General features: G+C 32.0%; 5 protein-coding genes across 5 annotated transcripts; 2 read left to right on the top strand and 3 right to left on the bottom strand.

Annotated features, from left to right (window-relative positions):
* Nucleotides 1-2,786: 2,786 nt before the first annotated feature.
* Nucleotides 2,787-20,912, bottom strand: LOC132725723 (erythroid differentiation-related factor 1-like). Its single transcript, XM_060710911.1, has 17 exons — nucleotides 20,754-20,912; nucleotides 19,148-19,392; nucleotides 18,331-18,394; nucleotides 16,124-16,249; nucleotides 15,667-15,717; nucleotides 14,958-15,037; nucleotides 14,254-14,347; nucleotides 13,012-13,130; nucleotides 11,418-11,677; nucleotides 10,836-11,056; nucleotides 10,049-10,171; nucleotides 7,989-8,144; nucleotides 6,034-6,400; nucleotides 4,617-4,817; nucleotides 4,203-4,403; nucleotides 2,945-3,174; nucleotides 2,787-2,795 (listed from the first exon to the last, which is right to left on the bottom strand). The coding sequence occupies exons 1-17, from the start codon at nucleotides 20,775-20,777 to the stop codon at nucleotides 2,787-2,789; spliced, it is 2,571 nt and encodes an 856-aa protein (XP_060566894.1). The 5' UTR covers nucleotides 20,778-20,912.
* A 32-nt stretch (nucleotides 20,913-20,944) lies between these two features.
* Nucleotides 20,945-48,973, top strand: LOC132725718 (THO complex subunit 3-like). The gene is made up of 6 exons (XM_060710906.1): nucleotides 20,945-21,168; nucleotides 40,878-41,034; nucleotides 44,250-44,454; nucleotides 45,958-46,119; nucleotides 46,934-47,034; nucleotides 48,192-48,973. The coding sequence occupies exons 1-6, from the start codon at nucleotides 20,992-20,994 to the stop codon at nucleotides 48,350-48,352; spliced, it is 963 nt and encodes a 320-aa protein (XP_060566889.1). The 5' UTR covers nucleotides 20,945-20,991; the 3' UTR covers nucleotides 48,353-48,973.
* A 1,886-nt stretch (nucleotides 48,974-50,859) lies between these two features.
* LOC132725724 (hydroxylysine kinase-like) lies at nucleotides 50,860-57,610 on the bottom strand. The gene is made up of 6 exons (XM_060710912.1): nucleotides 57,473-57,610; nucleotides 55,686-55,931; nucleotides 53,036-53,149; nucleotides 52,630-52,691; nucleotides 51,906-52,080; nucleotides 50,860-51,382 (listed from the first exon to the last, which is right to left on the bottom strand). Exons 2-6 carry the CDS (start codon nucleotides 55,906-55,908, stop codon nucleotides 50,910-50,912), a joined length of 1,047 nt encoding a protein of 348 aa, XP_060566895.1. The 5' UTR covers nucleotides 55,909-55,931; nucleotides 57,473-57,610; the 3' UTR covers nucleotides 50,860-50,909.
* Nucleotides 57,611-65,224: 7,614 nt separating this feature from the next.
* On the bottom strand, nucleotides 65,225-86,260 carry LOC132725720 (homeobox protein Nkx-2.3-like). Its single transcript, XM_060710907.1, has 2 exons — nucleotides 85,545-86,260; nucleotides 65,225-68,141 (listed from the first exon to the last, which is right to left on the bottom strand). Exons 1-2 carry the CDS (start codon nucleotides 86,098-86,100, stop codon nucleotides 67,561-67,563), a joined length of 1,137 nt encoding a protein of 378 aa, XP_060566890.1. The 5' UTR covers nucleotides 86,101-86,260; the 3' UTR covers nucleotides 65,225-67,560.
* Nucleotides 86,261-119,254: 32,994 nt separating this feature from the next.
* LOC132725721 (uncharacterized) lies at nucleotides 119,255-125,806 on the top strand. The gene is made up of 4 exons (XM_060710908.1): nucleotides 119,255-120,072; nucleotides 123,590-123,702; nucleotides 123,992-124,209; nucleotides 124,802-125,806. Exons 1-4 carry the CDS (start codon nucleotides 119,948-119,950, stop codon nucleotides 125,510-125,512), a joined length of 1,167 nt encoding a protein of 388 aa, XP_060566891.1. The 5' UTR covers nucleotides 119,255-119,947; the 3' UTR covers nucleotides 125,513-125,806.
* Nucleotides 125,807-137,938: the final 12,132 nt, after the last annotated feature.

Consider the following 137,938-nt stretch of genomic DNA (forward strand, 5'->3'; position numbering starts at 1 on the left):
GCCATGTCGATTACCTGAAACATTAGCTGAATCTTGTAGATTTTATCACCTCAAATTTAGCGGTAATTTTCTCGGTGTTTGACCACTTATTGCCTGCAGGCGGATTAAATTTATACTAGCAAGTTGTTAATTACAGTGTATGACACCTTCGCTCAGGAAGCCACATGGGGTAAACAATTAATCTTTTAATTGATCAAAATATTGCCGATAATTGTTTGTTGGAAGGGGCACGTAGATATACCAATCAAAGGATTAGTGTCACCATCGCAATGCTGTTAAGGGATTATCGTTCGTTATTAGCGTTCTAGACTAGTTTATTAAAACTTGACAATAAAATTATATAAAAATGTAAAATTTCTTGCATCAAAGTAGATTATTTTAGATTTTCTTTTTACCAGGACATAAATCATCTCCGGGACACCTCCGGGACAGACACCTTATTTCCGGGACTGTCCCGGCATACGGGACGATATGGCATGTATGCTCCCATACCATCTTTTATATTCATCTTAATGCACCAGTACTCAAACTATAGACATCTTAAATTTTTTTATTAACAAAAATAATTTTAATTGAATGTTATGTCTTAATATGAAGTCAATCCATTCATTAATAGCAAAGTTATAGCCAATTACAGCAAAAAAAGAGAAAATGTCAATAATTTGACTTTCATGGTCAAGGTCATTTGTAAGTGAAGGTCAAGGTCTGTCTAGTATTCTTAAAGGCCTGTCCTCAAAGACTATTGTGTTCAAGTTTGAAGACAGTTCATTAAAAAAAATAAGAAAGTTATAGCCATTAATAGCGAAAATCGAGCAAACTTTAGTGCACATTTAACCTTGAAGGTCAAGGATATTAATGATTGAAGGTCAATTTTAGCCAGGTCTATTTGAGCGTCCTGTCCAAAGAGTGATTGTGGTCAAGTATAAAGACAACACACCAAGAACTAAATAGTTCAATGGAACGTGGCTATGACTGTAACAATACCACTATTTTTCTTCTTTGCTTAAATATGGTTAATACACTTATGTTGACATTTTCAATTAAAGGGAGACAACTCTAAAAACATCCATAGTGCCTTGATCATTCGAGTAAGTTCCCTTTTCACACTTTCCGTCCAGGTGACATTTTCAGAAAAAACAATTTTGTTTGTACAGTTAACTCACATTAATTTCTGTCTATTAGGGCTGTGCATTGCCATTTTTTTCTGTCACGATACATATCACGATATTTGTTTTTCAAAACGATGCGATTCACGATATGTATTGCATACTTTGAAGAAATGCGATGCATATTGCGATTCTTATGTTGCGATGCGATACGTATCACGATACTGACTTTTAGACTTAGTATATAAAAAATTGGCCATTTGTTTACAGCATAATTACGAATATAATATAAAACTATTACAATAACAAAAAAATAAACTCTTTAACTTGTTGTTATAACTTGGTTTCCGATTTTGATCTTTTAACAATTTACTTTTCTGATTACTTGAGGATTAAAGGTATTTTTAATTAAACCATAACAGCAAATTGATATCTACTTACTATTCTAACACTAAAGTCCACTACTGTAAATATGGCAGATTAACAATTTCAGTCTTACAATACACCACTAAAGATTTTTCTTGTGAAAAAAAATAGTAACAAGGGATCTACAATTAGGTCAACAACTGTGAAAATGACAGTTTATAAGTATCAGTCTCAGTTTTCTCGAAAGATTTGTGCTCAACCCCAGAGTATTTTATTTTGAGTTTGCAAATTTTGCAAAGACTCCACGTCCTATCTTCCACATTATACAACACTGTCTGATGGTTCCCCAAAAACTACAATGTTCCCAAAACTCATGACTGATATGACCAGGGAGGATTGACTGTAATTTCCCCGTCTACATATTTTGCAGTCTTCATGTTTTCTGTTTGTTTGTTTGCTTTGTTGTTTTTTACGGGAAAATGATGTCAACGGAAATGAAAGTATAAATACGTGACGAATATCACATGGGGATGTTGTCATCATCACTATTTTAATCCGACATTTAAGTGCTACAAAATAAAATTACAAATTCATGTTTGTAGGTTGTTTTTTCTTGAAATCGCACAGATCTCTAATTATGTTTTTATTATAAACAAGTTCAAAGAACACCAGCCCATTTACATGAAATTGATAAAACTTGGTTAGTAACCGTTAAAAGATTGCGGACATGGGGAAACGAGATGACAACGATGGTATGATAATAGTCGCGCTCGTTTATTGTTTTCATCCGAGCTATTTTTCTTTCTTCAGTCTTTCAAAAAATACGTTTGTCCTTATATTCCTAGAAGATATTGTTAGTGTATTGCGATACCTTCCCACTGTATCGATACATCGGGAGGTGAAATATGTATTGCATCGCAATATATTGGAATTTGTAATTTCATTACGATGCATACATCGGGGACAAGGCAGATCGCGATGCATCGATGCATCGATGAATCGTTACACCTCTACTGTCTATACAAGTACGCAGTTCCATTTACAGTGCACTTAACAATTTATGCCCCAAAAAATATGCAATGTGTTTAATGACATTTTATGCTAATAAATCTCATTCACTAAAAGAAAGATATGCTTATGATGCCAGGTAATGTACTTGTTAGATTATGTTCAGGAACTTATTCCATCTTGTCTGAACACAAACATCACTATGAATGATTTAATATCATTGTATCATAAACAAAACTGTCAAAATATTGGGACACATGTTGTGCTTGTCTATTTCCTCATCTTTTCTGTATTACTTTCTATTCATTACACAATCTGCAATTCACAATTGATCTTTTAAAACTTAACATAACTTTGGCATCCCAACATCCTAGGACAGACAATGTATTTGACAATCTAAGGGCAGACTTGTGTTCCATTTCAGAATGTTTTGACAAAATAATACAAGGTAAAAAAATACTTACCAATTGAAAATAATGCCTTTCATTAGGAGTAAATTCTTGTTTTTCGGATTTTAACGCTATTTGAGTGTAAGTTGTGGCACATAATCGCATAAGACGACCACAATTACAATGAAGTAAAGCTTGGTTAGCTATATCTTCTATTTTCTCAAATACTTCTATACCCTCCGAGAATGCCTGACGACCTTTAACCCAGCATGTCATCATTTCTGGTGATGGTTTGTCAATTATAACTGTAAAATATTGGTATTAAACATGTTGAGAAAAACTTTTGTTTCTCTTTGTAGAAAAGACTAATTAAACACTACGTCTTTTGTGTGACAGACATCTGCCTTTAATTTTATATATACAATACATATTAAAATAATTTTAAACTTGCCAGTCAAGGTCATGAGAATAATTTCCAGATAGTTATCTGCTTCATAAAAAACTTTAAGTTCTTTTTGAGTAATCATAGGATCCAGTTTCTGTAGATAGGGTAATAATATGACAAACTTTTAGCCCCTCCATTGAACCTGTTAGGGCTTAACTACATCAAAGATTTGTTTGTTTGATTAGGTTTTACACCACATCGACACAGTATAGGTCATATGGCCGCATTCCAGCATTACTGGTGGAGGAAGACCTCATGTGCTTTTTCGTGCATTATTTCAGGCACAAATGGGTACCTAAGTAGAACCACTGACGTTCCATAAGCTAGCTGGATAGCTTCCTCAAATGAAAGAATCCAAAGTCCATGTCAGGATGCGAACCCAAATGGGTGAGAGGCAAGTGGTTTGAAGTCAACATCAAAGGTAAAGCTTATTTAAAAAGCAAGGTCTTCACACTCCATGGTATCTTATATGTATCTTACACCAGCTGCAGGTACAGACTGGAATATCTAGCTCGAGGGTAACTGTTCACAGAGGTAACAAATCTCTGACAAGTTTCAGCCATACAGTTACCATACAGAACTAGATATACCTGTATATAACAACAGTCTGTGTTTGATTACTTTTCTTACATATTAATAATGTTTCGGGAGGAAAAAAAACTTTATATTTCCATTTGCCACTTTTTTCTTTTAGAAGTGTATTAACTTACAACACAATTTATTCATAACTGCATGACAACATAACCTTAAGAGCACAATTCATTCATAAAAGGAGCGTGGGGTGACCTCATATAAACCATACAGCTTGTCTAACACATGGGGTTTTTCTTGCATAAATGTAAAGAGTAGATAATCTTGTCTGATATGCAAGAATTAAAATGTACTTACCTTCAGTTTCTAACAATTTCTGTGCACTCTGCATGTAAAAGACACCTAATTCATTGAGACAATTTCCCTTCCTCTTACACAGGGGTAAGTATACATGTCCTTTTTTCTTAGATATAAGATCGATTGCCTCTCTGTAACAGTTAATACAAACAGTCAAGCTGTCTAGTACACTACACCCAAACTTGAAAATGCCCTCATATTCTGCATGTACAAAGAAGAAAAATATATATTATATATAATTTTATTAATAAAGGATTAAATGCATGCTTTTAGTTTGCTTTGTATCAACACAAATCTTATTTTAACTTAGCAATAATAAAATCTAATAGTCACTCAAAGGAAACCCTTTAATATGCAAAAAAAAATGAATTTAAACTCATATGAAAGTATTATATTACATGTATGACCACATACCAAAGCTTTCAAATTCCTTTTCTGCCATTTCTAGAATTGCAGTTTCCTCTGTTGGAGAAGATTTCCACGTTGTGTCCCAGTCGATTTCAAGGTGATGTGATTGTGTTACAACCAGTCTAATGTCACCACATAAACCCATCAAATTAGAAAGTAAGGCACTATTCTCTGAAACTTTATGAGGTATCACAACTTTCATGGCATCTGAAAACAATTTAAAGAGCTGTCTTTACCGCCCAGAAATATATTACAAATATTTCTATAATCTTAAAGCTGCATGCCTCCAGATAAGCAAAAATATTTCAATAAAATCAAACCTGAGAAAAATGTACTAAGCTTTTAGTAAAAGTAAAAAGATTCAAAATTCTGGTAATAATTTACATGTTATGTGCAATTTATGGCCGATTTTTCAGTATTTATAACTTTATTTCTACTGCGTTACTAATGCTTAAGGGCTATTTTTGCATATTTTGAAATATTTTTGGTAATTTACATAGGTTGTAAGTGCCATTTATAATGTGTAAATTGCATTCTTTTGGTAACTTTACAATATCATACTGTTAAATACATTTTAAAAGTTTGATGAAAATTAGCATGAATCTGGAGGCTGCGTCTGCTTTAAATATACAAGCACAGATAATGTCTTCACCACCAGGTGAGATCATAACCAGCAGTCTTTCCAATCTATTAACTGTAAGCTTTACTGCATTCTGCAATCTAGCTGGATAGCTTCCACACATGAAACTATCCAAAGGTGGGATTCAATCCCACAGCTGTGAGGGGTAAGTGGTTTAAACTCAAAGACTTCACTTCACTCTGCCACAGATGCCCTTTTATTGGCTTATCAAAATTCTTTTGTTAAGTTTTACAGGTAAAAATCAGGATTATTCCATTACACAAATGTTGCCTACAAAGGATTAATAAACCCTTTCAATGACAGGCATCTTTTGCCAAAATTTCATTTTCTTGAAACCTCTTTTATTATATACATGCATCAATAATTTTTTTTAAATAAATTGACTTTCATATTTGAACTGTACATGAATTACATATGCAGGAGCGGCAAAATCAACCCGCAGGTTGTCCCACAGCCTGTATGGACAAGTTGAATTTTCAAAAAAATAAAATAAATATCATATGGACAAGTTAAAAAAATTCTTAGATAAAAACGGACAAGTAAAAATCAAAATCAGATTTTGCCGGCCCTGGTATCCAAACTATATGAGCTGTGCTAAATGTATTATGTATTAGTGAATCTGGGAAAGTTCATTCTTTTTCATTCCAAGAATGTCAAGCTGGTCTGAAATAAGGCAGGAAAGGGGAAGAAAGGTGAAGAGAAGGTTAAGGCAAACTATATTCTCAAAAATTTGAGAACTTTTAAAAACAGATTAATCTATATATAAATTGAAAATATCCTTACTTAATGAATACATTGCAAGCTTCAAGTATTTGACAGCCTCTATATATTCAGCTTTATTCATACAGCCTCTAGCCATTGCAGAAAATGTCATTGCTGCCTTTCTATATAATAAACCCTTTGACAAATGATGCCACGTTTGTCCCTCTGGTTGTTCATCTCCTTCCTTGTTAAACGAGGTCATCTGAAGGTCACCTGTTCTTGAAGACCTCCCTGTATCTAACACTGGGCTATCAGTGGCTGCTGTTTTCTTCAATGGTTCATAATGTAGGGGAATGGCCGTGTCCGAGTCACATTTTGCTTGTTCTTCAACAATATGCGATTGTTTATGTGAGCCCACTTTTAAATCATATTCTAAACACGCCAAACCCTGTAATCAAAGTGTCAATAAAACATTCTGATTTTGAAAACAAAAAGTTGATTTTTGAAGTATAAATACAATAAATTTCATTTTTCCTACTATCTATCTTCTATATTTATACAGTCTACTAAAACACAAAACCAGTAATTACTATGTATGTAAACCTCTAGGCCTTCAAACAGTTTTTATTTCCTCTACTTATCTTGCAGTTAAACACTATACCACTAGCACCCAGCATGCATCCAGATGAGCCTGCATTACTGTGAAATTTTATATTTTAACCTTGAAATCTCTTAATTGTAAACAATGAGATAATCTTAATATAAGATCACATTTAGCCTTGACCTTTTGCTTGATGGGCAAGATCTCTCCATATGAGCCGCGTCACAAGACCAAAGCTTACCAACTCTATTACAAGTAGAGAAACTGATAGCAAATAGCATGGATCCTGATCAGACTGCGCGGATGCTGGTATTGTCATGACGCGGCTCATATATAGTTTCAAAATCATAGTTGAAGATTAACCCATTGCTTCATGAGCATTTTGTGAAAAATGGCTGTTTTCATTGAAAAGTCTCCCGTTACAAGTTCAAATTGCTATAATACTATAAAAACTGCTTCAACACTAATCAAACTTGGCACAAATGTTCAATGGACCATTGCCCTTGCAACAACATGCTCAGGCTTAAATTTTCTGTTACCATGGCAACGAGGGGACATCTCAAAATTGCCAAAAATCACTATTTTGCGTTGATTTTTTCCATCAAAATTGATTTCAAAGTGCTGCAACTTCTCAATGGATTGAGATAGAGTCAAATGCTTTTCAGCGTTGGTTACACGTTACCTTATGATCAATCTGGGGTCATTTACAGCCTCTCACAAGTCCAAAATTTTCTTGGCGATGAGGGGGACTCCGCCCCCCTTCAAACCCCCCAAACAGAAGGGGGCACATCCCCCTTCTGGCAACCCCCTGATGTATCTTTTGGTTGGGGGGCCGCGCCGAAAAAGAGGTCACTTTTTTTAACAACATTTCTCAAACAAAAACAAGTGTTTGGGGCCTAAATAAGGCATTTTTTCATCATTTGAGACAACAAAAAGGGGGGGGTGAAAAAGGCGTTAAAAGGCGTGTATATGAAGTAATGGGTTAAATGAGTATGGCATGTAAGACTTGTTCAGGTGCATCTACAAAGATTGAAGTTTCTCAGGTCAATACACCTTGATTTAATGGCCAGATTTCTGTTTTGTTTTCTTTTTAAAATTCTCAATGACCCTGACCTTTACCTTCTGACCTGAAAATGGGTGTAGCAGGTAAAACGTATCAAACTTCATGTACATACAGTTTTAATCCACTTTGAATTAAATAAAGTTTTAAGTTTTTCATAAGACGTCCTTTTAACCTATATCTATACACTACACACATCACAAATTGAAGGTAACAGACAGATTCCTTGTATACACTGTTCAATATCCTAACATTTACTGAAACTGGTTGTGAGAAAAAAATTCACATTGTAGTCAATTATCTTAACAAACAACTCAAACAAGTTTTCACAGGTTTACAAAATATTTAAATGAAGTGAACTACAAATCAATATACCTTATGAATACATTTCACAGCTTCGGTACACCTCTCATCAACTGTTTCATTGAATGGCTTCATTCGTACAAGTTCTTTAGAGCGAGATCTACTGCTCCTCTCAGATAATGTTTTCACATCAACAGAGTTTGACATCTCCTTTACTTCCTCAGTATCCTAAAATAAATTTTTTTTTTATATTTTCAGTTAGTTTCTTCTTACTGACAATATTGAAAGCTGGGTCAAAATTTTTTTCTATATTTTTTTTTCTAGCATAAATTTCAAAAGAGAGTGAGCTTCAATTACATGTAAACTGAGTAAATTAGGTTTTTAATGCTGTAAATCCCTGTTTAAAGACCATCAATAATACATGTACCTAGTCTTGTAAAATGGTCTTAATTGTAGGGTGGTTTCATCAGGGGATCTAGTATTCTGTGCAGTCAGCTGGTTTGTGTGATTATGTTTGATTAGGTTTTTAAGTAACACCAACACTATTAAGGCAACTTTTAAGCTTAAATGGTGACGGAAGACCTCAGATGGACCTATGTGCATTATTTCAGGCACAAGTAGGCTTGTGTGTAGAACAACTGATCTTCTGATAGCTTCCTAATATGAAAGAATTCAACATCTTAGCAGGATTCCTACCAGCAAGATGAGGGACAAGTGGTTCCAAGTCGCTTCTAAACAACTCAACTAAACAACTCTCTGTGTATTATTTCTGGCACAAGGCAGCACCTGAGTAGAACTTTGTTACATTCATCTTGATTATAAATTTACACATTCTTCTGTAAAAAGGAATTTAGCCCTCTATCAAGTGACTGTAAGGAATGACACAATTGACAGATCTTAAAATTATTCCCTCATTTTGAGTTTGTGCATTCATTTGTCTATAATTTTAATCACAACAGTTTAATATCTATTTCAACTAATAATAAAAATAACTATTGCAATCAAACAATTACATAATACAAAGTTTGTTTAAATATACTATGATATACATGTACATGTATATAATTTTACATATAAAATATATAGAAGATATTCAACTTCTCAGTGTGTTGTATGAAAATAATTATTTCATGTGTGGCAGTAAGCACAAGTGAAATATGGTAATTTTTATACCACAAAATGAAAATAAATCCTGTATTTATAGCATAAACTCAAATTTTCTGTTTATTCTTTACAATTTTCTCTTTTTATGGGGGATTACAATTTGAAAAACTTCCCCTTAACCTTTTACCCCATGAGCATATTGCGAAAAATGTCCGTTTTCATTGAAAAGCCTCCTGTAACAAGTTCAAACTGCTATGAAACTATGAAAAATGCTTCAATACTGATGAAACTTGGCACAAATGTTGACTACACCATAACCTCTGTAACAGCATGCTCAATCGTAAATTTCCTGTTACCATGGCAACAGGGGACGTCTCAAAATTGCCAAAAATCACTATTTCACTTTTTTTCCCCATCAAAACTGATTTCAAAGGGCTGCAACTTCTCAATGAATTGAGATAGAGTAAAAGGCTTTTCAGCGTCGGTTACTAGATACCCTAAGATCCACCTGAGGCCATCTTTAGCCTGTCACATGTCCAACTCTGACTCCGCCCCCTCTGGCACCCCCCTGATGTAACGTTGGATGGGGGACGGCGCCGTAAAAGTGGTCACTTTTTTTTAACAACATTTCTCAAACGAAAACCAGTGTTTGGGGCCTAAATAGGGCATTTCTTCACTGTTTGAGGACTCAAAAAGGAGGGGGGGGGGCAAAAAGCCGTCGAAACACGCTTATAAATGGGAAAAGGTTAAATTTTGTATATTGGCTGAATTTATAAGAAAGAAGTTTGGCAAGGCACCAGTGAAAATACAGAAAATATGTTTCACTGCAATGAGAAATAGATTTTTACAGTGAAAATAGGAAAAATGAAAATATGCATTTTATTTTATCAATATCAAATCTATAATTATATAATAAAATAGATTATATAATATAATATAGATGATCCGGTATTTGGAAATTTTCATACAGCTAACCAGTAAGACATATTAGATATCTACTTAAACCAAAGAAATATAGTCATATTCACCTGTCCCTGTTCCTCATTGCCATTCTCCTCTTCCTCTGCCTCTATAGGTAGTGACCAATCATCATCTAGAGATTTATCTGGTACATAAATGTCTGATAGAAGGTAGCTAGCAGATGTACACACCTTAAAATATAAATATACATACAAAGCATTGTAACAGCAATTTAGTGAACTTTTCAATAGCTAATCTGCACTACTGGATAGAAAACCGTGTTTTTGGTGATAACTAAAATTGCTTTAAGCAAAATAATTTTTCTTTAGTAGTTCAGCATTAACCTATTTAAGAAATCAAAATTGTATTAAATAGGTCACTTATAGTATTTTACATCTACTTCTCTAACATTATTGTTTGTATATACCATGAAAAGGTGTAATTCATCAATAGCTTGTGATAACAGTGGAACCAAATATCTCTCAGTAATTTGTTTATTACACACAATAGGTCAGGACAACATTCCCGACTATTCTCAGTGCTTGATAGTAAAACAAGAGCCTGAGATGTAGAATTTCTTAGTTCAAAAAGGGCTTTAATTCTGTCAAAATCCTTGTTAGAGAGATGAGCCTTGGCTAGTTACCTCCTATTATGATCTCAAATTAATGTGTGAAATTTCAACCCATTCACTTCAGTAGTTTTGGAGATTCCAACTCTCACGCAAAAACTTAACCAAAGCATGATACTAACAGTGACACCTAAGTGTATAATAACTCTCCCTATTTTTCAAAAAGTCAAGTCTAAAATGTTGTATTAAGCTTTAATACTTGATTTTAACATGGATGCAAAGTTTACCTGAGAATGTTTCTTCTCATCTAAAAGACAAAGACAATTCTCCAGGAGTGTTCTAATGAGGGCTGTTTTAGCTAATTTCTGATCTGTCCACATTTTCCGAGCTACTCTGTACAACAGCATGCCAAGAGGAACTGTGAAGGGATTCTGTTCTGAAAAGTTCTTCTCCATGTCACTACACACTGTTGTCAGATCATAAAGTTTCACCACGTCATCATTTGTACCTATATTAATTCAAATTCAAAATTAATAATGCATGCAGGAAATTTTCCTATTCATGCAAGCTTAATAATCATGTGAAATAAGTAATACCTAATAATAATGTAATATAGGGTTAATGGTAGCCGGACCAGTTTCTGGCTAGAGAGTCCAGTTCCTAAGTACTCAGATTAGTTACTAGCTTGAAATAGATGTTCCAAAGCAGTACAGCCAATTCCTACACAGACCTATCAATATCTCAGTATAAATTTTGTTCTTTTGAGAATCTAAACCACCGCAAAACAGCCCAGGTGTTTCAAAATCAACTAGTTTAACCATTTGATCACAAGGTAAAATATGGGTTAACATTAGAAATGTTATACCTACCTTTATACAGCCAATATGTATGACCTTCTTTAGTGGCGTTGGTTTTTAGGAATGACAGGATGTTCTTGGCTATGTCTGTCACAACTGTTGGATCAAATCTGGAGTTCTCTAGGTGAGGAATGTCCTCCGTTTTAACAATCTCATATTTCTGTACAATACCATTCACATGGAAACACATGGCTACTTCTGGGACGTTGCACATTAAGTTATCCAACCAATAGTCCAGGCCTGTTAACACATTTACTGGAGTCCTCATGTCGCTGTAACAAGTTATAATAAAATTTTATCATTTCAATGAAACAAGGAAAAACATTTTTAAAAGCTGTTGTACAGAATACAGACAAATATAGATTGGTGAATGTGCAATAAAAACTCATGTAAGGCCGATATCAATTTTTTAAAAATTTACACTTTATCTTAAATTCTGAATCTAAAGTGCATATATTTGAAAACAATGCACCTTTTCATAAATCCTGCATATCAAGTTTTTTTCCACAAAGATCTGATTTTCGCTCTATTCATGTGCACCGAATAATGATTTTCTAAATTTTATTTCAATTTCATACAGCAATTTCAATTTTTTTTTTAATTGTAACTTCATTACCTACTTTAGATATGCAACACAATTTAGTCATATAAATTAATGTTATGATACCTCGATATCAATGTATCAAATATCAATATTTGATTTTCAATGTTATTTAGAATTAAATGGCAGCTTTTTTTAAAGATTCATCAATAATCTTGAGTGACAAAGTGAACAAACAAGTATTTTTGTTAAATATTTCACTCCTTACATATAGGTATAAAAACATGGGCAGCTTTAAGTGAATTGGTGTATAATGAAATTCTGTAATACCATAAATAATTATGCTGATAGATAGTATCAATGTGAGAACAGCAGGGCTACAGATAACATTTTGTTTATATTGGGTAATTACCCCTTGTATTGTGATCTATTGGGTTTTTTCTATTTTCTTTGAGTTATTTCTGTATTTTTTACCCTACCCCCTCTAACCAATTTGGGTTATAAAGCACGAGTTCATGTATTTTACCCAAAATTTCTGACCAAAATTGTAGACTGTTGTAGGGTTGTATGGTTATAAAAAAGCTACTTACTACTTTGCTTTATGGTTTGTTGGCCTTGGAGATTTCCAAGCTGCCAGATATAATTTAAAGGTTAAAACAGTCTGAAACAGTATGATCTGCCTGATGTACGCGTTAAGTAATAATTTACGTCATTACGCACCAGTTCAAATGTAGTTTGCATAAATAAGAATTCATTTACTTTTTCTTACCCTTAGTTATTATTTCTATTGGGTTTTTAGACATTTTAATTGGGTAATAACGCAAATACGCATATTATCTGCAGCCCTGGAGAACAAATCACGTAAGAATTATGTATTGATATTTTTTGTAAGTAACATGATCAATATATAGCAGATAATAAAGTGTTCTAGATCAAAATATTATTTTTCATCATATATATATATGTTCATACTTAAGCACTACAGAACTTTATCAACATTTAGTTTTCCCGAAACATTTCCTAAGAATAACTAAATGTACAAAAATATTCCTGTGACAATTTTACCTGAGTCTAAGACTAACACAGTAGCTGTCATCACAAAATACTGGTAAATCTGTTCCAATCAACATCTTAATATCTTCAAATGTCCATAACACATCACGATGGGTCTGACTTCCAGCTGCCTGAATACAAAATAATTCTATACTGTTCTTATTTGTAACAAATAATACAAATTACCTCTCTTATCACCTAATTCATCTTGCCTGCTTTGACTTTCAAACTACATTTTATACAATTTAAATTATTCTCAGGCTGATATTGAAACTGTATGGTAAAGCATTTGTTATGTGAGAATTCATGTTAAGGAATCACTGCTATAATAATGTTAAGACTTAATTGCAGAATACCCTGTTTCAAGGCAATCCTTCAACTATTGTTGTTGTTGTTGCTGTTATTTCTTCTTTTCTAAGTAATGTTGTTGTTTTTGTCACTCTAATACAATTTAAGTTACATATAATAAACTTAGATTTGGTCACAAGTAAACAAGGCAGTAAAGCCAATTATGACATATACAATGTATAACCTACTAAGATAAAATATAGATAATCAAAGAGTGAAATGATTTAATTTCACAGTAGTATTCTCATGTCCCTATCTGGCAAAATCAGTAATTACAATCAATAAAATAGCATGAAGTAAATAAAACATTTGCATAGTCACTTATTACTACATCTAGTGTTAAATCTGTGAGATTAATTTTGATCTTACATACAAAAAACAAAAAATTCCAACAAATATCCTCCATATACTTATAACAGAGAAATGGTAATACAGACAGGCCTATTATTATTTGTGCATTCTAACCAGAGTCTGTACAGTGAGTGCTGGCTGTGTTAACAATTTCTTTTCATTTTGATTTTTAAATTCTTTTTTACTAACAGACAAGGTCAAAATCAAATAAAAGCAAGATATTAATAAAATTTAAGCAGATTAAAGATTGGATGAACAATTCTATTGAAAACTACACAGAATCATTAATGAAGTCTTAATTCATGTAGAGTAAATTCTTAATGGTACTGTAGATACACAGATGTGTATGTGTTTTAGATACTTTTACTAATTGATGTAACTAGAAAGATTAATTAAATCAAAATCGGTTTAATTACTTCACAAGAGTATTGGGGAGTATTGTAAGAGCAATAATCACTACACTTGTACAAATGTTTCACTCAAAATGCGATTATGTGTGTAGATGGAGTGTTTACATGGGTATATATGGTAATCACTGTCACATATTTAAATTACCTTTGGTAAGGGATCAGGAATCACCGTCTTATCCTCATTTGACATTAAACCTTGATTGATCATACATACACCACTTTCTGCTGACTCACATAGACTGAAAATAGTTAACAATGTTACAACTTAATAAGTAAAAATTTCAATTATAAAATAAAGAAAATAAGAATCCCTAAAGAAAGCCCAACACGGCATAAACCAAGAATGAAAATATTTGACAATTTTACAACTTTATACAAAAAATTTCAATGCAAGGATAGAAAATTCCACTCGTATTCTCATATTTACTAGTAGAAATGGACGAGTACAAAATCGTAGTATGCAGGAAGAGAAGCATAGCATGAAGAATCAGTAGAAATTTGAAGCTACTCGTCCTGCAGAATGAGTGGTTCTGAATTATTTTTTTTTGATCCCTGCAACGATTTGGATCAATTTTTTCTATATTCCTATATCAACTCGGACATTACGACTCATTAGAATTATGTGTTCAACCAATACTGCCTATTTAAATGTCTTGCAAATTTATTGAGGTACATAATCATGTTAATGTGGGCTTAGCTATGTATCAATTTCTTTATCATACTTATTGCCAAGTATTAATGTATGTATGTAACTGGCAATAGTCATTAGAATAGCTGAATAAAAACTTTATCTTAAATGGAAGAAAGTTGAGGAAAGGAATGGTCTATTTCTTGACATAAACAACTTGCCTGTGATAAAGGAACTTGGAGTACATATTTCTGTTCTGTAGATTATCTCTACTCTTACTCTGTCTTGGTACACATTTCATCTATAAATAAATAGATAAATAAATAAATAAATATATATATATATAAATATATTGAAATCCCTTTAAAGCTGTCAGCCCTCCAGGTTAGTCAAATAAATCTTAAATAATAAAACTTGACATGAAATATCTTGTTTAAGGGATATATAAATATATGTTTTGTTTCTTTATATATATGTAAAAAAAAATGAGTAATTCAGCTTCTAGGGAGGGACAAAAAAGTCTAAATTTAACTATTTAAAACAATTTTTTTTCCATATTGTTTGGATCATGAAGTTTAGTAACTGAGATTTATTTATTACTACAAATTTCAAAGTAAAACATCTTTTGATACTTTTTACAGTGAAATCAGCTTTCTCAAATATGCAGACTGACAATTATACATTTAAGGTATCAAATGACAAAGAGTAAGTTAAGACTTAAAATATCTAGATAATTTTTAAACTTTGTGATATACAGGTAGATTCTTCTGGAGACATGCAGGACAAAAGGACACCCTCATCTCTATTACAACTGACAATTTTACCTTGTCATTATCAGTTAAGACATGGATTGAATGGGCACACATTCTTATTATCATAGTCACATTTCAAGGTACTTCCAATTATGATATGTTAAAATAGGTTACTTACATTGTCCAGCACATATTCATAATAGAACTGCCTAAGCCAAGCCCATTCCGTCTGTAACAGAAAAAATTATAATCTTATTGTTCACATGTATCAAAATGCAGGGCAAGTACATTTTGTGAAGGCAGAGTGACCCTAGAAAAATTCATTGAGGCCTGCTTGGCTTCTTGTGCTTTGTTGGCAGTTGGTATAATTATTGTGAATAAATTTTTTGTATTGAAGTCAAAATACTACTAGTTTTCATTTTGCTACCTTTATAGCACATTAGTGCACATTCAGTGCTACTTAATCTTTAGCTGTTCAACATACTCTAAATCCATTATTTAAACATTATTAAACCCACGTTTGGCATTTCCAAAGAATTCTATAAATATAGATTTCTAAGGCATAATGTGCCTTTAATGCAAGACCAGTCCATTACAAAATTAAGGCAGGATAAATGTTACAGTGAACACATTACCTGTTCCTTCCTTAATAAATGTTTATGAATATCAAACTCGTCCAGCAACAATGACTTGCCTACTCTATGGACCATCATACTGATGTGAGAATTCTCAAATGGTATCTTTAGCAGTTTCTTTATATTCTGTAATACATGTAATACATGACATGAAAATTGTATTATGTAATATATATATGAGCCGCATCACGACAAAACCAACATAATGCGTTTGCGACCATGCTGTTCGCTATCAGTTTCTCTACTTGTAATAGAGTTGGTAAGCGAACAGCATGGATCCTGATCAGACTGCTGGCCGCAAACGCATTATGTTGGTTTTGTCGTGACGCTGCTCATATATATGTAGTATAAGAAAAAAATTAAGGAAAAAGCAATCATTGTCTCCTCCTCAAAATAATATACAGCACATCACTGAGAAATCACTACAAATGAGATTTTACCTCTCACATTTACTACTTATTAATTTCAATGCCAATAATAACTGACTATTTTAAAGTCAATATCATGATTTGCTTATTTTAAACCAAACTAGAACTATCACTAAATGTGATTAATACCCCCACAAGACTGCTTCGGAAATGAGGATGTTACTAGTAACAGAATACCTTGTAAAAGAATTGAAATATAGAGTTATGGATGTGGGCAATTAAAGATAGTTGTGGTTCTTGTATATTGCATTTCCTTTCAATGTGGTTGGCCATTGATGAAGTTTTATTGAATTACTCTGTAATATTAATAAGTCCAGAAAGACAAAGAAAAGGAACAAAGGGCAATAACTCTATAAATACTGAAGATGGAGTTATAGTTCTTGTGCACTGCACTTCCTCTTTTTGTGCTTGACCATTGTATGAAGTTGTTTTGAATTTCAACCAGTATGTTTTAAGTTATGCTCCAGACAAGGAAAAGTATCAAAGGGCAGTAACTCTGTATTTTGTCAAAATGGAGTTATGGCTCTTATGCACTGCACTTCCTTTTAATGTCCTTGACAACTGTATGAAGTTGTATTGAATTCCAAACAGTAGTTTTCAAGTTATGCTCTGGACAAGGAAAAGTAACAAAGGGCAATAACTCTGTAATTTGTCAAGATGGAGTTATGGTTCTTGTGCACTGCACTTCCTCTCAATGTGCTTAACCATTGTATGAAGTTATATTGAATTCCAACCATTAGTCTTCAAGTTATGCTCCGGACAAAAAAAAGCAATGGAAAAGTAACAAAGGGCAGTAACTCTGTAATTAGTCAAGATGGAGTTATGGTTCTTGTGCACTGCACTTCCTCTCAATGTGCTTGACCATTGTATGAAGTTATAATGAATTCCAACAATTAGTCTTCAAGTTATTCTCCGGACAAAAGAAAGCAATGGAAAAGTAACAAAGGGCAATAACTCTGTAATTACTTTAGATAGAGTTATGGTTCTTATGCACTGCACTTCCCCTTACTGTGTTTGACAATTGTATGAAGTTGTTTTGAATTCCAACCAGTAATTTTCAAGTTATGCCCCGGACAAGGAAAAAGTAACAAAGGGCAATAACTCTGTAATTAGTCAAGATAGAGTTATGGTTCTTGTGCACTGCACTTCCTCTCAATGTGCTTGACCATTGTATGTAGTTATATTGAATTCCAACCATTAGTCTTCAAGTTATGGTCCGGACAAAAGAAAGCAATGGAAAAGTAACAAAGGGCAATAACTCTGTAATTACTTTAGATAGAGTTATGGTTCTTGTGCACTGCACTTCCCCTTATTGTGTTTGACAATTGTATGAAGTTGTTTTGAATTCCAACCAGTAGTTTTCAAGTTACGCCCCGGACAAGGAAAAGTAACAAAGGGCAATAACTCTGTAATTAGTCAAGATAGAGTTATGGTTCTTGTGCACTGCACTTCCTCTCAATGTGCTTGACCATTGTATGTAGTTATATTGAATTCAAACCATTAGTCTTCAAGTTATGGTCCGGACAAGGAAAATGCAACGGACGTCTGGACCGACCGACCGACCGCCCGACCGACCGACCGACCAACCGACCACCGGGTGACTCCTATATACCCCCCCAAACTTCGTTTTTGGGGGTATAAATATATAGTCATTTTTGTGTTTACATCAAGGTCATTAATAGTTATTTCAAGGTTAATATATATCAATAACCCAGCTGTATATTATTTCAAATTTGATTTATACAAACATGTATAGAATTTAACATAATTCATACATACAGCAGCATGTGTTATGACATCTACTTCACCAGCTAGGTCAGGTGACTTGTGGGACATGTCAATACTGAAATAATGAAAACATAACTCATTTCTGAAATTAATTTACCTAGCTTTATATTTGATACAGTCCATTCAAAGTAAATGCATTTACAATATGAAAATATAGAAACTGATGACAGATCTAATAATTGTATAGAGCCTGGTCAGACTTCAGACTGGCACGGCTTTGTACTCGTGGTAAAGGTTAATTACTTTGCTTCCAGGAGATTGAATACTCAAATAATTATAGTCATGTTTATATATGTAATGTTTTCTGTATTTAGCTTCAGCAGCTGGTGAAATTATGCTTGTGTAAATGTTCAGTAGTGCTTTCTCAAATTACACTTCCTATATTATAAACTGCAGATATTTTTAACAATGCAGGGCATGGTCACCACAGATTGACAGAAGGCCCCATTCCCAATTCAAAATAGCCTAATTTTTTCCCATTAAAAAAAAAATAATAATAATACATCAGTCTAAAAATGAAACTGATTAAACTTCTGAGAAATAAATCAAATAAGTGAAAAGTTATAAACATTATTTTACACAGGTAAAATCCATAAAAGTCACATTCAAGGGAGTTATTCCAACTTTTTAATATTTTTCTCAAGTTTTCTAAAATGCTGTATATGTTTTTTCACAATTCATGCCAGGGGCCTTTTCTGTTAAAAATATTTCAAAGAAATTTTTGTACAAAAAGGACAAATTAATCTCATTACGTGATAAAAATCAAAAGCTTGTACAATAAATATGCTGAAAATTCATGCAAGCAAACCTGGAAAATTCTGACGGTTTACGTGAGCTTCGCCATGTGAGATCATGAACATGTTGCTCGAGCTTAGAGGAGCTTCTTAACCAATTAGATGGAGGAATATTGAGATTAGTGTGCAAACGCAGGGGAGCAATGTGGGTTGAGAAATGAACTATTCCATGCTTGACCTCAGCATCTGACCGAACCTCCTTCAAAGGGACCACAGCTTTACTTGGTCCATAGCTCACTGGTACCAACTGGTTATCAGTCTAAAAACAAATAAAATATTCAAATTTATTACAGTGAGTATATTTCTTCTGGTTATCTAAATAAGAATTAAAGATTATAAGATTTTTTTATGAAATTTCTGAATTTAAAAAACTAACCTGAAGAATGTCAAGATAATTTATAGGTAACTATCAGAATCAAAATGGAGACCACTCAATCTTATGTCTAAAATCAATTGGAAATATAACATGTTGCCTGAGTATTAAAAATTTAAAGAATATAAATAAAAACATTATCTTAAATTATAAGTATTGAAATCATGTCAACAAAGATGTTCTAATAATAGTACATGGCTCTATAGTAACTCTTATCGGTTCCCACTTATTATGACATAAAAGGTCTCGAATAGCTCCTAAATATCATGGCCGACTGTAGTTGGCATAATTGATGTTTCACAGTTAAATAGGCAATTTTTTATGACAGTATTAATATTTTGATACTTTAACTCTTTTCAGCCTTGGTTACACGTTACCTTACGATCGACCGGAGGCCATTTCACATCTATATGAAATAAAGGGTTAAATGGTATAGCAGTGTTCGAAATTAGCAGTAGTCATATAGCCCCAGACTACTAAATTTCTCCTTGGGCTGCCAACTTTTCACAGTAACAAGACCGACCAGGCTACTGTATTTTTAGAGGCAATATAAACAACTGTTTTGAACAAATGAATCGTACTAGTGAAACGTCTTTTGGGCTAGTAAATATTCCAATCTGGTAGATCTTTGACCCATCCAACCACTTCTAACTTTCTATCATTTCTTGTATATTTCTTTTTCTGACCTAGCACCACCCGTGGCGTTTTAATCAAGTGTGATTGCGCCGACGTACGATGTAGATGTAGTCGGACCAGCCTAGTCGATTCAAATCTTAATTTCTTACACTGGTAGAGAACGATACTAAAATAATTGTTTTATCGCAAAATGCACAAGAATTAATTGGGATATGGTTATTCGCTAATAAAAATAAGGTTAAGTCAAAAGTTATGTTTTGTAACGAGTCTAATCCAAAACTTTATTGCCGCATCAGATGAAAAAGAAAAAAAAATGTTAAAAAGCGGCTTATAAAGTTTTAGATGCCAGAACTACCACTATACTGGTTAATTGTCCAGAAGCTAGGATAGGTCCAATGACCGCAAACATATAACCAAACCTGTATTAAATTGGTTTTAAAACAGAAAACGAAAAAAAAAATCCTTTTATGAACACTGGTACTTTAAAAATATAAAACGCTTTTCAGATGGGTCGAAACTTGTGTGGGACGAAAAGTTATTATTCCTTTTTCTAACCTGTCGACTTGTTATGCCCCTGCGTAACATTTTTATAGAAAAATATAACAACAAACCTGTTCCTTTAGCTTTTCAGCCATTCTGAAAATATTAACATTGGCTTATAAGATGAAAATTAATTTAATTCAGAAGTCACTCGTATTTACAATTTTCCCGAAGTTTCTCGCGATCATTCGGAACATTTCGACAATTGTCCTTATCCGAAGTTTGACGGAAAGAGGCGAGAAGATGCGAATTGGATGTCTGAAGTTATTTTGACAAAATTATAATAAAACGATCACCGCCGGCAAAAAAATGGCGTCTTTCTTGGAAAATATGCAAAATTATTTTAAAAACAATGGTAAAACACGCGAATTCGCAGCTCATTCTTCAAAAGTTCATTCTGTAGATTGGAACTCGGACGGTAGAAAGCTTGCGTCGGGTTCTTATGACAAGACAGTAAATGTATTTCATTTGGATCGCGATCGACTGGTAAAAACAATCATTTTGTCTGTTTATAATTAATTTATAATATGAAATTAGGTGCTACCTATGGCGCGGAAAGCTCTTATGTATTATGATTTTAGCATAACATGTTTAGTTTACATGTAAACAAGATCTTTTTTGCAGGTTTTTTGTAGCATAAACAAAACGAATAAATTGGTGGTGTTCAACCTATCATTCGGAACTTAAAAAGGGGCCACTGCGCATGCGTCGGCGTTTGGAAAATCCCGTTAATCTCTAATCACAGTTGTTGTTTAAACGTTATTTCTAATGTGCTAATTTATCAAAAAGGATATGTTGAAGTAATTTTTAATTTTTATAATCGTTACTTTAATTTTTAATTTTTTGAAAATCCCGGTTTATTATTTTGTTTCTGAAACTTCTTTTCTTTAAACCGGATTTTTAAATTTAGCATGCGTCTGCTAAAATGGGGTCTAAATTTAATAAAAACGCTCTTAAAAGCACTCTGATATCTATTTTACCCTCAAAAGGTTTTTAAAGGGGGCCCGCCATTTAACAAAATTTTTTTTTCAAAAGCTCTTTGGGTTTAAAAGGATAATAATTTATATTTTTTTTAAAAATTTTCAGTTTTTTTTTTTTAATTTTTTGGGAAATTTTTAAAATTTTTAAAAAAATTTGGAAAAACGGGGTCATACAGTTTTTAAGACCCGCTACAGCCCCGGGGGGCCCTTGGGGCCCCGTCGATTTTCCCGGGGTAATTTTTAATCAGTTACTGTTAAAATAAAAACATACCAAATTTTTAGCCCGAAAAACCCCCGGAAAATTTGAACTATTTTTTACTTTTTGTCAAATCCGTTTTAAAAACGGCAAAAATATCTTTTTACAACCCTATAGAAAAAATAAAAAACAAAAAAACCCATGCAAAATAAATTGGTGCATAAAAAAACCCGGAAAAGGGCCCCGGGATAGAAACCAAAATCGGGAAGCACCCAAATTTCTAAATAAAAACAAATAAAAACGTGAACTTAATCGGTTTGAAAAGTTTTACCAATGGGATTTTTTAAAGATCAAAATCTTTAGAAAAAGTCATTTTTATATTTATAAAATTGAAAATTTAAATTACGAGTTTTTTGGAAATAGATTTATCGAGTGTTTTCCCGGGCCCCCCTTTTAAGAAAAAAAATGTAAAAATTTCCCCCGGATGCAATTTTTTTAAATAAAGGGTTAATATACATGAAAACTTTATTATTTATTTGGTTTGAAAGTGTTACCAATCGATTTATTATATCAAAATCTTTCAGACAACACGTTTTTGTAATTATATTATGATTATTTTTTACGATTATTTAGGAAAATAAGATATATCGAGTGCTTTCCGGTCCTGCTAAGATACATGTTCTTTACCGAATAGCAATATAGTTTTATCAAACTAATACATGAAAACTTTATTTTATTGGTTTGAAAGTGTTACCAATCGATTTATTAGATCAAAATCTTTTCAGACAACATGTTTTTTATAAATATATAATGATAATTATTACGAGTATTTAGGAAAACTGATATATCGAGTGCTTTCCCGGTCCTGCTAAGATACATGTACATTACGAATAGCAATATTGTTTATCCAATTAATACATGAAAACTTTATTTTTATTGGTTTGAAAGTGTTACCAAATCTATTTAGTATTTTGAAGATTTTGTATATAAATGAATTTTTAAAATAATTTTATGTTTAAATTACGCGTTTTTCCCAAAGTTGTTACAAATTTTGAAATTGTTTGTTTCCCGGTTTAAAGGGCCCTAAAGAAACATCTACTTTACCGAATACCACTCGAAAAATTTATATAAATAAACATTTTACCCTTTTCATTTTAAAATTATGTGAAAGGGGTTTATAAATTGTTTAAAATTAAGGGGAATTTAATTTCATTTAAAATTTTTATTATTACACGTTTTTTAAATCTTGCTCATCCCATATATCAATGTATATTTTTCAAATTTTTTAATAGGTTGTGTGAAGGACAAAAAAGGGGAAATTGAAAAAAATAAAAATAAGTTATTCAAATTTTTTGGGAACCATATTTTTATTATTTTTTTCATATTATGTAAAATAAAGAAAAACTTATAAATTTTCGTTCAGTTATGGTCCTTTATTTTTACCATACTATGTGTACCGAAAAGCAATGTGGTCATCAGTGGAGGACAGTAGTTGTTGTATTGTTTATCACACGTGCTAATCCATGCTGATTAAAGACCTTGTATATTGTAGCACAAAAAGGTGATGATTTAATCAAATTGTACACAATTATGATAATTGAGAGTACCGACCTGCACATCAAAGTTGCATTAATTAGACACTGTCCTTTACATGCACATTAAATTAGATAATTAGAAATTGCAATTAACTACACACTCTTTTGATATAAAAATTAATTTTGTTTAATGAAGATTATTACGGCACTCATCATCATGAAAAGAAATGTTTGTAACGGATATATACGGAATCTCTTAGAACTTTATATCAAGGTGCTATTAAAATTTACTCTTATTTAGTTTAAACATATTTATTTCAATATTTTACATATATTACATTTTATATGTGAATAATTGTTACATAAATTGAAAGGGATTATAACGAAAGAAAACTTATATAGTTCCTCTCCCTAGATAACAAATGATATTTACACAAAAATATATGGCAGGATAGCTATTTCAATTAAATTATTAAGTAAGAATATTGCAAGATTTAGTTTAAACATAAACAATGAAAAAAAAAACAGAAAAAAAAATTAGGAATGCAACTTAATAAGACAATTTTCAGATGAGTACTAAGCAAAAGAAAACAGACAAAAATAAGTATTTTTTATTATTTGAATAAAATTGTATATAAACCTCAACAAAATTAATCCATTACCATATTTTTTCTGTAAATGCTAGTAGTGCTATTAAATCTAAATTGGAATATCTCTTACTTTGCCTAAAAGCTTAGTACATCATCTGGAGGCATGTTAATGCATGATATAGTGGCAAGACAATCGTTAAGACTTATCATATATGAATATAGAAATTTATAATCAACATTATTTTCTAAATGTAATCCGAAGAAGAAGACATATTATATCTGTTGATGTATTCTATACTTGAACCCATTCTATTACTAACTTACGTAATTTATGCGCAGAACCTGAAAATTAAATGGCACATGTAACAAAAAAAATATTTTAATATGTAAAAAGCTTTATTGATAAACAAATTGACAATATAAATCTGGATTTCTTTCGTAATATATGTTAAAAGGGCCGTTTTTATCAACAATACGTTAATATGTTTTTAAGCTACACAAAACTCTGCGTAGTTTGCACTGATATTTGTGCATGCCGTTATTACCCGGTGTATTGATATTTATCTATGACCGATGACATTGACATGACATTCATTTTTGTTGTCTGGAATTGCAAATTTTTCATACGTACGTTGCAAACATTTTTTTTCTTCTTCACAGTGCTGAAAATTTATGTTGGAAAAAATATGTTGAACATAAATATTAAGTATCAATATCAATGTATATTATATAAAATTTATATTCACGATCGCAAATAGTAGGTTCGAGTGTGTCTTAAGATGTCATTTATGCTCATCAGGCTATAGTCTAGCCCATACTCGAAATGAAATGGATTTACCATAATATAATATGCATTGATATTAATATTAAATAAAAAAAAATCTAGGGGTCTGCCTATGTATATATATTTTGTAGTTTTATATGTATATAATAATGAGATAGTTATTTGTTGATTTTGTTTTGAACACATCACTGTTTGTAAATATAATTAAATTTTAAGTTTAAATGACATTTCAATATCATAAATAATACCTCAAATAATCGATCAGTTAAATACATCCAGCTATTGTGTATTATTAACACCTCTTTAAATGTGATAATTAAATCAGCGTGTGTCCGTTCAATTTTATCAGCGTGTGCCCGTGTAATAAACGAGGCGTGAAGTGTACCTTGATTGATTTCAATATCATACTTATTTTTCAATTATGTATGTATATATGTTTGCTAAGTTCTGTTTTATATCTGTTTATTTTGTTCTTAGTAATTAGTTTCGTTTATTTTTATTTTATTGCACTGTTTATTGTCAAAAATAAAAAAACATCACTGAAACAATTATTGTTCTTCTCTTCCTGCTATTTTGAAATCCTCTTGTCTTCCATATAGCCTACAACAAATAAATATATTAATATATTAGACAAGGTACATACATTTTAAATATTTATATACCATCGGTATGTCTGAGGTAAGAGGACCAGTGCTTTTTCGGTGATGTATTTACTATTATTTTCTTTACAGGACCGCAAAGCAATAATGGAATGTGCAGGACCGGAAAGCACTCTATATATCTATTTTAATATCTATTTTTAAACTTTTTTATTCGTAATAATAATTATAAAAACATAATGTCTGGGAGATTTTTTTTCCTAATAAATCTATTGGTAACGTTTTCAATTCAATACAATGAAGGTTGTACGTTTTTTTATGGAAAATTCGAGTGCTATTCGGTAATGTACATATACTTAACAAAACCGGAAAGCATTCTCAATTTATTTAACATTCATAAATCTTTTAAATAATCATAGAATTTAGAATAAAACATGAAATAATACTGTATCATACCTAATAAATCGATTGGTAACATTTACAATACAATTAAACAAAGATCTTATGTGATTGTTTGAGAAATTAAATTGCTATTCGGTAAAGTATATGTAACTTCACAGGACCGGAAAGCACTCGATATATCTATTTAATAATATATTTAATAATCGTAAAAATAATCATAATATAATTATAAAAACATGTTGTCTGGCAGATTTTGATATAATAAATAGATTGGTAACACTTTCAAACCAATCAAATAAAGTTTTCATGTATTACTTTGATAAACTATATTGCTATTCGGTAAAGTACATGTACCTTAGCAGGACCGGAAAGCACTCGATATATCTTATTTTCCTAATCAAACGTAATAATAATCATATTATAATTATAAAAACATGTTGTCTGAAAAATTTTGATATAATATATCGATTGGTAACATCTTCAAAACAATAAAATAAAGTTTCCATGTATAACTTTTATAAACAATATTGCTATCCGGTAATGTACATGTATCTTAGCAGGACCGGAAAGCACACGATATATCTATTTTCCTAAATACTCGTAATAATTATTAATATATTTTTATAAAAATGACTTGTCTGTAAGATTTTGATATAATAAATCGATTGGTAACACTTTCAAACCAATAAAATAAAGTTTTCATGTATAACTTTGATAAACAATATTGCTATCCGGTAATGTACATGTATCTTAACAGGACCGGAAAGCACTCGATATATCTATTTTCCTAATTACTCGTAATAATTATCAATATATAAATATAAAAATGACTTGTCTGTAAGATTTTAATCTAATAAATCGATTGGTAACACTTTCAAACCGATTAATTAACGTTTTCATATGTTTTTATGAGAAATTTGAGTGCTTTCCGGTTTTTCGGTGCTATCCGGTGCTTTCCGGTTTTTCTATGCACCCCAATCATTCAAACCATTTTGGGTGGTTTCGTCTAACTACCGGTTCGGCTAACTTATTATGAAGAGGTGCGAAAGTGGTTTTGTCTAACAGATGTTATATAGTAATTAAAGGCAAAGTAGACGTGGTTCATACGGGGAAGTCAAAGACCGGGCCAGCGAAGCGGGTCCGGGCTTTGGCTTGCCCGGCTATAGACTTCACGTGTATATTTAAAAGAAAATCAAATAAAAAACAAATAAAATATATATAGAATTCGATATACCTATCAATGAATGAAATTTTCAGTGTCAGTTCTAGTCGGGCGCTGTAGGAGCAGTAGTCCAGTGGTAGGACGCGCGCTTAGGGATCGAGATGTCCCGGGTTCGAACCCCACTAGGGGCACTGCTAATTTCCTTGAGCAAGAAATTTACCTGCGATTGCTTCACTTCACCCAGGTGTAAATGGGTACCTGCGAGGGTGGTATAAATCCGTTGCGCCAAAGTGTCGGCTGCACTAAGCGGAGTTAAAAGACTCCCCAGGGAGATTGATAGATAGATACCAGTAGCCCGATGACCAGGGGTAATAGCTGTAAAGTCGGTGAACGTGCGTAAGCATGAAACTTAGACTATAAAATGCAATTACTTTTACAATGTAACTCAATGATAATAGGCGGGGTATTCCGATAACGGAACAAATCTCAACTTTTCGGATAAATAATAAACGTTGAGTGTTCCGAGTGAAAACGGAAGCGGTGCATGTAATACCGAATGACACCTTTAAAACGGAAAGAATAAAAGGAATTTCTTAACGACTTCCCCGTTCATAGGCTTTGCCTAATTTCATATTATATATAGTGTTTTTATCATCAATATTTTATTATAATTAAATTATTCATTGTTAATTCTTTCTCTTTCGATTTTTTTTCAGTATATATGTCGATCGATTTTATTCCGATTAAAAGCATTTTTTTTCAGCTTTTTAAATAACTATTTGTACATGTATATATAGTTTGACATAGATTATAAAAATAAACTTGTGTGAAATGTAATTTGTGTTGACTCTTTAGTTGTTTTTTTCAGGTTGTTTCAGGTTGTACTTTTAAACGTATACATATTTCTATGATGTTGTTTGTTCACTGAGATCTTGTGTTATTATTTTATGTAAATATTATTATACTAAAGAAAAGAATAAATAATATTTAAATTTTCAATATCTTGTCTTTAATTGCATGAAAATGTGTGATAAACCACACATTAAGACCCGCGATAATTGATGTGCCCATTATACAATAGCTATTGTTCACTATATAAATTAAGTTAGCCGAAACCACTAACTGTTTTACTATATAAGATCAGTTAGACGAACCGGTAGTTAGACGAAACCACTCCCACCCATTCATACTCCCCATGTAAAATGTTACAAATATAATAATATGAAATTTGGTGCTACCTATGGCGCGGAAAGGTCTTATGATTTATGATTTAAGCATAACATGTTTAGTGTACATGTTAACCAGATCTATAATGCAATTCGTTAATAAGTAAATGCAGGTATTTTTGTACCGTATACAGAAACAAATAAATTGGTGGTGTTCAACCTATCCTCGGAAGAGGGACCACTACGCATGCGTCGGCGTTTGGGAAATCCCGTCCGCCATTTTCTGTTAATCTCTAATCACATATGTTGTTTTTACGTTATTTTTAATGTGCTAATTTATCAAAAAGGATTTAAAAGTAACTTTTTACATTTGTCATTGTTACTACAGTTCTTATGAATGTTTATTTTCTGATTTTGTACATCAATCTTTCACTGGAAGTGTTATTAAGCATGCGTCTGCTAGTAATAGTCTAAATTATGTAGACGCTCATTAAAAGCGCTGTGATATCTATATTTAGCTCAAAAGGATTTCAAAATGGCGGCGCCCAGTTAACTAAGGATTTTTTCACAGCTCATTAGGTATAGGATATATTTTTTTTTTGAAAATTTTCATTTACTTTTAATTTGATTTCATTTGAATTGATACGCGTCTTACATGTTATCAAAGAGCGCTACAGCCCTCGCGGGGCCTTTGGCCCCGCTCGGACTTTCCGCGTATGAAAAACTACAAAGCCTGAAAGCGAGCTCGATGTACTTTTAACGTGAAATAGTATGAAATAATCGCTCATTTTTAGCTCGACTATTCGAAGAATATGAGAGCTATTGTAGTCGCCCCGGCGTCGGCGTCAGCGTCCGCGTCGGCGTCTGCGTTGGTTAAAGTTTTTTGTAAAGTCAAATATCTCAATTATTACTCGAGATAATCAATTGAAACTTACAATACTTATTTATTGTAACAAGGTACATCAGATAGACAAGTTGGATAACTCTGCCTACAATATTGACAGAATTATGCCCCTTTTTAACTTAGAAATTTTGGTTAAAGTTTTTTGTAAAGTCAGATATCTCCATTATTGCTTGAGATATTCAATTGAAACTTACAATACTTATTTATAGTAACAATGTACATCAGATTGACAAGTTGGATAACTCTGCCTACAATATTGACAGAATTATGTCCCTTTTTAACTTAGAAATTTTGGTTAAAGTTTTTTGTAAAGTCAAATATCTCAATTATTGCTTGAAATATTCAATTCAAACTTACAATACTTATTTATAGTAACAATGTACATCAGATTGACAAGTTGGATAACTCTGCCTACAATATTGACAGAATTATGCCCCTTTAGAACTTAGAAATTTTGGTTAAAGTTTTTTTGTAAAGTCAAATATCACAATTATTGCTTGAGATATTCAATTGAAATTTAAAACACTCTTTTATAGTAACAATGTACATCAGTTTGCAAAATTGCATAACTCTGCCTGCAATATTTGCAGAAATGTTTGCCCCTTTGAAACTTAAAAATTTTGGTTAAAGGTTAAAGGTCTTCAAAGATATTTACTACTTTACACATGCACTTAGGGTCATAATTGGAGGGTCATAATTGTATGTCACTGACCAAGTTCCATAACTCTATCTTGCATTAAGGCTGATTCATATCCCCTTTTCTACTTAGTCTCTTGGTAAATGTTTACATGCAAGTTTTACATATCTCAACAAACTATTAAAGATATTTATTTAAAACTTCACATATGCATTTAGGGTCATAATTGTAGGTCACTGACAAAGATCCATAATTCTATCTTGCATTTAGGCTGATTTTTCTCCCCTTTTTCAACTTAGAAATTCATGGTAAAGTTTTGCTTGTAAGCTGTTATCTCAATAACTACTGAAGGGTTTGTGCCTTTTTTGGGACAATTTTATGCATTCATAATAATAAAGCAGTGATTTACTTGATAAAACATCTTAATAACAAGCCTTTGTACCTTTTCTGTCAAATTTATGTATTCATAGGTAATTAGTATTATTATACTCAATAAAACACCCTTGTGACATTACCTTCTGAATAGTCAAGCCAATACTGTATAATTAGACTCTCTCTAAGGCCTATAACATGAATTTATAAAAAAAAATTAGCCCTTTTGTGAACTTAAAAAATTTAACAATATCAAGGCTCTTTTACTATCAAGCACTTAGAATAGTCGAGCATGCTGTCCTACAGACAGCTCTTGTTATTTTACATTTTCCGTTTTAAAACTGTCATTCGATATTTTATACACAGCTTCCGTTATTCTGGTTCCCTGTCTAATTACGGTTCCCATAGAAGTGTGAGGGTGACCAGTCTACACATCCATTTTTTTTAGTCAGAATTCCTCAGTTTTTATCGTTATCTTTAAATTCGAAAAGTTGCGATGTGTCATATCAGTACTTCGGACGAAAGTTTTCAAAACCATCACTTAACAGGTACTCGCGTTACCGTAAAGCTCGCTTTGTTCGGGCCAGCTCATCGAGCTCACTATTAATGCTTGATATATGATATTCATTATCCTACCACAAATGTTTATCCTTCTTAAAAACAACTTATTCAACTTTTAAACAATTTTACACAATCCTGTGTAAAAATCATGTCAACAGCCTCTATATTGGTGTGTACTACGTATAGCGATGATAATTTCGTTCAGACTCATTTCGTTTTATTGTTTTTGAGTGACGTCAATGAATAGGTCAAAATCAATGCATTTATACGCTGATTTTAGTGTTTTTTTCGTGCATTGGGTTTTTGAGCAATTTGATATGACATTGCTAAATTGCCCAGAAGCAAAATACCTCAAATTGACGTCATATCTATAGGACTCAGTTTATTTAAAGATCTATATAGAACTTAATTTCTTAAAGATATATAGGATTTTGGAAGTCAAAGGCAGCCTGGGCTTTTGATTGCCTGGCTATCGACTACACCATACATGCAATAACGTCCCGGACATCCGGGAAAGTCTTGGAAATAAGGTGTCTGTGACCCATAGATGATTAATGCCCCAGTAAAAATAAAAATCTTAAATAATATACTTTGCAGCCAGAAATTTTACATTTTTATATAATTTTATTGTCAAGTTATTATTAACTATTCTAGAACGCTAAAAACAAATGATTATCCCCATATAGCATTGCAATATACAGTAAACGGTGACACTAATCCTTTGATTGGTAAATCTATGTACCCCTTCCAACAAACAATCAACAATAATTTGAATCAATTAAAAGATTAATTACTTACCCCCTGTGGCTTTCTGAGCTGAGTTGTAATAAACAACTGGCCAGCATAAATTTAATCCGCCTGCTGGCAATTATTAGTGCTCAATCACCATGAAAATTATTACTGCTAAATATGAGGTGATGGAATCTACAGGATTCAGCGAATGTTTCAGGTATTTTTACCGAACGACATGGCTAATTGTCCTTACTAAACATAGCTTTATTCTATTTTGTGACTGATTGAATTTACGAAGCCTTAATACTTTGAAATAAGATAGAATAACTGTTAATAATTACCAACATTTTGTCTTGTTTATGTTGTCAGTAAATTTGCAAGTTGTGAATACCAGTAATATAGGTTGTATGGGATACGGACAAAAGCCCCCCCCCTTCCCCCCCCCCCCCGGACAAAAGCCCCCCATCTTAAAATGACAAGGTGGACTAAAGCCCCCATGAAATTTTCACATAGGACAAAAGCCCCCCCCCCCATAGTCAATCAAATTTACATATAGTTAGTAAAGTTGTGTTTTTATGTGTTTAAAAGATATGTATGGACATCACATGTAGGTGACATAGTGCTTAGGAATATTAATTTGATCACTTTACAAAAGTGATTATACATTACTACTCTTCTGACCCTTGTTGTGTATATGAAAAGCTATGAATTCGGTATCACATGCATGCATTATTTAATTTTTATGCCCCGCCATGTAATGGCTGGGGCATATAGTGTTACCCTCTTCCGTCCTTCCGTCATTCCGTCCTTCCGTCATTCCGTCATTCTGTCATCATCAGTTTCCATTCATTATCTTAGTAACGGTTGCACACATTCAACTCAAATTTGACATATGGATAGCGTCATTCCGTCATTCTGTCATTCCGTCATCATCAGTTTCCATTCATTATCTTAGTAACGGTTGCACACATTCAACTCAAATTTGACATATGGTTATGTCATGAGAAAATACAGGTTAAGTTCGAATTTGGTCATGGTTCGATGATTTTTGGCAGAGTTATGCCCCTTTTACTTTAAAGTAATATGAAATTTTCAGTTTCCGTTCATTATCTCCCCAACGGTATAACACATTCAACTCAAATTTGACAGATGGATATGTCATGAGAAAATACAGGTCAAGTTCGAATTTGGTCATGGTTTGATGTTTTTTGGCAGAGTTATGCCCCTATCACTTTGAAAATAATATGAAATTTTCAGTTTCCGTTCATTATCTCCCCAACGGTACAACACATTCAACTCAAACTTGACATATGGATATGTTTTTGGAATGCCCAGGCCAAGTTCGAATTTGGTCATGGTTCAATAATTTTTGGCAGAGTAATGCCCCTTTCACTTTGAAAATAATATGAAATTTACAGTTTCTGTTCATTATCTACCCAACAGTGTTACAATTATTCAACTCAAATTTGACATATGGATATGTCAAAGGAATGGGCAGGTCAAGTTGGAATTTGGTCATGGTTCGATGATTTTTTGGCAGAGTTATGTCCCTTTCACTTTGAAAATAGTATAGATACATCTTAGGAATAAGCAGTTTAAGTTTGAATTTGGTCGTGGTTCAATGATTTTGGACAAACTTATCTTTCTTGAATGTTAGGAAAATTTTGAACTTTCAGTTTCAGCACTCATACTTTTGTGGAATTGTATGTAGCCATTATTTTGGCTACCAATATGAAATATGCTATTTTCAAAAGGTAAAGACTGAATAATTTCAGTGCCTTGAACATTGTACGAAAATGGTTTGTGTTAACATTGAAAAGTTTTAAGGGCTTTGAACTTAAAATGAAAAAAATAATTTGTGCAAACAAATTTGGAACTAAATGTTATAACATCGGCATCTGAAATTTTGGCTGCATGTGGGGGCATCCGTGGCATGATGACACATTTCTAGTTTATCATAAACTTTGTTATCACTTCAATATATACATTATAAATAAACATGAAAACAAATTCTTTTCATTTTTATTTAAAAGTTTGTGTGGAATTCGAGCACCTGTGCGTGTGAAAAAAGATGGGGGGGGGGGCTTTTGTCCTACCTGTATTTTTGATGGGGGGGCTTTGTCCTATGTGAAAATTTCATGGGGGGGCTTTTGTCCACCTTGTCATTTTTAGATGGGGGGGGGGGCTTTCGTCGGGGGGGGGGGGGCTTTTGTCCTACACTCAGGTTGTATGCCACTATGTAAATTTTAGAAACAATACGGTTGCTGATCTATGCCCACCTCCAAAAGAAAAGTGTCCCAGAAATTAGCCTAAAAATTATGGCATGTATGGACTACACTGAACAGCAGTTTATCTAAAATGAATCATCAATGACTAAGATTTTATATTGCAATTTTAAAGATAATAAAATCAGTATCCCATCGGCCGTTACAAATGTTATGTTTTCAATACACATAGAACTGCACAATTTCGGCCATTTCAACACAATCGCACTATAATATTATATGTATTATATGATATCTAAATTGAATCCAACCATCAGAGAACATAGATGGGAACCATAATAGGACAGGGAACCAGATTATATTCAGGGTAATATGAAATTAGGGAAAGCCTATGAACGGGAAAGTCTGTTTAAATAATCATTCATCTTTATTTTACATTTTCAGATTTAAAAGTGCCATTCAATATTTCATGCACTGCATCCCTGTCCTATTATGGTTCCCATAGAAGTGGGTAGGAGACCAGTCAACACATCTGTTTTCAATCAGAATTTCTCGGCTTTTATCCAAAAGTATCTTGTTATTTTGAAAAGTTGAGATTGGTTTATTACCCATAATTTTGCAGTACTTCTGGTGAACCATCTCTATCTAGCAGCTACTTGCTTTCCCATAAAGCTCACATTAGAAGCTTGCTAATAAATGTTCAATAAATTCATCATATTATAAGTTTGTGCGAAAGTCCGTCGTCCTTGCTGAATAAAAATCATGCGGTCAGAGATAAATTTCTTACTGTAGTGACAGGTAAGCTGGAGTCTATCTTGGCAGGAAACAGGAAATCTTACTGATTTATATGTCATGTTAAGTAAACTAAGTGAAAGTTATCCTTATAAAACCATACAATATTAACAAGACAAAAATAGTGAGCTTTTAAACAGAACCATAACATTAACCTATAATCTCTTTATCAAGTCTATTATATTCAGTCCAAGAACCAAATTTAAGTTAGAGGACTTTAAAACATGATAAAACTTTCATAAATCTTGTGATATGTACCTACAGGAAGTGGGAGTAAGGCAAGCAAAACCAATTTTTAGATATTCTGTAGTCTTAGCAACCACTGGCACTATATTCTACAGATATATGTTAGAATGTTTGACAAAATCCTAGCTCACCTGACACAAATTGACATGATGAGCTTTTGTGATCTCGTCAGGGGTCTGTCGGTAAACTTATTTTAAACAACATCTCCCCATAAAATGGTATGCCAATTTCATCCAAACTTCACGAGAGTGTTCCTTTGTTGTTCACCTTTAAAAATTGTTCAAAAAATTGAATTCCATGCAGACCTGTGTATATAGTAATAATTAAAAAAACAATATCTTCTCTTAAACAACAAGAGCTAGGGCTTAGCTTTTTTAGTCATGTAACATTATCTGGTATACCTCTGCTAACTTTGTTCAAATTTTAGCCCTTGACTTTTCCTTACATAGTAAATTATTTAAAATCTCCTTGAAAACTGCAGGACTATATCATATTAAACATGTCTCAACTAAAAATTATTAAAATCATAGTCCTTGACCAAACTTGGAGAACATAGCTGATATGACTTCTCATAGCAACCAGGGACTTTCCATAGTAACCATTGACTCCTGGAACGACCATTGACTTTCAATAGCAACCATACATTTTAATAGCAACAAGTGACTTTTCATAGCAACATTGACTTCCATAGCAACCACTGACTTTCCATAGTAACCACTGACTTTCCATGAGAACCATTGACATTACATAGCAACCATTGACTTTCCATAGCAACAACTGACTTTCCATACCAATAGTAATTAAATGTCCATTGCAACCTTAGACTCTCAAAGCATCCAGTGAATTTCTACAGCAACCATTGTCTTCCAAAGCAAACAGTGACTTCAGTTAGTAATTATTAACTCTTTCCCAAAGCTACATTTGCTTTCCAAAATAGTGACTTTTCCATAACATCCAGTTGACTTCCCACACAACCATTGATTGTCGAAGCAACCCATAAGACCCTTCCAATAGAGCTGGGTGGGGACTTCTAGCAGAAACACCATTGACCTTCCATAAAATAGTAATAGTCATGGAAAAATTTTCATATCAAGCTGTAAATTTCCATAGCAACCAGTGACTAACATGGCAAACAATGACTCTTTTACATAAGAACCAATGACTTCCACAGCAAACACTTCTTTGAATTTCATAGCATTCAGTGACGTCTAAGCAAACCACTGATTTTGTATAGGGAAAGTGAAACCCTTTTTTTGGGGAATTTTTGTTTTTCCCCTTTGCCCAAAAAACCCAAATAAAGGGTTTTTAAAACCTGCACTGTTCAAAGGTTTCAAAAATTTTAAAATTTATGAAATCAGTTTAAAATTAAAATTTTTTTTATTATCTGCTTCAAATTTTAGTTTTACCCTAAATTGTTCCTTGTTATTAACAGTATTTATATTCAGGTGTTGTATTCAGGTGAGGGATATTAGGGCCATCATAGCACTCTTGTTTTAATTTCTGTTTTAATAAATGCAAACAAGACCATTTGTTAGTCTTTGCCCTACTTTTTTGTGTAATGAGAAGGCCTAAATTTGAAATTTAATGTAAACTGTCCACAACAGAGTTTATTTCTATCTGGATACAGACAAAACATGCCTTAAAAGTATTTTATAGCTTTACTAGTTCATCACTCATTTTGAGCTTTTTGAAATGTTAACCACTTTTAAGTTGCTGTAAATTTCGAATGTCAGACATAATCCCCTCGGACAAAATCCCCTTCACCTACCCGGACAAAATCCCCTTCATGGGTGGACATAATCCCCTACATTTTTTTGCAAGGCTGGACAAAATCCCCTTCACTACCCGGACAAAATCCCCTTGTTTCATAGGTTTCTAATGTATTATTATGCTCCATAAAAATTGATGAATAATGTATTATATTGGAATTTACTTCGTAATAATAACAGTCAATGCAAAACGGAAGCAAGTATCGATGAAATGTATGAATTTTTCAGAAATGTTAATTTTTCAAATGATGGAACAATTAATGACAATACACATTTGATCTAGAAAATAATGAGCAATCAAACCAAAACGAATCTATCAATTGTCCTATAACATATGAAGAGATTGATAAGGCAGTAAAAATGTAAAAATAATAAAGCATGTGGGTTAGACCAAATAGTTAACGAACAAATAAAAATGCTCATATAGTTTAATGAAAAGATACGTATTTCAAACTTTTTAATTTAGTATTTGAAAAAGGTGTTATACCTGAAATGTGGACTATTGGGATAATAAATCCAATATATAAAAACAAAGGTGATGCTAGTAAACCTGAAAATTATATACCTATAACACTTCTAAGCTGTTTGGGAAAACTTTTTACCAGTATAATAAATAATAGGCTTACTACTTATGCAGATGAAAATAATATTATAAATAATAGTCAAGCAGGTTTTAGGAAGGGGTTTTCAACCACAGACCAAATTTTTGTATTACATCATTTAATCAATTACGTTAATAACAGTAAAAATAAATTATTTCTGTGCTTTTATCGATCTCAAAACAAGCCTTTGATACAGTCTGGAGAAATGGTCTTTGGCAAAAACTCTTTAATCTTAATATAACAGGAAAATGTTTAAATCTCATTAAAAACATGTACGATAACATTAAATCGTGTGTCAGAGTTAACTTTGAAGTTTCAAATTTTTTCCCTAGTAACATAGGCGTACGTCAAGGAGAGAACTTGTCCCCTCTACTTTTTTCAATGTTTTTGAATGACCTTAGCGATTATTTTGCAAATAGTAATGACACTATGGGAATCACGGTACAAAATGACCAAAACGCAGACGAAATTCGTGATTTTTTAAAGATATTTATATTACTTTACGCTGATGACACTGTTATTTTATCTGAATCGGTTGAAGATTTTCAAAAATCATTACATTTGTATGAAAACTATTGTAAAACATGGAAACTTACTGTAAATACATCTAAATCTAAAATCGTAGTATTTTCTAAAGGACAACAACAAAACTATAAATAATACAGAAAACAAGAGCGAATATTTGAAATTATGTAAATTTGTTAAAACAATAATTTTAAGATAATTAAAATTAGAATTCACCTCATATGTGATTACTTACATTCCAAGAATTACTTACATTCCAAGACTATTACACGAATATTTCACAGATAAATCTTTTATTACCCATTGTAAAGTGTTTGTTTGTTATAATTTTTGTCTAAATAGTATGACACTTTTTTCATTTAGCTTATAAGTATGAGTCTAGAAATGTCATTGTAAAGGTTTAAAATATTATGTCGTACATAATTGTACATCACTTGTCAGTTGTTTATATTATTATTTCTTTTCCCTTTTCCTTTTTTGTAACTATTCTCATCGTTTGTCGATAAATAAAAAGAAAGGTAATATGAAACGAAATTATACCCTTAGAGAGTGTCCAAATTACGTGACTCTCCACGGTTTTTTGTGGTAACATATTACTAAGAACTTTAACAATTTGTGGTTTTGATACATTGTTAATTGAACGTACTGCAGTTCAGCAAATGATATGAATAAATACTCTTTCTACGAATTATTTTACCACTCAAATTATATAATTATACATTGTACATTTGTTTAAAGAGCCTCTACTAACATTGTATTTATTACTAACCACATTTATTCATGTTAACATGAAATGTGTGTAATAAAGGAAATTTGACTTGACTTGAAAAAAAAAAAAATTATTATACTCCCTAAAAATTGATGAATAATGAACTTTTGTTTTTTTTATTTATAATTATTTATTAATAGTTACCTTTATTTAGTTTAGAAGTTTTCATTAAAATTATTGTAAATTATCAACTGCATAACACATATTTGATTAGGCAATTTCTTTAATAGTTTTAAATTGATTAGTATGAAAAACATTTTTATTAGCCAATAATTGTTTCATTGATTGTATAAGTTGATAATTCTAATTGATAGATACTATCCATTGTTACAATTTCTATTGATGAAAGAGTGATAATTTAATCAAACCAATATCACTGCACTACTTGATTGATTGTTATGAATGCTTTAACAAAGCAATTTTAATGTGATTTAAATGTTGCTAATTGAATGTGCTTTTCTGCTGAAATATTTTCTACTCATTTATACATTAAGATATTTACTACACAGCATAATGCAGTATGTGGCTCTCATACCCACTTAAAAAAACGAAAATTCCTCTGAGGGAGATTTTGTCCTAGGTAGCAATTTTATGAAGGGGATTTTGTCCACTTCAAAATTTCACACATGAAGGGGATTATGTCCACCCATGAAGGGGATTATGTCCGGATATACAAAAATACATGAAGGGGATTTTGTCCGAAGGGGATTATGTCTATTGATGTCACAGAAAAATATAACATCCTTTTATGAAATACAAAATGTATCAAGAAATTGCAAAATTTTCCTGTAATTATACAAAATTGAATAATTCAATATTCTATTGATTAACCAACTACATGCCTTGGCTTTATATCAGACAATCTTTTTTACACTCCCCAAAAAATATTGAAAAAAAAAAATTATTAAGCATCATTCTGGTTGTTCATCTGTCTGTTAGCAATTTGGTGTCAGCTCTCTATCTTTTGAGGGGAACCTCATATTTTCTTGTATTCCCTTATTATACCCCCGCACAACAAAGTTGTAAGGGGGGTATACTGGAATCAGCTTGTCCGTCCGGCTGTCCGTCCGGCCGTCGGTTTTTTCTTGTCCGCCCAATAACTTAAGATTCCTTTGACCCTTAGTCTTCATATTTGGCATGGAGGTTAGTCATGATTAGTAGATGACCCCTATTGATTTTGAGGTCAAAGGTCAAGGTCACAGGGGCCTTGACTTCAAAAAGCTTGTCCACCCAATAACTTAAGATTCCTTTGACCCTTAGTCTTCATATTTGGCATGGAGGTTAGTCATGATTAGTAGATGACCCCTATTGATTTTGAGGTCAAAGGTCAAGGTCACAGGGGCCTTGACTTCAAAAGATTGTCCACCTAATAACTTAAGATTCCTTTTACCCAAACCCTTATATTTGGCATGGAGATTAGTCATAATTGAGTAAATGACCACTATTGATTTTAAGGTCACTGGGTCAAAGGTAAAGGTCAGGGGCCTGGATTGAAAAAAGCTTGTCCACCCAATAACTTAAGATTCCTTTGAGCCACGGTCTTCATGTTTGGCATGAAGGTTCGTCATGATGAAAAGATGACCCCTATTGATTTTGAGGTCACCAGGTCAAAGGTCAAGGTCACAGGGCCTTGACTTCAAAAAGCTTGTCCACCCAATAACTTAAGATTCCTTTGACCCTTAGTATTCATATTTGGCATGGAGGTTAGTCATGATTAGTAGATGACCCCTAGTGATTTTGAGGTCACCAGGTCAAAGGTCAAGGTCACAGGGGCCTTGACTTCAAAAAGCTTGTCCGCCCAATAACTTAAGATTCCTTTGACCTACAGTCGTCATATTTGGCATGGAGGTTAGTCATGATTAGTAGATGACCCCTATTGATTTTGAGGTCACTAGGTCAAAGGTCAAGGTCACAGGGGCCTTGACTTCAAAAAGCTTGTCCACCCAATAACTTAAGATTCCTTTGACCTACAGTCGTCATATTTGGCATGGAGGTTAGTCATGATTAGTAGATGACCCCTTTTGATTTTGAGGTCACTGGATCAAAGGTCAAGGTCATAGGGACTTTGACTTCAAAAAGTTTGTCCACCCAGTAACTTAAGATTCCTTTGACCCACAGTCTTCATATTTGGTATGGATGTTGATCATGACTATAAGGTGACCCCTATTGATTTTGAGGTCACTGGGTCAAAGGTCAAGGTCACAGGGACCTTGACAAAAAAAAGCTTTTCTTCTCAATTGCTTAAGAATGTCCTGTCCGCAATGTATTGATTTTGACATTTTCACATTTGAAGCATGTAGAATACATAACTTAGCAATGCACTGGCTTAGTAACCTCAGATTTGGCAGGGAGGTTGTCCTTGAGCTCTAAATGGCCACTGTTGATTCTGACAAAGTGGTATGCGGGGGTATTCATGCCATGATAGTGGCAGTTCTAGTTTCCTTGTTTCTCTTATTTCCTTGGTATGCCTACCAATTAGCATTCGGCTCTTATAGTTTTGAATATTAATCTTATCACTGTTTATTCTAATTTTATGAATTTCTTATCACTGTTTATTGTAATTGTATGAATTTCTTATCACTGTTTATTCTAATTTTATGAATTTCTTATAACTGTTTATTCTAGACTAATTTTATGAATTTTGCAGTCTAAAGATGTAACATTTCGAGGCCATGGTGACAGTGTAGACCAGTTATGTTGGCATCCTAAACACCCAGATCAACTTGTCACAGCGAGTGGTGATAAAACAATCAGAATGTGGGATGCTAGGACTAACAAATCTATAGCCACAGTTAATACAAAAGGTTTAGTAGAAATAATTTTCTTAATATATTAATTTGTTAGTACAATACATATCCATAAATGACATTAGAATATATGAAATCCATGTTTTGAATCTTCTTATATTAATATTATTATATTTATTCATATACCGGTAGTTCTTGTTCATATTTCCGTCTGTCTCTCTGTCTGCTGTACAGCCACAGAAAGTTAAGATGTTTTCTGGTTGATACTATGAGGTTCAATTCCATGATTTAACAGTTTCATGTCAACCATAATCATAGTTAGAAAATAAAAGGAAACCACATAAACCATAACATTAAATTATAATTTTTCATTCTGGTTTATTGATAAAATGACACATGAGGATCAAAGAAAAGGCCTGTAAAAAAGGCCCATAAAAAGGCTCATGAATGTAAAATGTTGGAACATCTGTTAGTGTTGCACAAATTATAGAGTAACTGTGAAGATAATGAGATTAATCATGTAATTATCTCCCAAAATTTAATACTGCTTGTCCCAGTATAACTCCAAAATTATCATATACTAGGGTGCATCAATAAATTCATAAACTAATTCAATAGCGTCAAAATTACTGGTCCGTTTAAAATGAAACTTTAAATGCTGTGAAAACAGATCATTTCAAATTGAATAGTACTATGTACACAACTTTGACGTCATCACTTATGACATCATAAACCGTAAATGACGTCAAGTTACGGTCATCCGTTCGAAAATGATGTCACACAGCGTCAATGAACAGTGTTTCCTTATAAAGTTTTACAAAAAACTCGGAAAGTCTTTTTCCGATATTCCTGAAAATTTGCAAAAAGTTTATGGAGTGGCGGCTCTGTCAAAAGTTGCCATTTCAAAGTGGATGAAGCGGTTAAAAGACAGTAGAGAGGCAACTGAAGACGTCAGTCATGCAAGTAGACCAGTGACTGTAACAGATGAAGAAACAGTGGCTGCCATTCAGGAGTACATACTTCCAGATAGACGAGTAAGTGTGGAGCATGAAGCAGATAAGTTTCGCTATTTCATATGGTACAGCTCAGGGCATTATGACTGATAGATAAGAAATGTGCTGCGTTTTAGTAAAGATGGGTGCCTCGTTTCTTGACGTCAGAGCAGATGGGGATAAGGGTGAAAATGTGTCAGCAGTACGACAGGAGGTATTGTGACGGAGGAGATTACTTTCTAAATCAAGTGATAACATGTGATGAAATTTAGATTCACTTTTTTTAACAGGAAAGCAAACGTCAGAGTTCTGTCTGGAAGCATCCTTCCTACCCTCCCCTACAAAAGCGATAATTTCCAAGTCAGCCGGGAAAGTTATGGCCATTATATTTTGTGATACATACGGTGTAGTGATAAAACACTTTGTTCCTACCAAAGTGACAGTCACTGGGAACTATTATGCAACATTACTTAGAACGGAACTCATGGTGGCAATAAGGAGAAACGCCCACATCTAATTAGGTCCGGATTCATATTGCATCATGACAACGAGCCGAGCCATTCAAGCCACGTTGTCATTGATACTCTAGAAAAACTCGACGTTGAACTGTTACCTCACCCACCCTACAACCTGTACGTAGCAATTTGTGACTTTTGGCTGTTTCCAACATTAAAAAACAGTCTTCGTGGTACGAAATTTGAGTCTAAGAGAAACTGAGGTGTGCCGTGACAGACAGCTGCAGGAGATGTCACATGGCGGGCTACAACATGTATTGAGACATGGGTTGAGAGATGGGACAAGTGTAAATCCTGCATGGGATGTTACTTTGAGAAGGATTAATCATTTTAGGTACTTGAATTCAAACATTTCGTGGCTATTGAATTAGTTTACGAATTTATTGATGCACTCTTATTGACACTTCACACATACATGTAGATAAATGAGAGGGAGTGCATGAACCATAACTATACATTTTTTAAGATGCTAGATTTTTAAATTTTAAGCTTTTTCACCTTTTGGACTTCAGTGGAGCTCTTTTAAATATTGTTAATTACATGGAATTTAGTGGCAGAATTTACTTGTACTTTTCTTGATTAATACACCAGGGAGCAATATTTGGATTTGTTTTAAATTTTGATTTTCTTATTATATTCTTCTTACATAAAGAGTGCATTAATAATTTGTTGTTATTTTCCGTGAAAATGAAATGCAATGAAGAAATATATAATAACATGTTCAGAAATATTCTGGAAAAAATTTAGGTTTCATTTTAAAATAGCGAGGTTTGAATGCAAAACTGTTGTCCTTTATTTCATATGAATTACTAGAGTTTTGCAGTCAACCCTGAGACTATTCTAGTCATTCTGCTACCTTTATATCATGATAGGGCAAAGATGTCAAAAACTAGATGTATTAATTTCAGAATAACTGTGAAATAAATTATAAAGTGTTTGATATGTTATTTGTCAGCAATGGTTTATATGGTAAAAACAGTGTTACTATGTTAAAAATCTATCAAGATAGTAGTTAATTAAAATATGAAATGTGTATATATTGTGAACATACAATTTTCTTTTGTGAAATGATCTCTGGTTACAGTATTATTTCCCCAAAAAAGACAGCTAAAGTGGGAAAATAACACTGCAACCAGACATAGATTGACAAAAGAAAATTGTATCTTCACAATATCTACACATACCATATTCTTATTAGTCACCCTAAATTAAGACATGTAAATTGGGATGTTTTTGGCCAAGTGGTTAATATTTTTGACCCTTCACTTCTGAATAATGTACTGAAAGGCACTTGAGGTATTCTACCACTAGTAAAGCTGGAAAGTCGTCATATGATTTTGTGTTGGTGTCACGTAAAAATCCAGCTAAAAAAGTAAAAACGGTAAATAAATAAAAAAGGTACATGTAATTTAAAGTAAATGTATCCATTCTCAATCTCAAGAACTTCCTTTGCTCCCAATATAGACTTGATGAATATAAAAAAATCAGATTTCTGCTACTTTTTATTTTTATTTTGATTCAATTTTCCCCGACACTTATTTCATGACAAAAAGATTTCCCAATAGGATTGCCCTGAATCCACACACGAATGGTGGGGGACAAATAGTTTAATCAAATATGACTGTGTCATACTGATAAATTAGACTGTTTTTATTTCATCATTGATATGATCGAAACTAGTAATCATTAATAAATTATTTGAACCTATCATAAGGTGATGATTTGTTGTAACTCTTCATTCTTTACCAATTTGTTTTTATTTCAGGAGAAAATATAAACATATGTTGGTCACCAGATGGCAGCACTATAGCTGTTGGAAACAAAGATGATCTTATCACATTTATTGACGCCAAAACTCACAGGTCACGCCTAGACCAGCAGTATAACTTTGAAGTCAATGAGATCTCATGGAATAAAGACGGGGATCTTTTCTTCCTCACCAGTGGTCAGGGTTCTATACACATTTTAAGGTGAGTTTTTACACCTCAGTGTTTAGAGAATATTGTGCATGTACAATCTATCATGGAGAAATGTTGTTGTTTTGATAATGAGGTTAATCAGATCATACAAAACTTACATAAAGAATAATAGGGCTGTAGTGATTTCTTGGATACTCGGATATTGGCGATTCAGACCTTGGCAATTTTGTATTGGGTACAAATGTATTTGTTAGTCCTAAGATCCATGACAGCAATTCACATCTATATTTGGAAACATTCTAATGTCTCTCTTATTATTTTGTAAAGCCCTCAGAAAAACTATTGTATAACTGTTTTACTTTAATGTCTTGTTACATATTACATGCATTTACCCTGTACTCTAACATTTCTTTTCAATTAAACTTAAACTTTACACTGTTTTAAAGGAAATATGTAGAAGTCATTTTAAAAATGTATTTTTATTTTATTCATTTAAAATGTTATTTAAACAACTTTTTAATTTCTTTTTGTATAATAAGAACAATTAGATGATCCATGGTAGGATTTATGAGTCATCAGGACTGAATCTTGGATCAGATCGCAACCTGGTTGCAATACACAGCCCTAAAGAATAATATAAAATTGTAATTTATAGGAACTACAATATAAACAATGTGTAATATTAGAATAGTAGATAACAAATTGCAATGAACACATAAACAGAAAAAAAACTAGCAGATTTTTGTGGGGAACTTTTTATATTGATTAAATAGATATGATTTAGATCATAGCATTAGTATAATTTACTTTTGATATAATAGGGATTGTAAAGTGAAGTAATTTGGAAATATAATAATATAGACATGGAAATATACAGTGAGGTAGTGCAGATACATGTACTCAAAAAGAATTGTTTGATATTTTCAGAAGGAGATTATTGAAGTAAAAAAAAAATCAGAAGAGATAACTTATAAGATCTTGCATTCTGTTTTAACAACTTGTATGTCATACAAATGACATTTGAAGCTGTTACATACATTTTTAGCTCACATGAGCTTGCTCAGGGTGAGCTTTTTAGGATCATTGAATGTCCGTCGTCTGTCCACATTTGTTCGTTAACACTCTAGTGGTCATATTTTTGCCTCAGTCATCATCAAACTTTGTCAGGATGCTTGTCTAGGTATTTGCTCATCTGAGTTCGAACATGGGTCATCTCGGATGAAAAACTAGGTCACAGGAGCTAAAAAAGAAAAATCTTGTGAACACTAGTGGCTACTGTTTTGATCCAAATATCCTGGAAATTGGTCTGAAAGTTTGATTTGATGATTTCTAGGTCAAGTTCGAATATGGGTCACTTGGGGACAAAAACTAGGACACTGTCCAAATATGGAACAACCTTGTTAACACACTAGTAGTCACATTTTTGACTTAGTTGTCATCAAACTTGGTCAGGATGTTTGTTTAGGTAATTGCTCGAATGAATTTGAACATCAGGTGAGCGATCTAGGGCCATCTTGGCACTCTTATTAATTTATGAGTATGTTTTATTTTCAGTTATCCTGATTTGAAAACACAACATGTTCTAAATGCACATCCTGCCAATTGTATTTGTATAGAGTTTGATCCAAAGGGCCAGTATTTTGCTACAGGAAGTGCCGATGCTTTAGTCAGTTTATGGAATCTCTCAGAGTTGGTGTGTGTACGAACTATATCAAGGTAGGTAATGATGTGGGTGTAGCTAGACTTTTTATTGCAAGAGTGAAAACATCATCCTACAGAGAGATTTAGGTTGTTGATAAACATGATAAATGAAGCTTGTTTTTACTTCAAATAGTCTTACATTGACTACTGTGAGTCTTAGCATGAGATCATTTGTTTCCAGTGAATGGGCCATAAAGTTACGTTTAATTTTTAGCTTGTCTTTTTCAATGAAAAGGTAGAGCTGTTGTGATTGCTAGTCATAGTTTCATGGTCAGACAAAAACATAACTGTTGCCAAATACTGAAACATTTAAAAAGATATCCATATTAAACTTTGAATACTGGTACCTGCAATCATAACAGGGTGCAATTATAAAACAAAGGGATTTAATCTTAGTCTGAAAGCTGTATGTTTGAAGTTATGCCCCATCCTTATTGAAGACTGCTTATATAAACTGGTTATTGAAAGTGATTGCTCTCACAGGTGAGCGTTGATACCACATTGGATGCTCTTGTTGAGAATAATTTAGGGAGTTGGTAACAGTTTGAATGTACTTGTATGTCATTAGGCCTGTGCCACCAGAACAGTGCCAAACTAACCTTTACATTCATGCAGTTTGACTTGACTAGACTTACACTAGTCTTTCATAATTGATATCAGAAAATATTTATAATAAACAAGTCCTCTTTAAGACATTACCGTATATGTACAATATAAAAAATCTCAAAACGAAAGAAGTAGAAGTTGACATGACTATATAATAATTTGCTAGTACTATATGAATAGTTCAAGTAATTTATGTGATAATATATATCTTCTTATATTTTAGGTTAGATTGGCCAGTACGTACAATGAGTTTCAGTCATGATGGTAAAATGTTAGCAGCAGCATCTGAAGATCTTGTTATTGATATATCTGAAGTTGAAACTGGTATAAATTCTTCTTTATACTCTATATTATCATGATCTTAGTAGTCTTAGTTTGGTTTATATGTGCTGATAAATTTAGTTTTTTTCAAATCAAACAGTGTTTAGCTCAACTAAAGTAGAATTGTTTTACTCATATTATTGCTTTACAGTTTGAGTTTTTGCATTTTACTTGTGGTACATTTTCATAATCTCATGAACCACTAAAAGTAAAAATATTTGTTTGTAACCTTACATATGTCTTTGGGTTTGTATTTGTCAAACAATATCCAAGGCACATAACTCATAACTGGCATTGAAAATTTGTAGTTAAGGATTTGCGTGCAATATCAATCTTTAAAATAATTAAGGTATTCAATTAAAGCTTAATACTGGGTCATAATTAGAAAGCATTGTCCAACACCCATAACTCTGGCATGGATATTGACTAAATGACTCTTTGTGAACCTATAAAAACTTGTTGACAAAGTTTTACATGAAACACCAATCTTCATAAGTACCCGGTACTGGAGGTATTCACTCGAAGCTTTACACTTGTCTTTGGAATTATAATTGGAAAATCACTATCCAAGACAGCACAACTATGTCATGTATTTTGAATGAAATTGTCACCTTCAAGACTTTATTTACTCTCATTATTCAGATTCATGTTTTACTGTCAAGTTCTGAGTAAGTCTGGTGCTTACTGTCAAGTTCTGAGTTAGTCTGGTGCTTACTGTCAAGTTCTGAGTTAGTCTGGTGCTTACTGTCAAGTTCTGAGTTAGTCTGGTGCTTACTGTCAAGTTCTGAGTTAGTCTGGTGCACTGTTCTACTGACAGCTCTTGTTGTTTATACTGTGAAGTCACTTGAATTCGTCAGCATGAAATTTTAGCGTTTTGTGAAAGAAGATTTTTTGTGGATCCTTATATTCATGGATTGTCTGTTTGTACAAAAAAGGAAAATGCAAGTTATGTTATAAGAAATACATGTATTTGTACAGCAGACGAAATAAGATTTCATTGGATCTAAAATTCATTAATTGACCTATCCATAAAAAACCATGAAAATTAGTGTCTAACGAATAATAATGATTTGCATTATTTATTCTCAGACACTATTTTCATGCAATTAAAGGCATGGTCCATGGAGTTATACTACATTCTATTTATTAATAATTTTCAGGTGAGAAAATAGCAGAGGTACCTTGTGAGTCCCCAACATTTACAGTGTCATGGAATCCCAAAAAACCTCTTTTAGCCTTCGCATGTGACGATAAAAGTGAACGTGATCGTGATAGAGATGCTGGTACAGTCAAACTGTTTGGTCTCCCAGGCGACCATTAGTGTACATTGGGCAAATATCAATTAAGGGATTTGTGGGTATAGAGCATAGAAGCTGAAATGTGTTCATACATTTTCAAGCATGTTGTGGCAAGTAAGAAGCTGTCAGATGTGGAGTCTAAATTTGTGTTCAGAAGACAAGAGTGATGAAAGGGTTGTACTGTGAAATGCTATATGACAGAGATTTTTAGTTATCATCTTGGATTTACACCACTATTTGATCTCACGAATTAGATTGTTGAGACCATTTTGCTAAAATAATTATGGAGATATGCTACTGATTAATTACAAAAATAAAAATGACAAGACCTTTATAAAATGAAGAGACCTTGCAATTGGACGCCTTCAATAAACTTGTAGCCACTGTACTGATTTTAATACATGTAATTTGTTAAGACTTTTAAAAATGAAATGGCTGAAGTAAATGATAATTAAACTGTATTTTATTTGAAGTAAATTGGTGAGACTTCATTACTTTTAAAATTAATAATCATTGAATTTCTGATAATTGAAAAATCACAGAAACTCAAACTGTCAGACAAACTTGCTTCTTATTCAAAACTAAATTGATCCCAGGAAAATTTTTTTAAGATGATAGATTTATTTATTGCCTAAATTTGTTCAGACATTGGTGAAGTATTTCAACCAATTTTGCTACAAGAGAGAGAGAGAGTGTTTTTAAGATTGATTACTTTTCAAAATAGGCCTAATTGGCATCCATGGGCGAGTGGTTAAGGTCACTAACATGCCCCATACCTCTTTGGGGTGCCCCTCACCTGTTAATCCTGTCAGGAACTTCCAATGCTTACGATAGATGCACCTGTTAGTGCCTGAAATAATACACGGAGAGGTACATGAGGTCTTCATCCACCAGCAAAGCTGGAAAGTTGCCATATGACCATTACAGTGTTGATGTGACTTAAACAATCAAACAAAACAGATAAACAGAAGCGTTAAAGATTGAAACTCTTAACTGATAAAAAATGATGTTTTAAGCTTTCATCTCTCTTCAAAGTAGGAAAATACTGAACATTTTCATGAACAAGTAACATTTATAAAAACTTTTTATTAGTTTATCAAATAAGAAATAGTAGCATTTAAATTTTACATTATAATTTTATGAATTTAGACAATTGAAAAAGTAAGCTGTAATGATTAATATAATTGTTATATGGATACTAGTAATTGTTATAATGTCAGATGATGCTTACTGAAATATTTTATGTACATTTTACTATAATAAAATGTTTACTATTCTTTATTGTATTCCTGGAGTTATAATTCTGTTTTGTTATATGATGACCACAAATTATGAAATGATAAAAATATTGTGTATTTGATTAGTTTTTTATTTCAATTCTTGTTTTTTTTTAATGAAATAAAAATGTGTATATTTTCCTAATATTATTCAGTATTCTTTTCAGAGATTTGATTATTTATGATTTCCCTAAGGCTATGTCTTTCTGCAAGAGTTGGCCACTTAAAAGTTTAAAAAAATTTCCCCAAGAAAAGGATTGTGCATTCTTTTTTAGCTTCTAGCACATGTACATATTATAAACTGATGTCTGGCACTATGGGTGTCTGTGGCCAGGTTGTTAAGGTTGTTAACTACAAATAACTTGACCCACACCACTGTGAGTTTCGAGTCTTGCCAGGGACTATGATTTCTTTCATGTGGGCAAGCTTTCCAGGAAGTTTATGGCACGTTTGTGGTTCTACTTAGGTATGTGTTTGTGTCGAAATAATGTATGGAGGGTCACCTGTGGTGTTACTCCACCAGTAAAGCTGGAAAGTCACCATTTGACTTTTACAATGTTAGTGTAATGTAAATCCCAACAAAAAAATGTCTGCGTAGTTTGGGGACTTGCTTTTTTCTGGCTTTCTGAAGGACAATGATGCTTCTAAGATACTGTTTGTGTCTGAAAAAAAAAGCTGACTGGTCAGGTTCACTGACTTCATATCACATGCCTCTTACTGTGCTATGTTTGTAATTTGCTATGTTTGAAACTTGACGGTGACTTTGAATACTTTCTAGCTTTAAGATATTTAGTGGTTCTTCTTGGTAACCTGCCTATGTCAGTGTGCCTTCTCCAACTGTAAAGCTGGCAACTGCCTGTATGACCATTGCAGTGTTTCTCAAACAAAACATAGTACAATTGTCCATTGGCACAAGAAAAGCACAAAAGGTCTTCTTCAGCATTTCCTAATTTTGTAATCCTGCTCATTTTGATGTTTGTTTGTTTTGGGTTTTACGTCACATCGACACAGTATAGGTCATACCACGATGTTCCAGCTTTACTGGTGGAGGAAGTCCTCAGGTGCTCCTCCGTGCATTATTTCAGGCACGAACGGACACCTGAGTAGAACCACCGACGTTCCGTAAGCTAGCTGGATAGCTTCCTCACATGAAAGAATCCAAAATCCTTGCCGGGATTCGAACCCATAAGCACTCGGCGACGGACGCCCCTCATTTTGATGTAAATTTCATAAGATATAAAAAAAGAATTGCATGATTTAGACATTTTTTTATTTTGTAATCTTTAATTTGCCATTTATAAATTCAGAAGTTAGCTTTCAATGAGTAATTCTGTAAAATCTGTTCCCAGTAAGTATAAAGTTCACTCTTTGGAATTTTCCAGAGTCGACGTAATACTGGCCAGCCTTTTTCTGAAGTTCTCAGACAGTATGTGTTACTGGGGTCTAATTTATGCTCATAACTTCCGTATGTTACAGACTGAGCTAAACGTGCACATATACATTCTTTAATAACCTGACAGTCGGCCGCCGGAAGCGGAAATGTGTTAAAATATCCGGCCAAGGTATGTCCAGCTGCCTCTATTGGCTCTAGAGTTGTAGTTTCTATCATCATATACGCAATTGCGATACCTAATTCATAAACTATTAACTCGTGCACCAAATCGCCAAAATCAAGAACCCCGTGCACGTGATATTCCGTGTTTGTTCCACTAGCAGTTGAAACTTCAACACCATTTACTATGATGTTACCCTCGTTCAGATCTCCGTGAACACAGCCTGAATAAAATACCAGTAACTAGAGAACTATACCAGAAGCCAAGCATACCAAAACGTCATGGTTTCTGTATTCATGGAACAGTGAAGTGTTCATCAAAAAATCGGTATATCTAAAAAAATCTAAAATATAATAACTTGAGAGAAAGAGTGCTGCTTTGAAGTAACTAAGGATATTAAAGCACTTTTGTCCATACTTCTTATGCTGTAATAATCGGTCATTTGATGAAAAGATATTTTGTTGCCAAAAAAGAAACATAAACATACATGTAAAGACAGTTACAATACAATGGTATAACAAATTTGGCAAAAGGGTTGACCCACAAGTTCTCTGGGTCTTCCCTTGAAGGTTATTTATATCATATACCATTACATTACTTTTCCTCCGGCTTTGGATAAGGATAACTTAATTGTACATGTACGTAACATAAATTTCTAAACTCGTTAAGCGTTGGCGCATTTAGGCTTATGAAGCAGAATAACATCTAGTTTTAAAACTCAATTATCTAAAAACGCAGAATTTTACCTTGCAGCAGATTTCCTGCGTTTCCGGCAACGTTTTGTGTGAAATGTTTTACGACATCCTTGACGAGTTCTCTATCCCCTACATCAGTAATACAGTCTATCTTGTCTCCCATATTCATTACTTCTCTAAGGTTCCAGTGTCTGGAGTGATTCACCAAACCTGGATGCTCAAAATTCTTACAAAACATGTAAACTTGTTAAATAATATTGGCAGATGAAAGTAACACTAGCTTTGTAAAATGGTTAGATGCATTTGTAATTTGGACATTGTTCTTATTAAGCCTTAGGTGTCTTGAAAATGTATTTAACCCGAAAATTAAAGTTTATTCGAAATGAATAGATTAATTATCCAGATATGACCGTTCTAATGATTGCAACCGCAACGGTAAACCAAACTCACAACACTGCTTCAGAAGTAGGTCTGGCAAATAAAATTTTATATTTAAAAAACAAAACAATACTGGAGAAAATTCCTAAGGTATTATCACCCTGTTTAACTGTTCATCATATTCTAGTAATGCAGGACATCCTTCTTCTTCTCAATGTAAAAAGTGTGGTATCACTGTTGAACAATTTAAAATGATAATCTCGCTTAAATAAATAAATGCACATTGATTTTAAAAATAAAGGCGCAAGCAAGGATTGAACTTTTACCTTAAGCACGTTGCTTAGCCTTCCAGTCAGTTGGCCAACTTCGAAGCACAATTCTACCGTGTATGGTTTACCGTCAAGGACAATCCAGGTTCGAACTGGAATAGTCTCACAAGAAACGTACAACCTTCTTTCCCTGAAGAAATATTAAACATGTGTTGTTGTGATGAAAATAATAATTCAAAATTCGGTCATCATCGGAAAAGTTACGCAACGTTAAGCTATATACTAACTTATCTTTGTCGCAAACAAGGCAAACCTATTAATTTCTGTGCAGTTTTGATAAAGGTTTTGCCATAATTATATTTATATACTGAAAAAAATAGTAAGTCTGTACTTTCGGATTTACAACTTAATCATTTTGATACAGAAACCCTTGAAATACATAATAACGTCGAATAAAAATAGGTGACATGATAGAAATTGCCAATATGGTTTGAATTCATAGATCTTTCCATATCTTTCAGCTGTAGAACTCACCTGACCTACTATTGAGACTTTCTGTTGAATAAAGTTCCCCTTGAATATTTGGGACCGGATGTGAAGTTACGATACCAGCTTTTGATACCTGTTCAATAGCGGCATGCATAGCTCCTGCAAGAAAATATGAAAAGAAATGTATAAATTTATGATCAGCATCACCACTACCAACATCACTTTCAATATCATTTGGACCCACAAAAATCAAATATTTCCCATCAACATCATTGTCATCATCACCGCCACCACTAACATCACTTCCATTATCATCATCATCATAAATTTAAATCATAGTTATCGTTCTCATCGTCGCCTTCAACATCACTTTCATTTAGCATCATCACGCCAGCATAATCACCTTCTAATTGTCGCCCTTTCAGTTATCTAATTTGTATAGAATAAGAAAGAACCCATCTTCTGTTGTTCGCTTATTCGTACTGAATAATGGTAAAATTGTCAAGCACAGTATATCGCTTTGTTTGGCAAAATTTTGAACACTACATATGTTCTCAGTGAAGAAAAAAGTTAAGTTTTAGGTTAAATTTCCAGATAGAAAATAAGGAAAGGCTGGTCAACTCCTTTTAATGATTTCCTGAAGGCAAAGCAAGAGAGGCAATTCAATGTCAACTGATGTTCTAACGCTAGCAAGACGCTCATAAAGTATTTACAATTCATTTTTAAATACCGTCATATGCTGAAAATATGTACGTATAAGTTACCTTATAGTAAAAAAGTAAAAAATCTACCCATGTATCACTTAAATATAACAGTTATTGAAAAATATACTTTAGTGATCAGTACAAAGTATTAAGTTACACAGGTGCACACAATATAGATATTTTATTAAAATGTTTCAGTAATATTACAAAACAAAATCAAATAGCTGGTTACGTTGGTTATAAAAAACAACTTATAACTTAAGGGTGGGCACACGGTACAACTGTATCTCCGTTAAACTCCGGCTAGAATTTAGTCAATTTCGTATTATACCACTAGCCTTTCGTATGGAACGCCGTGACTGTCTTATGTTATTAATGTTTTTGCTAACTTGTGAAACGATAATATTATTTTGTCGTTTGAGCATGTTAACATGTGCAAATTACATCACGTCTTGTCAAAGGAACTTGCTGACTTGTACAAACAGCATGTTAACTTGTCAAATTATTATGATGACATGTGCAGACAATATGCTAACTTGTCAAAGTATCGTGATGACTTGTGCAAACAACATGTTAACTTGTCAAAGTATAATGATGACTTGTGCAAATGACATGGTAACTTGTCAAAATGTAATGATGACTTGTGCAAACGACATGTTAACTTGTCGAATTATTGTGATGACATGTGCAAACAGCATGTTAACTTGTCAAAGTGTCATGATGACTTGTGCAAACGCCATGTTAATTTGTCAAAGTTTAATGATGACTTGTGCAAACGACATGTTAACTTGTCGAATTATCGTGATGACATGTGCAAACAGCATGTTAACTTGTCAAAGTATCATGATGACTTGTGCACACAGCATGTTAACATGTCAAATAACCATGATGACTTGTGAAGACAACATGTGAACTTGTCAAAGAATCGTGATGACTTGTGCAAATGACATGTTATCTTGTATCATACTGACATGTCAAACCGTACTGTTAACTTGTCAAAGTATCATGATGACTTGTGCAAATACCATGCTAACATGTAAAAATTCCATGATGACATGTGTAAACAGCATGTTAACTTGTCGAATTATCGTTATGACATGTGCATACAGCATGTTAACTTGTCCAAGTATCATGATATCTTGTGAAAACGACATGTTAACTTGTCCAAGTTTAATTATGACTTGTGCAAATGCTATACAGACTTGTCAAAATTTCATGATGACATGTGCAAACAGTATGTTAACCTGTCAGTTCATCGTGATAACATGTGCAAACAACATGCTATCTTGTCCAAGTATCATGGTGACTTGTGAAAGCGACATGTTAACTTGTCAACATTTCATGATGACATGTGCGAACAGCATGTTAACTTGTCAATGTATCATGATGACTTGTGCAAATGCCATGTTAACTTGTCAATGTATCATGATGACTTGTGCAGACAACATGTTAATTTGTCAAAGAATCGTGATGACTTGTGCAAAACACATGTTAACTTGTTAAGGTATTATGAGCATGTCATCACGATAATGCGACAAGTTAACATGCTGTTTGCACATGTCATCATGAAATCTTGACAAGTTAACATGTCGTTTGCACAAGTCATCATGATATTTTGACAAGTTAACATGTCGTTTGCACAAGTCATCATGATACTTTGACAAGTTAACATGTTGTCTGCACATGTCATAATGATTATTTGACAAGTTAATATGCTGTTTGAACAAGTCAGCATTGTCTTTAGACAAGATATTATTTTATTGCACATGATAATATGCTTAAATGACAAAATAATATCATCGTTTCAAAAGATAGCAAAAACATTGATAACATAAGACAGTCACGGCGTTCCATACTTTCGGATCACACATGCGCACATGAGTGTAGTTTGTCGATGCCGCGAAAAGAATAAACACTCAAAAAACAGGTCAATTCTTATCACAATTCATGTTTGGGAGGAAAACTTTAATTTAAATAGTAAGCTCACCCACCAACAAAATTGACTTTTGATGAATCTACTGTATTCAAAACCTTAAGTACGTATCCATCTTCTGAAACACCTTTAATATAATTATTGCTGCTTTTAACATCTACCATAACGTGAATGTTGACGTCATCGTAACTTGCAAGTGTCTTCTGTTTTATCGTCCGCAGGCCATACAGACGCTGCACGAGTTGACAGACGTCATCTGCCGTCAATAATGCGCGTTCCATCTGGCTAAAATAATGCGTTCAACCTATATCAAAAGTGAACGTTTAAGTTACCATAATATAATAAATATAATAATTGATATAATAAATTTTCTTGTGTTACGACACAGGCGCTAGTCACATAATCAAATATTTTACATAACCGGTCTATATATATCTTTATATACATATATAGACCGGTTATGTAAAATATTTGATTATGTGACTAGCGCCTGTGTGTTACGATCAAATCATTGATGCTATTTTATAATTGCTACTTCCGGTAGATGATGATTAACATAAAAAATACCGATTTCTGGCATTTGAAAATCCGCAACTTCTACAGTATATATTTGTAATTTATCAACCATTTTTTACGGAAAATTACGCCACACAACAGTCATGGCGTTCAAATATGAACGTTTACCAAATAGTAGAATACATGGAAAACGTATTTGCATTTAATACATAAATTAAATGCGTGTGTCTTAAATTAGGAGCACAGAATTACACTACCGTAAATCTTATACTAGTACATGTATTCTCAATAGTTTTCCTATTTACACTTTTAACAAATTAAACGGAGTCATTTTAATATGACATACAAAAGACAATTTTCACCGAACAGTTTGAAGTCAGTCCATTAAAACGGTCCAGCTATGTTACTTGTAGCGATACATTTTATTTCGTGAATACATGAAGCTTCAGCATTGCTATATAAAATTCAGTAGAACGATCGGGGGTTTTAATGTTCATTAACAATGTTAACGATAGAGTTTTGTAATAAAATAGAAATATTTTATAACATAAATAATATAAGGTGTCCTATTTTGAAGTACTGAAGTACAGACGGGCTGGCTGTCACTTAAACCTATAACCATACCGTACGTGATATCAGAAACAATGCGATGCCCTTCATTATTACAGACTGATATTTTTTCAGAAAGTGTAATATAATGTTTGATCGTGAAATAACCTAGATTTTATTTTCAACAATCACTGTGTAGAATCACATCATTTACTGCAAGCTAATAGAATTCAATGTGTATCATTTTTGCGGCAGATGTGTTTCTACACAGTGAACATAGAGGAAAACAACCAGAGCTGAATTTTATCTGACCTAAAATGCAGTAATTAAGGGGCTGATTTTAATAAGAGTGTAGTTTTGTTATTGTATTACATGTATTCAATTCAAGCGTTTTCCGTCGTTTACTAATGTTATCGTTAAAAATATCACTATTTGTTTGTGTGTAATTCCTTTTTATACAGAATAACAATATACAAAATGTATAGCGTCTTTTGAAATATAACTATACATTCACCTACAATATATTACATATCGCGTTTGTTTTGTCGTAAGGGCGAATTAAAACTAATATGTTACATTTGTGCCAGTTTGTATGATATAAATAGATTGATAAATGACCTAAATCTGCCATGAATAAAATTATGTAACATAAAATCTGCACACGAAAATGGTTTGTCTGTTCATAAACCGCAGAATGATAAAATCATAGACATTAATGTAATAAATGAAATAAAGTGCAAATAACACGTAAATCTAATAACAAAATAGTATATTACTTACTTGTTTAATATACATGTACAATCTTTTGTTTACATTGGTATACAGTTGTAGTCCGTAAATTTTCACCATATGTAAAGATATACAATGCGCATGCGGTACACTAAATATTTAATTTAATCGACCAATACGTACCAGTTCGAAAGTTATTGCGCTGCCAAAATCACACATTTTATAATCTGATAGCATCATTACTAACCATTACACTGTTGGGAAATATACCAGTATGTTTAGAAGGACTATTAGTCAATATACTTTCAGCTCGTTCCTAAAATAATCTTGAAATAGGCTCATTTATATAGGCTAATTTATACATCCAAATTAATAACATGTACTGTCCTTATAATTAATTTTATACAAATTATGCATCACAATAAGACGTGGTTTCACTAGGTCAAAGGTCACTGTCTCACTGTTATAGAGATCAGAGGAAACGCTTGTCGGATTCGAATTAAAACTTCTACATGTATAAACTTTAATGTATTTTAATAGTTAAAATTCGCCATTAATGTTCACCATTGTAAGTCAAAGTATACATGTCGCACGTCGGATGTCAATCCCTTTGTCAGTGAGTGTGGGCATGCCACCATTCTTCAGCGCAGGTCAGAATTTTACAAATATTAGCGTATAAACTTATCATTTTGAAAAGTGCTAAAGGTAACGAATCATGGTCATCCGTGGATAGTGAAAGCCTAAACCTAAAATGAGCAAGTTCAGTGTGGCCAAAAACACAATTCCAAATATTTTTTCAAAATCCTTCTACAGGCTGATAACCAGTTGTTCAGCATTACCCAACGATATATGACATAACTACGTTAAAGAAAATTACAATTTGCATGCATTGCTCCTAATTAATAAAGACTGACAGCAATTTTTATTTACCCCCAACCACCAAAAATCACACCCGAAATATACTTATATGGGTCATGTTTATGAAAGTGCAGTATACTCAAGAATCTGCCTGATTCATTAAAAATATCAATTACACACAGTGCATTAAATGGCAAATGAACTGTCAGTCATACGTTTAAATTTTTCACAAAATTTATCCGAAGTTTTTTACTAGTTTGGCGCCAACTGTCAATGCTTGATTTTAACTTTCTAACCTCCATTTAGAGAGTAAAATACATACAAAGCTACCAATATGTTTGTTTTCGGATAAATACCCAAAATCACTTATTATTTCTTGAAAAGAATTTAAGGAAGAAAGATAGCCTTGCAAGTTAATTATCCACATTCATACTAGAGTTACCTCTCATTATTTGTTATTTTTCAAATATGACTTCAAATAGGAATAATATTGCAGTTTAATACAGTATTGAATTGTAATATATTGTTCACATTTATCCATCAATATAAAGCCTTACATTATTCATGCCAGCGGGCCTGTTAACATTCGACAAAAAAGTACATTGAGCACTATAGTAATATGTTTTTATTAGACCGTGGTGGCGAGGAAGATCTACGAAAGCCTAATAGTGTCAAATGAAATAAAAAATAAAAATGCAAAGGCGTTATAACGTGAATAAAGGCATTATTACGCGAATCAAAAGGCGTAAGAACGCGAATAAAGGCGTAGCAACGCAAATCAAAAGGCGTAATAACGCGAATAAAGGCGTAGCAACGCGAATAAAGGCGTTATAACGCGAATCAAAAGGCGTAATAACGCGAAAAAAGGCGTAGCAACGCGAATCAAAAGGCGTAATAACGCGAACCAAAAGGCATAATAACGCAAAACAAAAGGCTAATTTAATACCATATAAATTCCAAACCGTGGCCTAGTAATGTAAGATAGGAAGAACAATTTGATCTAAATAAATCGATCAAGACGTACGTTTTATTTTCAATTCTGTACGGATACGTCCTAAGGCCACAGTCTGATTTTTTAAATCTTTTATTAGGAAATGCTTTCGTCAGATTAAAGGTTAACTTTCACCCAACTATAGATACTTTTCTACATAGACAAAGAAGGGAATGTCTCCTATAATTGTGACTTAACTGAAACACTATCCCCCATTTAAACATACTTATCAATAATCACCCTAATGTGACTAACTTATACCTTACGTTTTCCCAAATCTTGTTACCTATAGCATATTACCTATAGCTTAATTAGGAATGGCATTCACATAATTAGAAGATACTAGATGTTATAAGGTAATCAAATAGGATATATCCGAAGATAATTGAACATATGACGCACATATAAGATAAGATAAGATAAGAAAAGAAAAGAAATTCATTTACTATAGTGACATGTGTAAAAGCAATATATGATACATGTGAATTCAGATTAACTGTATTTACGTCCAGTCCAATAAACCTATAAGGCACCCAGACACCTTAAATTGGCAAATATTAAAGAGTCTTCATTAGTTTATGACAAATAGTTTGCATTATTACTGCGCAAATGGAATGTTAGTTATTGTAAATATATATTATATTATTCTATACGAGTTTATATCTTGAGGAATAAATTCAGATCAATATTGGTCTTGCTTTCTTACGTTTCCAGGCCATTTGATTAGTATAAATATGGTATTAAATTGGCATTATAATTCGTTTTAATTGGCGTTAGTACGCCTTTTGGTTCGCGTTACAACGCCTTTATTCGCGTTACTACGCCTTTTGATTTGCGTTATTATGCCTTTCATTTCGCGTTATAACGCCTTTATTCGCGTTGCTACGCCTTTATTTGCGTTGCTACGCCTTTTTTCGCGTTATTACGCCTTTTGAATTGCGTTATTACGCCTTTTGATTCGCGTTATAACGCCTTTATTCGCGTTATAACGCCTTTATTTGCGTTGCTACGCCTTTTTTCGCGTTATTACGCCTTTTGATTTGCGTAATTACGCCTTTTGATTCGCGTTATAACGCCTTTATTCACGTTATAACGCCTTTATTCGCGTTATTACGCCTTTTGATTCGCGTAATAACGCCTTTATTCGCGTTATAACGCCTTTGTATTTTTATTTTTTATTTCATTTGACACTATTAGGCTTTCGTAAAGATCATTACTAACTTATATAAAATACCCAGTTCATTTTACTAGAAATATTGATTACTATTAGTATATGATTTCTTTCCCCGTTGAACTTGCATGCGGTAGGGCACACAGTTCGTCGGACGACATAGCATTGTCAGCCGAAAATATTAAATGGACCTCAGCCTGCGACTTCCGTCCGTTGTTGTATACTATTATTAAAGTTTTTCATGGGTAAGAAGTTCTGATACATTGTCAAGAAATTGATAATTTTTACAAAATGACGATGCTCTCGTGCAAATTGTCTGTTGTACGATACACGAGCCACGTGTTCACGTATTTTGGAATACCACGCGTCATGTAAAGATGTAATTAGCGTTTAGGTTAGCAAGAGGTACAAATCAAAGTTCTTAAAGAACTTATGGATTACTAGTTTTGTAATTTGCAAGATTAATAAATCCTACAGATAAATACATGAACTTATTAAGATTTCTCTCTTGTAGAACTATTTCCTAATGGAGAAACACGTTTATTTTTCATTCTAGCTCATTCCTGGAAGTGACTATATCATGCTTCGCTTCTGTACTTATAAGTGGAAAATAGTATATGTTCTGGCTAGACAAACTATTCGTGCGCGTTTGAAGCTGGTAGAACGAATAAAGCATTATCTTATATCAAGTGTCAAAAATGGTGCTTATTGTATACTTTCTTATTTTCATGAAATGCCAAACATTCAAAATTATGGTTTACAATACAAAAATATTGCAAAACAAATTAATGAATAATTGTTGGTTAACGTTTTGCATGCAACATCAACCTTCAAAATTACTCAAGATATGAATACACAATTGAATGTCACTAGCTAAAGACCATGTCTCTAGCATGGATTTGATTTTGACTGAATTTTAGTGTTTTTGTTTTTTTCAACTTTGAAATTTTTTGGTGTAAGTTTTGCATGCAATATATTTCTGGTCACTTTCCAAGGCCAATAACTCTCACATTGATTTGGACTGAATTATGGCACTTTTTGAACGTCTAGGTTCAAGGTTTTCATGCAACATCAGTCTTCATAATAACTGAAAGTTTTTACATGAAACTTATCTTTGGGCGTCAACTCTGGGATGGATTTTGACTGATTTTATGGCCCTTTGTGAATTTAGAAATTTTCTTCAAAAAAGTGTAGAATCTTCTTGTTCGCAATTCACACAATGATAAATTGCTTTGCAAAATGCATAGCAGAAACAGACGGTGCTTTTATTTTCACAATATAGTTGGTATGCGTTACTTGGATGTTTTTATAAGAAACCTTTTAACGACACTAACTAGTGCTTTTTTATATTTGATTTAGAATAGCGTTCACAAGCTGAGAAGGTTTAGAGATTGCGTTTTCATTGTATTGTCATTACATGGAGTTTTGGCCGTTTGTATATAAACCTGCTGTAGCTACGATCATGTATTTTGATGAAACTTTTGTCCAGTAACGAAACCATCGTCCGGTAATGAAACAATCGTCCAGTAATGAACGACCTGTCCGGTAATGAAACTATCGCCTAGTAATGACACGATACGTCCGGTAATGAAACAATCTGTCCGGTAATGAAACTATCGCCTAGTAATGAAACGATACGTCCGGTAATGAAACAATCTGTCCGGTAATGAAACTATCGTCCGGTAATGAAACTATCGTCCAGTAATGAAACTATAGTCCGGTAATGAAACTATCGTCCGGTAATAACCTGTCCGGTATGAAACTATCGCCTACTTATGAAATGATACGTCCGGAAATGAAACAATCCTTCCGGTAATGAAATTATCGTCCGGTAATGAAATTATCGTCCGGTAATGAAACTATCGTCCTGTAATAAATCTATCGTCCGGTAATGATACATTCACCCGGTAATGAAACTACCATCGTCCGGTAATGGAACAATCGTTCGGTAATGAAACAAGTATCCGGTAATCTATCGTCCGGTAATGTAGTTAAACTGTAGTCTGGTAGTAAAACTTTTGTCCCGCAATGAAACTATCATCTTATAATTATGAAACTATCGTCCGGTAATGAAACGATCGTCCGGTAATGAAACAAAAGTCAAGTAATGACACTTTCGTCTGGAAATGAAACAAGCGTCCTGTAATGAAAATTTCGTCCGGTAATGAAACAAGCGTCCAGTAATGAGACTAGCGTCCAGTATATTTTTGAATCTATCGTCTAGTAATGAAACTATCGTCCGGCAATAAAACTATCGTCCGGTAATGAAACTATCGTCCGGTAAAAAAACTATCGTCTAGTATAATAAAACCTTCGTCGGTTAATGAAAGTTTAAGGTATGAAACTTTCGTCCGGTAATGAACTTTCGCCCGGTAATGAATTTTCGTCCGGTAATAAAACTATCGTTCGGTAATAAAACTATCGTCCGGTATGAAACTTTCGTCTGATAATGAAACTTTCGTCTGACTGGTAACAAAACGATCGTCCGGTAATAAAACTAATGTCCGGTATAATACTTTCGTCTGGTAGTGACACTTACGTCCGGTAAGGAACTTTCGTCCGGTAATAAAACTATCGTTCTATAATAAAACTATCGTTCAGGAATGAAACTATCCTCCGGTTGTGAAACTATTGCCCGGCATGCTGACCTGATCATGAATAATACTCACATTTTACATTTATTTACAGAATATTTGAATCAGTTAATTATTTATCTATTTATAGGAGTTTGATTTTTTATCACATACAGAATAGAGTTACTTTTACTTTGGAATTGTTCATTATTCCTATTATAAATTTTTGTTTTAAAGCGATCGGGTTTGTATCTATATTTGTTGAATATTTATTTATTTATAGATGTGACTTACTTGCGAACACAGATTATGTGTACATGGTTTTCGGTCTTTAGTTTTTAAATAACAGAAGCTTCATTCTGATAGGATTCGTAAAACCTCTTATATTTTAAGTTTAAACCCTGATTTTTTATTGATACATTTTTAGCATCTAGCATCGTTGGAACAAGTTTCAATGTCTTAACCTAAACAATAAAATAGCACGTGAAACTTCTTTTTTTTAAATAAGTTTCAAGAGTGTAAACTATAACGGGTAAAGGTTAAGTAAGGACATTAAAGAAGTGACGTAGTTTCAATATTTCGTTACAATTTTCCTTGATTATTTAAGGAAATCATTTTATATGTCACTGTTTTACAGACTAGACAAATGCACAAGGGCATTGTGTCATCTTCGAGCAAATGATGTCCAAGGGATCCGAGGAAATTTTCATAGTGAACATAGAACACGGTGCTTATCCATATCGGTACCCTTCGAAATCTACAAAAAACGGTACTCTCTCTGTACATTCAACAACGGACACCAATCCAGTGAATGTTTATTCTACTGATAAAAGAAGATATATGGTGTGAATAGCAAGTTTTACCACGGAACACTATGTTTTTCTTAGGAATTTGTTCGTTTTTTTAATTACTGCAACTCCATAATAAGCTATACAATATTGCAATATTTGCTACGCCCACCGCCTCAGTACACACCATACCTATTACATGTTTCATTTTATATAATCTTCAGACAAATGGCAATAAATAGTCAAAAATGTATACGTAAACTCGCATTTTCTATCGCATACTCAATCGGTTTCAGCAACACAAAATAGGATAATAAAAGTACAAATTAATATTGATTACTTTATTAATACAGTGCTAAGAGGGTACCTGAGATAGGAAAAATCAAAGCAAAGAGTTAGCCCGTGCCGCTGAGAAACCGAAAGTACGAAGTTTTTATGAATTTAAAATACATTATTGACTATTTATTGCTATTTGTCTTAAGATAATGTAAACATTCGTACATGTAAAATGTAGATGTGTACATAATGTGTTCATTTTAGCCCACAAAACATAATAAGACGGTTGGTGTGACGAAACATCGCTATATTGTGTAGCTTATTGTGGAGTTGCAGTAATTGATAAATGGACACATTCCAAAGAAAGAAACAGTTAAACATTCTATAGTGTTTCGAACCTCCGAGGTATACTTGCTTTTCACGCCACACAAGGGAATAAACCTTCAATGGATTGGTGTATGGCGGGGCGGGAGGGGGGATTTAACGTCTACCAGCACAGTATAGGTCATAAGGCGACTTTCCAGCTTTACTGGTGGAGGAAGACCTCAGGTGACCTTTCGTATATAATTTCAGGCACGAACGGAGATGATAGCTTCCTCAAATGAAATCATCCAAAGTCCCTGTCGCGTTTTGAACTCACAGAGGTGAGAAGCAAGTGGTTTGAAGTCAACGACCTTAACCACTCGGCCACGAACAAACCTCACACAAATAAAGACAGGCATTTACGCAATTTACATGTGGCAAACTTTTTGAACTAAAACATTGTCTCACTTCCAACACATTTTACACAAATGTATGACTAAAATCAAATGCAAAACTGACATACCGGGGGACTAGCCATTAGTGTGTAACGGGACATGTTTTTTAACTAGATTATGATGAAAGTTTGAAACTTATTTAAACCATCACAAGTCGCTACCTGGAACTTCTGTTAACCAGTACTGGTGTCGTATCTAGAAGCAAGTTCGTTATCCAAGTAGGGTTAGAACCCATGATCCCCGGGTTGAAAGGCAGACACATTAACACCTAGGTCACCGCTCTCAACCTATTATGTGACCTCTCTGTACCAAAACAAATGTTTTTATAAAGCTAGTTTGCTGGGAAGTATTTTTTACTTTCAGACGATAACATAAAAAACAAGCATGGTTATGAACAATTTATATTTTATTGCATAGTTAAACATTTGTTGTATATTATAATTATGATTTATTAAGTTCTCGATTTTTTTTTATCAAAATATACACAAAAACAACATATACAAATAGAAATAGGTACAAAAAGGTATGGTAAGAATATATCAATAAACAAAGTGCACTTCCGGCATACGTTGTCTTACCTGCTGTTAACATATAACATATATCTACCGATGCAAATTTGAGGAAGAAAATTACAGAACTTTTTTTTTTTTATTTTTTTTTATTAGATATGATTAACATTTTAGTGAATTTTGAGAACTTCTAAAAAAACCGTTTTGAATGTGTTGCATTGGTCAAATATAAAAAAGAATGACTTTGACGTTTCCGTATGCTTAATAATAAAAAAAACATTATTTGCATGAGGAAAATACAGTTTATAAATTTTACATCACTGACAGAATCTTGTATTTCATAGATAACATTTATTTATACAATAAAGGTTTTAGAACGTCTGCAGCGTGCGCGTGCGCGTTAGTGACGCGTCATGCGACAATTCTCGTTAAAATGAATTGACCAATGAAGAAAACTTCTCTCAAAATCTATAATTCACTAAATCATATGTAAAACTATCCTCTAAATGGACAGATAAAAAATGGTCACTGAAATAAATATTTCAAAATAAAGAAAATTACTTATATTCACTTTAATTAATTGTAAGATTTAAGAGGTTTAAATTGAAGTAAAATGAATGATTGTACAAATGGTAATTTGTAACGAAAAAAAAAATCCCAGAAATATTCCATAATAAAAAAATTGTCATTTGGTTTATTGTTAGTCACGTGGGCGTGATTCTGTAACGGACGCAACACGTTTTAAAACAAAATAAATAAATAATAAACTGATAATATTATATTTAATCATAAATTTTCTGACAAGTTTATTTCTTTTGAAAATTACTAGATCTAATTCAATGTCAAGGACTTTTCCTTAACAAGAAAATAGTTTAATGGAACATAATTGTCTGTACTTATTATAAACTCATCTTTCCGTTTCAAATATTTCATTTGCCAGTTCGTCTTTTAAATGAATTTTAATTCAACAAATCTACACAATAAAAGTTCTTATCTGAAGATTTAAAGACCGATAACTCTTATGTCGATTCCAGAGGGGTGTAGAAATTGTTCAATTTATAATTTAAAATTGGATATAAAATGCAGGTGTTAGCGATGTTACCATATCAAAATGAGCAATTTTCATCAGATTGCGTGCGTATAAGTTAAACAAAAATATACATACTTATCGTGTTAAATCGATTAAAACTGCGATAAAAACCCCGTATAAAAGGTCTGAATCACATTCTATGATATTTTATTGAGTGAAATCTGAAATTGTGAGAGAAAACGTCGGCGGAAAAGATCGCTGTAACTTCATATATTGCATTTTAAATAAAACAAAAATAATTAAATATTGAGAAAAAATATTATAGTTACTAAGTACGGATTTAAAAAGGTAAAATGCACGAAAAAGGCACAAAAATTCATTAAAATATACACATATATATATATATTATATTATGACAGTTCGTTTTAATTTGACAAAAATATATGACTAGAATATCAAAGACATAACAATATCTTAATTGAGATTCTCATTAATTGGCACACTGGAAACAGAACTCTCTGCACGAGATAATCAAGCCGTGCACGAGTAAAATACAAATGTATATAAAATCACACTGAGATGAAAAATTACAAAAAAAAAATAATGAATAATGTTTTAATAGTTTCTTTGACAGTTTTTTTTGCATTACTTTGTTATCATTATCATGTGGCATTTTGTTAACAATATCTAGTATGACTGAAAGTGAAATGAAAATATATATGTATTTTTTTGTTTTTGTTGGTGGTGTAAAATAAAACCATATCTTTGATCAACATCCGTTCCCAACGGAAATGGGAACGCAGTTCAACCACCTCTATACGTTGTCAACTCCATTCCTACACATTGATAAATGATGAGTCAGTCACGTGACACGGGTCACACGTTTCCGTTATTTCGACAATGTACAATCGTACAATGTACGGTTTATTCTTACATTAATTAAAATAATATAACATTATACTACAATCGGACAGAAATAAAAATAGATCTGAAAATATATTCATACGCAACAAGTTACAGATGCTTAATTTATGGCTCTCTTATTTCACTGGGTACACCGACGCGATTTCAGTTTCTGCCATTTTTGTTTCCAAACTCTCCAGTCGGATAACTTTTGTGTCATTCATCAACACGGAGCCGATAAGCACATTAAGTGGGAATCATATGTTTAAGTTATTACAAAGTTCACCACGCCCTTATTCCTGGCTGGTGCATAGGTTGTTGAACATAACCCCCGCTCTGTGGAGATATCTGATTAACACCCGGTAATGAGCCCATATTTACACTATTATAACTTGGGCTTGTGTACGACGCGGAATAAGCCGGGAACATGTTAACGTTGTAGGGTGCTGACGGATATGATGGCGGCATGCTGTTTCCCAGCATGCATGGCTTGCCATCTCTCATTGTCACAGTTACTGGTGCCCGGCGCGGAACCGACATCGTTGACAATTCCAAGTTCCTGTCCAATTTTTGACGTTTACATTTATATCTTCTGTTTTGGAACCAAATTTTTACTTGAGTGGAAGTAAGTTTGAGAAGTGTTGCGAGCTGCTCTCTTTCCGGTGCTGACAAGTACCGTTGTTGTTTGAATCGTCTCTCAAGTTCGAATACTTGTTGTTGAGAAAAGAGTACCCTTGGTTTTCTCCGTTGCCGTTGTTTAATCATCTGACATTCACCACTGACGGACTCCTTTTTTACCGCGGAGGAGTCAGACTTTTCACAGTCGGATAAATTGTCGTCTGATTGCACCATACCGGAAGCGTCTGAAAATATAGAATGAAAATGAGTACTGAGACGACATTTATATAGCATATATATTGTGTAAATAAAAAGTCAACACATTGAATTTCAATATTCAATGTGACAAAACACATATGAGCCGCGCCATGACAAAACCAACATAATGGGTTTCCGACCAGCAAGGATCCAGACCAGCCTGCGCATCCGCGCAGTCTGATCAGGATCCATGCTGTTCGCTATCAGTTTCTCTACTTGTTATAGGGTTTGTAAGCGAACAGCATGGATCCTGATCAGACTGTGCGGATGCACAGGCTGGTCTGGATCCTTGCTGGTCGCAAACCCATTATGTTGGTTTTGTCGTGACGCGGCTCATATAAGCCTGCAGCACATCTAGCCTTGTATGCATACAGCACATAAAACAACTTATGTCGACATTCCATATAGCTATAACTATGGCACATATAGCCTTATATGACAACGTGAATTAGATTATACTAAGGGCACATATGACCTATATGCTAACAGCACATAAAACATTTTATTTTTACAGCTCGTATAACCTTATATTCCTATAGCACATATAGCTTTGCCAGATTTGAAAAAAAATATTGTAATATAATATAGCTAACATACATAATAAAATACATGTGTATAACTCATATTACACATATAGCGGTATTTATATGTCGTCAAATGTCTAGAAAATGTTATATTCCTTAAATGACACAATCAGTATACTTGACCTGTAAACTATATAATTGTTAACTCAACGTTTTTTATATATCTCTTAATAATTCATAATTCATTACACATCAAAAAGATAATGACGTAACTAAATCATATACACTCATTTTCAACTTATTGTAACTGCTTATATTTACAACTTCCTTCAATTATTTCATTATTTGTAAAAACGTATACAGTCTGAGTAATTTAGCGACAGAACAGAAACTGAAATATGCAACCCCGTGTACAACTAGAGAATGGCAAAGCAGTGAATTAGCCTGAATTAATTTCCAGAGACATAAAATAGAACAAATATTTACAACATTGTTTATCTCTGTCGAGGAACTGTATCTATTTTCCTGACACTAAATAACAATACATCAGAACATTCTCCAATGCACAACTCGGCGCCGCAGAAAATTGGGTGGCCGCTGTTTATACAAAACACAAATTCTTTATACAATTGAATGAAAAATGAGATCGGGGCTGAGAAAATGATTTTTTGTGGTTTATACAGTAAATCTGCATAACACGATTGTACACGATGCCTTTAAACGTATGTCTTTATGTTTGAAGAAAAGAAATTTGAATGTTTGATATATATGTTTTCTTATGCTAAATAAGCAAAGATAATGTGTTTGTTTTGATATGATATAATCCACGCCCTGTATTGAAAACGGAATCCATTACTTACATATGAAATATTTATATAATATTATATTTTTGTTGATGATGTCTTTCACATACATGTACGTGATAAGCTATATAACTATGAATTATGTATTCTTGACCATCAAATTGACAATACGATAATATTCAACAGTGAACAATTTATTCGTTACATAAAACATTGATACAATTCGTCGGGTTAATTCTACAACCCCGTAACTCGATTTTTGGCAAAATTGAGATTTTTATATCATTTTTTTCGTCTCAATGAGCTCTTCACAGTGAACATACTTATGTAGTTGTAGAACTAACATAAAAATGTTTATTTCCAATTCCACAAACCCGTAACTCGCTATTTACATCAAACTTTAATTCTAGACCCCAGTAACTTCTCGTCCAATCAAACATTCTGATTTTGTACCACGTGATACATGACACATCTGTAATGGCTGCCTACTTATCACAATCAAATATTTGAAAAACTTTTAGTGATTTATTTAAAGATAATTATAGTAATTTTTACCTGAATGTAATATACATATATTGATGATTTAGTTTTTATAGCTCTTACATCATTTTGAATTAATAGTAAATGTATTGAATAGATACATATGTAAATACTACATTTATTCGGATGATAACCATTTCGGACGGCCTCGATGAGTACTCGATGAGAAAAAGCTTCTTATTTTCAAGTTTTTACACTTTTTGAAAGGGTACTCATTAGCTATATAGCTGAACCCATTTTTACATTTGCATTTTGATCATCCATAAAAGTTATATTTATTAGATGTTCTTGAGTGGAAGACAAAATACCACTTTGTTTACATCTAGATGCTATCAGGACAAATTGTTTCAGATTCAACGCTGTTTTCTGAAGCACGAAAAGCATCTACTTAATGTACACTCTAAATCAAAAATTGAAACATAATAGCAACATAGGTATGTGACAGAAACGCATCGTCGAATACCCACGGTTGATAAACATGTAACATAACAAGTGCATACTTTTGAAAAATTAATGTAGATTTCATTTGATAGTAGCATTGATTTTCAAACAGACGTGTAATATTTTACACAGTAGGAGAAGTTAATGATATTTTTTACTTGAATTTTTGCTATGTTTCTAGCCGAAAATTATTACACTTAGTCAATTTGCTTCAAATGTTTCAATTAGAACCCCGTATGTCGCTTTTATGGTGTAGAAATGACCTGAATGTTTTGTCAACAACCCCGTATCTCTCGAATGGGGTTTTAGAATTCAGAATTTGTATGTATTTTCTTATTTATTATGAAAAATTGAAATTAATTATTTGATATTTTAGCTTTAAAATTGTATGCACAGAATTAAAATTTGGTACATATGTACAACATACAGATTTCTAAATTCACTGAAAATTTTATCTTTATACGGTTTATCATTAAAAAGTTATTACAGTTCAAACTTTCAAATGCGATTTTCTAAAAATGACAAAAAATGACATACGGGTTTGTAGTATTAAGCCAACGAATTAACATCGATTAACATATTAACAGTTTATGCTTCCAATATTTTTTTCCAAGACTGCAATTGCAAGAAATGTATGAAAATTTTCTTGTTAATTATAAACCATAATTTCTTTTCATAGAATATGGTAACGCCCAATAAACAGTTAAAAGAGTGCTTTCTATCATATAAGAGTTATTGTTTGTTATATTACTTACTGTAAAGACATTGACTGTGGTTTTATATTCGTTATAAAATTTGTCTGAAAACTTACGGATTCAAAGGAAAAATTAATTGATTAATTATGTTCATAAATACAGGGAGGAGAATAACTATAGTAAGGAAGGTAGTTTCTCTTGTTTCCAGCTTTGTAACATTTATACGAAGTAGGCGGGGATATCAAATCCTCAACGATCTTCATTCATAAAGTAATGAATATAAATATATAATATATATCTGTGCAAAAACTCACACATTTAAGCTTTCCAGCCTGCCCAAACATTAAGATGTTCATCCCGTAATTTTATTTATGCTCGTTTTATAATGTTTAAGTGTTTGCCTGAGTGTCTTTCAAAACCGTTACATAGCTACTACAGAAAACATATGTTAATTTATTTCTGAAATAAATGCTTATTCCATGTCTAGCGGCAGATGTTTAGAGGCTCATTGTAAGAGATTTTTTATTTTTATTTCATTTTTATTCTATTAGAAAGGTTCTGAAAGAAAGAAAAAAATTACTGAACGTACTGATATTGTTTTTGTTTCTCGTACAAACAAAAAACCTACTATTAATTGTACTTGCAATAAAGGAAACAATATTATTTTATGAAAACATGAGTGAATGATTATTTTGTCCCATTTCACAGCTGTAAAAATGGCACCGATAAACAAAACTAAATAAAAAATACAATACAAAATACTAGCGTTTCCCTCGCCCTTAAATTTCAAAATGTATACAATGTTTGTTCAAAAATAGACAAATCTACTTCCTAAAATATCTTATATAAATAACAGATATGCTTACAATTAATTGTTTAAATAACTGAGCTGTAGTGTACAAATCAAATATTTGGCATATTTCTTTGTCAAAAGATTTCCGGGAACATTACAAGTAACTTGAAGGTAAAGCTTTTGATTTTCCAAGAATAAAGTAGCAGATTTTCAACTTCGATGAATATACAAGTGTATAATTTAAATCTAAACCCATAGACAAATGTAATTAATTCTATAAAAGTGATTAAAAACATTTGAATATACAATGCACTAGGCATAACCAATCAACAATAGATTATATATAATTATATGTTCTAAGAATAGATTCACTGTGTTTCAATGGTAAGCTATTATCTGCCTTCGTGACTTTAAAGGCACATTATACCTCAGAAACGATTTACTTTTTTATTTCGTTAGAAAGGGCAAACATAAATATTGTGATGTTTTAATAATGGTTTTAGAGAATGTCATGTGCTTGCTACATGAAGAAAATAGCGATAGATATGCAATGTAATTTGGCCATAAAAGTAGTAAATGCAAACAAAGTATTATTTTGACTTCTTTACAAACTTCTAATACACTACAACTGTACTTATTGTCAAAAAGGTAACAGATGAAAAAGATGGTTCTGGTAATTGGCCAATGAGTAACTTTTTTGGATATTATAAACGAACAACAAAATTTAAGAGGAACTTTTGAAAAATAAAAATAAAAGCATTTTTGAGGCATAATGGGCCTTAAAGAAAGCATCAGCTTACAATAAATAACATAAATTTTTTAAAACTCTAACTTGATGAATGTGTTTTAAATTTGTGTTGATGTAATCTTCTAAAGCTAATTTCTACTTTAAATGTTATAAAGCTATATTTGATATAATTATGATAATTATAATTTATTTTATAAAATTCATAAACAGTAAAATTATGTTATTTCTATAACCGTATGGTAGATTTTTGGAAGAGTTATAACAAAAAATGACACACATGGATACTGTACGTAAACAGAACAAAATATTCCGGAACGAAATAAAATACTGCTTTTAAAAGTAGAATTTTAACCGTGACCAATGATTTTGCGCATGCACCATTTGCTCTCTATTGCTTTCCGACATGTTTTTTTTTTAAATTGTTCTTAAAAAAATCGAACACAACATTTGTAAAACACTTAAATTTCGCTAACAGACTGCTTTTAAAAAAGCACTCTATTCTTTAAATGAAGCAAAACTTGCATTTTCTTAATAAATGATATTGAGAACCATCGTGCCACTACCTGCAATTACTATCACTAACAATACATAGATATAAGAGTTAAAATAACACAGTATCAGATACCATAAGGTCATGTACGCTACATTTAGATGCCCCTGTAACCTACGTAATTCTTTAAAGGTGGTAAAAATATCACAATTAATCAGGCAGTGTGTCTTTGAGTGCCAGGAGAGTACCCGTTGAACTCCATATTAACAATCATGTTTTATTATAGAAATTGTACGGTGTTTGATAAAGTTTTAATAATCTATGAAATTCTTATTCCGTTAGAAGTCGCTTACAGACTACAAGATCGTCAAGCAATGTTGACTGCTGATTGAGCGTAGTATTTTCTAAGAGGAAGTTTGTAAACTACCCTGTAGATGTCTCAGACCCCTCCTAGGAGGCATGTTTGAGTTATTCACTGTTCATTTAACTGTTAGTGTAATGATAGCGTTGAAGAATTCCTTGTCAAAATGAATATAATTTTTAAACATCATACTTCACGAATGCTACGTAGTCAGAAGAAAATGAGTTAAATATTTACGATTATCGCTATTGCGTTTTATAGTTTATTAAATGTTTTAAATAGATGAATGATAAAATAGTCTGCTCTGTAGATTTCCCGGATGTATTTTTCTTCTTACACATGCGCCCTTGATGTAGGGTAATTATCAAAATATTTGATATACATGTAGTTATAACTCTTTTTGCCTCACATTCTTACATTTTTGTATGACCATCTTAAGTATGACATTTAGATCAAAATGTTCGCATAAAATGGAAGCAAAAGACAAAAAAAGAACAACAACAACAAAAAAACAGACAAAAACAATAAGAAATGTGAAAACTATGTAAAGATACAAGAAAAGCAAACATTATTGGTCTTTTGACGACAGTAATTGTTCAAAGATTTGCCATTCCAAACATAAAATATTAAATTGCAGTTTATTTTTGTAAGTCTAGTTCAGTTATTATTACATTGCGATAGGAATGCAATGACCATTTGTACGATTTTTATTATTTGTGCATGTACGATGAAGACATGCAATATGTACTCGGTTAAGCTGTTAAACTTTATTATAACTTTACCAATCATCATTTCCGGATTGAGAAATTGAAAGCATTTCTGCACGGATTTTACGGCGACATTTTGGCGAATAAAATTTTCAGTAAATCATATTTTTGTCATTGAAATGGCAGTTTGCTCATTAATATTTCTAAGATAGCGAACATCAAAACGGAGCATGATTTCAAACAAACTGTAAAGTTTTAGGGATGTTCTGTGCTATCATTTACAAATTACATTTTATCTAAATGCTAGTGAGTTGTTTCAACAGATAGTTACCCTCACGCTGCGCCGCGCGCCACGAGACTGGTTCTTCATTCCACACCTCGTTTGAGGACGAGATTAAACGAGATTAACCTAAAATCTCATAAATCCCTCATGCATGCATATTTGCTGTTTTAAAGGGTGAGAGCGGAATAATTCCAGCAAAACGTTCTATCAATTTATCTTTGTTGAGTTTTACAATATTTGTGTTAATGTTTGATTAATGTCCTACAGAGAAGACAAGTTGAGCTTTATTTCTAATAACATTATGCTATTACACCGTGGAAAAATATTCAGGTGAGTATTGAAAAAAAGTCCAAAATAATTTGAAGAGAACATATCGAAACATTATCATTTGAATGGTACGGAAAAAACTTTCTTTTTGCCTTGGAGATTTATTATTATAAAACATATTTATGTCCTCATATTTCAATCAGGTAATGTACGCTTGGGCTTTTATCAGTTAAAATCAACAGACGCTGGAACATTTTGCCATGACTGTCGGGGTCGAACGGACGCTCTTAGCTCCATGCTATGTTTCAAGCAGATCTGTCAGTATCATTCAGAAATAAGTGCCTGAATACAGTAAATTACCGAAACTTTAGTGCTTAAAGTCGATAATATTCAATAACAATTATGATAGTTAATTTTTTCAAAAGAAAATTATTCTTTTAACTAGATCTATTCGTGATCTAAGTAGTTCCAAACTGCATGAACTTTTGGAGAATTTAAATGCATAAGATTATAAAGTATTTGAAGAAACACAGAAGATTTTACGAATATCATAGTATTTTACCTAATATGTCAGTACCGGTATTTCTATCGCTTAAATATTTAGATTATGCTACGGATATATTAGTGATGTGTATAAACTTTACAGAAATTTTGAACCACGAAATTAGACTTCAGACAGTAAAAAGAGTCTGCAGTAATTTTGATAAGGTTGTTTGGTGTATTTATTTCTATAGTCTATAATTTATCTAATCTCAAACATCTCGTAAGGTGATACATCAAAAGCTTCAGAATATTCGGCATATTTCACCACTTTCCGTGTCTTTAAAAGAAATTAGAGCGTCAACATGACCAGGATCAATCAAACATCTTGTCAACAAGACGCTTTCTAAATGAATAGGTACGGTGGCTGTTGAAGTCTAAGTCATACGAGTTAGTAATTGGTATAATATCAAATTATGAAAAACTGTTTATTACTCAACATGCCTAACTTTTCATAAATAGGTAAAAATATGTTTTGTTTTGTTCAGTGCATGTGGTTATTGTTAGTTAAAATTCATATCCCTCTGTGATTTGGGTGTATCATGTTGCTTGAACGATTTTATATAACAAACATGGACACAGTGTTCCCACAATGTTTGATTTCCTGACAAACCCCATACAAGACTATCGCTGAGTCGCAGGCACAGAAAAAGTTTGCCAAACATTTAATACGCTCTAAATTAATCTAGAACCCAACAGAGTTCAAAGAAACTGAGAAAAATACCGCAAAATTAGAGGAAATAAAGCTAGGCTGTTATCATGCGACTTGTAGTCGAGTTATGTCTAAATGTTTTCGATAAAAATCTTGTATTTAATATTTTTCATTTATAACAGCGAGAATAGTTTTGACGGTTTTTTACGGCTCGTGTTTTTATTCCTGTGTGAGCAGACAATAAACTGAACTGTACTGCTAATTATTTCAATCTAAATTTAGATTAAGACTCGTCAAATCTTAAAATTTAAAGAAAAAACAAGGATAATGCACGGTGAATGAGTTGTAATGACCCGCTTTAGTTGCTGTGCGTGTGCATTAACAAATCTAAAATAAATCAAATTCATATAAAATAAGATAATGTATTCAGTATTTATAGAATACAAGTGCATGTATATATTTACGTTATGCAGTGTATTTTAAAATAGGACCGTACTTCATTTATGAAAGAATACAATACGATTTTTATACGAAATGACACCATAAGATACAATGAAGTGCAACACGATGGGACTGGATGGCGTGCGATACGATAATATATGATAACATCACATCACGGCATGCGACAGCCAGTACAGTAAAGTATAGTACAGTACAGTGCAGTGCAGTGCAGTACATTGCAGTATAGTACAGTAGACCTACAGGACAGGACTAAACAGAAGACCTACAGAGCAATACAGTACAGTATAGTGAAGTACAGGACAGTACAGTAGACCAACATGAAAGTACAGTACAGTGCAGTATATGACAGTACAGTAGACCTCCAGGACATGACAGCACAGTATAGTGCAGTACAGGACAGTACAGTAGACATACATGACAGTACAGTAAAAACAGCGCAGTTCAGTACAGTAGACCTACAGTCCGGCACACCTACAGTAAAGCACAGTACAGTACAGTACAGGATCATACTGCGGCACAACATTACAATGCCGGTGCGACTACAAATATAACACTGGTACAGTGCTAGTACATAATGCAGTACAGTATCGTACCGTTACACATCGCATAAATTATCACATTTAAAAAATCATAACTTAATTTATGAAATACGTTAACATTAAGTATTTTTTTACGTTTATTTGCATTTATTGAATAAACATTATCTAAAGTCATAAAACCCTTTAGTTTAATCTGTTTGATCATTGTTATAAATACTGATTTATCAAATGACAGATCGAGCGTTATTTTTTTTTATTGACAATGTATTATTCTATAGCAGTATTCTAACCACAACAGAATTTAGGGTAATAAATTAAGATGTCTTGATATTTGTTTAACAGATAATCCGTGCGAAATTCAATCCCATTGTTTTGGCGCGTGTCCTGTTGTACCGTTTTTAGTCTTCTGGTTAAATAAAGACTTGTTATACATGATGTTATCTATATGTGGCTATATTTCTAATGTAAAAAACACACTCAAAAAGGATTTGTTTTCTGGTGATAAATCAAAGCATGTTAACAGAATTGAAAATAAAGAAAGAAAGAAAGAAAGAAAGAAAGAAAGAAAGAAAGAAAGAAAGAAAGAAAGAAAGAAAAGAAAAGAAAGAAAAGAAAGAAAAGAAAGAAAGAATGCACGTGTCCTATCTAACGAAACTTTTAATGTTGTTAATTTTATTTCTTAACTTTAGTGGTAAGTGTTAAATTGTTTTTTAAATACTTTTAAAAAAGAAAGGAATAATTATCATTTAAAAAAAAATGTGAAGACTTATTTCTCATCACGGTTATATTTTAGTTTGTATTACATAAAATGCATTTATTCATTTGTTTATTTAAAATTAAAATAAGTTACAATAAATGATAAAAACTACATCCTATTTTTATCAAAGAGGTTTTGATGTCCGACTAGATAAGTCTTCTTTTGAATTCTTTCAACATTACACGCACCATAAGATTCTTTATCTTGTATAAAGTATTTTGAATCTTAATGTGAACGATTCTTCTTTGTTTCTATATTTACATTTCTTTTAAAAATGACATTTGACACTTGTTTGGACAGATTATCATTATTCTAAATTTATGGTCTGCTAAACAGGATGCTACGTCACCGATATTTGGAATAAAATAATAAGATTCTACGGATAAACGTCATCCAAAACAATAAGATGATTTTAATATTTATACAACGGATAAAACGCCCACTTCAAAACGAGGCTCAGACTGTGTCAGGTTACAGATTAAACTATTGAATGAACCCAAAGTTTCAAATACTACGACCGGACTTCCCCGAACCTTAAGAAAGTCGTTGATTAAATCGTTATCGCCGTTTTTGTCTAAATTAAGTAGTTGACGAAATGTGAAGAAAAAATGTCATGAGAATATTATCTTGTGGTGTATGTACACAGTGGTGTTAGGTTTCTACCTCATTATTACTTGGTAAGGAAACTGACAAGCCACTCTGTTTCCGCTGATAAATGTATTAAACTCGTCATAATTGGACGACCTTTGTTTTCTTTATGTACACATATACAAATACATTTGAAACTTTTGATGTATATCAGGGGGTTACAAGCTCAGATTTCATTCAGAAAATCTACATGTATCTCCCGAATAATCTTGTTTCTTGAACCAATTTAAAGCACCGTCAGTTGCTAAGGTCAAAAACGGCTCGATTAGATATCTTAATTATTAAATAAATTATAACAAATGCTACATAAATGTTTTAGAAACGACTGCATTTATATAAAATGATAATATTTTAGAAAAGATGCATTTTATTATCCAATCACCATAACGTTCTATGATAACTTATGATTGTAACATTTGATTAACGAAAATATATATATATATATATATATATATATATATATATATATATATATATATATAGAAATTGTCAACTTTATTAAGTGTAATCGTAGTGCCTACACCAGCGGAAAGTCCCTCGTACAGGGGATGGGGGAGGGAGGGGGGTGGAGGGGTAACGAAATTTCAACACCATCACGAACTTAAATATTACAAGTGTTTTAGCCACATTTAAGCATACATTGTCAACATTTTCTATTATATTCGGAAACGTTCCGATTTTCGTTGATTCACAAAGCGACCACTGATATAAGTTGTAAGTTATACATAATTGCTTTTAACGTCAAATCTTTTAATATTTTCACACTATTACTTGAAAATGTGCATGGTCTAAGTGGTTATAGCATTTCTTATTTACATTGCCAGAATTTTCGGGAGAATTCAAAATAGTGCATGCCTACACGAGCTAGCATTTATTTACATGCAATGTATAGCTATTTGAAAATATGATACTTTAGGAGGTCACTTTAAGCCGATTCAATTTTGGAAAATAATTTCATTGTTAAAATGGTGGAACGAAATGTAAGAATATCAGTAAAGAGAATATCAGGTAAATCTGTAAAGAAACAATAATTTGCACAGCGAAAGAAAGATTGCGTTGCAAAATAAAATAAGAAAGTATCGATTGGGGTGAGGAATGTCGCGACAGCCCCTGTTTATTAAATCAAACAGTCAAAATGACCGATATCTAATGTCTTTTGTCATTAAACCGAAGGCGTCGGTCCAATTTCTTTAGAAAAAAAAGAAGAAAAAAACACCTACAATTTGAATTTGAAAATATGAATGTGATTTTTTTTCTGGGCCGATTTTTTTTTCCAGAAAAGCACCGGCCTCCCGTGGAGAGTAAATCGAGTTTACAAGCCGAGTAAAGATTAGAGTAGATAAGAGTCTTTTATATAGTGAGATATCAGTGTTTGAATCAGGAGATGATATAGCTCCCTCTCCATCGTAACATACTCCCCTCCTAGTACATGTTTAACCGAGGGAATCGAGATATCATAAACAACATGGTATCCCTCATATTATAATATGTTTGTGACCGGTTATATTTACATGTATATTTATTTCTAATTTTTACTCATCATATTGAAAAGAATCATACCGCTTGTACTTCAATAGCTGTTTGTCATCCTATCTAAGAAGAAACCCGAATCTAAAATTTACTTCATAAAACATCAAAATAGCCTTCATGTATTATTAATATGGTGTTCTGTGTCCCCTTTAGATATATTTATATATTAACTTTCCACAATGACGTGTGTATTTCAATCCAGTTATGAATATTTGAATTGGTCAGTTAAAGGTTAGTGTAATATATCTTTGTTAAATCTTAAAAAAGACAAAAAAATCTTTCAAATTTTGAATTCATTTAGATGTTAGATACCCAATAACAAGTAGATATTTTGTGTTTTACCTCATTTACTTATTGCTATAATTATTATAATTATTAACTTACTGTGAGCTAAAGAAAGAAAACTATCAAAAAATATTTTCACCTTGAAATTACATGACGTAGGTTATGATATGTTTTAATAACGTTCTGTTTTTTGTGTATATTAAACTGGTTAAATAACCTGCCACTGTAGGTATGAATGTGATTCATAAGATGTTAAAGCACTGATAACGACTGTGATACATTTATATATGCACGACAGCAGGACATGGATTTATATTCTCCTGATAAGCCCGTCGGCTTTTTACGTCTAGGACTCCCCGACTTGTTAGGCACCGCAAAATCCATAGGTATCCGTTCATTAGCAATCCCGATAAAATCTCGACAAAAAATATCATGTAAAATACAGGCAAGAATAAAAATATCCTAATAATGAAAGAAAACTCCTTACAAGCTTGAGTGTTTTGAGATTTTAGAAATACTGATAACAATGTAAATGGTAATAAAAATGAAGATCTTACACCAATTTTGATAAAAATCTGCCGAAATCAGCTCCTGCACAGTGGTATATTACCTACCAACTTTCAATGTTTCATATCATACAAAGATTGTTTCTTTTTTTTAAAATCAGCATCGTGTTACAACGCTAATATGAGAGCGACTTGATTCATGAAAATGAAATTTTCATAAAATGATATCATGAACCATGAAGGAAACTTCTGGAGTTTCCTGTTAAAAGAAACGCTACCGGCTGATGTTTATTTTGAAATGACTGTAGTGCAAATAGACTCTTAGTTTAATATCAAAATTGTCTCAGCGAAACAAAAAAATACACGGAAAAATGAATTAAGAAAGATATCGATTATGGGAGGGACGGGTGGGACCCCCTGTACTAGGTATATATCAAAAAGTAAAAATAACCAGATATTAATCTCTTTTGCCGTTAAACAGAGGGCGTTGGTCTATTTTCCTTTAAAGGTATTACAAAATTCAGTGCCGTGTAGAAAAATTCATTGATGTAAGTTTAAGTGTTTATCTCAACATTTGAAGAATTTGCGTGTAATATCATTATAGCTTTGCAAAATAAATAGCAAAAAATGATATCCATTGTGATGTATGATATATAAATGGTGTCATATTATAGTAAGTTCCGGGGTCTTAGATATCTTATGATTTAATAGTTGTTAAAACGCGACTTTTGTTGATTTTACGGCAATGCAAAATATAATTAAGTTAAAGGCGAATTATTTGGGCGTTTTGTTTGTACAACTGTGTTTTAATTAAAAGAGAAAAAAATCGCAAATGTTTATCAAAATAAACAATTAGATATTGTTATAAATTTATCTGCACAATTCATTGAAAACATACACAATTTGAGATTCATGAACTGACTGTATTTTCAAAAAAGGAAATATTTATACATTGTTCTGTTGCATTTTCGAAATTGATTAAGATTGAACAATGTTACTGTTTAATTAATGCTTCAATACTTTATTTCAAAACTGAAATAGTTACAAAACTCTTTTGTTGCATTTTGAATTTATCCTGATTTAACAATACAGTTTATATCACTAAATACTTGTTCATCTTTTCCGAAAGAAAATCAGAGATGACTACATGTACAATATCAGGAAAATGTGCGAGCTATAAAACGACAACTGAGTTTCTAATATCACATTGACCCTGCTTCAAATGAATTTTCACACAATATAAAACACATTTCACTACAGGCATTAACTTGGCCTCCTGCAACCCTTAATGAAAAACATCATGAATCTAAATATACATGCAGCTCCCTTTAAAATCATTCCATCGCAAATATAATTAGAAATGAGTAGGATAATTACCGTGCCGTCCCGTGATTTTTTTCCGTTGGAAAAGAATAACGTTTCGACGACCCAGCAATAAATTCTATGACTTTTATAACAAGATTTAAGAATTATTTTATTACGAAAATATGTCAAGTCGCAAAGTCGAAGGGAAATCAATGTAAGTGGGTTTGTACCACCGGTAGAGTAAACGCAAGGCTTGCAAACGAGCAGAAAAAATAATTGAATGCATACAAGATTGCATGAAAAATGACTTTTATTACTTCGCTTTATGAGATGAAATGTGAATTAAGAAAATATAAAATTATATCAAAATGCATGCGGCGCTCCTAAATTAATTTACTTATGTCAGATTAGAGTTATGAAAACGACATGTAAATATAGGTCTTGTGAAACGAGAAAGCAACAGGTCTCTGATATTGTTTTAAGTACAAATTCGCTCGTGATTTAATGGATTATGTCGTAATAAAGCATGGAAATATTGTTCTATGTTGGTTCTAAATTTATTTTATGACCAAGTTTTCTATTGTGATATTTATCTCTGTAATTCTATCAATTTTGTTGCTGTTTTAAATGTATACAAATACGTTTTATAGATGGACTGGTGAGTACACTGAAATGGAGAACGATGCCTTTTCAAATATTAAATATACCAAAATACAATATACTTCTAAAGGAACAATGCTAAAAGAATAAACTTTTATAAATCCTAATCAGTTTTAATCTTTTAATCTTTAATCTTTGTTTTTGTTGTTGCTGTTGTTTTGTCCATACTTTTAAATGGAGCGAGAGTGGAAAAAATAACTGACTAAATGTAATAAAGTTTGATTTTATCGTAACTTTTATGCAGTTTAAAATTTAAGCAAAGGAATTTCAAGTCTACGCAACAAACTGGAGTATTTAATGAGTATTTTCTTTTTTCATATGGTTGGTAAAAGTTCAGTCAGTACATGCGTTATAAAACTTTCTGGAAGTTAAAGATCAAGTAACCCCCTAGCCCTTGATTTCACTTTTGAACCGTAGCGCCAGTGTTCAAAATGGGAAAAATCAGATCAACACACTGTTTTATAGGGAACGTATTTTATTCCGTGTATATTACAAGTTTGTGCTGGAAATGACACGGTTTGCCCGCTATTTTAGACCTAATTTCAGGCTAATAAAATCTAGCACGCATTCTTTTGACCAGCATTAATGTCTTTTGAAAATGTTTTTAAGATGTTTTATACAGTATTGGCCATCCTTTTCTCACACTTTTTATTACCAGAGTTTTGATTTATGTTATTTTTTGTTGTTAGCGGAAAAGCATAAAAGTAAAACGTTTGGCTTTTAATGATATACGGAATAAAATTGCCTAAATACCGTTTAGTTTTTTTTCCTCTGGAATAAAGAAATGTCAATGTTAAAAATGAACAATATATCAGATTTTATAAGATTTTTGTTTAATAATTTAAGCAATGGAAGAAAAAGTTATTTGTCTTTATAGTGTAATTGTTATATTCAAAATCTTATGATTGAATCAACTTTAATAAGACCGAACGACCATGTTTTAATTAATAGAAACCATATTTTACTGAATGCATAAAAATATATCTTTTATGAATTTAAAGTTGCATGTCTGCAGGTTAGCGAAGAATGTGTGACTTGTATGATCAGGATCCATGCTGTTCGCTTACAAACTCTATAACAAGTAGAGAAACTGACAGCGAACAGCATGTATCCTGATCAGACTGCGCGGATGCGCAGGCTGGTCTGGATCCATGCTGGTCACAAACCCATTATGTTAGTTTTGTCGCGACGCGGCTTATATATATAATGCTTTATATATTCTCAATGCAAAATATGAGTTGATATATTATTTTTGATCACTATCTGTTTAATTCATGGAGATAAGGGATATTTTGTATGACGTGATTTAATATATTGTGAGTAATTTATGTGGATTGTAAATGCTTTATGGAAGAGCAAAAATAGTTTATTTGTTGAATTAACAATAAGTTGTACTACTTTAAATACTTTCTAAAATTTCAAAGAAATAAGAATCTGGAGACATGTGGCTTTTAACTTCACTTAACGAGCACGAAAACTTCATTTTTATCATCAATGTATTCAGATATATAAATGTATGAAAATGTTTTTCTTAATTTAATTACTTAGTATTATTGCTAGTTATTCTAAAATATGCATGTAAAAAAAGAAAGAAATCTCTTGAAACCATAAACCGGTTGAATCATCTGTATTTAATGTCATTTTTGACCTTAACGTGGATTTTACAAGCGATGGCAAATGTCTACAATAGTATAGTAAAATCTCCATGTATAATATCCCTTACCACGTTCACAAATCCAGATGCACACGGCGTTATGTTACTAAATACCTCCTTTATGATAACTGCACCATTTAAACAGTCATTTATTGTCCTATGGAAAATCCAAATAATGCCATAACGTATAACTTATCAGAAGGATTCCGCAAAATCCAAGATAAAGTATCTCGTGCAGCAATTAATCCACCTTTACAGTTCCAAGGTGTTCCGAAGAAATGTGTAATGAAATTAAGAGAAGACCTGTTTAAGTTCTTATACCTTGAGAAAAAAATCAATTTTCAATATAAAAACAAATTTCTGTAATTAACCCTAGATATTAAATAGAATTTAGGTATCCATACACGTGTGGTTTTAAACAACTTTTCACATCCACTATTCCCATTGTATCAACAACTGTTTTTCTCTTTTATATTGTTTATAAATCACATCATTAAAATCAATCAAATATTTAAAAAAAAAAGGTTTAACAAAAATAAAATCTCTATAATTATATTCAAATCAAAATCGTATGTAAAGTATCGTTCGATGAATTATTTTTTGGAATAATGTAACAAAAAACTTCTATTTTAATTATTTATTCTTAAAGTGTAAAAGAGAACATGTTTTACGATTATAAGGTTGGAACTTAAGTAACACGAAAATATCGTGATCGTTAAAGAGGGCTATAATTATCCCTAGATGTAATAGTATACCTATAGTACTTAGTGATAAAACGAAAAGATTTTTATCCAAAGAGTGTAAATTAAAGAGCGCTTCTCCAAAACTAAAGTACATCTCTTAATCTATCAATCATCGATCTAAAGCATATACCTTTTGTTAGTCTAATCAATATGAGGGGCCCCCCTTCAAACATCTACAGAACCTGTGTAAACTCGTGCAAACAGATCAATATTCGGGTAAACAGTTCGAGTCCCCTACTTCAGGCACTTAATGCAATATGTAAACTCTTAATCTGAACCTATAGTGAATAAAAAGCAGAGATTGGAAGAACTTGTACAGGTCAACATGCTATGCAAGGAGAGTCTTAAAATACATAAAATCGTGTTGTTTTTCAGACACTAAGAAAAAAATGAAAAATATCGCAGAATGAGAATTTTTTTAAGAGTGAAAGAATAGAAAAACAACAGAAGAACTCACCTTTATCCATCATATCATCACTTGTCTCGTGTTTAATCATTGGTTGTGGAAGGTTGGGTTGATTATTTTGTGGAAGAACTGATCCTGGTTCGAGACCTGGAGGTGGCGGTTGCGATGACTGTGCCAATGCCTGTCCTGCGTTATGCATTTCATCTTGCTCCGAGCCAGGCGTTGGTGCACCATGCGTGTCGTACGAGTCATGCTTTGGTGACATACCGTCGTTTTGTAACGGCAACTGCATTCCCGACGGCATTGACGTCATTGATGACACCGACGGACTGCACGTGAGGTTAGTATACGTTGGTTGAAGCGATGGTGATGTGTTGTTGCTGCTGTAAAGACAAGAATTTCCTCCTAATGAATTCATCATAGGCGACATTTGCGACATAGAATTCATCTGTTCTCCTAGTCTAGGTGTTTCGTAGCCATAGTAACCGGAATTCATATTAAAACTATTAAAATCCATCCCATAATGAGCCGCTGCCTGCTGCTGTTCTGTCCAACTCAAGATGTCCTTAACAGAAAATGGTGTTGAAAAAGCGTGATTCGAATACATAGTGTTTTCAATGAGATGAAAATCTTGAAAACCTCAGAACTCTTTCTAAAACATAACTTTCGAGAGTAGAACTTTGAAGATTTGCAAAAGTGGCAACCACTTAAGACTTAAGCAACTACGCTTGTGTCAAGATCATAAATTGTTAGTGTTTAAACATTAGCAAAGTGTTGTTAAAACAGCCTTATGTTTCATACAGCCAATTCTCATCAACTCCAAGCAGAAGAGAGACCTGCCTCCAAAGTCATTCCAACCAATCAGACGCGAGCTACGTAATACACCACAGCGAATCAGGTTAAAGCTATGGACACTGAAGAACTCACGGCGGATATTCAACGAAAAGCTTTTGTTTAAGAAATATAAGGATACGAATCTTGATGTATTTGTATTAAGACTTTGAATTAGCGGTAAATTCTGAATTTAATCTGTTTACTTTGCAAATACTACACGGATATTTGCGCGTGACATTAAGTAGTGACAGTTAGCTTGTTGTTCTGTGTAATGATATGATATACTGATAAAATGTTTAATGTACTGTTTAGAAAAAAAACATAATTATATATGATAAAAACAACATAAAATTCTTTTACGATACTAATCTTATGTTTTAAAAATGAGTAACGCTTACTTTTTATACTGTTGACGTAAATATCAAATACATATATTACACATAAATATTATGAACAAAATTTGTGGAAATAATCATGATTAAGACAAATTTAAACCATGTAAAGGTATTAGTTGAGTGTTTAGTAAAACATATATGAATTACAAGAAATATAAAAGTTTGATTTCGTTTCCTGATTCTTAAACATTGAAAGGGTCACAAGCTATCTGATACATATTCTTCAGTTTTAAAATTGCTGTCATGCTAATATTGTTTATTGCGTATTTGAAAATCCACTTTAAATCATCGTTTTGAAATAGGTATACACTTCTCTTTAAAAACATCTAAATGTATCCGTAATTTCAACAACAACAAAAAAACAAAAAGAAGAGAAAAAAAGATATCGTGAAGTAAAGCAAACCAGGTTTACAAGAGAACACAGTAGCCAGAAGGCAGAGTTGAATATTGAGAAGAACGTATAGAATAGTGTCGCCACAGTGTCGGCTGTGGGGGAATCTGGCTTGGGCATTTATCATCACGAATCCATGAAGACCCGAGCTGAATCATGCAAGCCGTATTTCATCGTTAATAAATTCACCGAAATAAACATGTTCATTATAAACATGTTCAACATAAACATGTTTAGCATAAACATAAACAAAACGTTCGTTTTTCATTTTAATCTTAAATAAAAAAGAAAGAATATCAAAAGCACAGTAATAACAACTTAAAGGGTTAGACATGCGAAATTTATTATCACTACTTATTTATGATAACTTGAAACAAAACAAAACGAACAAACAAACAACAACAACAAACTTAATCAACAAATAAGCAAGCGAACAAAAAAACCCACTTGTTTTCTATATTATATTAAGTCCTAAAATAAAGTGGCCTTGACTAAGGACATTTAAAAACACGAGCCTTTTTGGCCAGTGTTAGAAACGTCTTTTTATTTTTAGTTTTTTTATTTAAATTTACAAATACTTAAACACTATTTTAATCATATAAACAATATTGACTCGATAATTGAAAAATCAAAAGTGATACGCACTCACGTTACTTGGACATTTTTGTCATGCATTTAAATTTTGTCACGAATCAAACACACGTTATATTTTTTACTTCCCATTACGATTTATTTTAGTTGCTTTTCGTTTATGAATTTTCTTTTTATGTTGTCATTGATTCAAGTACCTAGTATTGTCTACACGCGCAGAAACGGTTAAAAGATAACAAATTCCACTCTGTTTTCATTTTGAGATTTTCGTTTGAAAAAATAATTTATCGCCCGACAAAGCAATTTCCACGAAACAATGATTTTACGCTACCGTCACAGACGCCCGTCCGCCATGTTTTCACAACAAATATTTATATGTTCCATCATTCGTATATAATCTGAGACACCAGTATGATAAAGGCAGATATAAGGACAAGAAGAGATTATGTTTTACAGAATATATTCATCTGTGTGCCTGAAAGGGCCTAATGGTTTGTATCAGAGGAAAACCAGATCACGTGGCAACCGAGACTCAGACGGGGTGGACAAGATTATGTTTATACATATACACATGGTCTCCGGTGCAAGTAACGAGTAATTATTCTAAATTAATACCGTTATCCCAATATATCTATAAATAAATCACTTCTTTTTATCGTCTTTCTAATTATATGAAACATTATTAACGGTTATAAAGAATGATGAGAAATGGTCTGGTTGTCTAAAAACCTACCTATCAACCAGAGACCTTGGGTTTGAGACCTTCTTAGGGAAGGATGTTAGTACGAGATGTTTCTTATATGAGATAAGTACAGTTTTATCAAGGAGACGACACCGACAATTATTTATACTTAATTCTTTAATAATAATATTGATTGTATATGTCATGCTTTCATAAAGTGCGCAAAAATGACGTAATTTTGGAACACTTCGCGACTTATCACAAACGGATTGTTCGTCACAATAAAAATTTAAAAAATTATTTTGAAGAAGCAAATTTAACATATTTTTAGGATGTAATAGTTCTACTGAGTCCGTGATATCTAAACAAATCATTACCTATAATACAGTGGTTACTGCATTATTTATTGATAGATTATCGTTACAATTTCAAATCTTCTTAAGAGTTTTAATGTTTCACGTGAAATCATAACCTTTCGATTTTGTCATCTCTTTTTACATGAATGGTAAATATGCTATAACAACTTACGGACTGGCATTTCATTTTTTTTTATATTTGAATACCGTTCCAGTCTTTCGTTCTAGAGTTACTTTATATTAGACCATCTTTATTCATTTACATATAAAGTAAAAAAAAAGCAGCGATAATGAACTCTCGTGGAGTCATTGTTTACACACTTAATTATGATAAGTTATTTAAATCTAACGTTACATCACTAGATTAAAAAAAAAACAACAGAAACAAAAATCATTTTTTAAGCCAAGAAGCGTGGTACATTAAGTTGAGTATGAGATTTTATTAAACTCATAGTGTAATTTGAAGTTATAACTGTGGTGAAAAGACTTATAATAAGTATTATTAAGTATTTCAGTCAATGACCAGTATATATGTATAAGCATTTTAAGTAGCACTGCATTTCTTTTCTTTTCATAATTATTGCTTCTCTTTCTTAATATAGAGTTATCATTGACTTTTTTACTCTTTTCATGAACACTTTCAATCATTAAGTTAATATTCTTGCATTACATGTTGATTACATATGACAAAAATTCGTTCGTACAACATTTTTATTGAACTAATTGTTTTTAATATAAATTAGGAGAAAATTTGACATCTTTATTAATATAAAATCAGAAGATATGCATCGCTATTTTAAATACTGAATAAAACAGTGGAATACTTAGAATGTTATAACTAGCTTATATTTTATCTATAATACTATTATAATACTATTATATTATTGTCACAGAAAACGGTCGCTGATCATATTAATACATGTACTTGTATACATGTGCCTCCACTGTTTCATATCCTAAATTACATTACATATATAACAATATAACGTGTAAATATCACTAGTAATGCATTATTTGACGTATACATTTAAATAAAGTAAATATCACAGTCGTAAAACTTTAAATCAGGGAGAAGCAATTATTATAATTATTCTTGTTAATCATTAGCAGAAAATTGAAGAAAAAAGTATAATATAAAACATTTATTTAATGTTTCTAGCGTTTAATTGTAAAGATTTTATCTTTGAATTTGTTGAAAGGGTGAAATGTTCTGTATACACATAATTCACAAGTGCTTATTAAAATATCTCTTGAAATTATAACATCGCTGAAAGCGGTCTAACAATATTAAGTTCATGAATGTCTCCACTTTTCTTGATTTGATATAAAACAAATGAGCCGTGTCACGACAAAACCAACATAATGGGTTTGCGACCAGCATGGATCCAGACCAGCCTGCGCATCCGCGCAGTCTGATCAGGATCCATGCTGTTCGCTATCAGTTTCTCTACTTGTTTTAGAGTTTGTAAGCGAACAGCATGGATCCTGATCAGACTGCGCGGATGCGCAGGCTGGTCTGGATCCATGCTGGTCGCAAACGCGCTATGCTGGTTTTGTCGTGACGCGGCTCAAATGTATATTATTACAAAGTTACAGTTACAAGATAATATTATAAGATAAGAGTATACGACAGTTAATCAGTTTAAGTGTGGGATTATTTGTTAGAACAAATAATGATCTCTCCCCACTCTTACTTCCGGTTTTTGAAATAAATCGGATTTCCGGAAAGAAAAACAAAGATCTCTTTGTACGAACTTTTACTTTTGTGACAGACTAAGGAAAGAAAGAAAATGTACAGTTTTCTGTGACAAAACGCAAATGTAACTTCAATGTGTCCCTTTGACAAAGGCTGGGAATAACTTAACAAAGGAAACTGTTGTAGGTTACGAAACAGTCTGTCCTTGTTATAAAGACATTGTCGACATCGTAACCGTAAAAGTTGAATAGGTTTAAACATTAAATGTTTACATGCCAATTTCTCTTTATTTGAAAACAAACATTTCAAGCTTCTATTGACGCTGAAATTATAAAAAAAAACTTACACCAGTTATCATCATCATCATTATCATCATCATCATCATCATCATCGTCATTATTATCATCATCATCATCATCATCATCATCATCATCATCATCATCATCATCATCGTCATCATCATCGTCGTCATCGTCAGCATCAATTATCATCATCATCATCATCATCATCATCATTATCATCATCATCATCATCATCATCATCATCGTCATCATCATCATCATCATCATCATCATCATCGTCATCGTCATCGTCATCGTCATCATCATCATTATCATCATCATCATCCAAAACAACAATAACAGCAACATCAACAACAACAACAATAACAGCAGCACCAGTTTTTATTTAAAATAGTTTTGTTGTTGATTTATATGTACACTTATAGTATAGTGAACGAAAATCATATAAATCATGTTTTGTTTTACATTTAAGACTATATTCGTTGATAGGTACGTGAACATACAAACATGTACTTTAAACGTTATACGATTCCATTTTGAATAGAAGCATGATGTTATAGTAATATAGACAAGTGCTAAAAGGCATCGGAATATGGTAGTATTAAATGTATAATGGAATGCATAAATATTATGGTAGTGTAATATTAGTAATTTATTCATGTTAGTGTAATATTAGTAATTTATTCATGTTAGTGTAATATTAGTAATTTATTCATGTTAGTGTAATATTAGTAATTTATTCATGTTAGTGTAATATTAGTAATTTATTCATGTTAGTGTAATATTAGTAATTTATTCATGTTAGTGTAATATTAGTAATCTATACTTCATTTTTAGATAGCATACGGGAACTACTATTCAAACGTTTGAGATTTCATATTTGAGCATTTTTATGACGTAATACGAGTATTACACTGTAAAAAAAACTATAGTGGCACCCATTTATTAAACGTTTTAATAAATCATTGAAGACATTTCTAATATCTTTTGAGAAAAGGCAACTTAATTTATTTCTACAAAAAATTAGAAAAAGGAGTAAATCATTCAACGAACGGATTAGGTACGAGGGCTAGATATACCCCAGAAAAATTGTACAATAAATACCAGACAATACCAGACGTAGAACGAAGGCATGCAGAGTAAAGAAAAACGAGACACGTTGACTAGCTTTGGTATCAGACCAATATATACACGGCCATCTCCCAGACGTCGGAGAAACCCTACCAGAAACGCTTAGAGTAAACACACTGTTTGCAAAAATGCATTAGAGGGGAATAAATAATCCGCATGTCAGTGAAATACAATTACGGTAGATAAATATGTCACTGTTGAAGACGGGGTACCGTTCATCAAAAGACGCACACATAGGTACTGTACGGTGTAAAAATGCCCCTTGATTTATGAAATATAATGATGCGAACGTACTGGGGGAGAAAAAAATATCATGCATACTTTATAACCCAGTAATAAATAATTCTTTCTAGGTTTCTGTAATGTATTTTAATTGACAACGGAAATAACAATATTAATAAACTTAAAACATGAACAGAAAAAAGTGCATTACTCACTGACAACTGTTACGTTGACTTTAATATGTACTTATATTTTAATTGAAAAATACAAGAAAATTTATTTACATAAAAATTAAAAGTGGGAATGGGATAGTTCTTCATAATTATAGCTCGTGTAAAAATATGGAGGATGGTTTTTTTGAGGCTTGGCGTTTAATTTTGTTCATTTTCTTAGAATGCAAAACCAAAATGTGTTAGTTTTAGTTAGGCGTTGTTAATCATTCTGTGCTTATGTTATAACAGAAAATTAATTGTCTAACTTGAACGTTTACTACGGAAACGTATAGCGACCACCCCTGTATGTTAGTTAAAACAGAATTTTTGACAATTTATTTAATACATATTATATACCTAACCAATTTTTACAAACTTACTTGATTTGAAATATTTATCTAGTAATATCTACAGCCCCTGCATGTTGGTAAAAACAGAATTTAGGACAATTTATTTAACACACGATATATATTTGACCAATATTTACATTGTTATTTGATCTTGAATATATATCATTTACTCAATCTGCTGTTAATATTGCTGGATTCAAATTTATCTGACATTTTTCTGTTCATTTATTATATGTATAAGTTTTATATATTGAGGTTTTTTATTCGCATACCTCTATCATTATCAAATATAATATAACATATTTTACAATTTATATTTGAGGACAGAAAAATCTCGCACAATAGAAAGTTTTTTTTTAAAGATTATATATGAAACATTTGATTGAGGCTTTTTGTATTCCAAAGATTAAGGAATGTTTAAATAGTTGTGTTTCAGATAGTGTTACAAGATAAAGATTAACTCCGTTAGTTGTTAATAAGCATAAAATAAGCTAGTGAAGTAGTACCTGATATAAATTAGTTATCATAGAAACCATTATATTTTTGTTAGATATATAATATATAGAGCTTAAAACGATAACTTCCGACAAATTTACCATTTTAAATGTATGTACAGAGGATGGCACATGATAAATATTATATAAAAAGGCATATTCGACCAGTTGATGTTATTATAGGAACAAAGATCCCAAAGCTTAAGCGATATTTCGTCTTATATGATGTGTAACACGAGAAAAGTCAAGACATTTATATTTGATAAAGGAAGTTTTATCTGTTTTTTTTTGCAACCAAGTTATATTGTAAATCATATATAATAAGTATTTTTTTAGTAATCTATCGTACGTTTTTATCTTATAATGTAAGATAAACTACTTTTAACTTTTTGACAAAATGAAAAAAATAAAACACTTACATCTTTTTAAATATGTAATTCTTTCCGCAAATCATATTTGCATATAACAAACATACTATAAAACTGTAAAAAAAGTCATTTGATATGTATCATATAGGGATGGTCGCTATACGTTTCCGTAGTTTACAGTTCATCGTTGCATACATACATTTATTTACATACATGAAGTATTGTGACATTTTAAATAATAATATTAATAGCAGAAACATATATCTACATCTCTGATATATATATATTATATATACATATATTTAGCTGTAATTGCATTTCATTTTCATTGTATTTTCTTTAAAATATATATCTGAATAAACTCTAATGCATGCGTCAATTTGTATGTTTTTTATTAATTGTTTAATAAATTCTTTCGAAAATCAAATGCCTTTTTACAATAATGGGATAATTTATTCAAAATATTTACACTAATTCAGTAAATTTTAACGTACTGGGTACGTATAATGATATCATGAAATAGATTTGATAGCTTTCATTTATTTTTTAATGATCAGCGGTATTATTATATGCTTTTAGTAACAGACCTGATGTTGTTCATACAAAATATGTGATAAGTTTGTATGAGGCTCTACAATATAATGCTAAATATTCACTGTGAGTTGTGAGATATATTCTATATCAAACACTGTATACCACTCATTATGAAAGTACTGTTTTCTCGTACTGTACGTAGTACGTAGTAAAATGAAATATTTAAACTCTCTGTATTTATTCCGCATCCTTTCATTTTTAAATTTTAAGTTCCAATAAAATGATTTTTTTATAATTTATATATATTATATTATTATTTTTTTTATTTCACACATAAAAAGTCCAATTCGACAATTTCATGTAAAATACAAATACAAATGTAACTGTAAAATATTTAAAAAAAGTCGAGATTGTGTTTTCAGCATATAAAAACATGATTTCATAAATGTTTGATAGTTTTGTGTTGTAAAATGACTTAAGCAAAATTGTCAACTTTTTCTGATTAAAAATGACATTTAAAATTTTAGATACCAAAGGCACAAATACAATAAACTGAAGATAGTATAGAGAACCATTGACCAAATTTTAGAAACGAAAGGTACAAATACAATAAGAGTATAAAAAAGCTTGAAAACCATATCGTTTGTGGTCATTTTTCAAAAGAAATTTAACTAAAAGTGTGTCTTTTTATTTAACGACCAGGAAAAGTATATCGTCTCATAACAAAACGTTCCGTACCAAAATATATTTATTGCACTGCTGTCTAATGTAGGTATATTATTAAGTCTTGTAAGAGCTGCTTGCTTTCGCAGAAATGTTATAAATATATTTCTTTCAATGTTTAGTACTTATGATTGTTATTTCCATACAATCATTCTACAAATTACAAACCATGGTTCCGGTGTTTTTATTTTCTTTATATTATGTTAGAGAAATTAACGACTATCCAACCAATCAATATTTGACTATTCATTTTTCATACAATTTTATCTAAGATCATAAAAGATTTTATATCAATAAGATAAAAAATATTTAAAAGACGGAGGTTATCATGAGATATCTACATCCGGGGTATTTCTCAGGTAATCCACATCTTCCTGGCATAAACTGAAGACAATATAGTGAACCATGGACCAAACGCACCCAATAAAATCATTATTTTCAAAAATTGAATGATCGAGATCGAGATTGAAAAAAAATGTATTCATTTCAAGGTCTTTGTAAAAATCTGGAAGAAGTGTGATCCCTCGAATGCATTAATCAAAACAAAATTACACGGAAATTGCAGACTGTTTGATCTGGGACAGAAGATAAGTATCTTTCCAGGTTTGATTGAGTCTCTACATGAGGAATAATGAAAAAGTGCAACATCGCTCAAGCCCCCTAGCACCGGATTGAGTGGTATTCAATTTTCAACACTTACAAGTGCTGGAATCAACCCTACATTTATATTATTTGCATATATAGATAAATATATTTCATTTTGACGAGACGATGTACGTCTGTTTGTGTAAAAGACCAGAATGAAATTAGTCTATTTTTATTCACATGTACATAAACAGAAAGTGATTCAATTACTAGTATATTGTTTTATGGTACATTTGTATATACTATACCTCTGCCTATATATTAAAATATACTAACAATTTGAAAAAAGATTAAGGATAAGACGCAGGAAAGTATAAACATAAAATATAACTTATATAAACCGAAACAGATTCAATATGGACATGTCGATGTTGTTGGTTTAAAAAACAAAAATGCTTTTGTATCTCCTACGTAAGAGTTATATATAAACTCCTAATTAGGTTTTATTTTTTTATTAATGAACATTATGAACAACAGGACACTTCTGTAAAAATATGAATATGTAAAATAAAGTAATTCTACTTTGTTGATATTTTCTTTGAATAAATATACCATTATGATATGTTTGTTGATTGTCGTCTGCTAATTGTACGCTTGCTAAAGACCTACCGACATTTTAATTTGCGGAAAATAGTCTTGCTTTGAAGTAGATAACAGGCCCATGAAGATCATACTAAAATCCTTTGCTTGATTTATTATGTGCACTTAATCACCGGGCAATGTATATAAGTGATGTCCGATATTTCGGCAGCATGTTTAGTACATAAAGGAAACTATCTGTGCATATATGAACAGACGCTTATTGTAAACCTTGATAACACTAATGGTATGAAATGGATTCGTCCTGGTTTTAACTTGGAATAGTTCATTATTAATAAAGGGAGGTCTCCTACCATCTTAAAGTATTTGAAGTGTGGTCAAAGTGAACAGACGTACAGTTTGACCGGTCTCGGCGGAATAACAATATGCATTCAGAATGAAAACGTTATTCTGTTATTTATACATACATATATTTAATGTACAGATAGTTTAATACTGTTGGTTTCTATTTAATTTGACTGTTATTAATTAATCGGACAACACGGTTTGAATGACCAGTAGAGCTTTCTTACGTAATATGTCTAGCTTAATTTCTATGCTGACTATTTTCCAGTTTCCTTTTACTTATTAAAAAATTAAATCTACATGTATATACTTGCAATATGTGAATTTCAAATTGTATCTATAGTGATGATATTGAGCAAAGAACACCTAGAATGGTAATATGTTTGTCAATAAATTTGAATAAAAGCGAGTCGGGCATGCGTGAAATCATCGCCAAACCTACTAAAAATAGAAGCTGAACATCTTGTTCAGGAATATCTTATACTTTTTACGTGCTATGTTCATTTATATCAAATAACAAGACATAATATATTACAAATCTTTCAAATTACGACAAATAAGTTATGAAAAAAAAACCAACATATTTTACTGTTTTTAATGATTGTTTTTATAAAATCTTTCTTCAGATATAGTTTTATACACTTTAAGTGATACCTTACAAGATCACGCTCATATACTGTTTATAGTATTTCAGGACCAGAGCAAAGATTTTCCCTTTTTCTAAGACCAAAAGTTTAATTATAACAACAAATAATGCTTGCGTTAGTAAAGAAAAGAATTACTGCTCTTTTGTAAGAAACAACAACAGTATAAGACTGAAACAATTAAAACATGTTTTTACAATATCAAAGATCAAAGTGCCGGCTCAAGAAGGCAGTTTAATATCTGTCAACAGCTAGTTATACACAAATTAATCTAAAATACTGAATAACTCACTTAGAATAACATTGAGGGGGTAATTGTAATGTTTTGATCAACTAAACACAGAAATTGTCGTCTGCCTAGTGTTTCACGAATGTTTTACACTATAATGAAGTTCATATGGCGACTTTTAGAAAGTTCTCAGACGGAATAAGTAGAGGTGAAGATACGCCTGCTGCTCAGCCCAGGCCTCGTGTAAAAAAGATTAAAGGATCAAATTCAAGATCAGGATTAAATTAAAAAAAATCCAAAATTCATCTTAGTATATTTTCATAGATTAAACATTTAATATTAACTTGATAAAACTAGACTTGAAATAATATGTTTATGAAATTTCAGAATAGATTTGTTGTTATCATTGCAAGATATGGAATTTTACAGCTGATACAATTATTGAAATTAATCCTTAAAGTGATACTTATTTTGATCCGAATTTTTTGTATTTGTTTAGTTATTTGTGAATTTCATCCCAAAATAGGTTTGCTTCTTTTGCACATCAGCAATTTTTCACATTTTCACATACGATGAATTTAAGTTTTATAAAACAATGAAAAGTAAAATCAGTAACTTTTCTTAGAGAACACAGGGCCAGGAATTGTAGGTTCGTCCTTCCTTCCTTTGGTCACGGCCATGTTTCCTCGTGATTAATATACGTTGCAAGAATTGAGCCTAAAAATAAAAATTGTTGGAACTTGCCACTCAATGAGTGGCACAGAATAAGTTTATCATTGTCTTTTCATATCAAAATGATGATGGGAAATTTGAAGTTTTGACGATTATGATGCCAAAGATGACAGCAATATTGAAACTATTTTGGATGATTGAGAAATAGAAACAAATTATTGAAAACAAGTAAATATACTCTTACAAAATTACAATATACTGGCATTTCAGAAAGAATACTGAATATATATTTATCAGAAGAATTTTATTCCGAACTATATTTCGACTGAAGTAATTGATTTGATAAGATCGGTTACTTACAAATGGGAAAATAATCAGTATAATAGTGGTAATTTGCCATAGGAGCCAAAGTTAAACGTGATAAAAATATTCCATTATAGTTTTAATGCGCCTCTTGCTATTTTAATGAAAGCTTGAAATTAACAAAAGTTGTAAAATACCTTCTAATCAATAGATATTATCGATGTTCGTATTAACAATGTTACATTAATTTCGTGAAACTTTCGTTTGCTTATTGCTTATAAACAAGTATCATCCAAATTTTAATTAATGTAAAAATAATGGATTACTACAGATTTCTAGATCTACTTAAATTGGCTGTTAGAGAAAAACATTCAGCAATATTATTTCAGCTTTTAGTGACGAAGATACACAAAAATACACAATCCAATTTTCGTGATATGAATAATGATCAATGTAGGACATTACTAGAATAATTTTTATGGTTCGTTTTAAGAGACGACTTATATACAATTTTCAAAATTATATCTTTACAGTATAAACCAATCTATTAATTGCTGGAAATAAACTACAGTTTTAGACATTTATTTTTTCAACTATGTAATTCGATCCAGTTTTTATCTAACACCTATAAACATAGGACCATAGTAGATTTAAAGAGTATCAATAGGAAATTGCTAAAACACAAAACGTTCTAACGCCGAGATCAAACAATATGAAATGTGCAAAGTACTTCAAATGTTATTGAAAACACGTGCTAGCCATGTACTTTCAAATAATAGGCTTATCCATCAATTGTGTTTCAGAATAAAGGCTACATGTAAATGTAATGTTTTAAGTTTTCTTAAAAAAAACTAAAAAAACAACAACAAAATTAACAACAACAATAATAATAATAATAATAAAAAGAAAAGAAACAAGAAAAAAATCCAAAAAACGGCATCAGAAATTTATGCATTTTGCGGTTCACAACTCACATTGTTACATATGCCAAACGGATTCTCAGATAAAACAAACATCTGTGTTTTACTGACACGAATTTCAAATTCAAAATCATTCTTTGAAAAAGTTACAGAAGAGAAAAAAGTATCATAGTTTTTTTTTTATCTCTACACCGGTCTACTTTGTCATTTCGACAACCTGTTTATCAAGTAAAACATCTAAACATCTAAATGTTGCAAAACACTTTTAAATAATCAAGCCAATCTTGAAGGCAACTTGATTGTTATCAAACATGTAAGAGAGAAGAAGGCGAGAAACATCTTCTAATATGTTGACATGCTGCATTTGCAAGCACATCAACAAAACATATTCCCTTACTTTGCGTTGGAGTTTCATTATTTACAGTTATTCGCATCGCATAAAAAAGAAAAAATGGTAAAGACTTACTGTTGAGAATTCAAATGCTATATCACTTTGAGGACAATTGTACATTGTATGTCGAATAAAACATATCGACTACTCCGGAGACTGTAGGTTCATGCGAAAGCTTAATCAGAATCGCTCGACAAATATAGCAGAAGTTAAGATTGTTTAATAACAAAGGGCCATTATTCCGCAAAAAAAAATTGAATTGCAAAACACTGACAATATGCGCCAGGACACTTGATGACAAAGCTCTGTCAAAGCTATAAATACGTGTGTGTGTATATATATACACAAAGGCCGAAAGCTACGGCAAATTTAAATTAGCGTTTTTCTAGACCATCTGATAATCATTAAATATTTTAAAATTTTAAACCCTTATGATTGAATTATTTCTATTTATAAAACAAAAAAAACAACAACAAAAAACAATGCATTATTCATACATGTAAACATTGATATTAATATCATTTAGAGAATGCCACAAATTACTATAAGTCATTTTTATATTACTTATATTACAATAGAATAACAATATACAAATGTATATATATTAATGATGACAAAATAGATTTAGACCTATTCATGCACCTTCAAAGAATGAAACAAGTGCCCCAAGCACTGCTATGTAAGCAATGTTAAAGTTTTGCATGTTTCTTTTTATATTATAAATTTTCTATTAAGAATAATTTATGAGAAATCAATACATATTTGAAGTTTAAGTATTGTAAAGTACTATTAAGTACATTGATATCCTTATACCAAACAATTACGTAATAGTAGTGTCATCAAAAGAGTTGAGTTTTATTTTTATTGATGATTCATGTTGTTAGTTGATATTTCAACTACATGTCTTACATGTGTTGCACACAATGTACCCCCTTTTGTGGTGGCTGAGAGGTTGTGGCGTAATCGTAAGTGACGACTAAATGTGTTCGACTTACTGCAGTTTATAATGCATCTCTTAGCTCAAGCAGGTGAGGTGGTTTTGACCCCTTGTGTTGCTTTTAGTTTATAGCACCCGAGGTTATCCTGTTTCGGCGCCATATGACCTAAATTGTGTTTGTGCGCCGTAAAACCAAACCAAACAACCAAAACTTAATAATACACCAAACATCTTTTTTATGTACATGTAGAACAATTTCTAGTTTCCAAAATTGTGTATAACATACGAAATGTGTTTATCTGTTTATTTATTCACTATAAAAATAATGTAATGTCTATATAATAATGTTAACATAGATACAATATACATAATAAAATTAACAAATAATTGTAGCGACTTAAAATTTCTATTCTTAGGTTATACCAAATAAAAGCATTTAACGGATTGACAACTGAGATGAAATGATTAAAGTTTATCAAAATAATTATCATCTAAATCTATCTGGCACACACAGGGCTAAAGTGTTTGTCATCGTACATCACTTAAACATCAGGAAACCTGTTTCCGCATTTTTAAATTTGTGATCAAATTCTTCTTCCGGTTTTGCGATATCCCACTTCCGGTTAACGATAACAACTAGTAATTTTGACTTGTGTCAGAGTTTAGTCATTATTTTCTATATATTTTTCTCCCTTTTCTTTCTTTGTTTTTTTTCTTAGAAGAAGACAAATAAAAAGTTACGTTAATGTCAAGGCTGGTAAATCTTATCCTTTCAGTTGCCTATTCCTACGAAAAGCTCCTGTCAGCCCTTGAAGGTTCGACCTTGACCCGGAATTAACTCCAGTCCATAAAGGAAGAGGAGAAAACACCAAACATTACAGGTTTAGAAACCATTTCTACTAATAGATCATAAGTAACAAGCAACTACTACCACTGACCTTTTCTAAAAACAAATTTTAGTATAATAAACGTACTAGATGACTGACTTTATTTATCTGAAGGATATCCACCCATCTTGTCCATTATTCAAATTGCTGATTGACGGATAAAAGCATGCTATGATATACTCAAATAATGAATTTCGTTCCTTACTGACCTGACCCCTGAAAATTTTGTGTAAAAACGGTTCTTTAAGTTAAAGAGGTGCTCGCATATATCATAAATGTTCAAATTTTATCTCAAAACAAACTTGAAATTCCAGTATTTTGTTTGCACTTCTTAAAAATTAGTTCTTAAAGACACTTGGGCGTCAAAGAAGATCCATTTAAGATAATTATAGTCGCGAGATGCCACTAACGTCTCTGTTCTAATCATAATATCAAAGAATTCAATACAGTATTACATTTTGCAAAATTATAATGGCATTTAATGTCAGTAAATTTAAAACTATTAACACCAGATTTCAGGTGTGGAGCTATGCCGACAGAAAATAAAGTTTTATTATTTAATATTGGTCAATACATTTTGATACACGGATTGTGAAAAGCAAAACAAAACTTAATGCCGCTACCAAATTAGAATGTTTTGATTTTTAAAACCCAGTAGACGAAAAAAAATGACAGTGTCAAAACCCGAATATCCAGTGCATTATTACTGAGATAAATTTTACAAATGAGTAATAGTTCAATAAAGACAATACATTTTAAATATAATCATAATATTAACTGAAGTTTGAACCTTGAACAAAGCTTACATAGTTCTTCAAAAGGGTTTTCGGCGTCTAATTTCTTTCTATTATGATTATTGTCAAGTGTTTTCGAAAACAGAAAAAGGGCATTTATTTTTGACGTGTTTTGTCTAGGCGTGGTCGCAAAGAATCTTTAGACTTTGCTTATTCATAATCACCTATTTCCTCTTTTTTATCACTATGTACTGTCTGACTAAATATATTTATTGTAAACAATATAAGTAAACTGGTGTATATATGCTGAACCAACCTTGTTAACCAAATATGAAATATAAACAATATTTGTCAAGAAACATTGCTTAGAAAAATGTTATTTTGATAATTTATTCCAAAATCATTGTGCAATCATATTGCATATAATTCACAATGTAATACATTTTGCAACAATCAAACTTGAAACAAGTTTTTTGATCTATTGCTTAGTGAAAATTTATGAGTAATATATACATGTAGTGTGGTCCGCATTTGCCATTGCAACCCCAAATGCATGCAGTACAATAAAGCTAATAAAAATGGTTCAAGAAGTATCGATAACTATGCAAATGTAGCAGTAGAATATTAATATCATGACAAAAATACCAAAGCAAAATAAATTCATGTAATTAATAAGTGGATGTCCACGTTACCTCAACACATGTGTAGCAAATCAAAAGTTAATTCCATAATTGCTAACAATTGTTGTTGTTGTTTTGAAACAATGTATACAATTCCCAAGTCCTTTAAAATGTTTTTATTACAAACTTTTCATAATGCACTTGATGATCTGATAAATACATAAACAGTGAGGAAGAAAACTATGTGAAATATATGCTAAATATTATGTAAGAAATCGCTTAAAAACCATTGAATTATAACAATACACTCTTCATTTCAACTTATGGTCAATTGTCTAACAAAAGCATACTTACAATTCAATTTTGATATGTGTGAGAAGATGTACATGAATAGTTAAAGTATTAAAATAGTTAAAATGGTCTTATTTAAGCGTATCCCCAGTATTCAAAATACCATATCCGCCCCTTCTTCCGATCGCTTCTACTCGAGAAAAACGTGCTTATTATGCAATAGGTGAATGTATACAATAAGAAGACTTTATCAGTCCCATGCCGCTTTTATCCTACGGCATATTACTTTTGTCTTTTCTTATCCACTTCCCCGCAGAATCCTGCTGGATCAAAGACTTCGTATCAAATTAAGTTCATTTCGGTGGATAAAATTTTACAAACTATATTATGAGATTGCTACGATAAAATTCTTAATTATGATTTTAAAATGCTGATAATGCTGTAAATAAAACGCCGTATGATTATATGGCGGTTTTCGTCGCCGATGTACGGTGTTATTGTAAGAAAAAACAAGCTATAATAGAATGATGAGGTTGCAACCCACTAAGGTTTTCTGATTTCTCCTCGGTATTTTAGATAAATTATAGCAAAGTCAATTTTTAAATCAAGGTTATGTGTGCATTAAGATAGTGCGGTGGTTGGAACTTTTTGTCAGGTGTTGAGGCGGAGTAGAAAACGTTTTACTGTAAATTAGTGAAGGAAAAAAGATAAGCAAAGGTAAGGAATTGAATTATTGTGACAATCAAACAAAAATGACATGGCTATCCATTGTCCAATGACATTACACATTGCCTGCATGTCAGGATACCAGCCTTAGAACCATTTACCATGAGAGAACGTCTCTTTTCGAAGACGTAGAAGAGATAAAGAAATCATGCAAGCTTACATAAGGTGGGTCGTTCTGTCAAGGTGTCTACTTTTTAAAGATATTAACGCAATTAGCAATCCCCTCAACTAGAATAATACTTCCTTTCTAGAAAAGCCGCTTTTATTATATCGTGAAAAATAAAGATGGATACGAATATGTTTTTTTAAAGTTAACTTTGAGATTTCAATAACAATGACCATAGAAAGTTGACTTTTTAATAACTAAAATGTTACTGTTATTTATTATGATACATGTACTGATTTAACAAAAATGGAACGACATACTCAAAATCTGTATTATTACAGACCAATTAAATCATAATTTAGTTTCACGTAATTGGATGTTCTTTCACTTTGACGTGTACGGAATGTTCTGGTTTACAAATGTTTGTATATTTTAACTTGTGTTTCAACTTTGTACAAATCATTTGTTTTGATGTGATATAATTTAAATTTAATTAACATCAGTATGCTGTTATTTGTTCTGTACATGTGTATATTGTTCTTTATTTCTATAGTTCATTGTAATACAATAATCAAGCTCCTCACATTGTAATAAATGTCACCGCCTTACATGTTATATATGTGGGTAAAGAACATTGTAAATATGTTCATATGCTTAATAAAAATATTAAAATTGAAATTGAACTTATTTAATTACTTTTGTATTTTACGATTTATTATAGTATAACAGTTAAAATGTGATGATGTGTAAAATAAAAACCATTGAAACTCTATATAGCGAGGCCCTTGACCTTGAACTTGTATCAAGCTGGACCTTACAACGTTCGCTGCTTCCGCGAACTATTCCGCGAACTATTCCGCGAATTATTCTAAATAATTCTAAATCAACAAATCTTTAAGTACTGATGTTGTATCTGTTATTCAAAGAGTTATGACTATGTTAATAATTCATACACACTAGAGCAACAATGAAGTAGAACTTAATCTTAAAATGGAGAAAAGAAAAGAATCACTAAAGAACTATAATCCACAACGCCAGAACTGTAAATGTTGCAGGCATGGTTTGACTGAGTCTGATCATCGACGTTACTGGAAAGTGCAAGTTACCGGCCACGTCCCCTGGCACCGACTTAAGCAGAATTTAATATTTAACACGAAAATGGTGATATTTTGAATTAAGAATCATCCGCAGATATGTTCATACGGTGGTTTATCATGGATCGTTCATTGTGGCGCATTTGTGCCATTCCGTGAAAAGCAGTGTATGATTCCGAAGTAAAAGAATGTGTGTGTGTCCATAACGAATGGGCGAAACAATTTGAAAGGGACCAGAGGTTATGAAGCCTGCATATCATATAAGACGTCAAAAGACATATTTAGAAAGCAGGCAACATGTCCTAAGGGTGAGTATTCAAGTAGGAATATTGGAACCATTCAACAAAACAAAGTTCAAATAAAATTACCAATATACTACAAACAATACAGCAAGATGTCCTCTAAACATTTACCTTTCTTTAAATGAACACCACTGAGGTAAAAAAAAACCGTAAAAACATAAAATTTGAATTCCTTACATAGATCAGCTGTGCGCTTAAAACAAAGAGATATACATTATATTGTTAAGAAATACACCGAGAAATAACATGAAAATCGTATATTAGGGTTATTCTTAGTCCGATTGGAGTAAAAAAGTGAAAAGTTATTAAATTTCTGGATCGAACATTAAGCTGGAAAAATTATTTTCAGTCCCGTTAATCCAAAAAGCCTCGGTGAAGTCCCTTTAAATTAACTTTAGAGCTATTTGCATTCAAAACAATATCATTTATATCTTTCAAAATAATTGACCAGCACTTAAAATCATTATGGACTTCATCACATTGTTTTCTCCGTTTACTTACTACAAGTATTTGTTTTGAATAAAATTAACAGTCAAAAGTCATTTTTACATTATTTTAATTCAAAATGATACATTTATTTTAATGTTTGCTTTTCTAACACTCTATAAGACTGAATCAGCTGATTAAGGAGCTTTACATGCGTATATTTTAAAATATTGCCACCCTGCAACAAAGCCCCATAGGAGATCATATTTCTTAACGCCCTGCGCCTATTTCAAACGTCATCTTCCGACAGAGAAAAACAACGTTGGTAATTATCTCTTGGTTATATAGCTATTAGATGCAACACATTCCTTTAGTTTAAACTCTTGTTGTCTATCATGAAAGGCTACGGTGGGTATATTGCTCATATGGTTTAAATAGTCCGATGACACAGTAATGGGGAAGTTTGAAGTGATATGTATATTAATGTAAGTGGCTGATAATATAAGGCCCGTTTAAGCAGCTGTCGACACGAGAAAATCGTTCCGACGTGTACTGGGAAGAAACAATAACTCTCTGTTCTCAGTATAATTTAGAAATGATGTTGGCCTTTATAGCCTCCGATTCTTGGATCTGGTCGTTTACGGATGATTTGATGCGTTTTACTCTGAATGAGTCAGACATTCCAGAAATTATGTTCAATGAATAATGTATCTATTTCTCCAAAACTTTTTATTTTGCATTTTTTTTATTTATGTAAATGTACGTATATTTTACTAGTGACTACAGCAATAGCAATCCAGTGTTCATAAAAATTCTAAATTCGTTAAGTTACAAGAAAGCATCGCTACATCTGTGAAGATATATATTAAATATATAAAAATAATTCTAGCTTTGTTTAATATATAACGTAAAAGATATTAACCGACATATAACAATATCTAAATAAAAGTAAATATGAAGTTTCAACTCCGTGAATGCGCGCTTTCAGTTTTACGATTAATGGCCCGCGAAGAAGTTGAAATCCTGAATTCATTGATAAATGCAATTGAAGTCCTCGAAATGTGGATTCATAAAGTTCAAATCTTGTATTGGTGACATTGTCACCACCGGTCTTTAGTATTTAATGAAGAAAATTGTTACTTTTTACTAATATAAATTTCTCTGTTAATTTGTTAAACATTGTATAGGTTTCTGGTAAATCATTTATAGACTTTGCAACAGTGTACATGTATACAATAGCTATTGTATGCCCAAAAATTTATGTAAGGTTGTGACATGTAATAAACTATTCATTTTGTTGAACATTTTATTCTATATTTCTATATCCATGCATCAGAATAAGAAGAATGTTAGACAATATGTACTTGCTAATTGCCAACAACTACATGTGTGCCACAGCAATGTGACTGACTAACCGTGACAAGATGTTGGTATCGAATGGCCCGGACGTGGCTCAATGTAATGACTTAGAATTAATATTCCAAGATGATCATAGTGCAAGAGTTGTAACAGAGTTCCTGGAGGAGCAGTATATATCCGATCTGTACCATGTTCAGAGATGAGTCTGAACTAGTCATATTTTGAACGTCTTTGGGGAACTTTTGGAAAATGTGCACGGAGTCTTGATCGTTCATCTAGAACATCAAGTGATCTCAATTCGTCTGTAAGAAGATAGGGACAGAGCTTGTAGCGACAATACGTTATTAAGGGCATGTAAAAAGACAATGTGAAATAACTAACTATGAAAGCTATTTAAAGTTAACTAAAGATGTCATGAAGAAGTTAAAATTTCTATTAAAGTGTATGAATGACTTTGTTAAATTGATTGGATAAAGTTAAACATCAACAAATAAGTGTTTCCATTATTAATTCTCAATAACAAAATTACTTACAATATTTCATACTCTTTGTGAACAGTAAATAGAATATAGCGTTCATATTTTATCTATCTATTTTACGTGTATGTATTTGTTAATTTTGATAATAAATAATATTGTTCTCACAGAAGATTTCCTCTTATATACATGTATATTATGACTATTATTATGAAGTAAGAAAACGCAAATGGTTTCTAAATGAAATATAAATACATTTAAAATGCATTCGACTGTTTCAGTTTACAAGTTTTATGTTCGCATATGAACAGCTATAACTTTGGAACAACAACTTAAAAAACAACATAAACAAAGATCATCAACAAAAATATACAATAAATCAAAATTAAGACGAAAAAAATGCAGACATGCAGACACGCCGAGGTATTATAACATCTCGTGCACAGAACGTGCACTTAGGCAAACATCGTCAACTGAGTATTGCATGTCGTGTGATATGATCAACTATGAATGTCACTAGGAGAGAGTAAAACCTGTTTGTCCGTTACATATTCTTATATGACGTCCATGTCATAATTATAAAAAATCTTAAAATGATAAGAATCGAACGCTAGTGTCAGAACATAAACGGTTAACGGTGGTTATATGTCCCTCTTTTTATGAAGAGTTAATATTTGATAAACATCGAACGCTACTGTCACAACTTAATGGTTTCACCCGGACTCTCCAAAAACTCTCAAAAATGTCTTGGAATATATTCTGTCATTTCTTCCGCGGCAAGGCTTCAAGGTAAAAGGCCGCCGGGTCCGCATGATATATAATATACACGCTAAATGCCATTGCAATGTCTAGTAATGATTCTCTAGAGATAAGTAAATCACCCTACGGCAAAACAATAACTTGCTCATTCAAATACAGTCTAATATTCTTTATATCTTTGTTCCATCGAGTTCACTATATTAGTTTTGTCTCGAATCCACAATTTCATAGCATAAAAACGCTTTATCAGGCATATTAATCTTAAATCATACGAAAGTTTATATGAGCACAGAGCAGCATGCAGGCCCCGATACACATCTTATTTCGGTAATTCATATAAGTCTATCTACCCCCTGTAAACATGGAGCAAATTGGTCCGTGAAAATTACTCTACCGATTTTTGAAAGATAAAAGATGCCGACGCGGAGATCAAACGCTTTCCTCGGCATTAATTTATTAAGAACCTCTTGATCCCCTTCAAAAGTACAGCCCCTTTATTAATTGTCAGATTTTTTTCTCTGAAGACATCGATACCTTTAAAATTTCAATATTTTCAAAAGTGTTCAATCACATATTATTTATTGCCCTCAAACATCGTCAGGTTTCAAAACACACATTTCTCAAACAGGTATGGAGAAAATGTAAATATTTTTTTGTTTACGCATAAAGTATAATGGGTGGTGAACCAAACAAAGATAAGCAACATAACTTAATTGACTTTTAATATTATATCTTGAACCCGTTTGGTCCCTCTCATGAATTAACCTTATGACACCATCATATTTTTTTCTGAACGTGAATTTACGAAATGGCATTTAAATGAAGCGAGTTGTAGTCAGTTTCAAGTACATTTCAATTTCAAAGTGAAGACACGATTAAGAAATCGTTCATTAAGCATATTTGAAAAAGAACACGTTTATTATTTTAGCTAAAACATTAGTTTTCTTTAAACTTCGGTGGAAAAAAATATACAAAAATAACTAAAAAAGAAAAGTAAATGAAGAAATGTAATTCTGAGAAGCAAATGTATCACTTTTGACAGACATTCGCATTTGTTTTAATTAAATGTTCATTACCGATTCCCGTAATTCCTTTTTCATGATAATTGAAAAGTATAACTGGCAACGGGATCGGGAATGCATCTTTTGAGAGATGATAAATGCTCCTTCTCACTGACAGCATGGAATGTGAAAATAGCTACCGCCAATAAAGATGTTACAATAAAATTATTACCAAATTGCCACTTAGAGCCGCCTCGAAACGCCCATGGGAACGCAAAAAGGCTTGCCCTGCCACATGACTGATTGGTGGCTCTTTAAATGCACAATCGTATACTGCGACAATGCCACAAAGGTCAGATATACGATTTGAATAACTTCTTGAAAAAGGTGTTAAAAGTGGAAGTGTGTTAAATGCATGGTCCTCATTTTGAAAAGCCTCTTCTCTCAAGACTGATTTTTAAAATTTAGAAACAGGGAAAATAAAGAACATTTGTTATATTGATATACTCAAGACTTTGTACTTTCAGGATATCGTATAAATATGAGCCGCATCATGACAAAACCAACATAATGGGTTTGCGATCAGTTTCCTTTCTTGTAATAGGGTTTGTAAGCGAACAGCATGGATCCTGATCAGACTGCGCAGGCTGGTCTGGATCCATGCTGGTCGCAAACGCATTATGTTGGTTTTGTCGTGACGCGGCTCATATATTTTCTTTTGAAAATTAAAGATAAAACAAATTGGTTTCAGAAGTTAACATGACAGTACTTTTCAATAAATTTCTTAATTTACTTTGGTGAACCTATCTATGATCTGTTCTTAATTCGGCTCAATAATATGTGTAAAACTAGAGTTTAGATTAAATATATTTGATTCTCATAAAATTGTTATAATTGAAAGGCGATTTTTTTTATCAATAATTTCGGAATATTTAATAACTTACTATTTTTAATGAGATATTAACAATTTGATTTGGTTGTAGAAGTTTGTGATTTTAATTTATTTCTGACAATTTCCGACCTTATCCCTTAACATTTAAAAGAATATTTTCAGCATATTTTTACTTGTAAAATGAAGTAATTTGATCAATAAATGCAATTCCACACATTTATTTTTGACAATTTCCGACCTTATCCTTAACATTTAAAAGAATATTTTCAGCATATTTACTTGTAAAATGAAGTAATTTGATCAATAAATGCTATTCCACACCAATCCTTTCACCCATTCTACCTGAGAGAGAGAAAAAAACCTCAACAATATTTATTAATAAACCAACATTTGTAATGCTGGTCAACAACAGTTAGATCACTTTCTTAAATGAGTCAGTAAAATACAATTGCCCGGTCCTACATCTTTAATGATAACAATTAAGCTATAGTGGCTTTCCTAATTAAAACATAATTAAGAAGTTCAATATAACATAATCACATAAACAATTTAAAGCCTTCGTCCAGGTATGAAGCCTTTATAAAGACGATATTGTAGATCATAGTTTAAGTTGTTGCAGAGACGCAGACGGTCATAAACACAGACAAACATATAAACATACAAATAAAACAAAAACAAATCAAAAACTACAAAAACAATCAAATAAACAAGACAACAACAACAAACAGGGCTGATAAAATGCGACTCCGCTCTAACGATGCAGAGAGGAACACAAAACCTCGAATGTATGAAAAAAGTGCCATTATTACTTTTGTTCTCAAAAACTTCTTCATAAGTAACATTGTTCACAAAAGCAGGCGGAAGGCGCCACGATAAATTTTACATGAAATAATTCAAATCACATAAATCACAAATATAAAGTTAAACAATAAGAAGAAAAATGGAAAACCCAAACTTTGAAAAAAATTCCCACCAAACAGTTATTTCTGTAACAAAAAATAAAAAGAGAAAAAAAAATACCGGAAGTTCTGCGGCACGCGACCGGATGAAAGTACCGTTTTTTCTTTTTTTCTTTTCATATGTCGCAAACATGTGTTTAACCGTTATTACAATTCTTATATGAAATTATTAAATCATTTCAAACGTGTGTTCGGCAAATGTGAAAAGGAATTTCTAAGTGGCCTAATTAATTATTCAAGATCTTTTAAATAGAAGAAATGTGCAAAGCGTCTTAAAAAGAAACGGAGAACGAAAAACTCTTGAGTATTTGATGGATATGAACATCTTAACTCAAGTACCTACAATTTATTTTATGAAATAGGAAGTATAAATGTTAAAACCCTGTCTCTAGCAGACCTTCATGTAACAGGAAGGGATGATCATATACAGTACAGGATGTTGCTGTTTTTTCCCTCTTTTCTGATGGGGATTTTAAATTGTCATATCACACACATTCCCATTAGTTGGGATGTATGACATAATTTAATTCACAAGGAAATAAATGTTGTTAGCAGATTATTTCGCAGTTTTTCTCTATATAATGGAAATTATATCCTCGATATAATGTGTAAAAAATGCATTCTTTTTTCATGACCTGTGCATTTTTTTTTCAAATAAAATATTTTCAGGAATTATATCTGTTAGTTGAACCTTTGTGAAAAATTAAAATGTACCAGAATGATGAAAATATGATAAAAAGAATTACTTATTGCTTTAATTTCACTATATTCACATGTACTGAATAAAATGTTTACAAAATGTAATTTTTCATGTAGTGCCTATTAATAATCAATGACTTTTGCTGTTTGAACGATATCATAAAGTTTTAATATCAGTCATTTTAAAATGTCTTTAAACAGAAATAGACTGCTAAAAAGCTTATTTTTAAGATATGAAATGTAATGTAGTAAAATGAACTAATCTGAAAACGCCCATATAAGTTTTTGAACCGATTCTCTCTCCGAAACATATCTTTAAAGGACTGCAGGCACAATAAATTAACTCTTACCAAACAGAAGTTATATGTACATATTTAATATCGCAATGGGTTTAAATGCGACATTTTTTTTCAATCTTGGTAAATATATGAAAGTTATAGAGTCAAGTGTGAGTTGGTAAAATATGAAAGTTGTTGATTCAAGCTTGTTTTGGTAAATAAATGAAAGTTTTAATGTCAATTTTATGTTGGTAAATATATAAATATTGTTGATTCATGCTTGTGTTGGTAAATATATGAAAGTTATAAACAAACTTGTGTTTTTAGATATAGAATCAAGATTGTGTTGGTAAATATATAAAAGTTGTAGAGTCAAGATTGTGTTGGTTAATATATGAAAGTTGTAGAGTCAAGCTTGAGTTGGTAAATATATGAAAGTTGTAGAGTCAAGCTTGAGTTGGTAAATATATGAAAGTTGTAGAGTCAAGATTGTGTTGGTAAATATATGAAAGTTGTAGAGTCAAGCTTGAGTTGGTAAATATATGAAAGTTGTAGAGTCAAGCTTGAGTTGGTAAATATATGAAAGTTGTAGAGTCAAGCTTGAGTTGGTAAATATATGAAAGTTGTAGAGTCAAGCTTGAGTTGGTAAATATATGAAAGTTGTAGAGACAAGCTTGAGTTGGTAAATATATGAAAGTTGTAGAGTCAAGATTGTGTTGGTAAATATATAAAAGTTGTAGAGACAAGCTTGAGTTGGTAAATATATGAAAGTTGTAGAGTCAAGATTGTGTTGGTAAATATATGAAAGTTGTAGAGTCAAGCTTGTTGTTGGTAAATATATGAAAGTTGTAGAGTCAAGCTTGAGTTAGTAAAATATGAAAGTTGTAGAGTCAAGCTGTGTTGGTAAATATATGAAAGTTGTTAGAGACAATCTTGAGTTGGTAAATATATGAAAGTTGTAGAGACAAGCTTGAGTTGGTAAATATATAAAAGTTGTAGAAACAAGCTTGAGTTGGTAAATATATGAAAGTTGTAGAGACAAGCTTGTGTTGGTAAATATATGAAAGTTGTAGAGTCAAGCTTGAGTTGGTAAATATATGAAAGTTGTAGAGACAAGCTTGTGTTGGTAAATATATGAAAGTTGTAGAGACAAGCTTGAGTTGGTAAATATATAAAAGTTGTAGAAACAAGCTTGAGTTGGTAAATATATGAAAGTTGTAGAAACAAGCTTGTTGTTGGTAAATATATGAAAGTTGTAGAGTCAAGCTTGAGTTGGTAAATATATGAAAGTTGTAGAGTCAAGCTTGTTGTTGGTAAATATATGAAAGTTGCAGAGTCAAGATTGTGTTGGTAAATATATGAAAGTTGTAGAGTCAAGCTTGAGTTGGTAAATATATGAAAGTTGTAGAGTCAAGATTGTGTTGGTAAATATATGAAAGTTGTAGAGTCAAGCTTGAGTTGGTAAATATATGAAAGTGGTAGAGTCAAGATTGTGTTGGTAAATATATGAAAGTTGTAGAGTCAAGCTTGAGTTAGCAAAATATGAAAGTTGTAGAGTCAAGCTTGAGTTAGTAAAATATGAAAGTTGTATAGTCAAGCTTGTGTTGGTAAATATATAAAAGTTGTAGAGTCAAGCTTGTTGTTGGTAAATATATGAAAGTTGTAGAGTCAAGATTGTGTTGGTAAATATATGAAAGTTGTAGAGACAAGCTTGAGTTAGTAAAACATGAAAGTTGTAGAGTCAAGATTGTGTTGGTAAATATATCAAAGTTGTAGAGACAAGCTTGAGTTGGTAAATATATGAAAGTTGTAGAGTCAAGATTGTGTTGGTAAATATATGAAAGTTGTAGAGTCAAGCTTGAGTTGGTAAATATATGAAAGTTGTAGAGTCAAGCTTGAGTTGGTAAATATATGAAAGTTGTAGAGTCAAGATTGTGTTGGTAAATATATGAAAGTTGTAGAGTCAAGCTTGAGTTGGTAAATATATGAAAGTGGTAGAATCAAGATTGTGTTGGTAAATATATGAAAGTTGTAGAGTCAAGCTTGAGTTAGCAAAATATGAAAGTTGTATAGTCAAGCTTGTGTTGGTAAATATATGAAAGTTGTAGACAAACTTGCGTTGGTAAATATGTTAATGTTTTAGATTCAGGCTTGTGTTAGTTAATATATGAAAGTTGGAAAGTCATGCTTGTTTTCTGTAAATATTGCAGAGATTCCTCCCTTGATATTCTGTTGAAACAAAACGCTGTGTAATAATTGTAGAATAAATGTATAATTGTAGAAAATAATAGAATTGTTTGAAACATTGCCTATATTTGAAAATGAGGACAAAATATGCAATAAATACAACACCATGATATTAAAAGATGATTTCTAATAAGAAAAGAAAACTATTTTTCTCTATTATAGATATAAGGCAAAAAACATTATAATTCTAATATTTTATGTATAGATTTCTTATGTAAATCTTATATACATGTGTTTATTTACAAGGTTTATATTCTAGTGAATTCTAGTGTGTTTTATTTATAAAAATGTTGTTGTTGATACTGCTTCTGCTACTGCTCTGGCTACTGCTATTTTCTTTATTATTTTCGGGTCCCTGAATGCAGAAAATAAAAAAGCATTATTGTGTCAATATTGAATATGGAAATTATAACTTACAAAACTGAATGAAAGAATTTACTGTATGTGTATTCGATTTTGTGGGATTTTGTCAAGGAATAGGCTATTATACAAAACAAAGACATTGTCACCACGAAGATCGCGAAAATTTGAAACCCGCGAATATTTCTACAATTACAGTATATATATCATTTTATAGCTACATATATTTGGTTTGAACATTTAACTTACAAGTAATGATTAATCCACATTTTTTAATAATGTCACTATTACTTGATAATTATAAATGCACTACAATGAAAACGTAAACAGTTATTTCAAGGTCCTAATGGTGAGCTCCTTTAGTTGTTTTCCCCCTTTTTATTGTTCTTTTTTGTTTTTGTATAGGCCGTAACACATGCTCAAGAAGCTAACACAGTTACCAGATAAAGAGTGCACTCGGTTACATAGAAATTTTGTATACCTATTATAGCAAAATATTGGCATATTTGGTAAAAATATATTGACAACACGATGGTTTACAGTTAACTGAAAATTGATCGTTATGCAGCTGAGGGGTGAAAAATAAAAGTTGCAGAATTGTATCTTTTTATGCCTTTTTGCTTTTCCATTTAATACTAGAATTTTTGTCTAGAACATCATCCAAACCCAAAACAATAATAATATATTAATACCTATGTAACTATATATAGTAACAAAATATAGGGTATTTCAGGGCCATTATGGCAAAATCCAGGTCATTAAGCAATTTCGGCCGCCTTGCTACTCGGCATTATTTTTCCATAATTGGCGAGTGAATGAGTGCGCTCGCAAAATGACATAATCAACTCTCAGTGACTTTCAAGATGGCTGCTGACGTTGCATGACTGTAGTCACTTGAACACAAAAATTTTAAGTTTAAATGACGTAATCAATCTCAATTAACAAAGCTTAACATAGAAGATTTAAAAACTAAAAAAAAAAAATGCAAAAACTCTAACCAAGACAAAACATGACCCTAAGAACTTCCAAAAATGATTTCAATTTGACGGTTGTAAAAAGGATCGGATCGATGGCATAAGTCTCGGAAACCGTTCTTAAAGTTGAAGGGACAAATGTTAAAAAAAAACTGGCACGAAATGTTATTCTCACAAAAATATATAGAGTATTTATAGATATAAACAACAGTGAAACAACATTGTCTCATATTTATATTGTTTTGTCATGTTTTCTAAACTGAATGACATATGTTTGTTTACATTGACAAAATTTCAATGTCCGTTTCTTAGAAAGGGCGACAACCAACGGCGTTGTCCGGACATATGTATTAAAGACAATACTGGGTTGCTGCTCGGCATTATGCGATAAAGGCCCTCGAGTCCATAATGTCCTTCGGGCCTGAGGCCCTCAGGCCATTATGCACGTCTTCGGGCCATTATCGCATAATGCCGAGCATCAACCAAGTATTAACCTCTAAATAATGACGTTACGTCGGGTCCATGCAGTCTCGACGAGATTAAATTAATAGTCACGTAACCAGACAAACAACAACAACACCGACAAAAACCGTTTAAATCACAATTCTGCAACTAAAACATTTTCACAATCCGATATGTATACGAAACCATTCTGGTAATTATCAAATTTCAATACAAGTTAAACAATTGAATGTTCAATACATTTCTGCAAATTTTCGTACCAAATTTGCCACAAGCTTTTCATGTATGTATACAGAATTTCCAAGAACCCGTGTGCACATTTGTAACTGAATATATTTAACGGCCATTGAAGTATGAACATTGTCATTTGGGACCATCGATATTTATAGTGTGTGTCCAACAATTACATCTTAAACATTCCAAATATTTTGTATAAATCTAATAAACTTTTATTTTTACAATATTCACTGCATTTCTTTCTATTCAACTTAGTTCTCTTTTTTTCAGAATAGAAAATGTTGCTCTCTAAAATATTGAAATTGTTACCTATTATATTTGATAGTTTACAGGAAAATTTGGATAATATTTTGTCCACAGTCTATCATTGATAAAGCGTTTGAACAAGAAAATAAAACATACAGCGTTCGCTTAAAATCAAACGACCAATTTACCAATATACAAATGTACCATAAATCAATTAATAGCCATAATATTTCTAAAAAAATAGACAATAAAGAGCCATTTTCGCTTTTATTCATTTTTTACCATATAACTATAAAAATACCACGGATCTCTTATATTCCGATTTTATGTGTTGTTCTTAAGTTTGCCAGTCTTTTCGATGCCAGCAGATTCACGTAAACGGCTGCGGTACGGTCTTTATACCCGTTTACTAATTATAATAAACGCTGTTGTCAAAATCATTATTACGGTATTTATGACGATGCGGTCTTTAAATTGATTTTACCTTCGAAGCTGTCATCGCCGCATGGTCGTATTTATGAATTTACCAGCTGCTCGGTAGGTAACTACCTCCAAAATGAAGAGTATGAATATTGCTTACTGAAGAGGGACTACTTGAGACTGAAGTGTTCGCAGACTTGTCGATTCTATTTAGTTCCCCCGAATCAAAGATGGCGTAGAAACCATTGCGCGATTTAATGCGTTAACCTAAACAGTAACACCAGTGCATTGACATTTTGTGTTTTATTTTCAGTTTTTATTCCCGTTGTCTTGGTTTGTAGTTTATGTTAATTAATAGTCTTTTTTGCATCATTTATGTTGGTAATATAGCGGAACATTTTCATTGATATCCACGAATTAATTATAATCATATCGTTTTACAACGACTACAGTTTAATACCGGAGTCTCGCAGACTTATCATAAGTACGTCCTCTTCATACGTTCTTGAATACTTGCAATATATATATTTTTTAGTATGCTGATTTTATCATGCGGTTTAATGTGCAACAATATATGCTGCAAACATGAGTGATTATAATTATTTAATTAACAGTATTTTATTACCTACGTATACGTACGCTTAGTGAAAAGTACAAGTAGATTTTCTAACATTTTTCTAAGTACTTTATACTCTTTGTGACGGATTATCTGAAGAAGAAAAAAAATCATTGACTAATAAACCAATGGACTCTAGTGCAAATGATTGTTTTATGAAAATTGAATCTATTTCTTTTCAATTTCATTTTTATTTTCTGAAACATGAAATGCATGGTCTGAAGATTAAGTAAACAAGTAATGTTTATCTTTTAAAAAATGTTATAAATTAATACAAGTAATAACTGGTTCAAATGTAATGTATTGTAACTAACTTAACGCTGACACTGACAAATATATACATAATGTACATAAAGCAAAGTTACAGAGAATGTGTTTGTTCAAGTCATGCTCCATTATACAATCTTCTACAATTAGTACACTACATTTTCTTACAGCATAAAAATCAGTACACGGTTTTAGTGTCTCATACTTTCATTTTGATAATGTACAATGTACACAGATTACAAGCAAAACCTTTAAGCAGAAAAGAGAAAAAATAAAGTATTTCGTTTCATTAATATATAATGCATGTAATATTTCTTATACAAGAAACGAATTTCATATAAAAGAGAAAATAAAATATATGTTGAAGATGACAAAATTATACAGAACGGAGTATAATTTTATGTTCAAGACAACTACACAACGGAAATTTTCTTATATAAGATATTAGTGACAACATTAGCAAATAAAGAAAAAGAACAATGGTAATTAATCAATCTTTGTCTTAAAGAGGAGCGGTGTCCTATAGTGCCTGCCTCTCAGGTTCGAGCCCTACTCGGGTCACGATCATGTTTCCTCAAACAACAGTAGTACTGGTTAGTTCCTGAAAGCGGACTCGAAAGTGATTTATATAAATTGCAAGAGCTTGTTGCGCAATCTAATCGAGCTTATATAAATATGTTTAAACTAAACAGCCTTCAGCGACAGTTTCAAAATCATATTGTCTCTGTTCAAACTAAAACTACAATTAAAAGTGAGCAACCAGAATTAAGTTATTTGGCTATCAACTGTAATTCTCCCATGAACAAAATGTGAATTTGAAACTCCGGAAGTTTAAACTTCCAAAGTGTAAAATATTGCCAAAAAGTGTATAATTTTCATCTAACACTATCATTTATTAAAACTTTACCCTCTGTAACAATAAGTAAACGTTATCTTTTAAACAATAAATAAATCAACATGTGAATTTAAATCATGCTTATATCTAAGCAGATAACGTTGTGGATAATATTTAATATAGAAATTGACGTTACGTTAGCATTTCCTTAAGACTTTTTTGATATAAAGAAATCAAACTTTAACCTCATATTTCGCCGGAATCCGGTAATGGTTGCGCAACGAAACCTTATAGATAAACACGTTTTTAAAATACATGATGATTTATTCGGTTTTTATTCAAACAAATTATCAAGTCCTTCATTGAACTACCACCAATGCAACTTTCTACATCAATGATTACGCATTCAATGGCCGTATACTTATATTTACTCGTGATTGAAAATTTATTGATAGAAAATCGTTATTTGAAATCAATAAACCTAACACTAAATATCTAAAGCTAGAAAATTGAAAGAGTTTAAATTTCCGAAAGGAGATACGTTATTATGTACATTATGACTCTCATCGCCTCCTTTGAAGAGGTTATTGAAATACTTCATATTAAATTGCGCCCAATTCAGAATACATATTCATATATCCAGTATTCGACAATTGCAAACAAAATGTGTGTGTCTGTGTATACTAGAGTAATATTGGAATGTTTGTATATATATTTGTTTGATATGGAATATCAAGATAAATAATCATATGGATTAAAAAATGTGCCAGTGAACTGTATATTAGCTTTTTTGTTTCTATGAAATTGTACACGCCTAGTTGAACGAGTCAAGTGGTTGATCTAATTAAAATTAATTGGAACAAATTCTACACCATACTGGAGCTGTATTATATACGTTACTGGAGCTATATTCCAACTGGAGTCTTATATAATTATAAAATAAGATGATAATGATGTCTTATGGTGTAAAATAAATCTATATTTACAGTTATTGTTTACAACTGGTCGCGAGTATTCAAATATTCAAATGACTTAAAAGATGAACTAAACAAATATATATTTAGAAACATTGTAAATAACCACCAACTATTGTAGCAAACTAAATGTAAGTCGTTGAGTATAAAGTTAAAAAAAAAAAACAACAAAACAAAATCGAAAATGAAAATTCATTTAAGTATTAATCATGTATCTAATGATCGTAAATGATATAAGCAGTGGAATAAAGTCGAGTTGTTTAGATTAACACTTGGAGTTTATCTTCAAATGTTGACTCGATGGCAAAGAACGTGTCCACAAAGTTCGGTGACAGAAGGCTCGTTTATTTACCACCAATTAATTTAAAGGCAAACAAAACACCAAAAGTTGACACAATAGAAGCTCCTCGACAAGTACCTGACAGGTAGTCTTCAGTCTTCATGATTTAATAATTATTATATCAATAATGATATCAAACATGCTTATGTTGAAGTTAATTGGTCTTAAATGGAAGGTCTACAATAATAAGTTATGATTTACATGTGCAATGAACGACTGATTTTGCAGTATTTATCACCATATTTGGTAATTTACTTGGATTAAACTTTGGGTTGCAATGTGTAAATTACTTTCTTTTTTCACTTGTCAATATTTTTTTGGATACTTTTTCAAAAATTTGATGAAAATCAGCATGAATCTGGAGGCGTGCTGCTTTAATACCAACCGTGACAAAACGTTTTTCTATGTAGTACTATTAGTTTTGATGTATAACGAGATACACGTAAATGTTTAAGTTTTCTTCTTCTTCTTCTTTTTCTTCAATTATATGAGCCGCGTCACGACAAAACCAACGTAATGGGTTTGCGACCAGTCTGATCAGGATCCATGCTGTTCGCTATCAGTTTATCTACTTGTTATAGGGTTTGTAAGCGAACAGCATGGATCCTGATCAGACTGCGCGGATGCGCAGGCTGGTCTGGATACATGCTGGTCGCAAACCCATTATGTTGGTTTTGTCATGACGCGGCTCATATATGAATGTTGTTGGCAAATGTGAGATTCATGCGCCCGTATAACATTATATTTATACAGCAGATAATTAAATGTTCTAGAACAATATATTATTATAAATCAGAAATGTTCATACTAATCTCTCAGAACTGTATCAACATTGTTGTTTTTTAAGCAATGTTTTATAGTACTATCCATATGATACATTTCTATCGCTTTTTTACCAATATTTGAACTTCTCGTGGAAAATGTGCACATCGTAGACCAATTCACTTTAACCAGCAGAGTATATTTATAAAAATTATATGTTTTAACACAGAATACGTATGAAATGTGTATGAAATGTGTATGCTTTAAAATGATGTATGAGCCTATATGAACCTATACATTGATTTGTTTTGTCCAATTCCTCATAGCGAAAAATGTGTTTTTTTGTGTTAAATGAACCATAAGTCATAAGTCAGCACGCAATGCATTTAGAAATGTGTTAAATACATTTGTATAATTAAACCGTTTTCAAAAGTAAAGTAAGTACACTAAAAATATTGATTTTAAATATATGAATGGTACGTTACATGTTACACAGTGTGTCTCCATAGTAAATATAAATACCTGATGTTTTATTTAATGTAGATTTAATAGTTAGCTTAAAGCTGCATGCCTCCAGATGAGCAAAAATATTTTAAGAAAATCAGACTTGAGAAATGTACAATGTATTAAAATGTTAAGAAAAATAAAAAGTATCAAGATTCAAGTAATAATTTACATTTAATATGCGATTAATGACTGATTTAACGGTTTTCTTCGTCATATTCCCTAGTAAGAAAGGACTATTTTTGCATATTTTGACCTCTTTTTGGTAATTTAAGTGGATTGCACGTGCCGTTTGCAATGTGTAAATTACTTTCTTTGTTCAAATACGATTTCAAAATGTTCATTAAAATTAGCATTCTGATGAAATTCGAACCAGCTCGAAAAGTTGTTGATATAAATTATTTCCATCAAGTACAGCTATTAACCTAAAGAATTCTAGACTGCCTTATCAGATTGCCGCTGATTTTGATTTTATAAATTGATATAAATCTATATTCAATACGTACATGTTAGGTGTACATTTATGAATGCATCAAAATAAAAATTATATCAACGTTATTTTATTGTTTCTGAAAGTAATATAAAAATGACCTATAGTAATTTGTGGCATTCTAATAATGATATTAGTATCAATGTTTACATGTATAAATAATGCATTGTTTTTTGTTGTTGTTTGTGTGTGTGTGTGTAGGGTGGGGGTGGATACTAGTACATAAAAATAATTATATTACGACGGTTTAACATTTTAAATGCATAATCAATATCAGAAAGATAATTCTTACTAATTTTCCTTCTAAGAAATAATTTTTATTAAAACATTTGTACCACAGTGCGATCTTCATATCTTTCTTTTCCTTGTACATTATATATCAATAAACAAGTACGTGATTTTATGAATGGTTCCGTTTATTTCAATTATTCCGTTTAAATGTGCGCTTTCGTTCAGTACATTCTATATCAGTTCATATTCATTAATTCTTTTTCGTATACAATAGTGTATAAATTATGTCATTCTATAGTTTTCTCCATACAAACGTTATCTATACTTTGCACTATTAACAATAAGTTAATATAGCGCTATAATGATATTCATAACACTCTTTTACACGATAAAGTACATATTTCATGTACATGTATTCTAAGAAATGACAACAAACAGTATCATGTTACATGTAAATGTCCTGTCGTGTACCTTGACATCACAACACTTTCATACTTCCTTATTTATTCTCTGAACATAACAAGTATGTTTTCCTGTTCGACGTTTTTCTGTTTCATTTCTTTTATTTATTATGTTTACACCAGGAATTCTTATAAATGAAAGTACATCGCAAATCTGAGTTGTTTATAATAATTATTTTTAATGTATAAAGTACACAGTGACGAATATTTATAAGTGGATAGCTATACTCGCCATTAGTGACATGGATATGCCACGTGCGAATCCTTATTTTACGTTGTGGTGGCTACAACTAATTATTAATTAATTACAGAATGAATTTCTAAAATTCAGAGTACTTACACCCGAGTTAGAACATATATAATGTGAAAGCTCGTGGCAATAACGACCTGATTATATGATACCTCTAATACAAAGTCATATGCACGTGCCAGACACTGCCGTGCAGGCTGCATAACATTGAATTCAAAGCCAGGAAAGACCATCACATATTTTTATTAGTCTAAGGTCAAACAACCAAATAAAGCCCGTATATTTAAGGGTTAAAAAGCACATATGTTTATGGGTCAAATAAAGCGCGTATGTTTATGGGTCAAATAAAGCGCGTATAATTAAGAGTTAAATAAAGCGCATATATTCAAGGGACAAATCAATCCCGTATGTTTAAAGGGTCAAATAAAGCGCGTACATTTTAAGGTTTAAATAAAGCGCGTACATTTTAACGTGTATAGTTAAGGGTTAAATAAAAACTGTATAAGCACGTTTATTAAAAGGTCAAGTAAAGTAGGTTGATTAAAAAGGTTAAAGTCAAGTACGTATATATTCATTGGCTATAGCGTTATTATGTTTTATGGAATTTGTCTATAGTTTCGTCAGTATATCATTTGAAATTAAAATCAGCTTCTTATTTTGAATAAAATCCCATTGACCCGTATATAGACATAAATGTATATTGTTTTATATAACATTAAAACTGATACAAATTATGCTATAGATTCTCACTATGTATTTCAAATTTTCCAAGACTGTACAAACCTAAGAAAATCAATGTCACTGACTCAAATTAATGTTTTAAATTTGCGTCAGGACACAAATCAATTGCCAAGTACAAGCTCATTTGCTATTATTGCTATGTATATTTTTTGTATATTTGTAGATATGGAAATGCTCGTGTGGAGTCGGTGGTTCCGAAGGAATACGCCTATCAAGATTTACCTGGAGGGAGAAGGAACGCGTGGCTAGGAGCCCCAGTGCGCTCAACCATAGAAGGTTTCTAAACAAGTTTTGTTATTGATATTATCTTAAACTCATTTGCATGTATTTATGGTGTTTTAATCAAATGTTATATTAATCGTTTACATAAAAGGGTATAAAAGAACATGTTATTTGTCAGTTCATGTGATTAGTTTGGAAAGTGCAGCCATTTTTATCATTCATGGAATTTGAATCAATTGATCGCCCTGTCTTTGAATAATCATTGGCAAGGCAAGAAGAGTAATATCTTTTTATTTGTATATGTTTTACATGATATAAATAACAAAGACTATGTGTTTATTAGGTAACATAGTGTCGGAACAACCAAGGTTAGTGAGAGACCAGATATTTGACCAGCTGTACCAACAGGCCAGTACAAACACCATGGTCAACTACGACCAAGGACAGTACCCTGTGATACCACCGATAGAGGGTTCACCACATTACATGCAGTATACCAACGCAGCAATACAACCTGTCATTAATCAACAACAGCAACAACCACCACCACCACCACAACAGGTAATGTTTTGTAGACATAATACCTACATCCATATAGATATAGATGTGGTGCCCTCGACCAAAACATACCTATTCACGTATTCACATAAATTTATCGATTTACAAGAAAGCTTGAGTTTTTTACAGCAAAATCTTTAATTTGGACTACTGTTGGTTGGAATTTTACAATGGGTGTAGGTTTCTTTTAAATGTATAGAAGCTAAGTTCTATTAAGATATTTGCTACTGCGTGAAATAGTACATGAAGGAGGCACGTAAAGCATTTCTTCACAAGTACAATTGAGTTAAAGTGGCTTGAAAAAACAACTAATTATTTAACTAAGTTAAGGCATTATATAAATATGCGATTATGGCTAGTGTTTACAATACGCTTCCACTATAATTAGTATAAGGAAGTTGAATACAATTCCTACAGAATTACAAGACATGCCAAATAATTATGATAGCTTGTTATGTACTTTTCGAGTACTTCACTTTTTACAACCTTTTTTTATAAATGCTGTTAATCTTTATCTGTAATATATGTTTTATTGGTTAGGAAATAATATAAGTAACTTACATAAGTATAAATAACATCCTCTCATGTTTTCCAGACTGTACCAAATCAAGAACTAGCCCCTCACAATGTACCACCATCCGGGCCACCACAGGAGAAACATATCTATTACGGACCAAATGGAGAGGTTCTTCCTGGGCCACCTTGCCGAAACCCAAGAGTAGCAGTACCTCTACAAGACTTTGCCTTTGAAGGAGTTTTATACTTTGGAAGGTTAAGGCAAATCAATTTGATTGAAAGTTCATTAGGATTTCCTAAAATTCCTGATTATTTGGTAAAAGAGTTACTTGAAAAATATGGTCAATTTGAACGGACAACTGTCCGAGTTGTTGCACGACAAGGTCGGTGTTTTGTTCATGCTACTCCACATATTAGAAACAGTCCCCGATTTCAACCGGAGTATGTTCCTGTTTATTTAGATGAAGATGAAGAATTTGATTATGATAAGTTTGTTGCGCAATACAGGCATGGAGGAAATGCTTTCCGCAGACGACAACCTGGGCGGCGAGATCGCGAAGAAATATTCCGACGAGATACAGCATATTCTCCTGTTTTTCGACCAAGTACGGATAACGCTTATGAAAATGGACGCTGGAGAAAGGATGACGACCGGCTTTCTACTGCCGGAAGACGGACGGCGCCAACCAGGGGTGAACAGTGGGATTACCGAAGTGGTAACAGACGATGGTTGCAAACCAGGGACGATATAAAACCTATTGAAAGGCTTGACAGGCGTCTAGCAAAATGATATCACGATTTTCAGTTTTGTCAAAGCAAACTGTGAGTTTACAGGTTGTGCATACACAAAAAAAACCTTTTAAAATTGGTTAAAACAGTGTAATGTTTAAACAGTACTTTGTCGTGAATGTCTTGCCACTTTTTGTAATACTGTTATACATTTGTATTTCTATTCTAACTAGAGAATGATCAACTGTGATATTTATTTATTTATTGTTGATATTTGGAGTGTTATCATGTTTAATGTATGTAAAAATGTATACTGAATTTCCAAGTAAAAGTGGACCAGTGCCATCAAAATATTTGCTTCTGTGCGTGTATAATATGAACACAAATAGAAATATTATATGCAAATGATTACGATTTGTAAATGTAGTGTAATACATGTATACTGATCTCGTGATAGATGACAATAGGAAACAGATTGGTGCTAAGAATTATTAAGAGACTTTTTTCACTGACCTGATATGCCATTACACCTTAATACAAAGGGGGGGGGGTGGCCTTGTGGTTCAGGTGACTTCCTATCAACCCCGTGATCTTAGGTTGAAGCACTACAGGGTCAAGTCCCACCTTTCCAAATATGACACAAATGTTGGTTAGTTCCAGGAAAGGGATTCTAGAGTGCTTCAATAAATTACAAGTTTTCTTCACAATCAAGCTAAATAAATATTTTAATCTAATCTTAACCTTTACCTACCTATAAGGGATTTGTAAGACAGGGTGTGTACGTTTTCACAGTATATAAACTAGTCCATTACCATTTATATTTCACTACGTGCAGAAGCACGCAAACGTTCGCAAAGTCAAATTGGCAGTGTGTCAAGTTCGTTCTAATATGTAACTATACATATTTATTTGAGTTCGATTGTGTAGGAAGGACACTCGAATATTAGTTAATATTTTATAACAATGCAAATGAACCTGATAATAGTCATAATACCCATTAAACAGACGCAGTACGCGTTTTTGCCTTTTGGGATGACTTTGGTTCAATACAAATGATATAGAAACAGACTATAACTGCAGATGTAAAACACCCACGTGCAGAAATGCACATACTTATTATTTAAACTTCCCACCGATATATGAGTGAAAATTTGTATTACTTATTTTACATTTAAGGGGTGGTAGTTTAAATAAATAACATAAATGCACCAAAAAGAATATATACAAATGGATATATGTTTAGGTCATGTATGTTACTATACAAGGAAAAATGCTGACAAAGACTTAGTCATTTTACTATAGCCACGTCATCTAGGATGTGATTTGTTAACACATGATACAAAAACAAATTACCCTTTGTTTTATATCTAACATGATTGCGTTAGAAATGTGTCATTCTCCAAAATAAATTGGTCAAAATTAAGCCGTTGTTTAATATACATTTAGTAACAATTTACCTTTGTTAGAAACATCAATTTAGTATAAATTATATTTAAAAAACAATCTTTAAACATTAAATCATTTTTGTTGTTGTTGTTTTTGCATTTCGTCAATGTAATTAAAATAACCTTCTTAGTATTATTTTGTTTTCTGATTGAAATGGAACGAAAGCGGTAACATGTTTGGTAACTTTTGGAAATTAGTCTACAGAAATTAGAATATTCCTTATCAGGATTGATTTTAATCTTAATATTAAAAAAGAAAATTTATTTTAAATTTTGAAAATTGACGTAACGAAGGTAAGCTAATAAGCTAGCTTATAGATGGTTGGCGATGTAACCAAGAAGTGTGTCCAGTCACTAAGTCGTATATATATATATACAGTATACACAACATTATACAGGAAAAGACACAATGCGGTCATTGTTACTTTTCAATAGATATTGACAGTAGTATAGTATTCGTGACTAAATATCCCAACGAAAAGAAGAAAGAAAATAGTAAAATTTCTTCAATATAAAAGTCGTTTTTGAGTTATTAAATCATGAAAAACCTTATAACTTCTCTGTCTTTCAATATTCCATATGAATCAAATAAATAAATTTCTACTTTTTTTTATAAAAATGCTGAAATTGTATTCATGAAAATTAACATTACGCCATATTCTTATTAAAGCAGCACGCCTCCAGATAAATGCTAATTGTCATAAAAATTTTGATTAAGTATTGAAAAGTAAAATATTGTGAAGAGAATAAAAAAATAATTTTCAAATTGCAAACAGCACATACAACCCATGTAAATTACCAAAAAAGAGGTCAAAATATGCAAAAATAGCCCTTACTGTGTTAGTAACGCAGTAGAAATATGGTGAAAAATACTGCAAAATCGGTCATAATGACCAATTACATGGAAATTACTACTTTTATCTTGAATCTTTTTACTGTTCTTATAACAAATGAATTTTTTCTTACATTTGATTTTCTTGAAATATCATGGTTCATCTGGAGGCATGCAGCTTTAAAAAAATTAACTCATTAATGAATTTTATTTTAAAATTTAGCATTAAAAGTCTAGCATTTAATCACACATTTAACATTTTAATTAATAAAATCATATAGGCATATTAAGCATAAAAATGCTACTATCTTTATTTTTCCAAAGCTTAATATTTCAATTTCCAAACAAATACACATTTGCCATTCAGCCGAGGTATCTTTTGCTTTCTTTTGTGTTAAAGCGATTAGTACATGTGCAGATATTTTGAACAGAAGTCAAAATACCACTTTGTTTACATACATTTTATCTCCTTTATATTAAAATAACGCTACACTATCAAATTAAGTGTCTTTAAAAAACACAATGGCTTTTGTAGTGTATGTTTACTGCGAACTTAACGCAAATCTAATACTGTAAATTTTCGTGGTATTCTACCGAATCATAATATTGCCAAACTCATCACAAATATTCAATCAAACTTCAAATTTGTTTGGTTTTAAGTTTCAGGATTATTAATTGTGAAAAGCTCCATCCAAGTATTTTCTTTTTCTTCAAAGAAATTATAAAAATACTCAAATTGTACAGTACTTAATTTAATCAAAATACTCATCTTTAACAAGTACCAGTGTCTACTCTACTAAATTTTAAGAAGTTCTTTTGTTAACAATGGGAAGTTAACCAAATTTTACATCCTCTTGCAGTTAACAATGAAAACCAAATACTAAGAAGAACGCATTGTCCCCCTCATATATTCATTGTTTGAATAAGGAAATCTTCAAATTTTCTACCCGTTATTAAGCATGTTTAAGAAGTGCGGTGATAACTGAAGTTGCAAAGAGCCACAGGTTCTTACCATTTGAATACTTATATTCCTTAACATTCATTAAAAACCATTAAAGACAATTAAACAAAGACATTGTTTCTGTTTTCTTCAAGGGGAATGGGAAAACTTATATTCCTGTTTAAATAATACAGCTGGTTGTAAGGAAATCAAAATCAAAAAGACCCACACTTGAATCTTTTCCAATAGTTTATACTTGAGTTTAAACCACATAGGACATTGGTGTTGCCATGTATAGTACTTTTGAGGACATGTTCTGGAAATGTCAGCAAGATGTATTTTGTTTGTTTTAATTGTTTAATTGTTTATGCTCCATTTTTCAATTATTTGTTGGGAATGGAAAACGGGTGAGGAGCATTTTTCAACAAAAAAAAAACAGCGACTGTCTATATTATATGCCATATTGCCATTAATACTGAAGGTTTCTTATCATAAATTATGCACAACATACCTTCCTTAAGTTGCAATATGTTACTTATATGTCATGCCTGAGTGATTTTAGTCCTCCGGAAAAAAAGAAATTACCAAACTGGCATAACTTTATGAATGGATTTTCAAACCAAAATGCAATATTTAAGACATCTTTTCCTATCTCGATTCTGATAACATGATTGTGCTGACTGACTTGGCCTGATAACATGATTGTGTTGGCTGACCTATTATGATAACATGATATCCCTCACTGACCTGGTATGATAACATGATTGTACTGGCTGACCTGGCCTGATAACATGGTTGTGTTGGCTGAACTAGTATGATAACACGATTGTGCTGGCTGACTTGACCTGAGAAGATGATTCTGTTGGCTGACCTGATCTGACAATATGATTGTGCTGGCTGACCTAGTCTGATAACAACATTTGTGCAGGCTAACATGGTATGGTAACATGATTGTACTGCTGACCTGGTCTGATAACAACATTGTGTTGGTTGACATGGTTTGATAACATGATTGCCCTGTCTGACCTAGTCTAAAACCATGATTGCCCTGTCTGACCTGGTTTGATAACATGATTGCAATGTTTGACCTAGTCTGATACCATGATTGCCCTGACAGACCTGGTCTGATAACATGATCGTGCAGACTGGCCTGGTCTGATAACAATATTAAGCTGGCTAACCTTTCCTTATATTTAGTTTTGTGATAGCCAAAAAAGAACTACTTGCTTCTAGCTTACAGGGAGTTAAACGATACATCCAGAAATGAATCAGAATGCGTAAAGATGATATCATTTAAAAGTGTCTTAAAACAATAACAACTCATTAAGAACACTACTTAGGGTCTTGACCCATTTATGATTTGTTTGCATCTTACATTAAATAGGTTATCTAGATATTTAACAATGAGCAAAACATTCACCAATCAGATTTCAGCTTCCATGTTTACATATGACAATCGTTCTTATCAATTCTCGGAATTTGTATGATTGCATCCGTGTTTTCCTATCAGATCTGTCTATAGTTTGTTATTTTTGTAAGATTTTGATAACAAATTATAATCAAGAGCATCACATTTGGTGTTAGCGCTCGTCTTTGAAAGGCAATGACTATCAATAACCAATTTTGACAAAAAAAAAATATGAGCCGCGTCACGACAAAACCAACATAATGGGTTTGCGACCAGCATGGATCTAGACCAGCCTGCGCATCCGCGCAGTCTGATCAGGATCCATGCTGTTCGCTTACCAAGTCTATTACAAGTAGAGAAACTGATAGCGAACAGCATGGATCCTGATCAGACTGCGCGGATGCGCAGGCTGGTCTGGATCCATGCTGGTCGCAAACGCATTATGTTGGGTTTGTCATGACGCGGCTCAAATATAAACTCCAAAAATAAAGCTTTCAGAATGATGTTTCTATGCCTTACAACTGCACTTTGTCTTGATAAATCATGTTTAAGTTTAAAAATATTTATTTCAGCTTGATTTTTAAACAAGTTCTTGCAACTTCTATTAATCACTTCCTGGAACTAACCAGTTCTAGGGTCATAGAAGAAATCATGGTTGTGACCCAAGTAGGGCTCAAACCCATGATTCTATGGTTAAGAGTCAGACATCTTAACCGCTAAGCCACCATTCATTTTTCTTATAGAAAGTTATGACTAATTTTGTGTTAAAACCTTTTAAAATGTTTGAAAAATGGGCTAAATAAAATTTTTAGCACGACGATAAGACTGACGACCAAGCAATTATAAGTGAGGAAAAAAATTAGTTAAAAATGACATGCTAACAGTATGGTTGAGTGGACTATATAGACGTGCAGACTGGCCTGTATATACTCTAGAGACATTAGCTTGCCAATATTGCCCACATTTCCTTATTTCTAGAAGGCTTAAGTGTCCTTAAATCACTGTAAATTTGCGTTTCATCTCATATTCTGAAATACGATCATAATTTATTTTTTAAAGATATATTTTCCTTCCAAAGGTTTTTGTTGGGAGAATTTCACTATATTTCATCAGTTTTTACATTCATTTGTGTTTTTCTTTTTCCAAAAAAAAAAAATCATCGAGGTGAATTTCAAAGAAATTAATGGTAGAATTTATATACCAAGTTATACCCTCAGTTTATCCTTTGTTGTATGCATAAAATATAAGGCATACAACGAACGATTCACTAAATAAAACATTTTTGCTACCGTCTATAAAACAAGGGTAAAAACAAAATATTTTGACTGTTTTTTTTCTCATATAAAGGGAAGCAACTAATGTCAGCATTATATCAATTTGTATTCTATGCATTACTCTCCCTTAGAAAAAAATAAAACAAGCATTTTGATACAAAAATGTTTAATGTATAGCACAGAAAAATTACATAAAAATATTTGTTGAACAAATAAATAAAGAAAGAGATTCATAAATAAGTAAATAATGCTAAGAGGCTAAAAATAAATGAATAGACTATATGTGTACATAATTATGTATATATACTCGTAAATGTGTTTTTTTGTTTGTTAAATGTATAAAGCTAAATACAGGTATCTACTGACAATAGTTTACAAAATTACATTTTTTGTTTCCCTGCATTTCATTATGTTTACATACAATATTCATGTGTGTTAAATAACAGAAATATTCTACGTTACAACTGTCAAGAAACAACCGTGGGGTTATTGAAACAATAACTTTACCAGGGAGACATTTCATGTATTTCAAAAGATAAAGCTTCATACCCTTTAAGTTATGAGATAAAATATTTAAAACTATAAAGTTGGAAAAGGACTGAAAACTAAATAAAAAATCTTAATGATTTTTTTTTATTCTAAACATTGCACTGTAAAATTGCAATCTAGAATATAACCTCTGTTTATATAGCAGTCCTCTCACTTCCTCTTCATTGTAGATGTATTATTAGTCACCTTATATATGTGAGGTAAAACCAATTTACATGATGTATTATATGAGGAAAGATACAGCAAGATTTTAATTTTAAATTCAAGTTATATGCTAAACAATTATATAACATTTCTCAAAGAGTTTCATAAACTAGATATTTTCTAAGTAAAATCATGATGAAAAATTCGAATCAAATAACAAACAGATAAAAAACAAGAGGGCCATGATGGCCCTGAGGTCGCTCACCTGTATATAGGCCGCCCCAACCCCCCCCCCCCCCAAACATTGCAGGGCCAATTTAACCAAAGGGCTTTTATTTGCACAAACTTGGTAGACACCCATAAGAAAATGTTTCATGCTAAACATCTAAGCTCTAGCTCATTGGGCTATTTAAAAGAAGATTTTTTTAAAGTTTTTACTATACACATATAGTTAAAAACAATGACACGCCCTGGGGCCGGGCCAGTTATGACCCCAGGGTTTTTATTTGAACAAAACTTTGTAGACACTTACTAGAATATATTTCATGCTTAATATCTAAACTCTTAGCTACTTGGGTTTTTTCAAAGAAGATTTTAAGTTTTTGCTATACACATATAAGGAAAATCAATGACCCCGGGGCAGGGCCAATTTTTGACCCCAGGTCTTTTATTTGAACAAACTTTGTAGACACCACTAAAAGATGTTTCATGCTTAATATCTTAACTCTAGCTATTTGGGTTTTTTTCAAAAAAGATTTTTTAAGTTTTTTGCTATACACATATAAGGAAAATCAAATGACCCCCGGGGCGGGGCCAATTTTTTGACCCCAGGGCTTTTATTTTGAACAAACTTGGTAGACACCTATTAGAACATGTTTTTGATGCTAAATATCTTAACCATAGCTCTTTGAGTTCTTTAAAAGAAGATTTTTAAGTTTTTACTATATGCATATATAGGGAAAAATCAATGACCCCCCGGGCGGGGTCAATTTTGACCCCAGGGCTTTTATTTGAACAAACTTGGTAGACACTTATTAGAACATGTTTCATGCTAAATATCTTAGCTCTAACTCTTTTGGTTCTTTAAAAAGAAGATTTTTTAAGTTTTTACTATATGCATATAGGGAAAAATCAATGACCCCCTGGGGCGGGGCCAATTTTGACCCCAGGGCTTTTCTTTGAACAAACTTGATAGACACCTATTAGAACATGTTTGATGCTCAATATCTTAGCCATAGCTCTTTGAGTTCTTTAAAAGAAGATTTTTTAAGTTTTCACCCATAATTTCCCTATAGGGAAAAAACAATGACCCCCCCCCCGGGGGGGGCCCTTTTGACCCCCGGGGTTTTATTTGGAAAAAACTTGGTTTGACACTCATAAAAAGATGTTTTATTTCCCAAAATTTTCAAGCTCTAGCCCTTTTTGGGTTTTTTTAAAAAAAGATATTTTTAAAATTTTTTCCTTTTGGTTGGCCCTGGCAAACCCGAGTTCTTTCATGGAATTTAAAATTTTTTGGAAAATTTTTAAAAAAGGGGACCCCCAAAAAGGAAAATTCCTGTGAAGTTTGATGAAAATTTGGGCCCCTTTTGGTTTTAGGAGATGTCATTTTTTGTAAAATTTTCGGAAAGGGGCGGACGGGCGGGGACCCCGGACGAAAACATCACAAAAAACTCACCCTTTTCCTTTTTTGAAGGTGAGCTTAAAAAAAATGATTAATAAATTTAATTTGTTTTAGTACCTTTTTATGGTTTTACAATTTTTTAAAAACATTTCAAAAATGTAAAGAACAAACCATTGTCCTGGGAAAAAAATATTTTTATAGGGGTTTAAATGAACCCTTTCCCCCACAATGGGCTGACAAAAATGGACTTAACCCCGTGCTTTTTAAAAAATTTACCTGTCCATTTTCTTTTGTCAGAATTTTAAATACTTATTTAAATTTTTTTCTTTAAAAAAAACAAATAACCACAAAACCCGTTTAAAAATTAAAATTTATGTATTGAAAGTCAGAAAAGTTCTATGATGATGGAATAGGTATAATTATGGAATAAAGCATGGATGTGCTTGTTTGATGGATTCTTTCGTTCAAGATGTTTGTGATAAATCTACACAATTAATGGTAATAATGTATCTACAAGAAAAGCACATTCCTGTAAGTGTCCTTTCACACTATACCATCTGTAAATTGCTTAAACCGAAGGAATCACTTTTCTCAATGAAATGCGATGAGAATACCAATACACATTTGTAACATAATTTCTTGTCAAAACAAAGTGTGTATTATGGAAATTGATCTGGAAATATGCATGTCTTTTTGTTTTTAAGAATGACTGTCCCTGTTTTTTTCCCCCGAAAAAATTAAAAATTTAAAAATACAATAAACATAAAGGGAAATTTGGGAAAGATTTTGAGTGAAAATGCTATTAAAAAAACACTAAAGGGGGGGAGAAAAGTAAATTTTTTAAAGATTGTGGGAAATGGGAAAAATTTGGGGATTTTCTTAAATTCCCTTGTGTGATATAAAAGCATATTCACGAAAAAAAAAAATACTTTTTTGCCTAATTAAGTATAGAATCTAATAAAACAGGAAAAAACACAAGTCACACTTTAAACGGTAAACAAAAGAAATTCATTATAGAAGTGACTTAGTCATTATTGTGGAGTAACTTATAACACTTTCAGAGAAATAATGATATTTGAATCAAATATAGTTCAGCAGAGCTATATCACCCACATTGCAGATAATATACTGTGGGTAATATGGATTTCATCCCACACATAAAACCAGAATCTCAATGGTTAGCATAAAACAAAGCAATTTTACATAAAGACAATCAAATCTTTAAAGAGCAACAATTACCTTCATTATATAAAGATTGAACAGCAAAATTATTGCAGGCTATAAAAACAACTATCTTTCAGCAGTAGATTCATAGGAATATCACATCAATGATTCCATGTAGGGATATCACATGAATGATTCCATGTAGGAATATCACATCAATGATTCCATGTTGGAATATCACATCAATGATTCCATGTAGGAATATCACATGAATGATTCCATGTTGGAATATCACATCAATGATTCCATGTAGGAATATGACATCAGTGATTCCATGTAGGAATATGACATCAGTGATTCCATGTAGGAATATCACATCAATGATTCCATGTAGAATATAACATCAGTGAATCCATGTAGAAATATCACATCAATGATTCCATGTTGGAATATCACATCAATGATTCCATGTAGAATATCACATCAATGATTCCATGTAGGAATATCACATCAGTGATTCCATGTAAGAATATCACATCAATGATTCCATGTAGGAATATCTAATCAATGATTCCATGTAGAATATCACATCAGTGATTCCATGTAGAAATATCACATCAGTGATTCCATGTAGGAATATCACATCAATGATTCCATATAGGAATATCACATCAGTGATTCCATGTAAGAATATCACATCAATGATTCCATGTAGGAATATCCAATCAATGATTCCATGTAGAAATATCACATCAGTGATTCCATGTTAGAATATCACATCAATGATTCCATGTAGGAATATCACATCAATGATTCCATGTAGGAATATCACATCAATGATTCCATGTAGGAATATCACATCAATGATTCCATGTAGGAATATCACATCAATGATTCCATGTAGGAATATCACATCAATGATTCCATGTAGGAATATCACATCAATGATTCCATGAAGGAATATCACATCAATGATTCAATGTAGGAATATCACATCAATGATTCCATGTAGGAATATCACATCAATGATTCCATGTAGGAATATCACATCAATGATTCCATGTAGGAATATCACATCAATGATTCCATGTAGGAATATCCGATCAATGATTCCATGTAAGAATATCCGATCAATGATTCCATGTAGGAATATCACATCAATGAATAACCCATAAGCTCTATGCCTCTGCATGAACATCAAAATTTAAGAAAACAAGAGGGCCATGATGGCCCTGAGGTCGCTCACCTGTATATAGCCCCCCCCCCCCCCCCGCCCAAATTTTACCCAAGGGCTTTTATTTGTTTATTTGAACAGACTTGGTAGACACCCATAAGAAGATGTTTCATGCAAAACATCTAAGTTCTAGCTCATTAGGTTTTTTAAAAGAAGATTTTTTAAGTATTTATTATACACATATAGTTAAAAACAATGACACCCCTCGGGCAGGGCCAGTTTTGACCCCCGGGCTTTTATTTGAACAAACTTTGTAGATATTTACTTAAAGATGTTTCATGCTTAATATCTAAACTCTAGCTATTTGGGTTTTTTCAAAGAAGATTTTTAAGTTTTTGCTATACACATATAAGGAAAATCAATGACCCCCGGGGCGGGGCCAGTTTTGACCCCAGGGCTTTTATTTGAACAAACTTGGTAGACACCCATTAGAGCATGTCTCATGCTAAATATCTAAGCTCTAGCCCTTTGGGTTCTTTAAAAGAAGATTTTTTAAGTTTTTACTATATGCATATAGGGAAAATCAATGACCCCCTGGGGCGGGGCCAATTTTGACCCCAGGGCTTTTATTTGAACAAACTTGGTAGACATTCACTAGAAGATGTTTCATGCCAAATATCTAAGCTCTAGCTCTTACGGTTCTTTAAAAGAAGATTTTTAAAGTTTTTACTATATGCATATAGGGCAAATCAATGACCCCCCGGGGCCGGGCCAATTTAGACCCCAGGGCTTTTATTTGAACAAACTTGGTAGACATTCACTAGAAGATGTTTCATGCCAAATATCTTAGCTCTAGCGCTTTCGGTTCTTGAAAAGAAAGATTTTTTAAGTTTTTACTATATGCATATAGGGAAAATAAATGACCCACTGGGGCAGGGCCAATTTGGACCCCAGGGCTTTTATTTGAACAAACTTGGTAGACATTCACTAGAAGATGTTTCATGCCAAATATCTAAGCTCTAGCTCTTACAGTTCTTTAAAAGAAGATTTTTTTAACTTTTTACTATATGCATATAGGAAAAAACAATGACCCCCTGGGGCGGGGCCAATTTTGACCCCAGGGCTTTTATTTGAACAAACTTGGTAGACATTCACTAGAAGATGTTTTATGCCAAATATCTAAGCTCTAGCTGTGACGGTTCTTTAAAAGAAGATTTTTTAAGTTTTTACTATATGCATATAGGGAAAATCAATGACCCCCAAGGGCGGGGCCAATTTTGACCCCAGGGCTTTTATTTGAACAAACTTGGTAGACATTCACTAGAAGATGTTCCATGCCAAATATCTAAGCTCTAGCTCTTAAAGTTCATTAAAAGAAGATTTTTTAAGTTTTTACTATATGCATATAGGGAAAAATCAATGACCCCCTGGGGCGGGGCCAATTTTGACCCCAGGGCTTTTATTTGAACAAACTTGGTAGACATTCACTAGAAGATGTTTTATGCCAAATATCTTAGCTCTAGCTCTTAGGGTTCTTTAAAAGAAGATTTTTTAAGTTTTTACTATATGCATATAGGGAAAAATCAATGACCCCCTGGGGCTGGGCCAATTTTTGACCCCTGGGCTTTTTATTTGAACAAACTTGGTAGACATTCACTAGAAGATGTTTCATGCCAAATATCTAAGCTCTAGCTCTTAAAGTTCATTAAAAGAAGATTTTTTAAGTTTTTACTATATGCATATAGGGAAAATCAATGACCCCCTGGGGCGGGGCCAATTTTGACCCCAGGGCTTTTATTTGAACAAACTTGGTAGACACTCACTAGAAGATGTTCCATGCCAAATATCTTAGCTCTAGCTCTTACGGTTCTTTAAAAGAAGATTCTTTAAGTTTTTACTATATGCATATAGGGAAAATCAATGACCCCCCGGGGCG

The sequence above is a fragment of the Ruditapes philippinarum genome, unplaced genomic scaffold (genome assembly GCF_026571515.1).
Source record: "Ruditapes philippinarum isolate M1 unplaced genomic scaffold, ASM2657151v2 ctg564_1_1_1_1, whole genome shotgun sequence".
Classification (NCBI taxonomy): Eukaryota; Metazoa; Mollusca; class Bivalvia; order Venerida; family Veneridae; genus Ruditapes; species Ruditapes philippinarum.

Coding starts and splice junctions, on each gene's coding strand:
- LOC132725718 (XM_060710906.1), top strand. CDS start 20,992: ATGGCGTCTTTCTTGGAAAATATGCAAAATTATTTTAAAAACAATGGT. Junction 21,169..40,877: donor ATTTGGATCGCGATCGACTG/GTAAAAACAATC, acceptor TGAATTTTGCAG/TCTAAAGATGTAACATTTCG. Junction 41,035..44,249: donor AGCCACAGTTAATACAAAAG/GTTTAGTAGAAA, acceptor TTTTTATTTCAG/GAGAAAATATAAACATATGT.
- LOC132725724 (XM_060710912.1), bottom strand. CDS start 55,908: ATGGAACGCGCATTATTGACGGCAGATGACGTCTGTCAACTCGTGCAG. Junction 53,150..55,685: donor ATCAAAAGTCAATTTTGTTG/GTGGGTGAGCTT, acceptor ATTTTCTTGCAG/GAGCTATGCATGCCGCTATT. Junction 51,383..51,905: donor CGCAGGAAATCTGCTGCAAG/GTAAAATTCTGC, acceptor TATTTTATTCAG/GCTGTGTTCACGGAGATCTG.
- LOC132725721 (XM_060710908.1), top strand. CDS start 119,948: ATGGCAAAGAACGTGTCCACAAAGTTCGGTGACAGAAGGCTCGTTTAT. Junction 120,073..123,589: donor CCTCGACAAGTACCTGACAG/GTAGTCTTCAGT, acceptor GTATATTTGTAG/ATATGGAAATGCTCGTGTGG. Junction 124,210..124,801: donor CACCACCACCACCACAACAG/GTAATGTTTTGT, acceptor CATGTTTTCCAG/ACTGTACCAAATCAAGAACT.
- LOC132725723 (XM_060710911.1), bottom strand. CDS start 20,777: ATGGCTGAAAAGCTAAAGGAACAG. Junction 11,678..13,011: donor TGTGTTAGTCTTAGACTCAG/GTAAAATTGTCA, acceptor AACTTGTTACAG/CGACATGAGGACTCCAGTAA. Junction 10,172..10,835: donor ATGAGAAGAAACATTCTCAG/GTAAACTTTGCA, acceptor TTATATTTTAAG/GTGTGTACATCTGCTAGCTA.
- LOC132725720 (XM_060710907.1), bottom strand. CDS start 86,100: ATGTATTCGAATCACGCTTTTTCAACACCATTTTCTGTTAAGGACATC. Junction 68,142..85,544: donor TGATGATATGATGGATAAAG/GTGAGTTCTTCT, acceptor CTATATTTTCAG/ACGCTTCCGGTATGGTGCAA.